General features: G+C 42.6%; 1 protein-coding gene and 1 long non-coding RNA gene across 7 annotated transcripts; one reads left to right on the forward strand and one right to left on the reverse strand.

Moving 5' to 3' along the window:
• Positions 1-17,473: 17,473 nt before the first annotated feature.
• fcho2 (FCH and mu domain containing endocytic adaptor 2) lies at positions 17,474-121,449 on the reverse strand. Of its 6 annotated transcripts, XM_024397285.2 has the most exons (28): positions 121,263-121,448; positions 91,573-91,664; positions 86,641-86,715; positions 86,120-86,261; positions 84,682-84,834; positions 84,182-84,286; positions 77,973-78,071; positions 71,997-72,093; positions 62,450-62,494; positions 62,050-62,122; positions 61,411-61,435; positions 61,100-61,156; positions 60,951-61,011; positions 60,548-60,723; positions 52,164-52,188; positions 49,236-49,278; positions 48,948-49,027; positions 39,064-39,672; positions 38,446-38,558; positions 38,105-38,237; positions 37,792-37,878; positions 37,497-37,556; positions 36,666-36,777; positions 29,374-29,529; positions 28,338-28,470; positions 27,799-27,998; positions 21,245-21,474; positions 17,474-20,976 (listed from the first exon to the last, which is right to left on the reverse strand). In XM_024397285.2, the coding sequence occupies exons 1-28, from the start codon at positions 121,293-121,295 to the stop codon at positions 20,954-20,956; spliced, it is 3,237 nt and encodes a 1,078-aa protein (XP_024253053.1). In that variant the 5' UTR covers positions 121,296-121,448; the 3' UTR covers positions 17,474-20,953. The 6 variants fall into 6 exon arrangements, with proteins under 6 accessions (XP_024253053.1, XP_024253054.1, XP_024253058.1 ...); XM_024397286.2 differs by lacking the exon at positions 37,792-37,878 and having other exon boundaries at positions 121,263-121,447; XM_024397290.2 differs by lacking the exon at positions 39,064-39,672 and having other exon boundaries at positions 121,263-121,446.
• LOC121841692 lies at positions 22,339-24,937 on the forward strand. The gene is made up of 3 exons (XR_006080731.1): positions 22,339-23,432; positions 23,866-23,922; positions 24,900-24,937. It is a non-coding gene; the product is annotated as an uncharacterized LOC121841692 (long non-coding RNA).
• Positions 121,450-121,896: the final 447 nt, after the last annotated feature.

Genomic DNA, 121,896 nt, shown 5'->3' on the forward strand with positions numbered 1-121,896 from the left:
TTGTGATGTTTATGGGACATATTGGAGTGCCAACAGAAGAAGCTCGTCAAAGGTAAGGCATGAATTATATCTTAATTTCTGCGTTTTGTATCGCGCCTGGAGGGTTGAAATACGATTGTCTGTGTTTGTTTGCTGGGGTGCTGTCCTCAGATAATAGCATCATTTTCTTTCACCGTAAATCCTTTTTGAAATGCTGGATTCACAACAGGTGTAGCTTTAATTTGGTGTATTGCATGTGTGATTTCATGAAAGTTTAATCTTTATAGTATTTTTTGGTGAATTCGGCACACTGCATTTTCACTTGATGTTGGCCAGGTGGGATGCTAGCGTCCCACATATCCCAGAGAGGTTAAGGTTGCTGCCTCTATAATTGCCAATCCTATCGCTGACCTTTTTCACCTGTCTCTCCTCTCTGGGGAGGTTCCCATTACTTGGAAGGCAGCCACAGCTAATCCTTTATTTAAAGGGGAGATCAAGCTGATCCTAACTGTTGTAGGCCTAGTTCTAATTTGCCCTGTTTATCAAAAGTGTTGGAAAAACTTGGCAATAATCAACTGAAGTCTACAGTATTATCTCTGGTATGCAATCTGGTTTCCACTCAGGTTATGGATGTGTCACTGCAACCTTAAAGGTCCTCAATTATATCCCCATTGCCCTTGATTCTAAGCAATGTTGTGCTGCTATTTTTATTGACTTGGCCAAAGCTTTTGATACGGTAGACCATTCCATTCTTGTGAGCCGGCTAAGGAGCATTGGTGTCTCTGAAGGGCCTTTGACCTGGTTTGCTAACTACCTCTCTCAAAGAATAGAGTGTATACTGTCAGAACATCTGCTGTCTCAGCCACTGCCTGTCACCAAGGATGACAAAGGCTCGATCCTAGGCTCACTCTCTTCTCAATTTACATCAACAACATAGCTCAGGCAGTAGGAAGTTCTCTCATCCAGGTATATGCAAATTATACAGTCTTATACTCAACTGGCCCCTCCCTGGATTTTGTGTTAAACGCTCTACAACAAAGCTTTCTTAGTGTCCAACAAGCTTTCTCTGTCCTTAACCTTATTCTGAACACCTCCAAATCAAAGGTCCTGTGGTTTGGTAAGAAGAATGCCCCTCTCCCCACAGGTGTGATTACAACCTCTGAGGGTTTAGAGCTTGAGGTAGTCACCTCATACAAGTACTTGGGAATATAGCTAGACGGTACACTGTCCTTCTCTCAGCACATATCAAAGCTGCAGGCTAAAGTTAAATCTAGACTTCCTCTAGACTTTCCTCTATCGTAATCGCTCCTCTTTCACCCCAGCTGCCAAACTAGCACTGATTCAGATGACCATCCTACCCATGTTAGATGTCATTTAAAAATCTGCAGGTAAGAGTGCTCTCGAGCGGCTAGATGTTCTTTACCGTTCGGTCATCAGATTTGCCACCAATGCTCCTTATAGGACACATAACAGCACTCTATACACTTCTGTAAACTGGTCATCTCTGTATACCCAACCCACTAGTTGATGCTTATTTATAAAACCCTCTTAAGCCTCAGTCCCCCCTATCTGAGATATCTACCGCAGCCCTCATCCTCCACAAACAACACCTTCTGTAAAAGGTCCCCAAAGCACACACATCCCTGGGTCACTCGTCTTTTCAGCTCACTGCAGCTAGCGAATGGAAAGAGCTGCAACAAACACTCAAACTGGACAGTTTTATCTCAATCTCTTCATTCACAGGCTCAATCATGGACACTCTTACTGACAGTTGTGGCTGCTTTGCGTGATGTATTGTTGTCTCTACCTTCTTGCCCTTTGTGCTGTTGTCTGTGCCCAACTATGTTTGTACCCTGTTTTGTGCTGCTACCATTTTGTGCTGCTGCCATGTTGTGTTGCTCCCATGTTGTTGTCATGTTGTGTTGCTGCCATGCTATGTTGTCATCTTAGGTCTCTCTTTATGTAGTGTTGTCTCTCTTGTTGTAATGTTTGTTTTGTCTAATATTTTAAATTTTTAATCCCAACCCCCATCCCAGCAGTAGGCCATTTGCCTTTTAGTACACCGTCATTATAAATAAGAATTTGCTCTTAACTGACTTGCTTAGTGTCAGCTATGCCGGATTAAATGATGTGACATGCTATTCTATAAAATCCTTTCTCTGTAATTAATATTACCTGATTGAGCTAATCATGTAAATGTAATAACCTAGAAAGTTGGGGCACCACGAAATAATATTTATAGAGCAGTTATCTTCCGAATAAACTCTTAAAGACCTAGTAATATTTTACATCAATATTAATCGTCACCTTATTTCAGTCTCATCTGAAAGTTGTAAATTCTTGGTTATTGTTATTTATTTTACCTTTATTTAACTAGGCAAGTCAGTTAAGAACAAATTCTTATTTTCAATGACAGCCTAGGAACAGCCTGGTTAACAAGTTGAATCAGCAATACAAAATTGAGGTTAATTATTTATTTACTAAATACCTAACTAATCACAGATTTGTACTTTGTCAGCTCGGGGATTTGAACTTGCAGCCTTCCGGTTACTAGTCCAACGCTCTAACCACTAGGCTACCCTGCCGCCCCATTATCTTCACGAACCCTGGTTAACAAGTTGAATCAGCAATACAAAATTGAGTTTAATTATTTATTTACTAAATACCTAACTAATCACACAGAATTACATATACACAGAATTAATCATATCTTGATTACAAATTACATCATAAAGGAAAACGTCCCTAGCGGACGGAACAGATATGACAGCTGGTTACACAAAGAAAAGGGGGCTGGGTTTGAGTGAAAGAGCAGGAAGACTTTAGAACAAAGGGAGAAGCGATGTCTCTATCGGGCCGTAGGCAACTACTCTATCGTAAATACAGAATCTTATGCATTCTAAATTACCGCCCATTTGGAAAAGGAAAATGCAATAAATATTTACTCTGGGCTGCTCTTCGGTAGGTCGGTGGTAGATGGAAGGCCGTGTTATCCAACAGAGTCCTTTGTCCTTTGAGAGTGACTCTGGTTGTGAACAGGAAACGTTGTAGTGTCGTCGTTGTGTGGTAGACGGGATACTCTGTATGTCCTCTCCTAGCCCAAGTTTTCATCTGCTATTGCTAACTCAACGGCTAGGAGGTATCACTACTGTAGCGAATAAGAGTTCAAAGTTCATACCATTCGCAACCAAAGCTCAGTCTGAGGTTGGCTTCGTTCTGTAGTTATTATCTGAACCATTCTGACATCGGATCATTGCAAAGGATTTCCTCCTCTTCGTCTGAGGAGGAGTAAGGATCGGACAAACGCAGTGTGGTAAGTGTCCATATTGATTTATTCAAAAACACAACTGAACACTGGAACAAAATAATAAACGTGAAATATACATATAATATATGTGTATATATATATGTGTATATATATATATGTATATATATATAAATATATAAATATATATATAAAAATATATATATATATAAAAATATATATATATAAATATATATATATATATATATATATATATATAAAATATATATATATAAATATATATATATATAAATATAAATATATATATATATAAATATAAATATAAATATATAAAAATATAAATATAAATATATATATTTATATATATATTTATGAAGTCCAAAAGTTATGGGTGGAGCTAAAAAGTTGGCTGACAGAAGTATTAAAATGTAAACTTACTTTTATTTCATCTGTCTGCGTATTTCAAGACATGGCATATGGGGGTGCTCATCTTGGAAAAACTTATGCTAAAAACCTGGAAATCAATCAATCCACCATCATTAACACAATCGAAAAATCCAATAATTTATTGTTGAAATAGCATGGGCAAACATGTTGATACAATTTAAGGCCATGTCGCAAACACTAATGCAGGCACTAGGGATGGGGGTGTGAGCATGTGGGTCCGGGCAGATTAAATGTAGTCCTTGTTTGTGAGCGTCTGTAAGTTGTTGTTTGTATGTATATGTTTGTAACTGGTTTGGAGAAGAAAAAAAAGAAAAACATTTGAAATAAAATAGAGTGTCCCCATTTGGAGAGAAAAAAATGACCCCCAGCCAATCATAGTCTGGCGCCCACTCTGGGGCGAGTGAACTACAAAGGCCTTTTTTGAACATTATTTATTACAAATTACACCATTCAATTTACAAAATGAACTGAAATAACTGTTAGGCTTGGCTACCAACAGCCCTAAGCATAATTTGATTACAACCTGTCCAGAATAAGTAAAGATTATCTTGTTTCTTATCAAGTCCATATATTGAGTGAAAACCTGTCATGGCTGAGAATTGTAGCCTATACTCTGTCTCCGGTGTCCCGTGTCTGATTCCAAATCCTGCTACACACACACTCACGCACACATACACACACGTGTAAAGGGCCTGGTCATCCAGTTCTAGGCCGAATGCATTGGATGGACTTGCTACTTTTTTCAATACATTTCTTAAAAATGATAATAATACAAAAATTAAACGATCAAGCAGACGCGTTAACATTTTTAAAAAAAATAATTATTGTACGCGTTCAGGTGTTCACACATTCAACAAGGTGTTAGTAAGGCGTTCGGTCGCTTGCCCCCTTCAGTTCATTTATGGCCCTAATCACCCTTCGTGTGTGTAATCTGCCCCGCAGTTCATTGAATGTGGTTGGGTTTTTCAACTGCTAACACTAATGAATGCAGGGACTATACAAAGAATCCATATGAACAGAGTGTTTAAAAGAACCCACCAGAATTGGAGCGCCACACATTCTTTCAATTAAAACAAGTCCAAATATTTATAATCAGAACATTTCCTCTCTGGAGCTAGTGTGTGTGTGTGTGTGTGTGTGTGTGTGTGACGTGGGGGATCGATGACTCTGTGTGTGTCCTGCTGACTCATTTAGAGTTCAAATTGATTCCCTGTGTTCTTGCTTCACTTCCCTTCACTTCCTACTTTCCCTAGATCTACACCATCTCTGAACAAGTTAATAAAAATACACATTTATAACTCCTAATAGCAGAGCAAAGGGAAACATACAATCTTTCTTTGACTAGCTAAAATTATTCTGGATGCCTGTCTGTCTCTCTCCACACTACACCCCTCGCCCTCATTCCGTGTCGCATGCTCAGCTGCACACAGTATTTACAGTGCCTTGCGAAAGTATTCGGCCCCCTTGAACTTTGCGACCTTTTGCCACATTTCAGGCTTCAAACATAAAGATATAAAACTGTATTTTTTTGTGAAGAATCAACAACAAGTAGGACACCCCTAGCCCAAAGAGGTTTTAAGCTACCAGGAGTCAAAAGCCACCTACTGGGAAAAACATTTTGGAGGTGCGCATGGATTATTTGGACAATAATGTTGTGTGGAGTCCTTTTATTAGTGGGAAGAAGTTGAATTCATTGTGGGGTCTTTGGTAAACAAAAGTGACACAATATTTATCAATCAGGGCAGTTGAAGCCGAGCAGAGACCATCATGCCTTCTGCCAAACCTGGTCTGATATCGCAAAGAAGATTACAACTTTTATGAAACATCACAGCACAGTTGAAACATATATGGCAAATACAAAACTGGATAGTGTTCAGAGATAGATGGGAGGGGTTGAGTGGGATGAAGGGTAGGACTGAAAATAACAAGATAACTAAAGTAAAATATACTGTGTTCATAAAATGTGTACACAGTACCAGTAAAAAGTTTGGACACACCTACTCATTCAAGGGTTTTTCTTCATTTTATAATTTTATATATTGTATAATAATATTGAAGATGTCAAAAACTATGAAATAACACATGGAATCATGTAGTAACTAAGAAAGTGATAAACAAATTAAAATATATTTTACATTTGAGATTCTTCAAAGTAGCCACCCTTTGCCTTGATGACAGCTTTGCACACTCTTGGCATTCTCTCAATCAGATTCATTAGGTATTCACCTGGAATGCATTTCAATTAACAGGTGTGCCTTCTTAAAAGTTCATTTGTTGAATTTCTTTCCTTCTTAATGTGTTTAAGCCAATCAGTTGTATCGTGACAAGGTAGGGGTGGTTCACAGAAGATGGCCCTATTTGAAAAAAGACCAAGTCCATATTATGGCAAGAACAGCTCAAATAAGCAAAGAGAAACGACAGTCCATCATTACTTTAAGACATGAAGGTCAGACCCACTTCGGTCATCAGTTGAACGGTGTTTCCTCTGATTCAATGTTGCGGCTGGCTTCTGGGTTAAGCGAACTGTAGTTAAGAAGCGCGGTTTGGCGGGTCATGTTTCCGAGGACGCATGACTCGACCTTTGCCTCTCCCGAGCCCATTGGGGAGTTGCAGTGATGAGACAAGATCGTAATTGGATAGCAATTGGGGAGAAAAAATTGAAATAATAAATAATCGTTTGTGAACTGCACATCAGTATAGACCAGGTGTTTATAATGATAGGATCGAATGAAAAGCAGCGCTGCTCTCAGATCAGCTTTCTCCATTCAAATTTGACCTTTACGATTACACGGAACCCAAACCGGCTGCGCACGTGCGCCATCGTGCATAAATTTATTTTGTCCTTCCACACCAAACGCGATCACGACACGCAGGTTAAAATATCAAAACAAACTCGAAAAGCATTAAACATTTATGGAAATTTAGCTAGCTAGCTTGCACTTGCTAGTTAATTTGTCCTATTTAGTTAGCTTGCTGTTGCTAGCTAATTTGTCCTGGGATATAAACATTGAGTTGTTATTTTACCTGAAATGCCCAAGGTCTGGATCACTCGTAGATGTGCAAAGGTTTATAAGAGTCACGTTACTAACGAAGGCTCTGGGAAACACCTTGGCTACTAAAGATACATTGTGCGAAGGTTCTAAAAGCTCAGAGAAACCAGTAGGATTTTCAAATGTTTGCCTGTCGACAGTACTTTAGCAACTCTGAACAGCAAAGACCTTGGAAGTTGTCAGCCACTCAGGCTTGTTAAAATACTCCAATCCAGAATGTGGCAGTAGTGTTGTTTGGCAATGACTATCCATGCATATTTCTTATGGTCTAGATTCCAAGCTATTTGCACTAATGTTGCTATTTTGTAGATAGCCCTTGTTGATACTAGCCAGATATCCACAGCTAGATAACTACCTAGCAAGATGACGAAGAAAAAATGGAATTCGTTCTAAACAATCCCATACTGCCAGTGCCAGCCCATAGCCAAATGTTTAGCTAGCTAGCTAATGTTAGCATATTTTCTAGCTAGCACAACATTCAGTAGCTAGCTAGCTAAGGCCACTGCACTAACTGGGCTGCTAACACAGGCGTTTTGTGTGCATTGCATCTGTGCACTTGGCTAGCTACCATACCATAGCCTACATTGCATATGAAGTCTGACTGGCTCATCCGAGCCACGGAGAAAATGCAGTCTTTTTTTCTGTATATATTTTTGGGGCTCCCCGATGTGGGAGTTATTGTTCTCTGATTGGCTCCTGACAAGCATTGTTGGCCACTGACAAGCATTGGGATTCTACAAGTAGAAACGGTAGGTTCGGCGCTACTGGGTCGGCACGCAGCAGGTACCGCTTTTGTTTTAGCAAGAAAAGGAACGGCTTCCCACTGTGATAAGTATCTATCGGCAGTCTATCGGCTGTGAGATTATTGGTGTGTTTCATGCTTAACAAGGATGTCAACGCTACAAAATCTCTGGGAAACGAAGACCTGGTTTATTTATGATATGATGAGCAGCTACCCCCCAATTTTTTTAAATAAAGGAACATAATAGGCATACCTGTCCCAATCCACAGTTTGACATCTAACCTAAAGTAAACTACAGCACTTAAGCCTAAAAATGCAGAGAAAAAAAGAGAGAGAGAGAGTCATACACACAAAGGGGTGGGGTGGTGTTGTGGAACGGAGAGAGAGGCTTCTGCCTCTACAGCTCGCGGCTTCGAAAACTAGCAAATTACAGAGCCCGCTTTAGTTCACCTCGGCAGATGGCCAATTGTATCACTTCCAGCCTCTAACTGGATTTGGGCCAGACTTCATGCACACAATCGAAGCAAGGAACGGGGGGAACAGACACTTCAACCTGCTGGGTTTTTTGGGGTGTCAGAAACACACACACCAAATCACTGTACCAGCAACCACGCATGCACACGCACACTCACTCAGGGCCAGCGGGAAGGACACTGTGACATCACTACAAGAGATCAGAGGGCAAAGGTTAAGGGATAGCTTGGACAAGCATGCAAGTCAAATCTAATTTTATTAGTCACGAGCGCCGAATACAACAGGTGAAGAACTTAAAGGGAAAAGCTTACTTACGAGCCCCTAACCAACAATGCAGTTTAAAACAACATACGGATAAAGAATAAGAAATTAAAGTAACAAGTAATTAAACAGCAGCAGTAAAATAACAATAGCGAGACTATATACAGGGGGGTACCAGTACAGAGTCAGTGTGCGGGGGCACCGGTTAGCTGAGGTAATATGTACATGTAGGTAGAGTTATTAAAGTGACTATGCATAGATGATAACAACACAGAGTAGCAGTGGTGTAAAAGAGGGTGGATGGAATCTTTGACAATTTTAAGGCCTTCCTCTGACACCACCTGGTATAGAGGTCTTGGATGGCAGGAAGCTTGGGCCCGTTCACACTACCCTCTGTAGTGCCTTGCAGTCAAGGGCCGAGCAATTGCCATACCAGGCAGTGATGCCTCCGAATGCTGCAGCTGTAGAACCTTTTGAGGATCTGAGGACCCATGCCAAATCTTTTCAGTCTCCTGAGGGGGAATAGGTTTTGTCGTGCCCTCTTCACGACTGTCTTGGTGTGCTTGGACCATGTTAATTTGTTGGTGATGTGGACACCAAGGAACTTGAAGCTCTCAACCTGCTCCACTGCAGCCCCATTGATGAGAATGGGGGCATGCTTGGTCCTCTTTTTCCTGTAGTCCACAATCATCTCCTTTGTCTTGATCACGTTGAGGAAGAGGTTGTTGTCGGTGATCAGGTTGTGTCATCAGCAAACTTGGTATTGGAGTTGTGCCTGGCCGTGCAGTCATGAGTGAATAGTAGAGGAGGGGACTGAGCACACACCCCTGAGGGGCCCCTTGTTGAGGATCAGCATGGCGGATGTGTTGTTACCTATCCTTACCACCTGGGGTCGGCCTGTCAGGAAGTCCAGGACCCAGTTGCAGAAGGAGGTGTTAAGTCCCAGGGTCCTTAGCTTATGGATAAGCTTCGTGGGCACTAAGGTGTTGAAAGCTGGGCTGTCATCAATGAATAGCATTCTCAAATAGGTGTTCCTTTTGTACAGGTGAGAAAGATTAGTGAATGCAATCTCTATTGCACTCTCTATTGCATAATCTGTGGATCTGTTGGGGCGGTATGCAAATTGGAGTGGGTCTAGAGTTTCTGTGATAATGGTGTTGATGTGAGCCATGACCAGCCTTTCAAAGCACTTCATGGCTACAGACGTGAGCGCTATGGGTCGGTAGTCATTTAGGCAGGTTACCTTAGTGTTCTTGGGCACAGGCACTATGGTGGTCTGCTTAAAACATGTTAGTATTACAGACTTGGACAGGGAGAGGTTGAAAATGTCAGTGAAGACACTTGCTAGTTGGTCAGCGCATGCTCGCAGTACACGTCCTTGTAATCCATTTGGCCCTGCGGCCTTGTGAATGTTGACCTGTTTAAAGGTCTTACTTATCGGCTGCGGAGAGCGTGATCACACAGTCTTCTGGAACAGCTGGTGCTCTCATGCATGTTTCAGTGTTATTTGCCTCAAAGCGAGCATAGAAGTAGTTTAGCTCGTCTGGTAGGCTTGTGTCACTGGGCAGCTCTCAGCTGTGCTTCCCTTTATAGTCTGTAATGGTTTGCAAGCCCTGCCACATCCAACAAGTGTCAGAGCCGGTGTAATACGATTTGATCTTAGTCCTGTATAGACGCTTTGCCTGTTTGATGGTTTGTCAGAGGGCATAGTGGGATTTCTTAAGAGCTTCTGGGTTAGAGTCCCGTCCTTGAAAGCGGCAGCTCTAGCCTTTAGCTCAGTGTGAATGTTGCCTGTAATCCATGGCTTCTGGTTGGGGTAGGTACATATGGTCACTGTGGGGATGACGTCATTGATGCACTTATTGATGAAGCCAATGACTGATGTGGTGTACTCCTCAATGTCATCGGAGGAATCCTGGAACATATTCCAGTCTGTGCTCGCAAAATAGTCCTGTAGCTTAGCATCTGCTTCATCTGACCACTTTTTTATTGATCTAGTCACTGGTGCTTCCTGCTTAAATTTTTGCTTGTAACAGGAATCAGGAGGATAGAATTATGGTCAGCTTTGCCAAATGGAGGGCAGGAGAGAGCTTTGTATGTGTCTCTGTGTGTGGAGTAAGGGTGGTCCAGAGGTTCTTTCCCTCTGGTTGCTGATAGAAATTTGGTAAAACTGATTTAAGTTTCTCTGCATTACAGTCGCCGGCAACTAGGAGAGCCGCCTCTGTGTGAGCGCTTTCTTGTTTGCTTATGGCAGAATACAGCTCATTCAATGCTATTTTTGTGCCAGCCTCTGACTGTGGTAAAAGAGCTACGAAAAATATAGATGAAAACTCTCTAGCTAGATAGAGTATATCATGATAAGCTGTAGACCACACTACCTCAGGGAAGCAATAGCTTGAGACTTCCTTAGATATCGTGCACCAGCTGTTATTTACAAAAATACATAGCCCTTTGTCTTTACCAGTAGCTGCTGTTCTATCCTGCCGGTACAGCGTATAACCAGCCAGCTGTATGTTGATAGTGTCGTCGTTCAGCCACGACTCTGTGAAGTATAAGATATTGCAGTGTTGAATGTTCCATTGGAAGTTTAATTTTGCGCGTAGGTCATTTTCCAAAGATTGCACATTTGCTAGCAGAATGGAAGGAAGTGGGGGTTTATTTGATCACCTACGAATTCTCAGTAGGCAGCCCGATCTCCTGCCCCTTTTTCTCCGGCTCCTCTTCACGCAAATGACGGGGATCTGGACCTGTTCCCAGGGAAGCCGTATATCGTTCACGTCGGGCTCGTCAGACTCATTAAAAGAAAAAAAGGATTCTGCCAGACCGTGGTGAGTAATTGCAGTCCTGATGTCCAGAAGTTATTTTCGGTCATAAGAGACAGTAGCGGCAACATTATGCACAAAATAAGTAATAAAAGAAGTTACAAAAAATGCTAATAAACGTACAAAAAACACAACCGGTTGGGGACACATAAAACGTCTGCCTTCTTCTCCGGTGCCATTTTCTTAGTGTGTTATGGAATATACAAACACAGAATACCAATTGAGAAGAAACTGTAATTTTGATAATAAGATTTAAATACGGGATACTTGATGTACTTACCGACGACACTAACTGGTGAATTATTTTCTTCATGTGACATACTGTATGTGAGTCAGTAAGTGAATACTCAACTTGACAAATACACTAGAAAAAGGAGGGAAAACAGTACATGTATGCAACTGAATAATAGCTAGCGATACATTTTCTATCACATTGGAATGAAAGGTCCTGAAACCTGTCCTTTTGTTCCTATTTTCAGTGAGCGGGGATGAATAGTTCAGGGACTGCATCACCAATGGTACCCGATTACACATATGTAGTGCACTACTTTTGACCAGAAACACATAGGCTCTGGTCAAAGTAGTGCACTACGTAGGGAATAGGATACCTTTGGGGATGCACATGGTGCTTGAGCTGCTCTTCCAAAGGAAAATATGATGAGAGATCATTCCCCTGGATGTAACTGTACCACTTCAAGCTCTGAGTTATACTGAAGAGGTCTTCTGGGCTTTAGAGCGTGGCGAAGGAGGATAGGAATCCATATTAATGTAATAAACTTACACCATCCCTGTTTGTTCAGATGGTTTTCCTCATGTTAGAGAGAGAGATCAAATAAGCACATCAATTAAATGTTACTGATGTTGCTCTCGTTCTCTGATTTCTAAAATAACTCATGTCTATGGCTCCACTGGGCCTCTGGACAAATATGACTCTCTGTGTGTGTGTGATGGCAGCCAGCAAAGGCCAACTGCTCCCTGTGCTCCAGGCTCAATCGGAGTCCATCTGAGGCCCAGACACACACTCTCAATCTATACCAGATACATATCCTTACAGAGTACATCAGGCACACTGACCCCCTCAATCCACACCAGATTCATAGACCTACAGGGCTATAGTCTAAGTGTACACTATAGTCTCTCAAATATATTTTGTTCAACCTACACCACCCTCATAGACCCTCTCAGTCAACTCCAGACTCACTGATCATCTACATCAGTGGTTCCCAAACTTTTTATAGTCCCCTTCAAAAATTCAACCTCCAGCTGCGTACCCCCTCTAGCACCAGGGTCAGCCATTGTAAGACTGCCATTGTAAGCCTGCCACACTCTATACGATACAATTATAAGAATGAGTGTCAGTTTTTGTCACAACCCGGCTTGTGGGAAGTTTAGGACCAGGGCACAAATAATAATATAATAATAATCATTTTGGTCTTTATTTAGCCATCTTACAATTTTTGTTTATCAAAAATTGTAAATAACTCACCACAGGTTAATGAGAAGGGTGTGCTTGAAAGGATGCACATAACTCTGCAATGTTGTGTTGTGTTGGAGAGTGTCTCAATCTGAAATCATTTTCCACACACAGTCTGTGCCTGTATTTATTTTTCATGCTAGTGAGGGCCGAGAATCCACTCTCTCACATAGGTGCGTGGGGCATCTGTGTCTTAACAGCACAATTTGCCAAGGCAGGAGCGCAGCCCAATCCAGAAATCTGGCAGTGGCTTCTGATAAAATTTTCACAGAACAGCTTGTTGCAATTTCAATGAGGCTCTCTTGTTCAGATATCGGTAAGTGGACTGGAGGAAGGACATGAAAGGGATAACAAGTCCAGTTGTTTGTGTTATCCGTTTCATTAAAGTACCTGTGTAATTGGGCACCCAATTCACTCAGGTGCTTCGCTATATCACATTTGACATTGTCCGTAAGCTTGAGTTCATTTGCACACAAAAAATCATACAATGATGGAAAGACCTGTGTGTTGTCCTTGTTATACTTCTTAGGGCTGCAATCCCGTTAACGGGATTGATGTGACAACAGCCAGTGAAAGTGCAGAGCGCCAAATTCAAACAACAGAAATCTTATAATAAAAATTCTCAAACATACATGTATTTTATACCATTTTAATGGTAATCTTGTTGTTAATCCCACCAAAGTGTCCGATTTCAAATAGGCTTTACAGCGAAAGCACCACAAACGATTATGTTAGGTCACCACCAAGTCACAGAAAAATTCTGCCATTTTTCCAGCCAAAGAGAGGAGTCACAAAAAGCACAAATAGAGATAAAATTAATTACTAACCTTTGATGATCTTCATCAGATGACACTCATAGGACTTCATTTTACACAATACATATATGTTTTGTTCGATAAAGTGCATATTTATATAAAACAATCTCATTATACATTGGCGCGTTACGTTCACTAGTTCCAAAAACATCCGGTGATATTGCAGAGCCACATCATTTTACAGAAATACTCATTATAAATGTCGATGAAAATACAATTGTTAGATATGGAAATATAGATACACTTCTCCTTAATGCAACCGCTGTGTCAGATTTCAAAAATACTTTACTGAAAAAGCAAACCATGCAATAATCTGAGTACAGCTTTCAGACAACAAAGCAGCCAAAAAGATATCCTGCCATATTGGGTAGTCAACAGAAGTCATAAATAGCATTATAAATATTCACTTACCTTTGATGATCTTCATCAGAATGCACTCCCAGGAATCCTAGTTCCACATTAAATGTTTGATTTAGTTCAATAATGTCCATCATTTATGTCCAAAGAGCTACTTTTGTTAGCACATTTGGTAAACAAATCCAAAGTCATGAACCGAGTTCCCTAGTTGCAGGCAAAATGTCAAAAAGTTCCGTAGAAACCTGTCAAACGATATATGGAATCAATCTTTAGGATTTTTTAAAACATAAAACGTCAATAATGTTCCAACCGGAGAATTCCATTGTCTTCAGAAGTGCGATGGAACAGAGCTCCCTCTCATGTAAACGCGCATGGTCAGAGCATGGTCAGCTCATGGCAGACCATACTCATTCCCTTCTCATTCAGTCTCACTTCACAGTAGAATCCTCAAACAAGTTTCTAAAGACGGTTGACATCTACTGGAAGCCTTAGGAAGTGCAACATAACCAATATCCCACTGTGTATTCAATAGGGGCGTTGTTGAAAATCAACCAACCTCAGATTTCCCACTTCCTGTTTTTGCCTGTCATACGAGTTCTGTTATGCTCACATACATCATTCAAACAGTTTTAGAAATTTCAGAGTGTTTTCCATCCAATACTAATAATAATATGCATATATTAGCAACTAGGACTGAGGAGCAGGCCGTTTACTCTGGGCACCTTTCATCCAAGCTACTCAATACTGCAACTGCAGCCATAAAAGTTAATGCAGACAGAGAAGAGCTCCAACTTCTTAATCATAGCCTCAATTCTGTCCCGCACATTGAATATAGTTGCTGAGAGTCCCTGTAATCCTAGATTCAGATCATTCAGGCGTGAAAAAACATCACCCAGATAGGCCAGTCATGTGAGAAACTCGTCATCATGCAAGCGGTCAGACAAGTGAAAATTATGGGCAGTAAAAAAAATTGAAGCTTGTCACTCAATAAAAACAAAGTACTTTTCCCCTTGATAACCAGCACACTTCTTCTGTATGTTACAAAAGCGTTACATGGTCGCTGCCCATATCATTGCATAATGCAGAAAATACACAAGAGTTCAGGGGCCTTGCTTTAACAAAGTTACCATTTTCACTGTAGTGTCCAAAACGTATTTCAAGCTGTCAGGCATTCCCAAGGCAGCAAGAGCCTCTCGGTGGATGCTGCAGTGTACCCAAGTGGCATCGGGATTAACTGCTTGCACCTGCATTACCACTCCACTATGTCTCATGGCTTTTGCGCCATCAGTTCAGATACCAACAATTATTGACCACCAACGTCCATTTGATGTCACAAAGCTGTCCAGTATTTTAAAAATATCCTCTCCTGTTGTGCTGGTTTCCAGTGGTTTACAGAAGAGGATGTCTTCCTTAATTGACCCCCCATAAACAGAATGGGAATATACCAGGAGCTGTGTCAGGCCTGCCAAGTCTGTTGACTCATCCAGCTGTAATGCATAGAATTCACTGGCTTGGATGCGAAGCAGTAATTGTTTCAAAACATCTCCAGCCATGACTGATGCGTTGTGAAACAGTGTTGAAGACGTTGTCTGTATAGTTTTTTTGGCCTTTTCCTCCAGCATTGTCCCAGCCATATCTGTGGCAGCAGGAATAATTAAATCCTCCACAATAGCATGGGGATTGCCTGTCCTAGCCACTCGGTAGCTCACCATATACGATGCTTCTAGTCCCTTCTTATTAATGGTATCTATTGCTTTTATACGTCTTACTATTCGGAAGTTGTCTTAAACTTCTTGGTGACAGGGGGCAGTATTTTCACGTCCGGATGAAATGCATGCCCCAATTCAACTGCCTGCTACTCATCCCCAGAAGATAAGATATGCATATTATTAGTATATTTGGATAGAAAACACTCTGAAGTTTCTAAAACTGTTTGAATAATGTCTGTGAGTATAACATAACTTATGTAGCAGGTGAAACCCAGAGGAAAAACCATTTAGATTTTTTTTTTAGGTCACTATTTTCAATGAGGTTTCATTGGGAATCCAGATTTCCAAGGGACCTTCTTGCAGTTACTACCGCTTCGACTGGATGTCACCAGTCTTTAGAAATTGGGTGAGGTTTTTCCTTTGTGTAATGAAGAAGTAGCCCTGTTCAAAACGAGGGTTACTTCAAGTGTACTGTTTGTTAGAGGCGCGTGACCCGAAAGGTAGCGTCAGTTTGTTTTCTTCCTGTATTGAACACAGATCATCCAGTCTTCAATTGTATCGATTATTTATACCTAAAGTTGTATTACAAAAGTAGTTTGAAATGTTTTGGCAAAGTTTACAGGTAACTTTTGAGATAATTTGTAGTCACGTTGCGCAAGTTGGAACCAGTGTTTTTCTGGATCAAACGTGCCAAATAAATGGACATTTTGGATATATATCGACGGAATTAAACGAACAAACCACAGTCAGAGGTCTGAGAGAGAGAGAGAGGTCTGAGAGAGAGAGAGAGAGGTCTGAGAGAGAGAGAGAGGTCTGAGAGAGAGAGAGAGGTCTGAGAGAGAGAGGGGTCTGAGAGAGAGGTCAGAGAGAGAGAGTGCCTGAGGACCGGCAGGCCGACCAACCAGGCGGCTCAGAGAAGCTTTATTTCAATTAGCAAGGAGGTCTGGAAGTGGAGCAGCTGTGACATAAGGCATGACTGGCTGTGTAAATATGCACAAGGAGGCGGATGTAGTGCCCGTACGCACACGCCATTACCTCAGCCTCAGAGCCTGATGCTCTCATCTCGTCTCCCGTGACACACTCCCTCTCTCTGATGGTCGGTCTACTGTAGGCCACTGCTTATACATCACATGTGAAATAGCTTCAATGCCCTCATTATGAAATGTTCAGAATGATACATCTTGAATAGAGTATGCTGTACAGACAGTGGCTGTATGGAACTTTATGAAACAAAATGGTCAGACATGAGCAAAATTAAGCAACGCACGCACACATACTCACACACACTGTACACACATGGGTGGGTGGATATGTACACACAATTACGTCTCACAGATTGTGAGTGTCAGGGGGCTAATTAGCTGAATAAATTAGGCTAAAAGGTTTACCAGTGAATTCATTGGATGTGTTGCTAGTCTCTGAAGGCCAACTCAGCCTGCCTGAAGAAAAAGAAAGCCAGGACCGTTCATATGAGCAGTGGGTATAGTAAGGCTATCAGGTTATATTTATTCCACTTCAAGTCCTTTTCCCTATACTAAAAATCAGAGAATATGGTCATCCTAACAGTAACCGGTCATTTGTTGACTTAAATACTCTAAAGTCATTGTGGGGCTGAATGAAGCCAGGACAGGAGAAGAGAGGCAAAGGCCAGTCAGTTGGACATAATAAGGTCTCTGGAAGGTCAGTGAGAAAATTGCTCTGAATGCACTGCTGTAATAGGGTTCATACTAACAAGGTCTCATCACCCTCTGTTTTTCATTCAGAGCCTGGGCTTGTTGAGATCCCCAAACTCAAATCAGACCTAAATCAAGGCTCTATCTCAACCATCATCTCTTAAAAAGCAATATTATGCAAGTGTATCCCTTAGATTGTTCTTGCACATAGTGACCTAGTTATGAATTTACCTTTAGTTGACAAAGGGTTCAAGTCTGATTTTCTTTTTGACATGATAGCGATCTCTGAATGATCTCCCTTTGACAATAGCCTTATAAGGCATCATCATGAATTTAGGATCTACATTTAGAATCTAGATGATTCACACAGGTGCACAGGAAGAAAAAAAAAACATACAAAAGACACCATTTTAAGTAGTCATTTTTATATACACATGTATATATTCATATATTACACATTTAATACAGGCATATTGAGATCGATCATGAAGAGAAGAACAGAAAAAAAGTGGCTGAGATATTTGTAAAAATGTACATTTCATGAGAAATCATATACACACAATTTTGCTTTTTTAACTATCCTTTTTGACAGACATACATACAAAGAATTACCATGATGACAAGCTGATGACAAAAAATGATGACAAATCACAGGGTGTTATGTAGAGACAGCAAGATCCAGCTTGCTAAATATACGTTGCATATATATTCCCGTTTCTGTGTGGGGTTTCTCTGATCGAAGGGGTGAATCGAGAGTAGCCTGTGCTGTTTAAAGGAGAACGCCACAAAAATATGTTGTTCCTCTCTAAATGTTCCTCACCTGCTACATTTGTTTTGCATGATAATGCTTTAGTTTAGTAAACTCCATTCAGATAACCTCACATCATTTGGTTGGGACAGTATGGTGTCATATAGTGTTCTTGAAGAGATTTAAATAAATGTTGTTTTTTTGTGTATTATTTTACCCATCATACAACTAAAGTAAGTATCTGCCTCTACAATTCTACTGAAGGTTGCAAATCTCTTCTTTAAAAAAAATTGTACATACAATTTAAAAATGTCCAATAAAACAGTGGTGATTCAGATGAATCCATGCCCTTACAAAACAAAATCTTGACCGAATCGTACTGTGTACAAAACAAATAATATTTTAAACATCAACATTGTTAAACAATAATTACTTCTGTATCATAGTTATTAAATTCTGTGGCCACATGGACTAAGTATTTTGTTGTTGTACTGAACAGTTTCATTTTGAGGATAGGTTGGATACAGAGATACATAGAGATAGATAGAGAAGAGTCTAGATGGATATATGGAGATGAGTCCTCTATCTCTATGGGCGGATCACATATTAACTAGTAAGTGATGCGATGAGACGAAAGGCATCTTTTTATACAAGTAAGCGAAAGGCTTGGATTAACCAGATCTACTCATAGTGCCTCTGAAATGGCACACTATTCCATAGTGCACTACTATTAAACAAAATAATTGAACTATATACTGTGGGGCATAGGCTGTCATTTCAGAAGCAGCAAGAACGTTAACAGTATCAAACACTAACTGTTCCAAAGACAAGGTGTCTACAAGGATACAGTGGTCAGATGGCCACATACAGGATGGACAGTAACAGTACAAATCTAGTATTGAAGTAACCTACAATGCCTAGAGGCCTTTAGAAAATAGTCCACAATCACAGTGTTGCTGATGTGCCCATTATCAATGTTTGTAATGACATTACAGTACTGATCATTTACCTATGTCAAAACAATGGTTTTGGGGAGGAGGCATTGGATGAAAAAGGCATACAAAAACATGTTTGTGATATTGATAGAACTAACTGCTACATAACGTGCATGCATATCCCTCCATCTAGGAGATGTAGCCCATCTAGATACTGGTCCTCCATTGGTATATAAGGCAAGAATGAATCACTCAGTATGACATCGAGTCAGCACCAAGAACCTTTGTCTGTCTCTCTCCTTACAGGCAAATATGGCAGTTACAGTATGTAACCTATCCCAACTGCATTTTATTACCGTCATCAACAGATGTCAAGGTATATTTTCATAAGGCATTTCTAGAATTGATTTGGCCTGATTTTGATTAAGAAGCTAGGTCAGTAGGTTGTCCAGTGCTCTTAAATAGACAGAAGGCTTTTTGGGAACAAAGATCTCTCTCTGATCAAAGAGAGAAAAATACCCCAGATAGAAAAGACTTTCAAATATGACATCGTAGCAAAGAGCAAACTGAGACAGTGAGTCCACTGGATCAGTGGTTTCTGGAAGACAGATGCCTTTGGGTTTGACTGGTGTAGAAACTGGAGGCATTTTCCTTTCAATGTCCAAAAACAGTACTATTATAAAACAACAACTGGCACAAGACTAGTGCTTTCTTTTTTGTTAACATACAAAAGGGCAGAAAGAAAAGATAGGCACGTTTCTCAATGAATTTATCCACAGTAAGAAGAGGCACTGAGGTCAGTTCAGTATGGGTTGCGCCTGTCACTCGGCCGTGTCATTGCCATTGTTAGCAATGTTCTAGACGTCACAGCCATATTGATACCCAAAAGTAGAATGTGGGCTAATGACTTTGAACGGGGGCTAATGAGTGTTTTGTCTAAATTACACTATAGTGGAAATACGATGTCATTTCTAAAGTAGGCAAATATTTAGTAAGAAACAACTTTGCCATCATTATGATGTTGTCAAATGTACTTTATGCAGATGGAAATGTTGATAGCTAGCAATGCTAACGTTAGCCATCCAGTGGTTTCCTCTCATGTTGCTAGCCAGCAAACATTACACTAAATCTAAAGTCAATATAGCAAGATCAAAATGTTGACAAAAGGTTTTCCTACTAATTATTTTCCTTCTTTAGAAATGTAAATATATTTCCAAGCCACTGTAATGCACTTTTGATTAAATATTCATCAGCACCAATTGACAATGCATTGAGTGGAATGATCAGTCGGGCATCAGTCCTAAAACCAATGTTCAAAACAATATTGTGACGAAACGTGCAGCACACAAATTGTTTTTTGCCTTTGAACGAGAACACTTAAAATGTACTTTGTATGGTTGTCTGAAGCAACATACAACCAATTAAGCTTGTGCTATGACAGTTTTAGAGAAGCTGTTTAGTTTAAGACAGCTTCTACTTCAATTTCTTCATTGCACACAATCAGAATAGGAAGAGCCCAGAAAAAAAAAATCTTGCAAAGTACAATACTCAGCGACCGTATTTCGACTGGAGAAGAGGAGGGGGTGAGGGAAGATAGTTTGGCCTTTCCACTTCTCTAATCACATCTTCTCTTCTCACTGTTTTACACAAAATCTTTGTTACTTAAGAGCTTCAGTGGAATACACAGAACATTTACAAAGGAGAAAATAAAATGTCCGGAAAGATTGTTAGTGCAGAATTTTTTCCCATTTTTTTTGTTGTTGTTGATATAATATATATATATTTATATATAAGCCATACATTGTCACCTATACACAACAAAACACTACGATTCTGACTTTATAAAAGTCTGAATTAAATCAGAAAGCATTACACTTCTCAATATCTATACCTTTACATTTCCTGACAGCCCAACGTTTATTTTGATTTTATTATGAAAAAAAACAGTGTTCAATACTCAGTGCTGCTTTACTGCAGTAAGAAGCTCTCTTCTCTCTTCCCGGGGACAGATGGGTCCATTGGGACATAATATTAAGACGGTTTACAAAATGTCTGGATGTGTCACAAAAACCTGTTGTATTCGCTTGCACCTCTCCCCTCTAACCTTCCCTTTCCATAAATATGACAAAAAAGACTAAACTATTGAAAATAAAAACTTTCAATAGAGCCGTTGTGCTTGGGGGTCCAGGCCGGTGTGCCTACTCAACAGTCTGCCATGTAACGACCTAGGAGAATAAGGAACAACACAGACATTAGACCCCAGTATAGACCACATCATTCACATTTGACTAACCAAAAGGGAGTGTCTTCACCTCAAGTCACAACAGATACAAAGAAGAATAGATCTAAGAATAGATTATGTGGTGAGTAGGAAAGAAAATCTACCATACATGTTATATGCTCCTTTGCTTTACTCCTGCACCCATATGTTTTGGCTGCAGAAGCCTTTATCAGGTGTCAGATTCTGTGTCTAGATCTTGGTCCTATACATACCTGTGGCAAACCTCTTCTTGTTGAGGGACAGTCTGTACCCAGCTCCCAACAGCTCCATGTCCACCCCTGACAGCGTGCTCCCCTCGCTCATAAACTGCACAGCCAGGGTGGTTGGGGTGGACGGGCCATCCGACAGCTCAAACTTAGCCCTCAGAGACCCCGAGCCTTCATTATCAGACTTCTCTGAGATATCACTCAGCTTCCATAGAGACTTATTCAGCTCTGAGTTCCTGGTGGAAAGAGATGAAAGAAGTATCTTACACAAGCAGTTGCATTTCCACTCTACCATAGAGACATGACAAACAGAAATACACTATTCAGTGTTTCGCCTAAATTCATTCATTTTAAATCGTTGCCACCACTGACAAAAAAAGGTAAATTGTGAGTCTCATAGCAAAGGGTCTGAGAATACTTATGTAAATAGTGTTTCTGTTTATTATTTTCAAAAATTATGCAAAAAAATCTAGAAACCTGTTTTCGCTTTGTCATTATGGGGAAAGGGTCTGAGAATGATTGATGAGGGGAAAAAAATATTTGATACATTTCAGAATAAGGTGGTAACGTAACAAAATGTGGAAGAAGTCAAGGGGTCTGAATACTTTCAGAATGCAATGTTTATATAAAGTATATATAGAATTCAAATATTTTTCTGCACAGATGGGCTTTTAAAATCAGAGTGACAAGTTGTAAAGTTACATATCTTCAGATTCTCATCAGATCGTCTGAGAAACCTCCAAAGGTAACTAGCTAGCTAGCGTGTAATCCTGGATGTGTAGCCAATAGACACAGGTAATAATTGTTAGCTAAGATACAGTAATGTTAAGCTAGCTAAATTCTTTGGGGGTTAATATAGAATTGGCTGGTGATGTCATTGAGTTCAAGAAATACAATTAAAACAGTCCTCGAATTTCAAATGTGGTAAAAATAAATTAATTTCAAAGAGAACATAATTAAATGTTCATGCATTTTGGAGTAGGAATGTCCTTTTAAAAAATGTGTTTAAAAAATGACCTCACAGTCATACAGGAAGACCCCACCCTCGCCACTACCTCTACCCCCACTCCAGAAAAAAATCCTAGAGGAAACACTGCTATTACTACAGATATACAACAACAAAAAACACATGTAATGCTAGCGATAAGTACAGTACAACATTAACCATGCTCACAGCTGATGCCAGTGCTGTGCTGTCTTGACTGTTGTGGTCTGTTTTTGTAATGGAAAATCAAATTTACCAATAAGAGTCAGTCAATTCGAATCAATCAAGCAAGCAATATATCAAAGCATCAGTGACTGGCAGGTGGCAGCGTGGTAGGAAGAGCTTGTCCCATGAATTCATCACAAAAATTGAGGATTAGCTGATAACTATGAAACAAACATTCTGGATAATATAGAGAATCTGGAGCTACTTATTGATCAGCATTTTGATATGCTCGAAAAAGAAGCGAACAAGAGAAGACCTTTAATCGAGTTCTGCGAGCGAAACTGAAGAGAAGCCGTCTAAAATTCCAAATGTAACATTGGAGGGGGACGTTTTTATAACTATGTCTCCAGAAGATGGAGCATTGCTTACAAGTATGAGCAAGCAGTTAAAAAAACTGGATCTATTGCATGGGCTACTGCGGGAGGTTGAGGCCTTAAAAACAGGAATGGATTACAGTAATAAAATGCTGGAAGAAATACGAGCGGATAATAAGATATTGAAAACTACCGTGGACTCCCTAAAAGACACTACAGAGAGGCTCTGGTATGATAAAACAATGAAAGTCGAATTACTTGATCTAAAGTGCAGAAGTATGAAAAATAATATTGTTCTAATTGTTATAATGGGCATAAAGGGAAAAAGTCAAGGTGTTCATGAAAATTAATCTCAAGATGACGGACGAACAGGTGGAAACAATTGATTTTCAAACGGGCTCACCGTTTCGGTGGCAGAGCAGAGGGAAGGCCCCGTCCGATCGTAGCTATGCTAACCCACTACAACATGAAAATTGCCTAGTTACAACAGGGTAGGGGAGAACATCCCATTCTCTATTAATGAACAATTTCCTCATGAAATAGTGGCGAGACGACGTGCCCTGTACCCCACTTTCAAAAGGCTCCGAGCAGAGAAGCAGAATGTTCGTCTAGTGGTCGATAAATATGTCAACAACCAAATGTTCAAGGACTAAAAGATTACAACGTGGCTGTGAGTGATAGCTACCTCCTGTTGAATAAGTTTCCAGATACATATTTGCACCGCATTACACAGTAAACATATGGATTCAACTAACCGGTGCCCCACACACATTGACTCTGTACCGGCTATATACCCCTGTATATATTGTTATTTTTTACTCCTCCTCTTTAATTCCTTGTTACTTTTATCACTTATCCGTATTTTTTTAACTGCACTGTCGGTTAAGGGGCTCGTAAGTAAGCATGTCACTGTAAGTTCTACACCTGTTGTATTCGGCGCCTGTGACTAATAACATTTGATTTGATTGATTTGTTTTTTACATGAACGACTTTTATTTGTCTTTTTCATACAGTATGGAACCGTGGACTATGTGGACTTAAAATAAGGTTGGACTTGTGGTAATGCAGAATGGGTATGATGAACTTATCCTTTTTCTATTTAGGCAATATGGAACTTTGGACGTAGTATCAGGTTTTGATTCAGGGGAAGGCGAAGATGGGTAAGGCTGATCTTTTTTCTTTCTGATTGTTTATTTATTTAATTTGAAGATTGAACATTAGAAATACCAAGGTTGTTTTTTTCAGTTTGATATGATATGGCCTAATTGTAGAGGTCGGGTATATTATGACTTAAAAGCTGTTATATAGTGCGGCCCTTGTTTGCCGATGTGAATCGGAAACGATTAGCTTTTAAGATAAAACGTAATAAATAAATAGATTTATTATAAGGCTAAATTATTATATAACTAAAAACCTGCCTAGGTTCTCTATTGGAATAGTCCTATACGATCCTAAAATAATTGGTGTTATTACCCTTTTACATTTAAAATATAAATCTCAATATAAAAAATGTAAAGGATGATTCTTGTTCCGATACACACCGGCAAATGGAGTAGGTATTGTCTACAGGGTTGTTGTTTCTGTTAGTGTGTGGCGGGCTGGTTAAGACAGATAAACTGATTGAAGTCAAAGGTAGAACTAACACAATCACTGGCTTATGGAAGCACTTCCCTAAGGGAGAGAGAGGTATATTATATTTCTATATAAGCTATTTATGCTACCTTTTATATTATTGAGTCTAATGATATAGGCCTATGTGTAAAACAGCCGAGGTGATAACGCAACAACCCTGGAATAAAAACAAAATGTGTATCGTGGAGAGAGGGTTGGTTTTACAGGTTTACTCGCTCTGTATTGTCAGTAATGCATGTATTCTTGGCTATCGTGCCATGGCTGTGTCAGTCGATTGTAAGTTAAACTAGGGTATTCCTTTATGGGCAGTGTGATGCCTAAGACACATTTTTTAATAGCAGTCATTAGCGGCCGTTAGAATCTATGTTCCCTTTTCCTTCCTCCTTTTTTTGTCGGAACACAACAGGCTATATGAGGACTACATGAAATATGTCTCGAATGTTATGGACATAAAAAAAAGGACTGGTCTTGCGATATATCTAGGTTGTTTTCTCTTGTCCCGCAGGTGTGATGTACCGATCCTGTGCAGGTGTTGTTGCACGTGGTCTGCCACTGCGAGGACGATCAGCTGTCCGTCCTGTCTCCCTGTAGCGCTGTCTTAGGCGTCTCACAGTACAGACATTGCAATTTATTGCCCTGGCCACATCTGCAGTCCTCGCGCATCCTTGCAGCATGCCTAAGGCACATTCACGCAGATGAGCAGGGACCCTGGGCATCTTGCTTTTGGTGTTCTTCAGAGTCAGTAGAAAGGCCTCTTTAGTGTCGTAAGTTTTCATAACTGTGACCTTAATTGCCTACCGTCTGTAAGCTGTTAATGTCTTAACGACAGTTCCACAGGTGCATGTTCATTAATTGTTTATGGTTCATTGAACAAGCATGCGAAACAGTGTTAAAACCCTTTACAATCTGTGAAGTTATTTGGATTTTTATGAATTATCTTTGAAAGACAGGGTCCTGAAAAAGGGATGTTTCTTTTTTTGCTGAGTTTATAAAATTCTTGCCACCAACAGATTGTTATATACAGTGAGGGAAAAAAGTATTTGATCCCCTGCTGATTTTGTACGTTTGCCCACCGACAAAGAAATGATCAGTCTAACATTTTAATGGTAGGTTTATTTGAACAGTGAGAGACAGAATAACAACAAAAAAATCCAGAAAAATGCATGTCAAAAATGTTATAAATTGATTTGCATTTTAATGAGGGAAATAAGTATTTGACCCCTCTGCAAAACATGACTTAGTACTTGGTGGCAAAACCCTTGTTGGCAATCACAGAGGTCAGACATTTCTTGTAGTTGGCCACCAGGTTTGCACACATCTCAGGAGGGATTTTGTCCCACTACTCTTTTTTATTTTACCTTTATTTAACTAGGCAAGTCAGTTAAGAACAAATTCTTATTTTCAATGACGGCCTAGGAACAGTGGCTTAACTGCCTGTTCAGGGGCAGAACGACAGATTTGTACCTTGTCAGCTGGGGGGTTTGAACTTGCAACCTTCCGGTTACTAGTCCAACGCTCTAACCACTAGGCTACTTTGCAGATCTTCTCCAAGTCATTAAGGTTTCGAGGCTGACGTTTGGCAACTCAAACCTTCAGCTCCCTCCACAGATTTTCTATGGGATTAAGGTCTGAAGACTGGCTAGGCCACTCCAGGACCTTAATGTGCTTCTTCTTGAGCCACTCCTTTGTTGCCTTGGCCATGTGTTTTGGGTCATTGTCATGCTGGAATACCCATCCACGACCCATTTTCAATGTCCTGGCTGAGGGAAGGAGGTTCTCACCCAAGATTTGACGGTACATGGTCCTGTCCATCGTCCCTTTGATGCGGTGAAGTTGTCCTGTCCCCTTAGCAGAAAAAAAAAACCAAAGCATAATGTTTCCACCTCCATGTTTGGCGGTGGGGATGGTGTTCTTGGGGTCATAGGAAGCATTCCTCCTCCTTCAAACACAGCGAGTTGAGTTGATCCCAAAGAGCTCCATTTTGGTCTCATCTGACCACAACACTTTCACCCAGTTGTCCTCTGAATCATTCAGATGTTCATTGGCAACTTCAGACGGGCATGTATATGCGCTTTCTTGAGCAGGGGGACCTTGCGGGCGCTGCAGGATTTCAGTCCTTCACGGCGTAGTGTGTTACCAATTGTTTTCTTGGTGACTATGGTCCCAGCTGCCTTGAGATCATTGACAAGATCCTCCTGTGTAGTTCTGGGCTGATTCCTCACCGTTCTCATGATCATTGCAACTCCACGAGGTGAGATCTTGCATGGAGCCCCAGGCCGAGAGAGATTGACAGTTCTTTTGTGTTTCTTCCATTTGCGAATAATCACACCAACTGTTGTCACCTACTCACCAAGCTGCTTGGCGATGGTCTTGTAGCCCATTCCAGCCTTGTGTAGGTCTACAATCTTGTCCCTGACATCCTTGGAGAGCTCTTTGGTCTTGGTGGGGAGTTTGGAATCTGATTGATTGCTTCTGTGGACAGGTGTGCTCCTAATCTCAGCTCGTTACCTGTATAAAAGACACCTGGGAGCCAGAAATCTTTCTGATTGAGAGGGGGTCAAATAGTTATTTCCCTCATTAAAATGAAAATCAATTTATAACATTTTTGACATGCGTTTTTCTGGATTTTTTTGTTGTTCTGTCTCTCACTGTTCAAATAAACCTAACATTAAAATTATAGACGGATCATTTCTCTGTCAGTGGGCAAACGTACAAAATCAGCAGGGGATCAAATACTTTTTCGCCTCACTGTATTTGGGGCATACAACTATCTCAGCTCTGTAGACTTTGCTGCGAAGAGACAAAATCAATAGATCATTTATTTTGGTATTGCCCCGATGTAGCTTGTTTCTGGTCACAGGTTCAGGAATTGTAAAAAAAAAAAAATCACAACATGCACTTAAAATTAACTTTACAAATACCATTGTTGGGCGATTTGGAAAGCCATCGTCAGTCAATAAATAATATAATAATACTCGTAGGAAAGGTTTTCAACTTTAGCTCACAATATGTGGATACTACATGATTATAAAGGTTAAAAAATTATGTAAAACATCACAGCACAATGAAAAATATACAGCACATGGAAACCAAACGAGGGTGGTCTATGGTGATAGGTGGGATGGTCTGAGAATGGCTGAGGGTTGAGATGAAAGAGTTTATGTTTGGTATTGTATTATTGTTATGTGACTGCTTTAAATATAAAAGTACCATTTCTGTCAAATTTGTATGTAAAATGTATATGCTAAATTTGTATGTAAAATGTATGTATATGTAGCAAAAAAAAGCTGTAAAAAAACTAAAATATATTTGTCCTCCGAAGAGGGGTGGAGGGGTTAATAAAATAAAATATATATAAACTAAATAGTACTGCTGTCCACATGTTCTCTGGTCATTTCTCTCACCAGACAGCATTGGGCAGGGACTGCATGTTGATGACCTCTCCGTCTACAGGCACTAGGACCTGTACGTTGGAAAGAGGGCCGGGGTAGAGCATGGACTCTGGGTTGTAACGGTAGTCCAGCCTCAGGTCAGTGGTGGTGGGGGTACACTTCCAGTACACTGCCAGGTTCAGAGGGGTGGACTGGATCCCATTAGAGGACACCTAGACAGAGGGACAGGTCAGAGATCAAGTCAGTGGTAGCGGGGGTGCACTTCCAGTACACTGCCAGGTTCAGAGGGAGGTTGACTGGATCCCATTAGAGGACACCTGCACACCCAGTGATGCAGCATAAGGTCAGAAGGAAAACAGCAAAGATCATATTATTGGAGAGATGCCAAAACAATTAATACACTAACAATATGTGAAATAAATACATTTACAAACACAAATTTGATGGTAATAAACATTTCATTTTGAGTACAACTTATTTTACTTCTGGAGTATATACTGTAGGTGTTTTCAATATACTAAAGTGAGTATTTAATTTAGTCTGGGTCTAACCTGGTATTTGAGGATGTCCACATTGTAGTAGGATGCAGCAGGGTTCTGCTCTGATGCTTTCCTGAGGTAGGATGTGAGAGCTTGCATGTTGAACCAAAAGTCCTTGGTATTAGTGTCACTTTGCGAGGGATCACTGGATAACACACACACACACACACACACACACACACACACACACACACACACAGGAAATGATCAGAGACTCAAGTATTCATTGCTCTGTGTGTGCATGCGCACTTGCACCGAGCTCCAATAGCTTGGAAACCCTTTAATTGCCCCCCAGCTATTAAAAAATGAATTCCGTTTGATTCAATTAGTCCAGCCATGTGGACTCAGAGTTACCCAGATGAAGCAGTCCGAGAAGGACAGAAAGAAAACAGGGAAGAAAAGATCTTCTTTTCCTTTGGGGGAAGAAAGGAATCCACTCGTCAAAGAGACTCTCAGGTGGCTGTCTGTTTTCCACTGATGATTCACTGCTAATAAGTTGGCTAGGGCTAGACACATGGTGACTATGCTGGAGAAAACACAACATGAAGCTTCAATTTAGAGGTGATATTATCGCTTGTTGAGAGTTGACGTAACACTCCTCTAGACATGGCCTGTTGAGAACCTGATGTCTGAAGAGGAATGGTGGAAAATAGTTCGCTGTCAGGATAATGACAGGTTTATGACCGATGCTAATAGAATTTCCCCTCAATGACGCAAGCTAGGTTTCCCCTCATTACCCCACCACCACCACCACCACTATCCCCTCCCTCCCCTCAACACCTCTCTCTATGGGCTGCCACCCTGATATGCTCCAGTCTTTTCCACTGGTGTTCAACCAGTGTTATAGCCTTTTTTGGGGTCCAAACGTGCACACACCTGTATAGGAATCTGGTCATTACTGATATAGCTGAATGATTCTCTATGGTCCTGTATGCCTGTATGGTAACCACACATCAATCAGGTTCATTAAAACATTGTATGAATGTTTATGTTAACCATATCAACTGTGAATAAAACATTATCAGAATGTTGAAATTTCTCCACTCACCTGAACAGTAGTGTCTGGTTGGGGAGGATCTGCTCCAGTTTGGACGTGCTCTTCAGTTTGAAGGTGAGCACGGCAGGGGAGGGGTTACTGGTGAACACCTTGATGATACCCATGGGGAAGGACAGGGTCATGTCACCAGTGATCTTTACTATGCACCTAGATAGTGAAGGAGAGCAGCACGTAAAGGGTTAAACCTGTGATCTTCCCCACACTCGAGGAGACGTGAAAAGCAGCAAAGAAAGAGAGCAGGCCCTACAGCTCACGCAAAGAGACAAATTGCCACCACACTGGATAGTTTTGTTCAAGTGACATGCGGATGTTACAGCACATCAGAGATTATACTGCCGCGGATGCGCACAGAAAAGGAAACAGTACATGGGACATGTCTATGCATGAACTCAAAGCATTTATTGCACTCATATCAAATTGATCTGATAGGTTTGAGGTTAACTTTTTTTCCCCAAGAGACCATGCCACGCAACCGCTTCAGAGAGATTGAGAGACACCTGCATTTTGATGGCGAGGATACCAAACACGCGTGCAGGCGGACCAAGATCACTGCCGTCTCAGACACCTGGAAATGTTGTGTGAAGAACTGCCTTGCCAGGAGAGAATATAAAACTGTTGATGAGCAACTATTCCAAAACCAATTCTCGGTGCCATTTCACCCAATACATGGCCAACAAACTGGACCAAAGTTTTGGTAGGCCGCCGATGTCGAATCCAAGTACTTGCTCAATGGCTTTCCATATCTGGGGAAAGATGAATCCAGGCCAGTGGGTGATCGACTGTTTGAGCCTGTGGTTTTGAGACTCAGAGCGTTACATGGGCAAAGGCAGTGACAACGGACAACTTCTTCACATCAATTTCCCTGGCAGACAAGTTGATTGCAAAGAAGACAAGCCTGCTCGGAACCTTGAACAAACAGAGTAGGGAGCTGCCGCCCTCTGCGCAAAACATACCAGCGGAGCTGTACTCCATATCGGTGACGGAGAGAGACAACCACCTGGTTATATTATCTTTTACTTTCTACATTGTCAAAAGAAGCTGAAACTTAACTGTATTACTTACTATAACTATATTGCCAATCAAATCTACAAATAAAATGTATTACACTGTAATGTTTTATTGTAGGGAACGAAAATAAGCTATACGTTTTTCACAACGACTTGGTAGAACGTTACAAAACTTATCCTTGACTCTATCCAAACAAATAACGATTGTTTTATATCTTGTCATGGATATATTTCCACATCCTTTATAATTGTTTATGCACTATTTAGCAAATCAAATTTTATTACTAACATGCACCGAACACAACAGGTGTTGTACAATAAAATGCTTACTTACGAATCCCTAACCAACAACGCAGTTTAAAGAAATACGGATAAGAATAAGAAATAAAAGTAACAAGTAATTAAAGAGCAGCAGTAAAATAACAATAGCGAGACTACCAGCACCGGTTAGTTCAGGTAATATGTACATACAGTTGAAGTCAGAAGTTTACATAAACCTTAGCCAAATACATTTAAACTCAGTTTTTCACAATTCCTGACATTTAATCCAAGTAAAAATTCCCTGTCTTAGGTCAGTTAGGATCACCACTTTATTTTAAGAATGTGACATTTTAGAAAAATAGTAGAGTATTATTTATTTCACATTCCCAGTGGGTCAGAAGTTTACATAGACTCAATTAGTATTTGGTAGCATTGCCTTTAAATTGTTTAACTTCGGTCAAAAGTTTCAGTAGCCTTCCACAAGCTTCCCACAATAAGTTGGGTGAATTTTGGCCCACTCCTGACAGAGCTGGCGTAACTGAGACAGGTTTGTCGGCCTCCTTGCTCGCACACGCTTTTTCAGTTCTGCCCACAAATTTTCTAAAGGATTGAGGTCAGGGCTTTGTGATGTCCACTCCAATACCTTGACTTTGCTGTCCTCAAGCCATTTTGCCACAACTCTGGAAGTATGCTTGGGGTCATTGTCCATATAGAAGATCCATTTAGACCCAAGCTTTAGACCCAAGACCCAAGCTTTAACTTCCTGACTGATGTCTTGAGATGTTGCTTCAATATATCCACGTAATTTTCCATCCTCATTATGCCATCAATTTTGTGAAGTGCACCAGTCCCTCCTGCAGCAAAGCTCCCCCACAACATGATGCTGCCACCCCCGTGCTTCACGGTTGGGATGGTGTTCTTTGGATTGCAAGCCTCCCCTTTGTCCTCCAAACATAACGATGGTCATTATGGCCAAACAGTTCTATTTTTTTTTTCATCAGACCAGAGGACATTTATCCAAAAAGTACAATCTTTGTCCCCATTTGCATTTGCAAATTGTACTCTGGCTTTTTAATGGCGGTTTTGGAGCAGTAGCTTCTTCATTGCTGAGTGGACTCGTTTTACTGTGGATATAGATAGACTCTTTTGCACCATTTCCTCCAGCATCTTCACAAGGTCCTTTGCTGCTGTTCTGGGATTGATTTGCCCTTTTCGAACCAAAGTACGTTCATCTCTGGGAGACAGAACGCGTCTCCTTCCTGAGCGGTATGACGGCAGCGTGGTCCCCTGTTTATACTTGCATACTATTGTTTGTACAGATGAACGTGTTACCTTCAGGCGTTTGGATATTGGTCCCAAGGATGAACCAGACTTGTGGAGGTCTACAATTGTTTTTCTGAGGTCTTGGCTGATTTCTTTAGATTTTCCTATGATGTAAAGCAAAGAGGCACTGAGTTTGAAGATAGACCTTGAAATACATCCACAGGTACACCACCAATTGACTCAAATCATGTCAATTAGCCTATCAGAAGCTTCTAAAGCCATGACTTAATTTTCTGGAATTTCCCAGGCTGTTTAAAGGCACAGTCAACTTAGTGTATGTGAACTTCTGACCCACTGGAATTGTGATACAGTGAATTATAAGTGAAATAATCTGTCTGTAAACAATTGTTGGAAAAATTACTTGTGTCATGCACAAAGTAGATGTCCTAAACGACTTGTCAAAACGAAAGTTTGTTAATAAGCCATTTGTGGAGTGGTTGAAAAACCACTCCACAAATAGCTTTAACCAACCTAAGTATATGTAAACTTCCGACTTAAACTGTACATGTAGGTAGAGTTATTAAAGTGACTATGCATAGATGATAACAACAAAGAGTAGCAGCGGTGTAAAAGAGGGGGAGGGGGGGGCAATGCAAATAGTCTGGGTAGCCATTTGATTAGGTGTTCAGGAGTCTTATGGCTTGGGGGTAGAAGCTGTTTAGAAGCCTCTTGGACCTAGACTTGGCGCTCTGGTACCGCTTGTCGGGCAGTAGCAGAGAGAACAGTCTATGACTAGGGTGGCTGGAGTCTTTGACAATTTTTAGGGCCTTCTTCTGACACCACCTGGTATAGAGATCCTGGATGGCAGGAAGCTTGGCCCTGTTCGCACTACCTTCTGTAGTGCCTTGTGGTCGGAGGCCGAGCAGTTGCCATACCAGGAAGTGATGCAACCAGGCAGTGATGCTCTCGATGGTGCAGCTGTAGAACCTTTTGAGGATCTGAGGACCCATGACAAATCTTTTCAGTCTCCTGAGGGGGAATAGGTTTTGTCTTGCCCTCTTCACGACTGTCTTTGTGTGCTTGGACCATGTTAATTTGTTGGTGATGTGGACACCAAGGAACTCGAAGCTCTCAACCTGCTCCACTGCAGCCCCGTCGATGAGAATGGGGGCGTGCTCGGTCCTCATTTTCCTGTAGTCCACAATCATCTCCTTTGTCTTGGGCAATTCCAGTCATCGAGGGCCTGATTGGTGTCACAGTTTGCCCCCGCCAACACACCTTACTCCAATAATAACCTAATCGTGATCACAAGCATTGGTGCTTATGTTTATTGCAAATCATTTGGCCTGCGGGTTGATATGCATCTGATGCGTATGCTAAAGAGGACGCCTGGAAACGTTCTCTATCTAGCCTAGCGGGTACTTATAGGCTGAAAAGCCCAGCGGTTCTATTGTTAAACCTGTGCTCTTCACTATGCACCTGAGCGGCACAGCAGAGTGTTAACACAAAGGGTTAAACATCTGCCCACTAGTCCAGTCTATCACAGTACTGTACCTTTAATGGAATTGTAGTCCAAGGCAGTGCACAGTCTCAGTCTTAGTTAGTCCACTCGTTTAACTCCAAATGTAACTCATCCACGTCTAAATTCGACCCTGTACAACTCAGGCCAAGGCTACCTCAGTCCAAATGTAAACAAGGCCCGGTAGTCTAGCCCCATCCCAGTCTGCTGTGGTGTGGTCCACGTGCGAGCCCCAACCCTGCCCTGTGTGTCCACTGCACTGCTTATGAAATGTTCCATTTGCTAATCCCTGCAAAAATAATCATTTTGCACAGCAGCAATCTAACAGCAGTTAACCAATAAAAGGGTGTATGTTTTCTATGTCCCAGACTATAATCTGCCCCATGTGGGTTATCCACTATGAAAGAGTAATATCGGTCAAACCAAAATCATTGCACGCACAGACGCACAGAGGGACGCACACAGACATTTGCACACAAACAGACGCACACAGACAGACAGACAAACAAACGCACAGATAGACAGACGCACAGTCAGACAGACGCACAGTCAGACAAACAGACAGGCGCGCACAGACAGACGCACAGACAGACGCACAGACAGACAAACAGACGCGCGCACACACAGACAGACAAACGCACAGACAGACAAACGCACAGACAGACAGACGCACAGACAGACAGACAGACGCACAGACAGACAGACAGACGCACAGACAGACAGACAGACGCACAGACAGACAGACAGAGACAGACAGACAGACGCACAGACAGACAGACAGACGCACAGACAGACAGACGCACAGACAGACAGACAGACAGACAAACAGACAGACAGACAGACAGACAAACGCACAGTCAGACAGACGCACAGACAGACAAACGCACAGACAGACAAACAGACGCGCACACACAGACAGACAAACGCACAGACAGACAAACGACACAGACAGACAGACAAACGCACAGACAGACAGACGCACAGACAGACAGACAGACAGACAGACAGACAGACGCACAGACAGACAGACAGACGCACAGACAGACAGACAGACGCACAGACAGACAGACGCACAGACAGACGCACAGACAGACAAACAGACAGGCGCGCACAGACAGACGCACAGTTAGACACACAGACAGACAGACAGACAGAAAAACGCACAGACAGACAGACGCACAGACAGACGCAGACAAACGCAGACGCACAGACAGACAGCCGCACAGACAGACGCACACAGACAGACGCACACAGACAGACAGACAGACAGATGACACAGACAGACGCACAGTCAGACAGACAGACGCACAGTCAGACAGACAGACGCACATCAGACAGCCGCACAGACAGACAGCCGCACAGACAGATGCACAGACAGACAGATGCACAGACAGACAGCACAGACAGACAGACGCACAGACAGACAGACGCACAGACAGACAGATGCACACAGACAGACAGACGCACACAGACAGACAGACAGATGGACACAGAGACGCACAGTCAGACAGCCGCACAGACAGACAGCCGCACAGACAGACAGCCGCACAGACAGACAGCCGCACAGACAGACAGCCGCACAGACAGACAGCCGCACAGTCAGACAGACGCACAGTCAGACAGACGCACAGTCAGACAGACGCACAGTCAGACAGACAGACAGATGGACACAGACAGACGCACAGACAGACAGACAAACGCACAGACAAACGCAAAGACAGACAAACGCAGACAGACAGACACACAGGCAGACAGACAAATGCACAGGCAGACAGACAAACGCACACACTCAGACAGACAGACAGGCGCACACAGACAGACAGGCGCACACAGACAGACGCACAGACAGATAGATGCACAGACAGATAGATGCACAGACAGACGCGCGCACAGACAGAGACAGATGCACAGACAGGCGCACGCACACAGACAGACGCACAGACAGACGCACAGACAGACGCGCGCACAGACAGACACGCGCACAGACAGACACGCGCACAGACAGACAGGCGCACAGACAGACAGGCGCACAGACAGACAGGCGCACAGACAGACAGGCACACAGGCAGACAGGCACACAGACAGACAGGCACAGACAGACAGGCACACAGACGCACACAGACAGACAGGCGCACAGACAGACAGGCACACAGACAGACAGGCACACAGATACACAGACAGACAGGCGCACAGACAGACAGAGACAGACAGGTGCACAGACAGGCGCAGACAGACAGACAGGCAGACAGACAGGCACACAGACAGACAGGCGACAGACAGGCGCACAGACAGACAGGCGCACAGACAGACAGGCGCACAGACAGACAGGCGCACAGACAGGCGCACAGACAGACAGACGCACAGACAGACAGACGCGCGCACACATAGACAGAGACAGGCACAGACAAACAGAAGCACAGACAGGCGCACAGACAGACGCACACAGGCGCACACAGACAGACAGGCGCACACAGACAGACAGGCGCACAGACAGACAGATGCGCGCACAGACAGACAGATGCGCGCACAGACAGACAGATGCGCGCACAGACAGACAGATGCGCGCACAGACAGACAGATGCGCGCACAGACAGACAGATGCGCGCACAGACAGATGCGCGCACAGACAGACAGATGCGCGCACAGACAGATGCGCGCACAGACAGACAGATGCACGCACAGACAGACAGACAGATGCGCGCGCACACACAGACAGACAAACGCACAGACAGACAAACGCACAGGCAGACAGACACACACAGACAGGCGCACAGACAGACAGACGCACAGACAGACAGACGCACAGACAGACAGACGCACACAGACAGACAAATGCACACAGACAGACAAATGCACACAAACGCACACAGACAGACAAACAGACAGACAGGCGCACAGACAGACAAACGCACAGACAGAGACAGACAGAGACAGACAGAGACAGACAGACAGGCTCGTCATGTGTGTGTGTGAAGTATGCAGCAAATTTTAACTTTAATATTCATGTAACATATTATGTGCATGGACGAGTTGAATAGCTATATGCAGCAGTAAATGCAGTGCAACAATGGTTGTTCATAGTGTGTGTACGCGTTTGTGTGTACAGTGATATGTGTGTGTCTATGTGCAAGGTGTGTGTTTACTTGCGGGCAGGTTGTGTGTTCGTGCTTGGGTGCTGTGTGTGTTAGGCCCAGGCTAGCTCTCTGTGCTGTAGGTGGTCATGTGAGACTCACTTAGTGGGATCAGCTCCTTTGAAGTAGGCATTAACAGACTCTGTGAAGGCCACAGCGATGGGCAAGGCATCCTGGGATGCCAGGGTCACCGGGCTGGGACCGCGAGATGTCCCTGACAGAGGGAGAGATAGAAAGGGAGAGCGATAAAGAGAAAGAAAGAAAGAAAGAAAGAGGAGGAGGGAGAGGGAGTTGTGGGGGATAGAGAGGGAGAGAGATAAAGAAAGATCAAATGAGTGTACTGTTATGACTGAATTGTACAGTTCAATTGAACTTTGAGATCAAAACGAGAAAGGCTCACACTCATTCATGCAACAGACAACACAACCTGAAGAACACAGTTAATTTACTACATAATAAGGTCATTCATTCAATTATATCATTAAGGAAAATAGGCTACTAATCATTCCATTATTTCAGAGGAAAAGTACATTTAAAAAATCCCAAGACATTACATTGCCAAAACAAATCACACCTCTCTAGGAATTAAATGTTCTAGATTTGGGTAAAATATGATGTATTGTTAAGAATTATTATAAATGTACCATTGGAATTAATTACTGTCTGGGATTCTTTGAGTAAGAACTGTTAAACACTGCAATTAACTTCCAGCCTTTAAATGATTTGTTATTTAACAGAACACAACCATGCTTTACGGTTTGTTGATTACATGGACGGTCACAGTGAGAGACGGGCGTATGCTGACAGACGCGTTGAGAAGAGAGATACATTTCATAAGCAGGCAGACAGAGATTAGACAGCCAATCCGAGTGGCCATTGTTAGTGTGTCACACACAGAGAGGCGTGTCCGGGCTATTTGACCACACCCCCTACCTGCAGGCGTTTCACAGCGCTTCTCAAAGGTGGGCAGCTTCCCAATGAAACCATCATCCTCTTTAAAGGGCCCAACAAAAGAAAAGAAAGAGGAAAGAAACCAAAACCCCCAAGAACGTGGTGAGATGAGGTGAGATGATGACACAGGGCAATGGGCTCCAAACCAACACACCTGGGTGTGAATGTGAGCATGTGTACGAAATCAGGATGGGTGACAAACCCTAAAGACACACTGTGTGCATTAGGTGCTTTACGGAGTGACAGTGAGGGTGGAGGTGGGAGAAAGGAGACTCACTTTGGCTGAGGAGAAACAGAGGAGAGGGAGAAAGGAGGAACTCTGGTTCCGGAGAGGAGCGGGAGAGACGAAAGGTATGCTCAGACCCTGTGAGGAGGAGAGGTGTGAGGGAAGGAGAGAAGCCCAATAAGATTTAAAGACAAGAAGTGGGGTTAGGTCAGGTGAGAGAGGAGGAGAGGAAACAAGCTGAGAATTGTTTGAGAGGAAAGGACGTTGTTAAGAAATGTGAATCGCAGTAGAGGAGGTGAAAGGAGAAGACTGTAAGGAGGAGGTACAGAGAAGGGAAGGTGATGGAGCTTGGTCATGTTCTTACCCACGGTGGGTGTGTTGGAGGCACTGAGGGAGGCGGTGGAGGACAGGGAGGAGGAGCTCTCTGCCCGGGCGAGGGGAGCAGCCAGAGAAAGACTGGCGTTGGACAACGTCTTTGGCGGGCTGAACGGCCGCACCTGGTTGGATAGACCACACAAACCCGGAAATTTAACCAATAGTAACGGATATAGCACGTTAACCCCATACAGGGTACTGTATATAGCAAGAGTGAAAAACTCCAAATAAATGTAGTCCACTATCATTAATTAATAGAGAATGGTTTCATCAATCAATGCTCTAATGCACAAAGAGATACTGGGCAGATACTCTGCTGGAGATACTCACAATTTCAGTGATTCCTGTGAGTTTTCCTGTGGGTAGTTTGGGTCTGGAGGAGGGTCGTGGAGGAGGCACCAGGGCTCCAGCTAGAGGAGTATTGGGTCTGGCCAGGGCAGGCACTGCAGAGGGACGGGGAGGAGGGGGTAGAGAGGGTCAATCATAGACTAAAAGCAGAAGTGAGCTACGGTATGATAAGATAACGCCATGCTGCAATACTTGTGATGTACTTCTGATGGAATTCGAAAAAACAGGTTCAGTGAATTTAAACTTCTTAGTCAACAGAATCTCTCAAAGTAATGCAAAATCATGCATCAAATGCAGAAGTCACGACATGCAAATTCCAAATCATAGAATACAAACATAAAAAAATTAACATAGCTCACAAAACTTTGGGTTAACAATTCTCTAAAGGCAAACAAGCATATGCCCCGCAAAACAAAAACACACAAATACAAATGTATTATTCAACCAAAAAATATTGTAAATAAGATCAAAAGAACAACATTGTTATGAAAAGTTGGACATTTCAAACTGAAAAGACAATTTTAAAAAGTTGAAAAAAAACTCAAGTCAAAACTTCACTCAGACAAAAAAAACATTTGTTTATGGCATGCTAGAGGTTACCGTTGTTTGTTTGGCTAGCTGCTGAGGCTACCATCCCCTCTGTCAGTGCTGATAACACCTCCGAGACACAGGGGGCGCTGTCCTCCACAACCCCACTGCTCAGCGGCATCTTGTTATAGGGGTCAGCAGGGTCCTCAGAGAAGAAACGGATGGACCGACCAGACTGGACCCTGTCAATAGGAGGGTTAGACTGGGTCCTGCTGGTAGAGGGGTTTGACTGGGTCCGGTCATGGCTGACCGGGCCTGTACTTGTACCAGGACTGCAACTCTGTTGGCGTCGGAATGGCACAAAGTCATCGTTGAAGGCTATCCACTGGCTCTGGGACCAGGAGAATGCTGACTGGTCCTCTCCCTGAGGGAGCCTGGCTGTGGCTGCAGGGGTTGGATCCTGGGGGTCTAGGGGCTCAGCCTGCCGCGTGATGGGGGCACTCTGGGCTCGGGCTGGGATGGGCTTCAGAGCCAGGAAGGGGTCGTCCGGTGAGGCCTCCCATGGAGAGAAGGTATTAGTGGTGGTGGAGGCAAGGGGAGGGAGAGGGGTGACCTCTCCTTTGGTCTGCAAGCTGTCTGCCAGTGGGGGAGAGGAGAGCTCCCGTTGTAATATCACTTCAGCTGTGAGGGGCGCAGGAGAGTCCAGGGTGGGGCAGAATGATAGACACATGCCACAGATTAAGGAGAATGAACCAAAGATATTCATGCAAAACATCTTTACATTCCTACCTAATCAGGTGAATGATAATGACAAGGAGAAGTAATCAACATTTTAAAATGAATAGATTTGATAGATAGTTTTTCATTATTTTGACCACCCCACATTATAATTGAAAGAGGAAGTGTAAACTCTAACATAGCCTATTAGCTAGAAAGGTGACACCAAACACATGTTCACTAATAGCAGCTGTTTAACTGGTTAAAACAAAGGTTAGCCATGTGTTGGCAAAAATGTGTCAAGAGAGCTTACCAGCAGCCAGCAACACTTGTCGCAATGGTGCTTTTTCAAAGCCTATGTCGGATACTCCAGTGAGTGTAATTTGCTCAATATTAGGAGTTGAGAAACAAACACACACACACACTATATTTTTGTCCATTACAATAACATCAAATTGATCAGAAATACAGTGTAGACATTGTTAATGTTGTAAATGACTATTGTAGGTAGGAACGGCAGATTTTTTATGGAATATCTACATAGGCGTACAGAGGCCCATAATCAGCAACCATCACTCCTGTGTTCCAATGGCACACTGTGTTAGCTTATCCAAGTGTATCATTTTAAAAGGCTAATTGATCATTAGAAAACCCTTTTGCAATTACATTAGCACAGCTGTAAACTGTAGTTCTGATTAAAGAAGCAATACAACCTGCCTTCTTTAGACTAGTTAAGTATCTGGAGCATCAGCATTTGTGGGTTCGATTACAGGCTCAAAATGGCCAGAAACAAAGAACTTTCTTCTGAAACTCATCAGTCTATTATTTTTCTGAGAAATTATTCCATGTGAGAAACTGCAAAGAAACAGAAGATCTGGACAAATAAAATGTGCTTTTCTTTCAAAAACAAGGACATTTCTAAGTGACCTGAAACTTTTGAACCGTAGTGTCCAGTCGTGGCCAAAAGTTTTGAGAATGACACAAATATTAATTTCCACAAAGTTTGCTGCTTTATCTTTAGATATTTTTGTCAGATGTTACTATGGAATACTGAAGTATAATTACAAGCATTTCATAAGCGTCAAAGGCTTTTATTGACAATTATATGAAGTTGATGCAAAGAGTCAATAATTGCAGTATTGACCCTTCTTTTTCAAGACCTCTGCAATCCGCCCTGGCATGCTGTAAATTAACTTCTGGGCCACATCCTGACTGATGGCAGCCCATTCTTGCATAATTAATGCTTGGAGTTTGACAGAATGTGGGTTTTTGTTTGTCCACCCGCCTCTTGAAGATTGACAACAAGTTCTCAATGGGATTAAGGTCTGGGGAGTTTCCTGGCCATGGACCCAAAATATATATTTTTTGTTCCCCGAGCCACTTAGTTATCACGTTTGCCTTATGGCCAGGTGCTCCATCATGCTGGAAAAGTCTTTGTTTGTCACCAAACTGTTCCTGGATGGTTGGGAGAAGTTGCTCTCGGAGGATATGTTGGAACCATTCTTGATTCATGGCTGTGTTCTTAGGCAAAATTGTGAGTGAGCCCATGCCCTTGGCTGAGAAGCAACCCCATGCATGAATGGTCTCAGGATGCTTTACTGTTGGCATGACACCTTGTCTTCTCCTTCCCTTCCTGACACCAGGCCATCCTAAAAAAGCCTTTGCCTCACTGTGAGTGCATACACCTGCCTGCTGCCATTCCTGAGCAAGCTCTGTACTGGTGGTGCCCCGATCCTGCAGTTGAATCAACTTTAGGAGCCGGTCCTTAAGCTTGCTGGACTATCTTGGGTGCTCTGAAGCCTTCTTCACAACAATTGAACCGCTCTCCTTGAAGTTCTTGATGATCCAATAAATGGTTGATTTAGGTGCAATCTTACTGGCAGCAATATCCTTGCCTGTGAAGCCCTTTTTGTGCAAAGCAATGATGAGTGTTTCCTTGCAGGTAACCATGGTTGACAGAGGAAAAACAATGATTCCAAGCACCATCCTACTTTTGAAGCTTCCAGTCTGTTACTCAAACTCAATCAGCATGACAGAGTGATCTCCAGCCTTATCCTCGTCAACACTCACACCTGTGTTAATGGGGCGGCAGGGTAGCCTAGTGGTCAGAGCGTTGGACTAGTAACCGAAAGGTTGCAAGTTCAAATCCCCGAGCTGACAAGGTACAAATCTGTCGTTCTGCCCCTGAACCCACTGTTCCCAGGCCATTATTGAAAATAAGAATTTGTTCTTAATTTTTTTTTTTTTAATTGAACAAATTAGTAGCGTAGTTTTCTTTTTTTTGTCACCAATTCAAAGAACAGGGCTTTATAATCCTTACACGCAGTGACTTTCATAATAATAAAAAATGGTTTCCATCTAAACCATTGAAACATTAAATCCAACCCTGCTATGAGACAGCCAGGCTTAGTTCACTGTGAACTGCAATCAAATGCAATCTCTGTGCAACATTAGGCAATGTGAGTGTCAGGCTATGATAGGAATGCCTGACATGTTTAAAATGTAACTGTGAAGGTTTGGTTGTGGGTAATAAATGTGTTAGAGGATTACAGCTGGTTGAGGGGAGCTCAGTTACTCTGACTGTTTGGTGTTAGGTCATCACACCTTGCAGACACGCAGTGTCACACAGAGCTCTCAGCGTATCAAAGCTTAGCAGGGCCTTTCAATCTACCACTGTTTAAATTAGCTATCTTCCTCACTGGCTTGATTGAAAAAAAGTAAACATAGCTACAACTCATAACTATGAAATCCTACGATAACAGAGTGGATTTTTGGAGAGACAAACAAAGCAAATTTTGACACAAAACGTGCTCATTTGAAAAACCAAAAATGCCACCAAAAAACACAAGTAATTGTGCAACGACAAGCAAATTGAATCGAATGTCGGATGCCATGTAAAGGATATTTGTAAGTGAGGTTAGACAGTTGAAAAGCTATTGGATACTTGGAAAACTATTTAGTACAGTGCAACCATACTGCTTTAAAGAGGGTCAGCTAAGATGTTACCTGGCTACCCTGGTAGAAAGACAGGGGACTTGTTAATGTGTCGAGGAGATAAAGGGATGGAGAGGAAAAGACTATCTGAGGAGGGGAGAAAGGGGGAGGATAAACACACATACAGACAGCAACAAAAAACAATAACACAGCAACCAAACCAAACACAAGACTGCAAATCTTACACAGAAAATAAGACACAAAAATAACAAAAAGCAAAAGAACCAACTTCAAAGTTGGAAAGCCCCTAAATAATCAAACAACTATAAATTCTTACAGGTTTCTCAAATGAACTGTTTGCAGTTCAGTCAGGGCTAGCTGAATGTGATGAATGTGTTATCGCCTGGGAAAGCCTCCATTGTACAGAGAGAGCTTAAAAAGCATCACAGTATCTTAACCAGGGAACTTTATGCTGCTCTTTTGGCTTTTAAGCTAAGACCTTTGACAGTAACGAGATAGTGTTTGACAACATACATGCCAGTGGTCCTTATAGCCAGCCCTCTGACCCAAACTAGGTGCAATTAACTGTGGATTACAATTAGCCCAGGCAATGGATCAGCAGTAACGTCACTATATGAACACACACACAGCCACACAATGGGCTGTGACAGTCTTGAAATTTTGTCAGCCAGTGACTGTCCCGTGGATCATTTTCATGCCAGCCAGGTAGGCTATACTCCTGTTATAAAGAGAAGCAATGTGCTTAATATTAGGAAAGTTTAGAAAAATTATATAGTAGGCCTAGCCTATAGAAAGCTGATGGGATCCTCCTCTTTTTAATAGAGGCCATCACTCTGTTTTCTCACACAATTGCATAGCCTATAGAAATGTTGTGCAACATGAGCTCATGGGCTCTCATGAAGTGTTTGATTAGATTTTCGATTACATTTGCAATAATGTCAGAGTGATTAGAGGGACAATAGAGTGCTGAGTACCAGGCAGTTAGCAAGTTTGGTAGGCTACTAATTACCATGAGCAGCATCAGAGCTTGGAGTAGCCTAATTACCATGACTTTATTTAACCAGGTAGGCCAGTTGAGAACAAGTTCTCATTTACAACTGCGACCTGGCCAAGATAAGCAAAGCAGTGAGACAAAAACAGCACAGAGTTACACATGGGATAAACAAAAGTACAGTCAATAACAATAGAAAAATCCACATACAGTGTGCACAAATGTAGTAAGATTAGGGAGGTAAGGCAATAAATAGGCCATAGTGGCAAAATAATTCAAATTTAGCAGTAACACTGGAGTGACAGATGTGCAGATGATGATGTGCAATTTACAGATGGGCTATTTACAGATGGCTGTGTACAGGTGCAGTGATCGGTAAGCTGCTCTGACAGCTGATGCTTAAAGTTAGTGAGGGAGATATAAATCTCCAGTTTCAGTGATTTTTGCAATTCCTTCCAGACATTGGCAGCAGAGAACTGGAAGGAAAGGCAGCCAAAGAGGTGTTGGCTTTGGGGATCAGTGAAATATACCTGCTGGAGCACGTGCTATGGGTGGGTGTTGCTATGGTGACCAGTGAGCTGAGATAAGATGGGGCTTTACCTAGAAAATACTTATAGATGACCTGGAGCCAGTGGGTTTGGCGTTGAATATGTAGTGAGGGCCAGCCAACGAGAGCAGACAGGTCGCAGTGGTGGGTGGTATATGGGGCTTTGGTGACAAAATGGATGGCACTGTGATACTCTACTCAGCAAACTGGATGTAGTCTGTTGGAGGCTATTTTGTAAATGACAATCGCCGAAGTCAAGGATCAGTAGGATAGTCAGTTTTACGAGGGTATGTTTGGCAGATTTAATTTTGGATTGGAGATGCTTATTGTGAGTCTGGAAGGAGAGTTCAGTCTAACCAGACACCTAGGTATTTGCAGTTGTCCACATATTCTAAGTCAGAACTGTCCAGAGTAGTGATGCTATTCGGGCGGGTGCGGGCAGCAATCGGTTGAAGAGCATGCATTTAGTTTTACTAGCATTTAAGAACAGTTGGAGGCCACGGAAGAAGTGTTGTATGGCATTGAAGCTTGTTTGGAGGTTTGATAACAGTGTCCAAAGAAGGGCCAGATGTATACAGAAAGGTGTCGTCTGCGTAGAGGTGGATCAGATAATCACCAGCAGCAATAGTGCCATCGTTGATATATATACAGAGAAAAGAGTCGGCCCGAGAATTGAACCCTGTGGCACCCCCATAGAGGCTGCCAGGGGTCTGGACAACAGGCCCTCCGATTTGACATACTGAACTCAATCTGAGAAGTAGTTAGTGAACCAGGCGAGGCAGTCATTTGAGAAACCAAGGCAATTGAGTCTGCCGATAAGAATGCGGTGATTGACAGAGTTGAAAGCCTTGGCCAGGTCGATGAAGACGGCTGCACCGTACCGTCTTTTATCGATGGCGGTTATGATATCGTTTAGGACCTTGAGTGTGGCTGAGTTGCACCCATGACCAGCTGGGAAACCAGATTGCATAGTGGAGAAGGTACGGTGGGATTCAAAATGATTTGTGATCCGTTTGTTAACTTGGCTTTTGAAGACTTTAGAAAGGCAGGGCATGATGAATATAGGTCTGTAACAGTTTGGGTCTAGTGTGTCTCCCCCTTTGCAGAGGGGATGACCGCGGAAGCTTTCCAATCTTTAGGGATCTCAGACGATACGAAAGAGAGGTTGAACAGGCTAGTAAATAGGGGTTGCAACAATTGCAGCGAATAATTTTAGAAAGAGGGTCCAGATTGTCTAGCCCGGCTGATTTGTCGGGGTCCAGATTTTGCAGCTCTTTCCGAACATCAGCTATCTGGATTTGAGTGAAGGAGAAGTGCTTGGGCAAGTTGCTGCAGGAGGTGCAGAGCTGTTTGCCGGGGTAGGGGTAGCCAGGTGGAAAAGCATGGCCAGCCGTAGAAAAATGCTTGTTGAAATTCTCGATTATCGTAGATTTATCAGTGGTGACAGTGTTTCCTAGCCTCAGTGCAGTGTCCCAAAACTTTTTGGAATTAGTGCTACAGGATGCAAATTTCTGTTTGAAAAAGCTAGCCTTTGCTTTCCTAACTGACTGTGTAAATTGGTTCCTGACTTCCCTGAAAAGTTGCATATCGCGGGGGCTATTCGATGCTAATGCAGTATGCCACAGGATGTTTTTGTGTTGGTCAATGGCAGTCAAGTCTGGAGTGAACCAAGGGCTATATCTGTTCTTAGTTCAACATTTTTTAACGGGGCATGCTTATTTAAGATGGCGAAGAAATAACTTTTAAAGAACAACCAGGCATCCTCTACTGACGGGATGAGGTCAATATCCTTCCAGGATACCCGGGCCAGGTCGATTAGAAAGGCCTGCTCGCTGAAGTGTTTTAGGGAGCGTTTGACAGTGATGAGGGGGGGTCGTTTGACCGCAGACCCATTACGGATGCAGGCAATGAGGCAGTGATCGCTGAGATCCTGGTTGAAGACAGCAGAGGTGTATTTAGAGGGTAAGTTGGTCAGGATGATATCTATGAGGGCGCCCATGTTTACAGATTTAGGGTTGTACCTGGTAGGTTCCTTGATAATTTGTGTGAGATTGAGGGGATCTAGCTTAGATTGTAGGAACGGCCGGGGTGTTAGGCATCCCTGTTTAGCAGGATGACAGTACGAACTCATAAGATAAATGGGGGGGCAATCAATTCACATATGGTGTCCAGGGCACAGCTGGGGGCTGAGGGGGGTCTATAACAAGCGGCAACAGTGAGAGACTTATTTCTGGAAAGGTGGAGTTTTAAAAGTAGAAGCTCGAACTGTTTGGGTATACAGACCTGGATAGTGTGACAGAACTCTGAAGGGCTATCTCTGCAGTAGATTGCAACTCCGCCCCCTTTGGCAGTTCTATCTTGATGGAAAATGTTGTAGTTGGTGGATGGAAATTTCAGAATTTTTGGTGGTCTTCCTAAACATGACTAAAAGGTCATGTGGAATTTGACTGCCATCATGACTCGTGACCGCCAGTGGTAATACGGTCACCGTAACAGCCCTAGTCACACACACGGTTTTGATAGTCACACCACACCACATAAACCTTGCCACTAAAAAACAGGTTCTCACATATGTGTACTGGAGTGAGGCAGGACAGAGTGAACGAGAAAAAGTGGGATGTAAATGAGATGCAAAATAAAGTAAAAATTCATGTGTGTGTGGGGGGGGGTGTACTTACATTTGAAGACAGCCAAATGCATACTAATTAAAACTATGACAAGAATTCCACACACAAAATCTGTAAAATTAAATACACCGCAAAATAAAAGGTATGAACAAAACCTCCTCACATGACACCTTTAAGTGAAATTTTAAACAAAGAAAAAATAAAGGTCACATCTATTAAAAACTCATAACCAATACAAACAGTACACAAAACATGAGCACTGGCGAGTTCCCTGTCAACATAAGATATGTATGAGGAAGACTGATGTCAATGTGTAATGTGTACACAGTAGGAGCTTCCTAATGTTGTTGAGCTCTGCAGGGGACTGCCTGGCCTACCTGTGGAGCTGTGTGGGGTTGTCTGTATCAGTAGTAGTCTGAGATGATAGTGAAAACATGACCTAAATGATTGGCACCCTCGATAAATGAGCAAAAATAAATTAGAAAAAAAGACTATCAAATCAAATCTACAAATACTGAGCTATATTACGTGCTAAACATACGTTTTAATGATATTATTTTATACTAATACAATTGCTAAGAAAATTTGATTTTGTTAAAACAAGTAATGAAAAATATATAAAAAAAAGATATGGGTAAACATTATTGGCACCCCTGTTTTCAATACTCTGGCACCCTCCCCTTGTGAGGACTAAGCTCTTTTCCAAAATGTTTTGTAAGATTGGAGAACATATTGGGAGGGATCATAGACCATTCCTCCCTATACAGTGCCTTCTGAATGTACAGATTCCCCTTCACTTATTCCACATTTTGTTGTGTTATACAGCCTGAATTCAAAATGGATTAAATATAGATTAAATATATGTTTTAGATCTCACCCACCTACACAAAATTCCCCATAATGAAAGGTCTAAAAATATTTTTAACACAAAATATATATAGTGACTCCCTTCTTGACAGCAGAGAGAAACATTTTTGTTTTAAAGTTAATTTCTTGAAATTCTACACATTTTGCATTGGGGCTTGCAGAAAAATGTGTTGTTTTAAAGCACGTTTCATGCAATTCTAATCATTTTGCCATGGGGTGGAGAGATATCTTTGCAGTTTTAAAGATAAATTCCTGCAATTCCACACATTTTGCCAAAATCAAAATGGGGGCACCCTGGGGGTCAGGGCTCCTGGGCATATGCCCAACATGCCCGGTGGGTATCGGATATCATTTCTAGACTAACTGGCTAGACTAACTTACTAATCTAACACTTGTTAGCTGACATGGCTAATTGAGTGACTGTTAGTGACTGACATTACAAGAGAAAAACTGCTGATGCACAAGCACATTTTTTAATTACACGTTGTGCATTCTACTATTTTAATAAGTTCAGACCCCGACTGAGATCATAAAAAAATATATACAAGGGCCTCCCGAGTGGCGCAGTGGTCTAAAGCACTGCATCGCAGTGCTAGCTGTGCCACTAGAGATTCTGGGTTCGAGTCCAGGCTCTGTAGCAGCCAGCCGCAACCGGGAGACCCATGCAGCGGCGCACAATTGGCCCAGCTTCGTCCGGGTTCGAGGAGGGTTTGGCCGGCAGCGATGTCCATGTCCCATCGCGCACTAGCGACTCCTGTGGGGGGCCGGGCGCAGTGCACGCTGACACGGTCGCCATGTGTACGGTGTTTCCTCCAACACATTGGTGCGGCTGGCTTCCGGGTTAAATGGGCATTGTGTCAAGGAAGCAATGCGGCTTGGTTGGGTTGTGTTTCGGGGGACGCACGGCTCTCAACCTTCACCTCTCCCGAGTCCGTACGGAGTTGCAGTGATGAGACAAGACTGTAACTACCAATTTAATACCACGAAATTGGGGAGAAAAAGGGGGTAAAAAGTATTTTAAAAAATACAAATATTAAATAAATAAATGTATTCTCTCACACACACACACACACACACACACACACACACACACACACACACACCATTAACATGGTCACGACCCATACTTTAGGAAAGTGATCTAGATAGAACCCCATGGTTGGCACCGAACTCGCCCAGCCACCCATAGGAGTACATTGAAACTCTGTTTATACAGCTCTGGAAAAACATGGTGGGTGGGGGCGGGGCTTACCTGTCGATGAGGAGGAGCCTCCCAGGGTCGGGCCGAAAGGATCCAGAGAGAGAAGGTCATTATTGAAAGCAGGCCTACTGCTGAGAGAGCGAGAGAGAGCGAGAGAGAGCAAGAGAGAGAGCGAGCGCGGGACATGGGGAAGGGAGAGGTAGGGATAGAAAGAGACATGGAAATTAGAGCAATTACTAAACAGTGAGAGAAGGGCACTAAAGGGTGTCAGTCAAGGAGCTTTTACTGTGAGTGTTTGAGCTCATTTTTAACTGCGAAAGTTAAGGGACATCAACTTACTCGTTGAAAGACGCTGGAATCCTGGTCTTTCCCAACTCATCGCCTGGTTGAAGAAAGAACATACAAATTACAGACTTAACCTCGGCACACACACACAAGGTTACATAGGTGCAGAGGAAAACCCTGTCTCATACATACCCAACCAGACGGGCACATAAAACACACACTGCAGAGAGCCCATGTTAAAGGACAGGGCTGCAGTGCTCTGCGTGGCTCAAACTAGAATGTGTGTTTAGGTGCTATGTGAAGCAGAGGTTTCCCACCAGCAAGACATTCCTTGGACACATATTTGTTCAGATCTACATCAAACTACTTAAACTATCCTCTCTAAGACCGTGGCAAATATTGCCACAAAGCCGCATATCCATAGTGTTAGCAAAGCTCTAGCTTTAACTAGAATATTCTAGTTTTGAAGAATTTCTAATAGCATTGTTATTATGTTCGCTTTAGCTGTAGAGAACAGAATAAGCCAAGGTACTGTATGGTCCACTAGCCTAGGCTGTGGCAGTTGGACTGAGGTGGAGGTCAGGAGGACTACCTGGCATGGTGTGTGGTGGTGTGAGGTCAAACTGACTAGAGGGGTACATAGTACTCACCTGGCATCTGAGAGCCTAACCCTGGGGTGGAATACACTCCTAAAAGCCCTGAGCACGTGTAGAACACATGGCTATCAATTTCTTATCTCTACCAAATATACCCAGTAACAGTCTTAAGGATTGAACTATCACTCTTAAACTCTATCAAAAAGTTGGAGGATTAGCCTTAACTCTATCAAATGTATAAAATACTTTAAAACTATAACTTGATATGATGGAAATATGAATAAAGGGAGCATAAAGTGATGTTATTTAAACCTTCAGAAAGTATTCATATCACATTCAAAATTGATTAGTTTCTCACCCATTTACACAAAATAGCCCATAATGAAAAAGTGAAAACATGTTTTCAGAAAATGTTGCTAATTTATTGAAAATGAAATACAGAAATATCTCACACCCGAGTCAATATTTTGTAGAAGCACCTTTGGCGGCTATTACAGCTTTGAGTTGTCTGGGGTATGTCTATATCAAGCATTTCACTACACTCGCATTAACATCTGCTAACCATGTGTAAATAAAATTTGATTTGATCAGTTTGCACATCTGGATTTTAAGATTTTCTCCCATTCTTGCCTGCAGATTTTCTCAAGCTCTGTTAAGTTAGATGGGGAGTGGCGGTGAACAGCAATCTTCAAGTCTTTCCACAGATTTTCTGGGCTTTGGCTGGGTCACTCACATTCTTGTTCTGAAGTCATTCCAGCATTGCTTTGGCTGTATGTTTGGGTTCATTGTCCTGCTGGAAACTAAATCTTTGCCCTAGTCTAAGGTATTTTGCACTCTGAACCAGGTTCTCAAAGGATTTGCCTGTATTTGGCTCCATTCACTGTTCCCCCTATTATGTTTATAATTTAGTAGATGCTCTATCCTAACCAGTCTCCCAGTTCAGCTGCTGAAAATAATCCCCATCGGATGATGCTGCCACCACGCTTCACAGTAGGGATGGTATTAGACAGGTGATGAGCTATGCCTGTTTTTTTCACTTTGCATTCAGTCCAAAGAGTTCAATTTTTGTCTCATCAGACCACAGAATCCATTGCCTTATGCTTTCAGAGTCTTTGACGTGCATTTTTGCAAACTCCAGGCGTGCTGACGTGTGCCTTTTTCTTAGGAGTGGCTTCCATCTTGCCACTCTCCCATATGGCCCAGAATGGTGAAGTGCTATACTGTTGTCCTTCTAGCAGGTTCTCCCATCTCAGCCAAGGAATTCTGTAGTTCTGTCAGAGTGGTCATTGGGTTCTTGGTCACCTCCCTGACCAAGGTTGTTCTTTCGCCGTTGCTCAGTTTGGTCAGACGGCCAGCTCTAGCAGGGTCTGGGTAGTTCCATATTTTTTCAATTGCTTCATACCCTTCCCCAGATATATCTAGGAGATCTACAGCCAGTCCTTGGACTTCATTGTGTAGTTTCTGCTTTGACATGCACTGTCAACTGTGGTACCTTATATAGACAGGTGTGTTTCTTTTTAAATCATGTCCAAACAATTGAATTGGCCACAGGTGGACTTCAATCAAGTTGTAAGGATTATCAAAGGAAATTGGATGCACCTGAGCTCAATTTGGAGTGTCATAGAAAAGGGGCGTGAATACTTATGTAAATGAGATTTCTGTATTTCATTAAAAAAAATAAGAAAAAAAAGAACACATTTCTAAGAACATGTTTTCACTTTGTCATTATGGGGTATTGTGTGCAGATGGGTGAGATATTTAAAAATATATTTATAACATTTTGAATTCAGGCTGTAACAACAAAATGTGGACTAAGTCAAGGGGTTTGAACAATGTATACAGTACATGTATTGTGTGTATAAATAATATACTTAATATATTATTCTTTCTTCATTCTTTACTTGCTAACCCCCACTAATACTTCATAGTGAGTTCACAGTTTGAGACTACGTGACTTGTTGCATTCCTCCATAGAAAATTAATTAACTTGTTCAAGCACTAATTTGTCCAAGCAGAAAATCAAACGTAGGAAAATATACAAAATTGTTGCCAAAGCGCAGGAGGAAAAATATAATTTCTGACATGCAAAACAGAAACATGCAATTAAGCAATTCATCTTACTCGTAGCTTAGAGGGGGAATGGAAGTCATTTCTCAAATACACACATAAAAAACAAACTATGTTTACTTTCGCTGGGGATGTGTTGGTTTTGGCGAGGTCGCTAGATTTTGGGAGAAAAAAAAGAGCGAACCTCTTCAAAAATGACAGAGCTAAGAAAAATGAAGTTGAAAAGTCAAATGGTAGCCCCCCTGGTCGCAGCCACAGAAGAGGAGGAAAGAGAGAGAGAGAATCACAGAGAGAGAGGAGTGTAAAATAAAATACTCACTGGATTGATTCCGTCGCATCTGACCCTGAGAATATAAACACACTAATTAACTACAGCACGGATAAGTTACACACACACACTGAACTTCAGCCCTCATTCTCCACAACAACAAAAAAAGACTCCCTAGCAAATCCAGAACAAACCAAAGATCAGGGAAAGTACATTTGAAGTGGATACCGTAACGTATGTAAAACATGTTTGTATCTGGAATGTGCTTGAAAAGCATCCGTACTTAGATGTCATTATCACAGACTATAAATAATTTTAAGACGTGGCTTAAGTACTGCCTAGCCTTAGGACAGATATTGAGCAGAGCAGGTGTCAATTCACTTATGCCTGTTTACAGGGACTGAAACTAGACCTACTTAAAATGACAGCACAAAGTTCCTCAATGTATTGCTCTTCAAGAATCAACACTTGAGTAATAACTTACTTTCTGAATAATACTTCCTAAAAACAGAGATGTGCGGTACAGGCTATATTTATCAGTGGTGACACGGTACTCGCAAGACCCCCAAATTGTCCCAAACGGTTAAGAGTATACACTGAGTATACAAAACATTAAGGACACCTTCCTAATATTGATTTGAATGCCCCCTTCCCCCTCTCAGAACAGCCTCAATTTGTCGGGGCACGGACTCTACAAGGTGTCGAAAGCGTTCTTTAGGGATGTTGGCCCATGTTGACTCCAACGCTTCCCACAGTTGTGTCAAGTTGGCTGGATGTCCTTTGAGTGGTGGACCATTTTTGATACACATGGGAGACTGTTGAGTGTGAAAAACCCAGCAGCGTTGCAGTTCTTGACACCAACTGGTGCATCTGGCACCTATTACCATACCCTGTTAAAAGGCACATTGTGTAAATCTTTTGTCTTGCCCATTCTTCCTCTGAATGGCACACATACACAATCCATGTCTCAACTGTCTCAAGGCTTAAAAATCCATCTTTAACCCATCTCCTCCCCTTCATCTACCTTCTATACTGATTGCAAAGGATTTAACAAGTGACATGTATAAGGGATCATAGCTTTCACCTGGATTCACCTGGTCAGTCTGTCATGGAAAGAGCAGGTGTCCTTAATGTTTTGTACACTATGTAATTGATACATGGAAACTTTATTAACTTTTTTCACACCAGTGTTAAAAGACAGTAAATCACGGGATTAAGCCTCAAACACACATAACACATTAAACCTAGGGGGAAGGATTCAGCTGCACAGAACAGACAGGACACAGTATCTAACCCTGCACTGTGATCAATCAGGTACTACACACAGAGGGAGAGACAGACAGACCGACACTGCTAGTCTAGCTCCCTAACAGAGGACATAAACCAGTTGTCGTGGCAACCAACAGAAGATCTGCATGTACTTTTGTGTGACCCAATGGAAACTAAGATCATCAATCCCAATAAAGCCTTTATTCACACACTGAAAAAGATAAGGAGAGGGGAAAAAGGGAAGAGGGAGAAGAAGAGAACCAGAAGGGGGTTTAGAGGGACGCAGCTAAAGCGTTAAACCACCATAGCGCTGTGAGGTCAGGGTTTAGTCCCACAGGCACTAAGCAGCAAATGGGTTCAATCACAGCTGTAGCGAGCAACACAAACGCTACAGATCTCCACACACACACACACACACACACACACACACAAACACCTTATCAAGACTTCTATACACAGGCACACACCATTCCGGCTTCCAACTGTGGTTTCAATAAAGGAACAAAAAGCACAGAAGTGTACCGGGAGAAAGACGAACAGCAACGAATGGGGAGGAAGAAGAAAAAGGAAAGTGTCTTCAATAATTCACACCAGATGATGCAATGTTCGTCTCGTCACCTAGATTTTTTTAACTTAAGAACTTTGAGCACAGAACATTTCCTTCAACATTAAAGTGGGGAAAAAATGGTGAAGAGATTTAAAGGAGGTATCAATAAAAGAGAAAACATGGAGGGAATAGTCCAGTATTTAGCTGAAAGACAAAGTAGAAAAAAAAGAAACAGTAGGTTGCTGTTTTCTGTCGTTGGACTGAGAAAATATTATTTGTAACGAACCAAGTCAGAGGTTCAGGCCGTGGAAAAGCCATAGAATGTTTTTCCTCAAGATACTCCTTAATGCTTAGAAAACATCAATAAATTATCCATAAATTTAGGAATTTTCGCCAAAGTGGAATCACTCTGTTTAAAACAAACTGTATGAATAAAACATACCTGGAAAAACATTTCTACACACTTTGTCACATTTAATGGGCGACTAAACCCTATAAAGTGTGCATAAATAATCACATACAAGTAATGTCCAAACCAAGAAGCAAAATGACCCTAATAAAACAAGAGTGCAAAAGACCAATAGAGAGAGAGATAAAGAGAGCGTGGCAGAGTGAATGAGAAAATGATAGAGAGAGATTCTGTGACAGTTGTTTAGTGAGCAGTAGGACTCCTCTCGCTGATATGGGGAGGGGGGGGACACACACGACCTCTTTTAGAATCAGCACACTGAGCGTGCCCCCTACCGGACACAAACACGCACATAGTAGTGAAGTTTAATGGCAGGCGCTAATTCCAACCTGAGCAGGCAGGTAGAGAAAGACAGAGAGAGAGACAGAGGCTCAGACATTGAGAGATTTTATGGCTAGTCAGTTAAGGTTGAACGGAGAGCTCAACTCCAGGCAGAAAGGTCAAAGGTCAGGCCAGGCTTTGCGTGCAGTGCAGCTCTGACAGTCTCTGCATGCCAGCGCCTCCTATCCCATGCCATGCCATGATGTGACAGCAGGGTGAAGTGGTGTGTGTTTGTCTACTGACTCTACTGTGTAACACCACGCAACTAACTATACAGAAGCGGCATCCCTGCTGCCGTCTAAGCCCGGGGGGGGGCGCTAGATGGAAGCTAGATGGAATTGTTTTAAGAAAGTCATACCAAGGATTATTTAGCTCTTTGATTTTGAATTTTAAGACTCTTTGAAGTATTAAAAAATATATACAAAAACATTTGATTAAAATGATGTTTGGCCTTGCTGCTATTAGCCCATACAAATGCATTGAATAACAGATTCACCAAAAATCTAAAAAGGAAGTAAGTTCTGAAGTGACTGTCCAATATCTGAGAGATGGAAGAAAGATCAGGAAACGTTTATTTTAAAAAATGTATTTAACCTTTCCACGCGTGAGTTCCAAATATCTCTAACGGTCGTCCCCAGCGTGAGTTTTTCTTTTTATGTGCGTGATGTCAGAATGCACTCACTGTTCCAAAATGTGATTGTTACGCAACAGGACAGTTAACCCACGCTGCATTCAAACCAAGGCACGCTGCCTATAGGCTACGTTTCAACTAACCAATTTCAAATTATTTTCTAACAAGTTTTATTTTCTAACAACAGTTTGAATTGAGGTGTGTTCCGCCTCCTCATTAATTCACATAGAAGTAGCCCATTTCACTGTTGAGGAAAATTTACCTTTGAGGTTTTACTGAGCCGGACAAACTTCTCTCTTCGACAAGAGATCAAGCACAAACTTTTTCCTCCCTGGCACATTTTCCGGCTGGCACCCGCATTGCTTTCACTGCTAATAAATAACTTTGGACGTGTGCGTTCCTATTAAAGTGCCTTATTACGTTATCATTATAGTTTCTGAACATTCAAATCAAATCAAATCAAATTTTATTTGTCACATACACATGGTTAGCAGATGTTAATGCGAGTGTAGCGAAATGCTTGTGCTTCTAGTTCCGACAATGCAGTAATAACGAGCAAGTAATCTAACTAACAATTCCAAAAAAACTACTGTCTTATATACACAGTGTAAGGGGATAAAGAATATGTACAAAAGGATATATGAATGAGTGATGGTACAGAGCAGCATAGGCAAGATACAGTAGATGATATCGAGTACAGTATATACATATGAGATAAGTATGTAAACCAAGTGGCATAGTTAAAGTGGCTAATGATACATGTATTACATAAGGATGCAGTCGATGATATAGAGTACCGTATCAACATATGCATATGAGATGAACAATGTAGGGTAAGTAACATTATATAAGGTAGCATTGTTTTAAAGTGGCTAGTGATATATTTACATCATTTCCCATCAATTCCCATGATTAAAGTGGCTGGAGTAGAGTCAGTGTCATTGACAGTGTGTTGGCAGTAGCCACTCAATGTTAGTGGTGGCTGTTTAACAGTCTGATGGCCTTGAGATAGAAGCTGTTTTTCAGTCTCTCGGTCCCAGCTTTGATGCACCTGTACTGACCTCGCCTTCTGGATGACAGCGGGGTGAACAGGCAGTGGCTCGGGTGGTTGATGTCCTTGATGATCTTTATGGCCTTCCTGTAGCATCGGGTGGTGTAGGTGTCCTGGAGGGCAGGTAGTTTGCCCCCGGTGATGCGTTGTGCAGACCTCACTACCCTCTGGAGAGCCTTACGGTTGAGGGCGGTGCAGTTGCCATACCAGGCGGTGATACAGCCCGCCAGGATGCTCTCGATTGTGCATCTGTAGAAGTTTGTGAGTGCTTTTGGTGACAAGCCGAATTTCTTCAGCCTCCTGAGGTTGAAGAGGCGCTGCTGCGCCTTCCTCACGATGCTGTCTGTGTGAGTGGACCAATTCAGTTTGTCTGTGATGTGTATGCCGAGGAACTTAAAACTTGCTACCCTCTCCACTACTGTTCCATCGATGTGGATGGGGGTGTTCCCTCTGCTGTTTCCTGAAGTCCACAATCATCTCCTTAGTTTTGTTGACGTTGAGTGTGAGGTTATTTTCCTGACACCACACTCCGAGGGCCCTCACCTCCTCCCTGTAGGCCGTCTCGTCGTTGTTGGTAATCAAGCCTACCACTGTTGTGTCGTCCGCAAACTTGATGATTGAGTTGGAGCGTGCATGGCCACGCAGTCGTGGGTGAACAGGGAGTACAGGAGAGGGCTCAGAACGCACCCTTGTGGGGCCCCAGTGTTGAGGATCAGCGGGGAGGAGATGTTGTTGCCTACCCTCACCACCTGGGGGCGGCCCGTCAGGAAGTCCAGTACCCAGTTGCACAGGGCGGGGTCGAGACCCAGGGTCTCGAGCTTGATGACGAGCTTGGAGGGTACTATGGTGTTGAATGCCGAGCTGTAGTCGATGAACAGCATTCTCACATAGGTATTCCTCTTGTCCAGATGGGTTAGGGCAGTGTGCAGTGTGGTTGAGATTGCATCGTCTATGGACCTATTTGGGCGGTAAGCAAATTGGAGTGGGTCAAGGGTGTCAGGTAGGGTGGAGGTGATATGGTCCTTGACTAGTCTCTCAAAGCACTTCATGATGACGGATGTGAGTGCTACGGGGCGGTAGTCGTTTAGCTCAGTTACCTTAGCTTTCTTGGGAACAGGAACAATGGTGGCCCTCTTGAAGCATGTGGGAACAGCAGACTGGTATAGGGATTGATTGAATATGTCCGTAAACACACCGGCCAGCTGGTCTGCGCATGCTCTGAGGGCGCGGCTGGGGATGCCGTCTGGGCCTGCAGCCTTGCGAGGGTTAACACGTTTAAATGTCTTACTCACTTCGGCTGCAGTGAAGGAGAGACCGCATGTTTCCGTTGCAGGCCGTGTCAGTGGCACTGTATTGTCCTCAAAGCGGGCAAAAAGTTATTTAGTCTGCCTGGGAGCAAGACATCCTGGTCCGTGACTGGGCTGGGTTTCTTCCTGTAGTCCGTGATTGACTGTAGACCCTGCCACATGCCTCTTGTGTCTGAGCCGTTGAATTGAGATTCTACTTTGTCTCTGTACTGGCGCTTAGCTTGTTTGATAGCCTTGCGGAGGGAATAGCTGCACTGTTTGTATTCAGTCATGTTACCAGACACCTTGCCCTGATTAAAAGCAGTGGTTCGTGCCTTCAGTTTCACACGAATGCTGCCATCAATCCACGGTTTCTGGTTAGGGAATGTTTTAATCGTTGCTATGGGAACGACATCTTCAACGCACGTTCTAATGAACTCGTCAACATTGTGTTGACATTTCTTCTGTAGCACACCGTATGAATGTATGGAGCATAATGTGTTTACGGTTTTATTCACATATTTTCAAGTACTGGTGACAAGTCATGCATTCCGATTTTGCATAGATTGTAATGGACACATACTGTATGATGTGTGTAAAATACTTTTTTGAAGGTTGTACTGATTATGATGAGCTAATGCTAAGTTAATTGCCAGCTATGTGTGGTGCCATGTTTGCAATGCAATCTGGCCAAAGATGTTATAACAAAATGAGGTGAAAGGATGCTTCACTCAACATTCAAGTAAACTGAATGAATGATGGAAGTGAATGATGGTAGACGACAAACCCCCTTCAACATGCATACTGTAAACAGACCCAACTCATCTTGTAACTTCTAATCTTTGGTTGACACGAAAAAACAAACATGGCAGCAAACACAACTACACAAAAAAAAAAAAGAGTGGTTTACAAAATTATTTCGATCACTGGTGAGGTCACCAGAGAGTTAGCTAAATATGACCGCCTGTGTTAGGTCACTCTTTCCCCAGCGCTACGACTAATTGTGTTATGCTGTCGCTACTTCTGTGAATGTCTGAACATTGCATCCAAAAATAAACGGCTCACATTGAGGAAACAACATTGTAAAGACTCTCTGTGCAAAATGTTTCTGTGAAAAAAACAGTATGGCCAGCTCAAACACTGACTGTTGCGTCAATCGTAAGTGGACGTTCTAAATAAGCATTCTAATCACACCGGTTTGAGCGTACAAACACACATCAAAGTGTTAACCCTTTATTTTTGGCACTAAACAGTTTAAGCCTTGTCTAAGCTATATGGAATTGTTTTAAGAATGCTATACCAAAGATCATGTTGCTATTAGCCCATACAAATGCACTGAATAACAGATTCACTACATGTAACAGATAGCACCCCCTAAAAAATCTAAAGGAAGTTTGTTCTGAAGTGTCTGTCCTATATCTGAGAGATATAAGAAAGATCAGGAAACATAAAAAAAAACAACAACATATATTTAACCCCTTAGGGTCTCCATATATAAACACACTACTTCCATATTTAAAAAAAAAAAAACTGGAACCGGGAGACCTTCAATTGAGTCTAGTCAGGCCTGTGGGCATCGTAGAGAAAAACAACTGATACGTTGTAATACGTACAACTGATACGCACCTTTCCACAGAGGGGTATAGTGTGTAGCCCAAACTGTTCGGACGCTACAGAAAGAAGTTGACAGATCGGCAGGACTGACTTCAGACAAGTCCCAAGGCGCTTGTGGGGTGGGGGTCATAAAATACGGAGAACACCACCTCTAGCTCTATCTTTCAACACAGATGGAGAAGTGTGACATCGGCAGATGGGGTGAAAAAAACAGGTATCTCTAGTGACTCATCTTAGAGAACAGAGACAATGGCCCAAACAGGAAGAATGGAATACCTCAGGAACGACTTTCAAATATGAATGATACAGTGACTGTCTAATAATGTTTGTCAGAAGGAGAGCTTTTTGATAAGTACCCGTGTCGCAGAACTTACAGGTGAAATACAATGTACTGTTGCCCCCTAGTGTTAGAGAGGAGATGGGACAGACAGACGGACAGACGGACAGAAACTGTACTGCTCCTCAGACAGGCAAAAATACTAAGGTCAGTGAATGGGTCCAGATGAAGTGTACAGAGGAAACATCTTATGGAGTTAGATAGGATATAGATCAGAATAAATTTGTTTTGTATGTACATGCCTAAAGTGATAATGGTAGTACTGTATATCACTTTCTTGGTCTTAACATTGTAGGATATAGGATCTCCTTTATCCCAAATCACTTTCTTGGTCTTTTCAAAGTATTCAAGTATGGAGGACTCCTTCATTATTGACTGATACATAATCAAATGGCCACCCGGGCTATTTACATTGACCCCCCCCCCCCATTGACTCGGTACCTCCTGTATACAGCCTCGTTGTTATTTTATTGTGTTACTTTTTATTTATTTTTAACTTTAGTTTATTTAGTAAATATTTTCTTAACTCTATTTCTTGAACTGGATCGTTGGTTAAGGTGTTGTAAGTAAGCATTTCACGGTAAGGTCGGCACCTGTTGTCTTCGCCGCATGTGACAAATAAAATGTGATTATAATATATTGTAATATATAATAATAATAATGTCACCATTAAGCAAATGCTTTTATCCAAAGCAACTTAGCCATGAGTGCATACATTTTACCTACGGGTGGTCCCAGGTATCGAACCCACTATTCTGACATTGCAAGCACCATGCTGTCGCCACCAACTGAGCTACAGAAGACCAACACGTTTGTGACTGTCTACAATATGTGTGTGGAATCTCTGACAGAACTGTGGAGCAACAGGTTTCTATCAAATTAAGTTGTAAAGACAACAGAATTGACGTACCGTGGTTGGTGGCGACAGGCTGATGTTTCCGATGGAGGCCTTGAGTTCGTCGATGGTGGCTCGGCTCTGGTGCGTCCCGTTGTTGGGCGCCACCGGCTTGATCTCCACGCGGAACTTCCTGGGTTCATCCTCATCCTCCGAGTCACTCGATGAATAGAACGAGTTCTCTTTGGCATGTGGAACACACGGTTAAGGAGCAGAACAGAACATAACACACAGCCAGACTGATTAGTGGCTCTATGGCAATATAGTGGCTTCATGGGGATACGGTAACATGAAACCAACAGGTACATCTTATTGAATGCTTATTAGAATGGGATCGGTGCAAGAAGGAATGATAAGATGCGTTTGAATTCAAAGAGTTTTTGAACAGTGTAAAGCATTGAGGAGTGTTGGAGGATATCATTTTCGTTGCGGTCTTCCGGTCTGATACAGAAGCCATCTTCGTCAACCGTGGGGACATTCTAGAAGAGACACGACAAAATATTGTGTCATTTAATGCACATAACTTGCTGTGGTATTTTGCTGTTAGTGTGTGTGTGTGACACTCACAGCGTTCTGGAAGTCTATGGTGCCATAGTACCCAGGAGGAGCTCCGTTGGCATTATTCTACAGCCCAGGGAAGAAGAGTGAGGGACAGGCAGAGAGCGAGAGAGGCAGAGAGCGAGAGGATTACTATAACTTCAACAAATTTCATTACTTTGACAATTTCTACAATAATTGACAAATGTTTGCAATACTATTGCATGATGACAACACTACAAAATAATTCACTAGTATAATAACACAGTATCATACATACTATTGAATTAACGTCATTCAAATAAATTCCATTTTAAAGTATGTAACTAAAGGGTACTCACAGCAGCTTCAACTTCTGTTGACTCCCTGAGAACATGCCAAAAGAAACAACAAAGAGTAGTTTCATACTCATAAAAAAGCCATGGTCATAAAAGTTAAACATTTTATCATGGAGTCCAACGAAGTTAAAGGAGTATCATCTATCAGGACACCAAACCTGGGTTACATGAGTATTTGATTATTTGTTATTTAAATTCGTATTTTCTGTGTATTTTTCAAATAACTTGGCCAAATCAACTACTTCTATTGGAAGTATTTAAACATATTTTCTAATCATATCCTATAAATAGCCTACTATTTCAAAGAGTTTTCATATACTTATTTCAAATACTATTTTCAAATACATGGGAGTGTATTTGAGTCCGCGCATGAGCATTTTCAAATTCTATCTGAATATGTATTTCGAAATGTGAAACTACTTGAGATATTTGAAATAGTCGAACCTGGGTCTGCAGGACACCACCATAAAAAAGCAAGATCATTTTAATTTATCTTGGATCATTTGAAACAGAATCATTCAGTTAAAAGCCATCCCATCCTATTCCCAGACAGTGGAAAGTACATAACTAACAGTATAAAAACGACTTACAAATCCTTGATAAATACTTTTCAAAGTGTAAAAGTAGAAACTGTACACTCACGTGGAGTCTGTGTCCTTGTTGTCTTTCCGGCGGCCAGGGAACGCATATGTTTTTCTCTTTCTGGGTTTGGCTCCTAGAAACAAACCAAAGGAGTGCGTGTGAGACTGAACAAATGTATTTGTTTTGACAAATATGAGTGACAAACTCGAAACTTAAAAAAAAGTGATAAATCGTCACCTTTTAGAAACACTCATAATTCTTCAGATTTATCACAATTGAGCTGGGAAGAGGTCAGACAACTTAAAACATCTAGACTTTAAGTGTTACCAACATTTATTTGCTAAATATAAAGTCTGACTTTTCACATTTATTTCAGATTTTCATCCAGTTCTCGGTTGGTTTGCTTGTTTCATTGAGGTGGGAATAGACTATAGAAAAGCAGAGTGTGTGTGAGACTTACCTTCAGTGGCGATGGCAGTGTTGCACTCCTCAAACTCAATAGGACCTGATAAGACAGAAACAATAATTTAGGTTCATTTAGAGGGGCTGCAGTGGCTCGCAGGTCTGCTTACCCACATCCTGACCCACACATGCAGTCAGAGCGGGTCCTAGCCTTTTAGGGGAACGAAGTGAAATACGTTTAAGAGTTCATTTCCAGCGATTTTATGCATTTTGCCATGGGGCGTAGAGAAAATGTGCTAGTTTTAAAGAAAGTTTGCTGCAATTCTACACTTTTTGCCATGGGGCGGAGAGAATATTTAGCAATTTTATTACCGATTTCATGCAATTTTACCCATTTTTGCGATGGGTTGGAGAGAAATGTTTGCAGTTTTGAATGATGAATAATCCCTTCTCTAGAGTCTCCTGATAAGACAGAAACAATAAGTTAGGTTAATTTGGCATTTAAGAGGTGAATGCAGGGCTGTGACGGTCATGGAATTTTGGATGACGGTAACTGTCCAGCCAAATGACCGCTGTCATTGTAATAACCGCTCATACAGCAAAACATATATTTTTTTAACGCACATTTTCTCCTCTCTGGACTTCATGTGCTGACAAAGAAATATAATTAATAGAATGGGCATCCTCATTCAAGTCAATGATGGCAAAACGGGTAGACTAGTGGTCATTGCGAGTGTACCCATAGGAAGTAAAAGCAGGAAGTGCACCCATCAATGTGCCGTGATTTGTGGATTAAACTCAACTGACATAAAAATGAAATCCATTGCATGAGCCACATCAGTTAACATCATTTGAATGAACATTCTACAACACCATGAAAATTATTACATGACAATACCAGGCAGCCATTGCAAGTGTACACGAGTTTACCAGTCAAATTGCCAGGTTTAGAACGTCCATGCCCTGCTGCTACATTGTGGGGGGTGTTGCCTAGGCAACCGACAACAACTTGCTTGTTTTCGCAAGTTGCAACAAAGTTTCAATAAGTTGTTAAGAGTCCATGTTACAGACAGAAACGGACTCAACTGAATGAATGCCCGGCTGTCCGCTATTCAGTCAGCAGTTTGCTCCACAAAAACAGCAATTTAAACGGTTAAATTGTATTTTCATGACAGTCTTCATCCATAACCGTCGGTCACATGGTTATACGGTAGTTGTGCGAGCCCGTGGTGAATGACCCTCTGCTGGCAGTGTTGTGAATGTCGCCCACACACACACAGCTTGGCAGGAACAGACAGCATCCGGTCAGACACACACACACACACACACACACACACACACACACACACAGTAAATTGTCCATGCTGATCCTAGAGGGCAGACAGGGTCCTGATCTGCCCTTCCCGTAAGCGAGAGCGCACGCACACACTAAAACACACAGAGCTTGTGAGTTGGCTCCATCTCAGTCTTCACAAACCAATGATAATGCATATAGTGATAATTCAATAAGTAGACATGTTTTTTTTATTTTTTTAACAAAAAGGTCAAGTCTGCTTGGAGGAATGACCTTGATGTAATTTGGAGCCGAACTTGATTTACAAAAATAAACTAATATATTAAAAATCATACATAAATGAATAAGAAAACCCCCTGCGAAAAACAACAAAGATCTTGCTTAATTTAATGTTAATCAATTATGCATATTTACCTCTGAGCTCTTGCACTTGGAATGCCACGAGTCTTGAGAAAATGCCTCTAGTATCTCTATGCTAGAGGAGTCACTACAGACCCTGGTTCAAATCCAGGCTGTATCACAACCGGCCGTAATTGGGAGTCACGTAGAGCGGCGCACAATTGGACCAGCGTCGTCTGGGTTTGGCCGGGGTAGGCCGTCATTGTAAATAAGAATTTGTTCTTAACTGACTTGACTAGTTAAAAAAAAAAGGTTGAATAAAAATAAATAAAAGCTGTGGGGAAAAGCAACACTCACGATGAATGTGCGTGTCAATAGTACAAGGCCCCATATGACGTTGGCACAATAACAAGTCAGACAGTCAAAAGCTAGTGTGAAATGGTGACTTTTACCTTGTTTTACTGAATTTTTTTAGAGGAGTAATCTATGAACAATAAATGAATTCCTATTAACATAAGATTAAAGTGGTATAGTCTATAGTAGGTGGAATAACTATGATTTTATTCATGTTGTTATCTATTCCGTCCGTTGATAAAGCAATGTTGGGATTCCGTGTCTACACAGCCTACTCATCAGAACACAGATCCGTTCCAAGTGCCTTTTTGGGCATTTTCCTTTGTAGTTATCTTCTTAAAAGCTCATGCACAACACACAGTCTGCGTTTACTAGCCTATACCAGACCATGGAAAGAGAAAGAAGAGAGGGGAGGAGACCAGCCTTGGGCATGATTTTATTTCCATGGCACCAAAATGCCTTGACCTGAAAAAACAAAGCTAATGATATTTTAGTCAAACATATACGGCAACAGCGGTTCAATGCAGCCTTCCCCAGAGAACGTCAGTCGCGGGCAGAATTGACGCATTGTTCAGGGCGCGCAGAGCTTGGAGAAGCGCATGGAAGCGGCGAGTCACGAGAGGCACGCATCACGCCAAGTGAAGTGGATAGAGTTCACCAATGACCGATCTACTCTACTGTGCAATATCAGACCGTCCACCGTTAGCTCTTCACCGCCGGCTAACACACACTGACGTGACTGCTGTTTGTGTGTGCGCTCCGTTCCAATCAAAACACAAACGCTACGCTCATCCAGGAACTAGTTCACGAGAGAGAGGAGAGGAGAGAAAAGAGAGAGAGGAGAGAGACCCTTGCTCAATGCCTAATCCACACAGTGCTGACATGAAGCAGGTATATTTACTTAGCCAAGAAGGAACACTTACATTTACCATAATCTCCAAAAGTATTAAACAGCTGCTGCCATTGCCAAACACCCCATAGTAACCAATTCTAAGAGAATAATAAACATATTTGAAAGAACATTTTTAAAGCCTATACTTAGGCTACTCCACATTGCATGACTGACCAAAAGGGCTATTGCCTGAAATAAAGCAAGAACAATGCAGGAACCTTTCGCTGACAGCATCCTAAAATTGCATCTGACAATATTTACGCATACATGGACTACAGCAAAAAACCTACAAACTAGACACGCTAATCTTACCTAAATCTGCACAGGCGGCATTGGGAACCGTTTAAACATTTCATAAACAGACAGACGACTTTGTTTATATAGAGGAAGAGGTTTCTTTTCTATTTCTCTCTTTGAAAGAAGCATGCAGTCGAGTCACACATGAGCGGAGAATGGTTTTTTAAATTGCATATGCTTCATATGGTGCTCGGAGCGGAGCGGGGAGAGGGGGAGAGAGGGAGAGGGGCGGAGGGGTTGCGTGTCTGGCTAGCAGCCAGTTGACAGCTCAGCTGGATATCGGTGAACACTGCGAACCCCCCCACCCACCCTCGCAGCGTGTCACTTTAGGATTGTTTCCGCAGTAGAAAGTTTATTCAAGCTCCCTCTCTCTAAAAGGCACTGGACCGGCCATCCGTTCAGCTATTTCATCAAGGGACAGGCAGGTTATTTTTCTGACACGGCCTAGGCCACGGTGCGATCTCTAATGAACAGCTTGATAAGGGGAGGAATTTTACAACTGTTTTCAGCCCTCAATTAATTCTGCTGTCAAAACAAAATGAAGGCCGCTGCTGTCCAGACGCCACGTCTGGACACAGAGGTCAAGGGTCACCATTTGTATACACACAAACACACCCCAAGTTGGGCCCATTGTGTCGGCTACCTGATAGGATGTGGCGCAAGCCCCTGGGAAAGCCACAATGCATAACACAACATCGGCTGTAACCATAGATAACTCCTTCACCAGGAGTCAAAAGGATGGCATAAGCTATTCATGAATATGGAGATGAGAGAAGGGTGTGTAAAGGTAAATATGTGAATAATGCCCCATTATCCTTGCCATATTTACAGTGCCTTGGGGAAAGTATTCAGGAAACTTGACTTTTTCCAAATTTTGTTAGGTTACAGCCTTATTCTAAGATTGATTAATTAGTTTCCCTCCTCATCAATATACACATACAATACCCCATAATGACAAAGCAAAAACAGATTCAGAAATGTTTTCTAATTTATTCAAAATAAAAACTGAAATATCACATTTAAATAAGTATTCAGACCCTTTTACTCAGTACTTTGCTGAAGCACCTTTGGCAGCGATTACAGGCTCGAGTCTTCTTGGGTATGACGCTACAAGCTTGGCACACCTGTATTTGGGGAGTTTCTCCCATTCTTCTCTGCAGATCCTCTCAAGCTCTGTCAGGTTGGATGGTGAGCGTTGCTGCACAGCTATTTTAAGGTCTCTATAGAGATGTTCTATCTGGGTCGTTCCAAACTTCTTCCATGTAATAATGACAGAGGCCAGGTTTGTTTTTTGCTCTGACCTTACTAGGCTACCCGGGGCGGCAGGGTAGCCTAGTGGTTAGAGCGTTGGACTAGTAACCGAAAGGTTGCAAGTTTGAATCCCCAAGCTGACAAGGTACAAATCTGTCGTTCTGCCCCTGAACAGGCAGTTAACCCACTGTTCCTAGGCCGTCATTGAAAATAAGAATTTGTTCTTAACTGACTTGCCTAGTAAAATAAAGGTAAAATAAAAATAAAATAAAAATAGACAGGTGTGTGCCTTTCCAAATGTCCAATCAATTGAATTTACCACAGGTGGACTCCAATCAAGTTGTAGAAACATCTCAACAATGATCAATGGAAACAGGATGCACCTGAGGTCAATAATTTCAAGTCTCATAGCAAAGGGTCTGAATACGTATGTAAATACAGTATTTTTATGCCTCAATTTGCCAGAGGCAAAAATTTCTAAAATCCTGTTTTTCGCTTTGTCATTATGAGGTATTGTGTGTAGATTGCTAAGGATTTGTATCTATTTAATCCATTTTAGAATAAGGCTGTAACGTAACAAAATGTGGAAAAAGTCATGGGGTCTGAATACTTCCCGAAGGCACTGGATGTGATAATCAACCCACTTTCTTTAGGCCTACCATGATTGGCTTTAAGATTAGGATCTAATAAACTCCTGACACGGAAGGTTTTACACAGACGAGAGTGCGAGAGAGTGCAAGACCAACCGAGCAAGAGAGAAGGAGAAGGAGTTACCCCATTTGGAGAGATTTCCCTTGATTACTGTAGCATGTCGTAGTTTACACAAGAGCCAATGTTGAGCTCCTGACCTCCAGAAGAGCTTGGTTCTGGCTGCTTAGTTCAGTCTTAAGCCTCAACACAGCAATGTGTGTGTGTGTGTATGTGTGTGTGTGTGTGTGTGTGTATATATCTCCGTCATCATTTCCGATGACCGAAAATAGCTTCTGAACCGCAGAACAGCGATCACTAACCTCGATTTGGATGACAATTTCTACTTCAATGAGTCAGCAGCTCTGGATGTTCTGCTTTCTCCGGACCAGGAACTAATCCCCGGCACTCGAAAGAGAAAGCAACGGCGCCAGAGGCAAACGAGCCGGCATCCTGACAAGACTATGTTGGCGAACAAATAAACCGCCTCCACCCTTCATTCTATTGGCAAATTTACAATCACTAAAAAACAAACTGGAAGAGCTCCGCTCGAGACTATCCTATCAACAGGACCTGAAGTACTGTAATATTCTATGTTTCTCGGATGAAGGACATGGATAATATACATCTCGCTGTTCCTTTTCCATAAATCATCTAGACCGGACGGCTGCCTCAGGTAAGAAAGAGGGGTGTGTGTGCTCTTAACAACAGCTGTTGTGCGATCTCTAATATTAAGGGAGTCTAGAGTCTTTGATCGCACAGGTTAGAATACTTCATGATAAGATGCAGACCATACTATTTGCTTTTCTTAACTGTCTATTTACCACCACAAACCGATGGTGGCACTAATACTGCACACAACAAGCTTTATAGGGCCGTAAGCAAACAAGAAAATGCACATCCAGAGGTGGAGCTTCATGTGGCCAGTGACTTTAATGCAGGGAAACAGGACTCAGTTCTCATTTTTACTAGCATGTCACCTGTGCAACAAAACTCTTGATCACCTTTACTCCACACACAGAAATGCATAAAGCTCACCCTCGCCCTCCCTTTCGCAAATCTTACCATAACTCATCCTTTGGATTCTTCTTTACAAGCAAAACAGAAAAGTACCAGTGATGCGCTCAATACCGAAGTGGTCTGATGAAGTGGATGCTAAGTTACTGGACCGCTTCGCTAGCACAGACTGGAATATGTTCCAGGATACATCCGATAACATTGAGGAGTTTTACCACATCAGTCACCGGCATCATTAATAAGTGTATCGACGACGATGTCCCCATAGTGACCGTATGGACATATCCCAACCAGAAGCCATGAATTACAGGCAACATCGACACTGAGCTAAAGGCTAGAGCTGCCGCTTTCAAGGAGTGGGACACTAATCCGGACGCGTATAAGAAATCCAGCTACGACCTCAGACGAGCCAAACAGGCAAAGCGTCAATACAGGACTAAGATCGAATCCGGCTCTAATGCTCGTCAAATGTGGCAGGGCTTGCAAACTATCACGGATTACAAAGGGAAACGCAGCCGCAAGCTGCCCAGTGACAAAAGCCTACCAGACGAGCTAAATGCCTTACATGCTTGCTTCGAGGCAAGCAACACTGAACCATGCATAAGAGCACCAGCTGTTCCAGACTACTGTGTTCTTGCTCTCCGCAGCCAATGTGAGTAAACAGGTTAACATTCACAAGGCCACAGAGCCAGATGGATTACCAGGACGTGCACTCAGAGCATGCGCTGACCAGCTGGCAAGTGTCTTCACTGACATTTTTTACCTCTCCCTGACCACCAGAGTAACACCTACATGTTTCAAGCAGACCACCATAGTCCTTGTGCTCAAGAACGTCAAGGTAACCTGCCTAAATGACTACCACTCCGTAGCACTCGCATCTGTAGCCATGAAATGCTTTGAAAGCCTGTCATGTCTCACATCAATACAATCATCCCAGATACCCTAGACCCACTCCAATTTGCATACCTCCCCAACAGATCAACAGATGACGCAATCTCTATTGCACTCCACACTTCCCTCTCCCACACTTATATGAGAATGCTGTTCATTGACTACAGCACAGCGTTCAACACCATAGTGCCCTCCAAGCTCATCACTAAGCTCAGGACCCTAGGACTGAACACCTCCCTTTGCAACTGGATTCTGGACTTCCTGACGGGCCACGGCTCCAACACTGTTACAAGCTTTGGTTTTTCCATTCATGTTTTGAAGTTGGACTTTAGCACGTATAGTTTGTTAGCACGTAGGGCGGATCTATTGGTGTCACCTCGTTAGTCAGTATACTGTATGTTACACCTGTGCTGTTTGCCATCTCATTTGTGGGAAGGTGTTTCACCTGTGCGAGCCCAGGTGCTATTTAAGAGTGGCTGGCCCAGTGCTCCAATTGTCTTGAGAGATGCGGAGGGTTAACTAACACCTTTAGTTGGCTCTCCCTATTTTTTTAAATTTCTAGACAAACCTTTTTTCTTATTTTGTTTTTTTGTTTTGCTTCCTGTCTTTAAGTTTGGTGTTGGTTTGCATTTTGGTTTGCCTTTACTCATTTAGTGGGTGCTCATGGGGGGGTGTTTTTAGGTCCCAGTTGTTGTTGCTGCTATGCAACTTTCAGTGGACACACCCAAGAGTGTCTTTTATAACCCCTCCTAAAACCCCACCTGTTTCGTTTTGGTAGTTGTCAGTTAATGTTTGTTAGTACCCTCTTTTGTTTGAGCAACAGTACTTGGTTTTCTTGCTGGGAAACGTAACACACCATCATTAAGTTTGCTGACAACACAACGATGGTAGGCCTTATCACCAACGATGATGAGACAGCCTGTAGGGAGGAGGTCAGTCCATTTGAAGGCCCACAACAACCTCTCCCTCAATGTCAGCAAGACAAAGGAGCTGATCAAGGACTTCAGGAAACCGAGGGCCGTGCACGCCTCCCCATCCATATCGTTGGGGCTGTAGTTGCTTCAAGTTCCTCGGTGTCCACATCACTAAGGAATTAACATGGTCCACACACACCAACACAGTCGTGAAGGCACAAAAACGCCTCTTCCCCCTCAGGAGGCTGAAAAGATTTAGCATGGGCCTTCAGATCCTCAAAAAGTTATACAGCTGCACCATTGAGAGAATCTTGACTGACTGCATCACCGCTTGGTACGGCAACCGCTTGGCTGCATCTGACCGCAAGGCCCCACATAGTGCGTACGGCCCTAAAAATTGGAAGGCCCTAAAAGGAAGGAAGGCCCTGAAAATGGTCAAAGACTCCAGCCAACCAAGTTATAGACTGTTCTCTCTGCTACCGCATGGCAAGCGACATTGATGTCAATATCCACTGGACCCTAAACAGTTTCTACCCCCATGCCATAAGACTGCTAAATAGTTAACCAAATAGCTACCCGGAATATCTGCATTCACTCCTTTGGCTCATCATATATGTTGCTGTTATTATCTATCCTGTTGCCTAGTGACTTCACCCACCTATATGTACATATCTACCTCAATTACCTCGTACCCCTGCACATCGACACAGTATATATCCAAGTTATCATGTGTGTAAACGCTCCGACCACTGTCCCAGCTTGCATGGTGTCACATGCTAAGTGGAATATCACCTACCTACCTTTACAGCAGATTACATATATTGAGTCAGATGGCCTTTTACAACCTCTCATTACTGCTCTCTCATTGGCTAACTCCCTATCATAGGCCCCTATCCATCTTAAAGACGAGAAAGTTACTTTCAAGGAAGTGGCCTCTAATAAACGGACACTGATACAGGGTCAGATTCAGCCACATTGAAGGAGTAAGTAACTAACTAACCACTGATCCACAGTCAGATTCAGGCATACTGAAGGAGTAGACAAATTATATAAAATTGCCCCTAACCACTGAAGTGCTTCACCAGTCATACACAATAACATGTTCTCTGCTGCCTGTGACTGGAACGAATTGCAAAAATCGCTGAAGTTGGAGACTTTTATCTCCCTCACCAACTTCAAACATCTGCTATCTGAGCAGCTAACCGATCGCTGCAGCTGTACATAGTCTATCGGTAAATAGCCCACCCATTTTTACCTACCTCATCCCCATACTGTTTTTATTTATTTACTTTTCTGCTCTTTTGCACACCAATATCTCTACCTGTACATGACCATCTGATCATTTATCACTCCAGTGTTAATCTGCAAAATTGTAATTATTCGCCTACCTCCTCATGCCTTTTGCACACAATGTATATAGACTCCCTTTTTTTCCTACTGTGTTATTGACTTGTTAATTGTTTACTCCATGTGTAACTCTGTGTTGTCTGTTCACACTTCTATGCTTTATCTTGGCCAGGTCGCAGTTGCAAATGAGAACTTGTTCTCAACTAGCCTACCTGGTTAAATAAAGGTGAAATAAAAAAAAAATTTAAAAACATGCGCGTAATACATCTGCATACGTGTTTTTCCTATCATCGCAGGTGTATGTGCGTGTAGGGCATCTTACCTGGTCTCTCTTTGCCCGTTCCTTTACTTTCAGCCAGTTTCTGTATCAAGCTCTCCACAGAGGTGTTCTCCATGTTCCCCAAAAACTCTGTATGGACCTGCAGAGGGAGAACGCAACAAACACATCGGGTCAAGAGGTGCGTTTCGTTTACAGATTGAGTAAGTTAGAATTTAGTCTCAAAATGTATAATATATAAACTCAGCAAAAAAAAAAAAAAAAAACTTTTTCAGGACCCTGTCTTTCAAAGATAATTCGTAAAAATCCAAATACCTTCACCTTCACTGTAAAGGGGTTAAACACCATTTCCCATGCTTGTTCAATGAACCATAAACAATTAATGAACATGCACCTGTGGAACGGTCGTTAAGACATTAACAGCTTACAGACGGTAGGCAATTAAGGTCACAGTTATGAAAACTTAGGACACTAAACTTAGGACACTTTCTACTGACTCTGAAAAACATCAAAAGCAAGATGCCCAGGGTCATCTGCGTGAACGTGCCTTAGGAGGCATGAGGACTGCAGATGTGGCCAGGGCAATAAATTGCAATGTTCATACTGTGAAACGCCTAAGACAGCGCTACAGGGAGACAGGGTGGACAGCTGATCGTCCTCGCAGTGGCAGACCACGTGTAACAACACCTGCACAGGATCGGTACATCCGAACATCACACCTGCGGGACAGGTACAAGATGGCAACAACAACTGCCCGAGTTACACCAGGAATGCACAATCCCTCCATCAGTGCTCAGACTGTCCGCAATAGGCTGAGAGAGGCTGGACTGAGGTCTTGTAGGCCTGTTGTAAGCCAGGTCCTCACCAGACATCATCGGCAACAACGTCGCCTATGGGCACAAACCCACCATCACTGGACCAGACAGGACTGACAAAAAGTGCTCTTCACTGACGAGTCATGGTTCTGTCCCACCAAGGGTGATGGTCAGATTTGCGTTTAGGAATGAGCATTACACCGAGGCCTGTACTCCGGAGAGGAATCGATTTGGAGGTGGAGGGTCCGTCATGGTCTGGGGCGGTGTGTCACAGCATCATCGGACTAAGCTTGTTGTCATTGCAGGCAATCTCAACACTGTGCATTACAGGGAAGACATTCTCCTTCCTCATGTGGTAACCTTCCTGCAGGCTCATCCTGACATGATCCTCCAGCATGACAATGTCACCAGCCATACTGCTCATTCTGTGTGTGATTTCTCGCAAGACAGGAATGTCATTGTTCTGCCATGGCCAGTGAAGAGCCCAAATCTCAATCCTATTGAGCACGTCTGGGACCTGTTGGATCGGAGGGTGAGGGCTAAGGCCATTCCCCCCGAAATGTCTGGGAACTTGCAGGTGCCTTGGTGGAAGAGTGGGGTAACATCAGGGACACATTATTCAATTTCTGTTAGTCACATGTCTGTGGAACTTGTTCAGTTTATGTATCAGTTGTGTTTATGTATCACTTATGTTCATACAAATATTTACACGTTAAGTCTGCAGAAAATAAACGCAGTTGACAGTGAGAGGACGTTTCTTTTTTGCTGAGTTTATAAATAGTTTATGGTTAGTGAATGCCATTTTGTGAGATACTTCTCCTTATTAGCTGAAATCATAGTTTTTTCAAAGCAATTTTAGCTGTCAACCTAGCTGTTCGGTTTGAACAGATGCACAAATCATGGGAATTTGTTGCCCTACGCAGAACGTTTTCTCCCTCCAAGGCACGTGTTGCTCGGCAACCGCCCTGAACAGGCCTGCTCCCTCTGGATAAAGCCAGTGTAAGAATGCTAACAAACGTTTGTGCCATGAAACTAAATAAATGCTGCATTGACCCACACAACTTAAGGTTTAGATTCATCATAGTGTTGTTAGACAAAGTAAGGAAAGTGAACTTCAAAAATGTTGTTTTATTGGAATTTGCAGCTGTTGTTGGTAAGTAAATGCAGCTGCTAGCTTCTGATAAGACTCATGGAATCTTTATCTTGGAGTTTGCACTTTTGGGACTATTCCATTGGTTCCATTGTACAGGGCAAACTAAATCAAGCTCAGCTCAAGTATTTTCACATGTATTTGACCACGGTATGGCATCAATACAGTTAGCATTATATGAATAAACAAAAAAATAACTTGAAGAAATGAAGGCAGAGAGGCAGAAACTTGGAATACGACACACTTGAATGGGTGTTGATTGAGTCCATTGAGGGCTCACTCTGGTAGTAACACTGGGAGGTGCTTGTGCAATAATGAAATGGGGCAGTGGGTGTGTGACAGAGAGTGGGTGTGCCTGTATCTGTGTGTATCTGTGTGTGAGATAGTCATGTGTGAGACGGAGAGAAAGGAGGGAGAATGTGTGTGTATTTGCTGTGTGGTGTGTGATGGTTTGCGTTTTGAGTGACAGCTCGTGTCCTTGGGGACTGCTCTCTGGGTGTCTCTGATTTTAGAATGCTCAGAAGGAGTGACACATTCAATATGGCTCTGTGCTTTTCACTGTATACTCCCTCTAAAACACTGTACTACCCAGTGTTTGCTTTGCTCTGTTATTTAAAAAACATATACAAATCTCTGTACAATGTGTCTCAATGGCCTGTGGAGACTGGCTTACATAATACATTTCGGTATGGTTTTGTGTCGGTAGGTTTGTTGTTGACAGAGCGGTTTCCTGATGCCCTCTAGGTGCTATCACAGGAAGGATGGTGTTTGTTTATTTGTTTAGGATGTCAGTGGCGTGTGTGTCAGTGTGTGTGCGCCGTTTGTGTGTGGATGTCAGTGGTTTGTGTGTGTGTGTGTCTGTGTGAGACTGTATCGGGGAAGGGTAAAAGGACCAGACAGATGACGAACAGGGACTGACTGACTGTGCCATCTTGCCAAACGATTCAGATGTGCGTGATACTGTAAGCACAACAGAGTACCTCCATCCACTATCATGACCATACATACACGTCTCCCCTCCCCCCTCCTGAGCCCCTCCGGCAAGGTGGAGTGCATTAGCCCCTGCACCCTCACAGGGGGGGTGGGGGCCTTGGCGAGGTCGAATGCTCACTCCAGCACACGCGATATGTCAGGTGCTCTAGCCCAGCTGCTCACTGCTGCCGTGAGGAAATGCACTGTAATCTCATCACCTGCGTCTCACACACACACACACAACCCCCCCTCAAACCCCTCTCTACCGGTAGTGATTTTTCACACATGCACAAAAAAAAACACACATTCGCACTCAAGGGCACTTCCCTCACACACAAATGCTCGCTTACAAATACAAACATTGCACGCACAACAAACACAAAGACTACACACACACATACACATACACTTGCCCTCCTGTGACTCTCTGCACAGCAAGGAGGCATATCGTTGTAAAAATATCAACCAGAATGAACACGCAGTAGTAATGAAGTAGTACCATATGACTTTTAGTTCAATTGTCCACATTCTAATATATATATAAATACATAAATAATAGTACATGCCAAAAAACGACATATGGGTGTTCACAGGAATCGAACCCAATATCTTGGCTTTGCAAGCTCCATGCTCTACCAACTGAGCTACAGAGGACCTAATTCTCCTCTTAAACCGCATGGTACCGTGTGGCCTCACATCCCCTCTTTACTTCCATGCAGTCTCTTTACATCCTCCCCTCTTCCCTCCTCTTTTCCCATGCTGTGGTCTTTAGTGGTTTCTATTCATGTCCAGAGAGGAGAGGGGTAGTATAACTAGAAAATGGCTGAGACATGCAGAATGCCACGCCACTGTTTAGACCCCAGCCCCAGGTTAACATGAAACTACACTTAACGCCAGGCTAGCCAGTGTGCCAAACAGCCAAACTGGGGCTGTGTGCATGTCGGTACACATTGTGGTTACCTGGCCAGTTAATGTGTGTGTGTGTGTGTGTTTGAGTCACTAGACCGTATTAATTATTTAAGTGTGTTGATGTGTTTGGAAAATATGGATTGTTTAAGAGTGTGTTTACTTGACCATGTGTGTGTACAGTGTAATGTCCATTTGCGTGTGCAGAGGCGTCATGCCTACATGGGGCACAAGGGCACATCCGATTTTCCCTGTTTTAAAACGTTGCATAGATTACTAAACTTCATTTTTAAGCCCATGTTTTATCATCATTATTTAGTTGTATTTTTGAGGAGGCACACTGGACCAGGCAAAAAGTACCCCCCCCCATTCTCCCTAGTACATGGTTCCTTCCATAGTGCACAATGGTGCATTTGATTTTAGCTGCCGGTGATGGGCAAGACTCACAGGAGGTATGTTTGTCAATGAATTTGATTAAGCTATGCAGCCTATTGATTCCTTCTTGATGAATAAATCAAACACATTTTTTTTGTTGTTTCTCTGTAATAACAGCCACCTAGCAATCTTATGAAGTTGGCTTCAGCTAGCCAGCTAGAATGGGAATCTCCCAACCTCATAACTGCCTACCAAGCCATTTCTGGCTATCAATCAGGTCATAGTTAGACAAGCTGCTCTCTTAGTTGGCATGCCTGCTGGAAATGTGGCTACACTTTAGAAAAGCAAGCTATTATAAATGTAATAAGACTCACATTCCTTTCAATATTTTACCCAGATTTTAGCAGAGAAGCAAATTAGGTTTCTTAAAAAAAAAAAAGCACCAGTCAGGAGGATACATCAGCTCAAGAGGTATGCTTAGATACGGGGAAAAAAATACTTGGTTCACAAGTAAATCAGGCACCTTATGATAATGAATCTACAAATTATCATGATATTATGATGCCATGCATGATATGTGCCTGTATTGATCATGTATGTTATGATCCCATGTACCATGTTGTCATTTGGATGTAATAGCATAGGCATGCTAATGCAGTATATTGAGATGTGTGATTTTACAACAGTCAGAATGACACCCTCATTGAAATGACAATTTAACAGGTAAAGATAATTTATGCAAAAAAAATGGATTTGTTTTACATGGCATAAAATATTATGGTTCTAGATTGCAGATTCCATCCTCACACACTTTGTGCCCCCTCTAAAATAATGGGAGCAAGACACCCCTATGCGTGTGTACAGTATATTGACAGTGTGTGTATTTGTTTGTCTATAGTGCTGGTCAAGTAAGTATACCGTGTGCGTGCGTGTTTGCATATCTGGGCCGAGTTTGAGTGCCTGTGGTCTAACTGATGAAGCAGTATCTTGCACGATTTGTGGCCACATTCTCCCTCCCTCGCTCCGATCCCACCTCTCCCCTCCAACCTGGTTTAAAGGGTATTCATCACGGAATCACAATTACTTGGGCTGCCTGCGCGTCATTTCCCAGCTGTTTGGGACAGCACTCACCCACCTTTAGGCTCTATTTTAATTAAGCCCAGCCCAGCCTAGCCAAGCTAACAACATTGTCCTTCTCCTGTTCAAATGCATGGTAAGACTGGAGCTTTAGGGCAGAGAGTGGGGCTGTGGCTCCCCCTGTGGACACTACTGGGACTGCAGCAGCAACAGCCATTGCACAGTACACACACAGTGGAGCGGAGTTTCTTTTGAGTTGTCTATTCCGTCAAGTCGTAAAACCTCTAGAATTTCTTTAAGACTATCACAGAAGATAAACATTTGAGATAAAATGTTTTTAATGATATTATGTTGTAATTGGAATGATCAACATTGTAATTATCACTGATTCAGTACTATATGTACAGCAAAACACAGTTTTGTAAACACTTCTTAAGATCAGAGTGCGATGCCTAGTACAGTTGGCATGCCGTGCCTCTGGTTGCATGTTGAAGGTGTTTTAGATTGGTTGAGAGGGAGTTTTGATCAGTTTTTAATTGGTTGGTATAAACCACTGAATGGAAGGCTTCCTGGTTCTCAGTTAAACGATTAGAGTGATCAAAGACTACACTAATTCATCTGACGCACAGTGAACCCACTGAGCAAGGGGACAGGACACAAACCCCACCCCACCCACAGGAATGTGTGTGTGTGTGTGAATGTACGTATGTGTGTGTGTTGACTCACCTCTCCGATCTGAACGTGTGTCTCGTCAACAGATTGTGCGTACGACTGAATGATATCCTTCATGTGAACGATGTGGCTCTCCTCGATGTTCTGAAATTTCTGGAACACAGAAAGAAAACACAAAGGAGTAAATATGCAGCAAATCATCCACTTACAGTTAGGAGTCACTAAACTAGAGGAAAACAAATATGCCAGTAGAAGAGTTAGTATCCTGAGTTTTCCATGACGTTTGACCTGAACAGGAAACTTGAAAAAAATTGTTTTGCATTTTGCATCATACCTGCTGTATTCTTGTATTCTGAAAGTTACACAGAGTATCTTGAAAACCTGATTGCTGACATGCAAAATATGTCAACAATGGGACTAATAAAACAAATACCAAAAGATTTTCCTTTAAGCTACAGGTCCAGTTGACTGCCTGCCCCTCTAGAGAATCTTTGTTTTAATTTCAACAACTTTCTACTTATGACGTGCTAGATGCCTTGTGAAAGATGGATGTAAAAAAAAAAAAATCCACTTGGGCTGGTTTGCTTGATCCTTTCTTGCTTCAGCTTTCTGCTCCTCCGCAGAATCTTTAACCTTACAATTATTTCTGGTACCATCCCTTGGGTCTGCAAATATATACCACCCCCCGTTCAGAAAGGTGACCTAAATAATTTTCGCCCCATTTCCAAACTGTCTTGCCTAGCAAAAATGATAGAATCCTTGGTAAATACTCAACATTAGATTGGTTTTAACTACAAAATATATACTAAAATGTACAGTCGTGGCCAAAAGTTTTGAGAACGACATAAATATTAATTTCCACAATTTGCTGCTTCAGTGTCTTTAGATATTTTTGTCAGATGTTACTATGGTTAACTGAAGTATAATTACAAGCATTTCATACGTGTCAAAGGCTTGTATTGACAATTTGTATTTATTTTATTATACCTTTATTTAAACAGGTAGGCTAGTTGAGAACAAGTTCTCATTTACAACTGCGACCTGGCCAAGATAAACCACAGCAGTTCGACACATACAACAACAGAGTTACACATGGAACAAACAAATATACAGTCAATAATACAGTAGAAAAAAAGATAAGCCTAAATACAGTGAGTGCAAATGAGGTAAGATAAGGGAGGTAGGCAATAAATAGGCCTTGGTGGCGAAGTAATTACAATGTAGCAATTAAACACTGGAATGGTAGATGTGCAGAAGATGAATGTGCAAGTAGAGATAATGGGGTGCAAAGGAGAAAGATAAATAAATAAATAAAATAAATAAATACATTATGGGGATGAGGTAGTTGGATGGGCTGTTTACAGATGGGCTATGTACAGGTGCAGTGATCTGTGAGCTGCTCTGACTGCTGGTGCTTAAAGCTAGTGAGGTTGAAAAGTCTCTCCAGCCTCAGTGATTTTTGCAGTTCGTTCCAGTCATTGGCAGCAGAGAACTGGAAGGAGAGGCGGCCAAAGGAGGAATTGGCTTTGGGGGTGACAATTGAGATATACCTGCTGGAGTGCGTGCTACGGGTAGGTGCTGCTATGGTGACCAGTGAGCTGAGAAAAGGTGGGGCTTTATCTAGCAGAGACTTGTAGATGACATAGAGCCAGTGGGTTTGGCGACGAGTATGAAGCGATGGCCAGCCAACGAGAGCGTACAGGTTGCAGTGGTGGGGAATATATGGGGCTTTGGTGACAAAGTCGAGGATCGGTAGGATGGTCAATTTTACAAGGGTATGTTTGGCAGCATGAGTGGATGCTTTGTTGGGAAATAAGAAGCCGATTCTAGATTTAATTTTGGATTGGAGATGCTAAATGTGAGTCTGGAAGGAGAGTTTACAGTCCAACCGGACAGCTAGGTATTTGTAGTTATCCACATACTCTAAATCAGAACCGTCCAGAGTAGTGCTGCTGGACGGGCGGGCAGGTGCGGGCAGTGATCAGCTGAAGAGCATGGTGTCGTCTGCGTAGAGGTGGATCAGAGAATCACCAGCAGCAAGAGCGACATCATTGATGTATACAGAGAAGAGAGTCGGCCCGAGAATTGAACACTGTGGCACCCCCATAGACACTGCCAGAGGTCTGGACAACAGGCCCTCCGATTTGACACACTGAACTCTATCAGAGAAATAGTTGGTGAACCAGGTGAGGCAATAATTTGAGGAACCAAGGCTATTGAGTCTGCCGAAAAGAATGTGGTGATTTACATGAAGTTGATGCAAAGAGTCAATATTTGCAGTGTTGACCCTTCTTTTTCAAGACCTCTGCAATCTGCCCTGGCATGCTGTCAATTAACTTCTGGGCCACATCCTGACTGATGGCAGCCCATTCTTTCATAATCAATGCTTGGAGTTTGTCAGAATTTGTGGGGTTTTGTTTGGCCACCTGCCTCTTGAGGATTGACCACAAGTTCTCAATGGGATTAAGGTCTGGGGAGTTTCCCGGCCATGGACCCAAAATATCAATGTTTTGTTCCCCGAGCCACTTAGTTATCACTTTTGCCTTATGGCAAGGTGCTCCATCATGCTGGAAAAGGCATTGTTCGTCACCAAACTGTTCCTGGATGGTTGGGAGAAGTTGCTCTCGGAGGATGTGTTGGTACCATTCTTTATTCATGGCTGTGTTCATAGGCAAATTGTGAGTGAGCCCACACCCTTGGCTGAGAAGCAACCCCAAACATGAATGGTCTCAGGATGCTTTACTGTTGGCATGACACAGGACTGATTGTAGCGCTCACCTTGTCTTCTCTGGACAAGCTTTTTTCCGGATGCCCTAAACAAGTGTAATGGGGATTCATCAGAGAAAATGACTTTACCCCAGTCCCCAACAGTCCAATCCCTGTACCTTTTGCAGAATATCAGACTGTCCCTGATGTTTTTCCTGGAGAGAAGTGGCTTCTTTGCTGCCCTTCTTGACACCAGGCCATCCTACAAAATTCTTTGCCTCACTGTGCGTTCAGATGCACTCACACCTACCTGCTGCCATTCATGAGCAAGCTCTGTACTGGTTGTGCACCAATCCCGCAGCTAAATCAAATTTAGGAGACGGTCCTGGTGCTTGCTGGACTATCTTGGCCGCCCTGAAGCCTTCTTCACAACATTTGAACCGCTCTCCTTGAAGTTCTTGATGATCCAATACATCTTTGATTTAGGTGCAATCTTACTGGCATCAATATCCTTGCCTGTGAAGCCCTTTTTGTTCAAAGCAATGATGACGGCACATGTTTCCTTGCAGGTAACCATGGTTTACAGAGGAAGAACAATGATTCCAAGTACCACCCTCCTTTTGAAGCTTCCAGTCTGTTATTATTCAAACTCAATCAGCATGACAGAGTGATCTCCAGCCCTGTCCTCGTCAACACTCACACCCGTGTTAACAAGAGAATCACTGACATGATGCCAGCTGGTCCTTCTTTGGCAGGGCTGAAATGCAGTGGAAATGTTTTTTGGGGGATTCAGTTCATTTGCATAGCAAAGAGGGACTTTGCAATTAATTGCAATTCATCTGATCACTCTTCATAACATTCTGGAGTATATGCAAATTGCCATCATACAAACTGAGGCAGCAGACTTTGTGAAAATGTATATTTGTGTCATTCTCAAAACTTTTGGCCACAACTGTACACCAGTCAGGTTTCAGACCAGGTCATATAAACAATTTCATTTTCATTTTCATTTCACTATTTACATAAAAAAAGTCTGTTTTTTCTGTAAGAAACTGACTTTCATCTGTATGCAAATGACAATGTAGACATGATAATGCCCCCACAGCTGACCAGGCTCTGTCAGAGCTTCAATTAGCCTTTATTGCCCTGCTGAAAGCCTTTAACTACCAATTTCAGTTCAATGTAGGTAAAACCAAGTATATGTTATTTTCCAAATCACGTAAAAATGTTTGATGATTTGTGCATACGTACTTTGGATGGTGCCCTCATTAATCGTGCCCCTGCTTATAAATATTCTATTTAGGACACGGTCCTGTCTTACTTTAAATAGCAGAAAACAAATAATTCACTTAACATTCATTCTGGTTATTGACTATGGCGATATCTATATGAATGCAGCTGCTACTGTATTGAAGCCATTTAACACAGTTTATCAGAGTGCAATATGTATTGTCGTTCTGCCCCTGAATAAGGCAGTTAACCCACTGTTCCTAGGCCGTCATTGAAAATAAGAATTTGTTCTTAACTGACTTGCCTAGTTAAATAAAGGTTAAATAAAAAATAAAATAAATAAAATAAAAAATGACGGGTGATCGAAAACGCAATGATGTGTACTGAACCTATCAGAAAGCAGACTGGGCCTCTTTGAAGGCTAGTATATTGATGCGTTGCACACTCAATGTCTATAAAGTACTCTTGCATAAACTTCTGCCATAGCTTACTACATTGTTAACCTTCAGACGTATAAGTTACCAGACCCGGAATCGGGGGTGGCTAAACCTGGGGATCCATTCAAGCTCCACTGAGTTAGGTAAATCTGCTTTCAGTTTTTTTGTTGCGCCTCTCATGTGGAATGATATCCAAATGTTGGTGGAGTTGGTGCCTCTAGGGCAATTCAGGCGGATGTTAGAGGGCTTTTTACTGAATAATGTGTTTGTTTCATATGATTGTGTTTTGATTTTAGTTTTTTCCGTGTTTGCTTTTCATGTATTGTGTAATTGATGTGTATATAGATAGGCTACGTAGCCAATAGTGTAACGGTGGTCTATTGATGTGTTGATGCAGGGCTCATCTGCAAAAGAGACTGTAACCTCAGCATGACTCCCTGCTTAAATAAAAGGTTAAAAAAATATATAAGGAAACACCAACATAAAAGTGTCTTAATAGGGCGTTAGGTCACCACGAGCCACCAGAACAGCTTCAATGTGCCTTGGTGTGCGTAGCTTATAGATAACCTACATAACTAAGACAAATACTTTCTCCTGGTCAGGCAAGACTTTGGGCTCTGTCACGGTCTACGAAAAGAGGAATTCAAAAGAGCCCAATGTGTGTGTACAACAGAACATGTGCACCGTGTCCAATGCAGGAAAAACACTGTGTGGAAGGATTACTCTTGGATTGATAAAAACACATGTATACATTTCCCTAAAGACTTCCTCTTTGTGCCCTGGCCACTTCCTTCTTGTGTGTGTCGTCTCTATTTGGGTGGTCTGGAAACGAAGGGACACCAACACAGATCCCCCTGCAGCACAAGGTGCCAATTATCCAGGGTGGGCCAGCCACAAGGAGCTGGGCTCATCTCTGGTCTCTGGGTTTGGAGCGGTCTGTGTGTGTGTGTGTGTGTGGGGGGGGGGGGTTCTAAACGCTGGTGTTTACTCCCATCAAGTGCTGGCTGGAGAGAGTTTGGGGTAAACTGAGGAGAATGACTATAAATAATCATAAACTCCTAAATCACATGGTGGATAAAGAAGGGAAGATGAGCGTGCCTGACCACATAAACACATACATCGCAGACACACACACATGCTCACAATCTCGTAAAATGTGCACAAGCATGGATATAGGCAATCTCATATTCTTTCACACACAAACATCCATGATTGCTCGAGCAAACACTACCACATTTAGTGTGTACACAAAAACGCACCACACACAGAGTACATTCACAAGCACACATGCATAAACCCCAGTATTCACTTCAGCCTACACTCAGACAGAGAGTCAGACAGACAGATAAGAGACACAAACTCAAAACACACACACACATGCAAGAGACGTCACAGAACACGTGCACCCGCGCCGTGTTTATAAGTCATGTGCACGTGTTGAATTTGAGATGAGCTGTCGACTGTGATCTAAGGAAGCAGAGCTGTCCTGCTGTTTTCTCTGGGGGGGAAACAGAAACGCTCCCCTAACTCAAACCAGTTTGGCCGTGTGTCTCGCTGCGGTGCAGGAGGATATGGAGGGCCAAATTCTGTTGATCTGATTTTAATTTAGAGTTGATCTAATCAGCCTTTCAGATGGTTCCAATCAGAGTTTTCCACAATGATTCCGTTAGGGAGGAAAAAACAAGCTGGAGATGATAAAGGCATGGAACGCAGAACACACACAGCACGGAATACTGAGTGGTGGACACACACACACACACAGTCCCTTAGAACATGCACACAAAGCACATAAGAGTACAGTACACCACACACAAAAACAAGAAACACACAACCACATTCTACTGTGGTACTAGAAAGTGCACGGAATAACCAAATCACACAAACCCACACCTGCGCAGTTTCAGCCATCTTCTGTTCAAACTCGGACTTGGCTGTGGCGTATTTCTCCACAAGGCCCTTGTAGGCTTCTGTGGCCTTCTTGGCCTTCACTCCCGCCTGCAGAGAACAGAGAGAGACAGACAACAGGAAAATGGCCATCTGTTCTCATGTGTCACCATCAGCATTAGAGTCGCACAGTGCTCTATGGAGCAACAGATCTCGCCAGACCAGAGACACCAAACTACTACTCACAACAACCAACCACAGTATGTGATTCAGAAACAGATTGTGGCAGTAAACAGTTCTTCTGGCTTTACTATTACGTACGTACATAATGACAGAATTGGGTATGGAAATGGAGACAGAGAATGGGCTAGTGATAGGAGGTATTGGGAATCTACAGCTGCACACTTATTGTCTTCGGTTGTCTACCACATTCCCACCTTGTCCACATTGCTCTGTGTGGCTCTCTCTTATAGTAGTTTGGTCTAGTGTACTTAAGTCTAGTGTACCTTATCCACTTCTCTCTGTGTGGCTCCCTCCTTGCGGAGTCTCTCCTGATCCACAGTTTTGGCGTTGTAGTTCTCCTTGGACTTCTGTAAGGCCACCCCGGTTGTCTGGATGGTCTGTACTGCCCCATTAGTGGATGCCACCTCCTCCTTCGTCTGAACAAGGCAGGGGGGGAGACAACAACCATTAAAACAATCACGTTAGTATAGTTTGAAAAGCCAATTTTTTAAAACCGCCTTAACGGCAACAAAGATAATTAAAATAGAAGAGATTGGTTAAAACCACATTCACATGAAGAGAGGGAGAAAGAGATAGGCGCTGTGTGTGTGACAACATTTTTGTCATGCTGAAAGCACAAAACACATCTCCGCCAATAATTCACAGTCCCTGTTTTCGTTCGTTCGACTGGGACCTCCTGACTCATGCATGAGACAACGCTCTGACATTGGAGGCTGCCGAGGGAAGGAGGGCTCATCATAATGTCTGGAACGGAGCGAATGGAATGTCATCGAACCATGTGTTTGATGCCTTTGATACCATTCCACCTAGTCCGCTCCAGCCATTACCACGAGCCCGTCCTCCCCAATTAAGGTGCTACCAACCTCCTGTGCGCTCCGAGTCTAAATCGAGCATGGAGAGAGAGAGAGGCGTCTAAAATGCAGGCTTCAAAGCACAGCCCTGGCACGACAGCAACAACTAGCCTAGCTACTACTGATCAGCAGACTTTGGCAGGCTAAAAGACTGATCAAACAGAGCCCCTGCTTTGTTACTCTCTAGAGAAATGAAATGATTAATCACAAGCAGAACCTCATGGTTAATTTAGGAGGCTCCTCTAGAGTAGTGACATCATGTCTGCAAGCTGATCAGGGGTGAGATCATTCAGGATGGGCCATTTTCTATAACAGAATCAATAAAGCCAATAGAACTCAGAACGGGTAAACACATTACACGTTAACTGGAAGATGGGTCAGATCCACAAGCAGGGAGGGAAGACTGATCAAGCTCAACAGCTACACAGTGTGGCTACTGCAGGCAGGACAGTGAATCCCAGACAGAACACACGCATTCTCTCCAGAATCTGTAGACTCACTCTACTAAAACCATTCCCCATAGTGGTGACTGAAAGGAATCAACTTTATTGATCTTGAGGGTGAACATAGGTTTGTCCCCAGCAGCAGCCTACGTGGACAAACAGTACAAACACACAGACACACAAAAGGACAGACTAGCTGATGCCTAAAGGTACAAAGCAGTGGTGCTCTGTAGCTCAGTTGGTAGAGCATGGCTTTGGCGTTTGCAATGCCAGGATAGTGGGTTCGATTCCCGGAGCCAACCATACATTCAAAATGTATACACGTACGACTAAGTTGCTTTGGATAAAAGCATTTGCTCAATGGCATATTATTAGTGTGTTGTTGTGTGCAGTTCTCCATGCCATACCTTTTTGTGGACCTTGGCCTGGTCGTCCACATACTTCTGCACATCTTTGATAAGCTCCTGTAGCTTCCTCACTAGCTCCAGGTGGCAGCTGGCCAGCTTCTCTGTGGACGTCTTAAACACATCCCACACCGGGGCAAATGTCCTGCAGGACGCACATTGGCACGCAGGCACACACACTTTATTAACTGGAGTGTGTTCAGTGGCGCATTCAGGGAAGACTTTGTTATCTTTAAATAGGGAGGGTTGATAGGGAACACAAACTCAACGCTCTTCCCCAAAGTCCCCACCAGGATAGTAAAAACAAGGAAAATTGTCACTTGCGAGGACATTTCACACGTCCCCGTGAGGATAAAGACTATTTCAAGCTTTGGGGTTAGGGTTAGAATTAAGGTAAGGAGCAAGGTGGAGTTAGGTTTAGGGTTTGGGTTACAGGTCCGGGAAAATAGGATTTTGAATGGAAATCTATTTTAGGTCCTCACGAGGATAGAATACCAAAATGTGTGTGTGTGTGTGTGTCTTACCCAAGCTGAGAGAAGTTGCCAGCTGACTTGGCAAGTTTGGTCATTGACCTGGCATAGACCTCTTCTATGGTAGCCCTAGAGGGACAAAACACATCACGTCATTACCTTCGTCATTTTTACCTACTGAAATCAGTAACATCACTCAGTATGCGTTCCAAATGGATTCCCTATATAGTGCACTACATTTGACCCTATGGGCCCCTAGTCAAAAGCAGTCCACTGCATAGGAAACAGGCTGCTATTTGGGATTCATCCTCAGTCTCATCTGAATAAGTTCAACCAATATAAATCCAACAACACGGTATTAAAAGCCCTCAAAACCTCTACCAGTTGTAATGAGTTTTAATTGAGTGATTACAAGTACTGTACATGTAAGTCAGAGCATAAGACAACTCCACTCCCACAAAACACACACACACACACGTAACATATATGTTTGACTGCAGGCACAAAGTTGAGTGTTGCTTGGGCTTTGCTTTGACTAAGTGTGGCTCATCTAGTAGCGAGAGCTGCTCGTCACAGTCTCCCATCTAGTGTCATATCGAAGCACAGAAAGGAAAGAATTGCCCATCCCTCCCCTTCATTCCTCCCTCATCATCCCCCATTTCTCCTGCATGGAAGTGACAGAAGTAAAAACTTAAAACGTTGGTTTAGTGGATGCCTGAATTATGCATGTGTCATTTACTAAGCCTCCCACTGCAGTCACGTCAGCACGGGAGGAGAAGAGGGTCAGGCAGGGGGAGCGGGAGCAAGCACGCATTCGCACGGCACGCACGTACTCAGGCAGGCACAAAGACAGAACCTACCTTCACTAACAGATATTAGTGTAACTTAGCCTAGATGCACGGGAACGCAACCAAACGAAGGTTTATAGAATTTATTATTGACAGGTTACCATGGTTGGTCAATAATAAAATAGCCCCAGTTCCCAAATCCATAACTCAAGGCTCTCACAAAGACACACAGAAAAATACATGACTCCACAGAGAATAAACACACTCCAGGTGTGTAAATACTCTCTGGGCCAAGACAATTCTCCCCTCCTAAAAGCTCATTTATGCTTGATCCAAAAATGTGGTCGGAGGCTCCGTATGGATGGTGTGATGGAGCCACCGGAGGCACGTAGCGGCCAAATTGAGCTCTGTACCGCATCGCCATGCTCCTCTCAAATTTTGTAACAATGCGGAGGGCTCTGTATAACTCTGCATTGACATGATTGGTTGATGGTAGGTGGAGGGCGGGAGGTCCTGTATAAACACAAACTCACTTCCTTGACAACTTCCTTCACAACAGCTCTGCACTTCTCCGCAAAGTACAAGAAGTATGAATGACCGGTCTTCTGCAGAGGCCACATCTCCATAATTTCTTGCACAGCCAATGCAGACATCGACCGTGCAGCGCCTTTGACTCACACAGACCTGCCTGCACCCCTCCACTCCAAACTAAAACACTCACACTCAAAGTTACTGACCAAACCTCACTGAAATCTATTTATCTTTGACTTAAACATTGATTGCACAAAACAAAGACACCTGCTCTTTCATTGACATAGACTGGTGAATCCTATGATCCCTTATTGATGTCACTTGGAGACATCAATAAGGGATCATAGATGAAGGAGGAGACAGGTTAAAGAAGGATTTTTAAGCCTTGAGACATGGATTGTGCATGTGTGCCATTCAAACGTTGTATGGGCAAGACAAAATATTTAAGTGCCTTTGAACGGGGAATGGTAGTAGGTGCCAGGTGCACCGGTTTGTGTCAAGAACTGCAACGCTGCTAACTTTTTCACAGTTTCCCGTGTGTATCAAGAATGGTCCACCACCCAAAAGATATCCAGCCAACATGACAACTGTATGAAGCTTTGGAGTCAACATAGGCCAGCAGAATTAAGAAGCAACTCAATATTAGGAAGTCGTCCTTAATGTTTGTATACTCAGTTTATCGATAGATACAAGTTAACAACTCCCTGCAGGACGAATATTGGTTGTGTGTTTGAGAGGCCTGGAAAACAGGCCACAGTCATAACAGCAGGCGATCACTTTAAACAATACAGTACTGTAGGTGCATGTCTGTTTCTGGCCACCAGAGGGAGTCACGGTGCAGTGTTTCTGAGATATGAGAGACTTCCTCAGGGGAATGGTCTCAGAAAACCCAGATCCAGTCACATTAGAAGAATGATTTTGATGGGTAGGTAAGTGTGCAAGATGAGTTTCAGTTTCACAGAGGAGTAAAGATATACCATAGGCCTAATCCTCAGATGTAGGCTAGTAAGCTACCCGTCTACACCACAGGCCGTGTTTACACTTGCATGTGACTTCTGCTATCAGAATATGAATATCTTATTGAAAAGACGGGTCAAGACGCACAAAAGTCGCATTGCGGTCTGATTGTGTTCAGGTCTGGCTGAGCACCTCAGGAGGTGGTCAGGGATGCATTGTGTGTGGATTTCTCCTCAGTCTGGACGCAATCAGGCTTCCGAAAGGACCACACGCCTCCAGAAAACGTGTTTTTGGAGCGAGGCGCCTTTTCATTATAGTGTTGGAGGAAATGTGTTCCTAGCGTGTGAAGAATGTGTTTGCTGGTCTTGTAAATTCTAGCCAGCTAGCTAATATTTAGAACAATTATTTATTTTTTGTTGGACTAGAGCTATGCTAACCAGTTTGGGGTGCGGAGAGTTAGAGGGACATGAACAAAGGCAAACAAATATATATATGTTTTGTTTGTTAAGGAGCTCAGGTCATGCTTTCAACTTACTCTTGAAAGTATTATAGATGGAATGCACAAGGTGCAATTTCAAAATTGGGTAGTGCATCAGCAGTTTTCCTCGTCATGTCACTCACTGCAGACCTTAGAGAGCTACACTGAACAAAAAGATAAATGCAACATGTAAAGTGTTTGTCCCGTGTTTCATGAGCTGAAATAAAAGATCCCCGAAATGTTCCATATGCATTTTGTGCAGAAATTTGTTTACATCCCTGACAGGTGTGGCATATCAAGAAGCTGATTAAACAGCATGATCATTACACAGGTGCACCTTGTGCTGGGGGGGCAATAAAACAGACACCTTCCACTGTAAAATGTGCAGTTTTGTCAGATGTCTCATGTTTTGAGGGAGCATGCAACCGGCATGCTGACTGCAGGAATGTCCACCAGAGCTGTTGGCAGAGAATGATTGTTACCACAAGCTGCCCCCAACGTCATTTTAGAGAATTTGGTATTTCCTAATGTTTGGTATACTCAATGTATTTTGGTGAGTACAAACGTCTGTGGAGAAAGTAGATGAATATTGCAGCATTTCATATCACCCATTACAGTCCCCTTTAGCTCCTCTACTCAACACAGAGAATTTGCTGTGGAAGGTGTCTGCGGTGTAGCCCATTCACACAGGCTTAGGCCTATTTAGGCCACACCATACAGTGTAAAACACTGGCCTAGTGGACTGCATAACTGTAGTGTCTAAACCATAACAAGACCATAATCCTACCTTTCTTGCCAATTCCTCTCACACCTTGAGATGTCTTGCATTGTGTCTGAGCTCTATATTTATAACCTCATCTTCTAAAATGTTTGATGGTGGAATTCCATCAAAATCTACAGGACTTCCACCATCAAATTCTACAGGAATTCCGAAATTCTACAGGAATTCTGCTTACCTTCAGGCCAGGCTGGCCCACACAGAAATGTGATCATCACTTTTTCACTCATGCCACCCTTTTTTCCACTCATGCCACCCTTTCATCATTAGGGAACCAGTGCTTCCCCTAGGGAACCAGTGCTTCCCCTATGTTTTTCAGCAGCGGTGGCACGTTTAGGGGGAAATGTGGTGCTGCTAAATGCATGGTTATAAGTTATAAATATACTGAACAAAAATATAACACACAACATGCAACGATTTTACTGTTACAGTTCATATGAGGAAATCAGTCAATTGAAATAAATTCATTAGGACCTAATCTATGGATCATTCTTGATACACAAAGGAAACAGTTTAGCGTGAAGAACTAAACCAGAAGAGTTGCAGTTCTTGACACACACTAACCGGTGCGCCTGGCACCTACTACCATACCCCGTTCAAAGGCACTTTATATTTGGTCTTGTTTACCCTCTGAATGGCACACATACACAATCCATGTCTCAAGTCCTAAAAATCATTATTTAACCGGTCTCCTTCCCTTCATCTACCCTGATTGCAGTGGATTTAACAAGTGACATCAATAAGGGATCATATCTTTCACCTGGTCAATCTATGTCATGGAAAGAGCAGGTGTTCTTAATGTTTTTCCCACTTAGTGTATAAGTCAAGTGATTGATTAACTACAACACTGGTTCCCTCTACAGCAAATAGGTTGTCTAGCCCTAGTCTCACAATTATTTTAACCTACTTTAAGTGATTGATTGACTTGAGAATGTAATTTGGTTACTAATGAAAAAGTGAGCATGTTGGGGGAAAAAAAATGGAAAATAAGTTCCATAAAGTCTTGAGAAACTTCTGTGTCTATAAATCATCTATCGATGTCAATGGCAAATGGGTGCAAATCTTGAGATGCGTGTGAATCTCAAGTTAGGGTTAGGCTATGAACGAATGCCAAATAACAAGTCAAACAGAAAATCCCCAACATTTAATTTGCATAACCATTGAACTGGAAGACTGAAAACAACACCTGCACTGAGAGAAAGCCAGACTGAACATGAAATGTTTAAACAGATGGTCAACTCAAAGGTAAACTAGAAAGAGGGCTGAGTAAATTTGAAAGTAAGCCTCGAGATTCAAATTCACCTCTGTGATGAGAAGAACAACATTGGGTTAAAAGGCTCAAAATGAGAGTGAGTGGAAGTTTAACTAAGAAAACCCCATAGCCTGGTTACAACCATCGTTAGCACATGACATAGCATAAAACAGATGTGGAACCAGGCTAACCAACAACGTACCTTTCTCTGATGAAATCAGTAAGTTCCTTGGAGGAGATTTGGCCATGCTTCATGTTATGGTAGAGAACATCAAATCCATTGTTTTTTTCACCCTGGGGTAAAAAAACAAACAACAAACAGATGGTTAGTAAACTGAAATACCAGTAGGAAGTAAGCCTAAATCCACTGAGAACATCAAACACTCTATAGTGTTCCCTTGACTTTGAGTTAAGCGTTTCCTCCATGCTTTACCGCACTGGCATTCTCCACTATCAGCGTTCTCATGGTCTGCATGGCTGTCAGCTGCATCCTCAGCAGCCTTGACTGGTCCACCATAGTCATCCTGGCCATAGTGTTCAGGTTCTACTATGCTCCCTATACAGTTCTATGGTCCCTAACAGAGTTCTATGGTCCCTAGAATACTTCTAACGGTCCCTGTACGATTCTATGCTGCCTAAAACATTTCTACAATCCCGATACATTAAGCATGTTCCGAATAACGTTGATGGAACAGGTTGACGATAGGTCTTCAACAGTCAGACTGTGTCGATAGTGGCCCCATCTGTGACAGTGGACGACAGTGTTTGTTTGTGTGTCAGTAACCATCACTACTCTGGAGAAGGGTGTCCAGTTGCACCACGGGGATTTAAAAATGCATTAAAAATGCATCACTAGGGCTGTGACGGTCATGGAATTTTGAATGCTGGTAACTGGCCAGGCAAATGGCCACGGTTTTTGTAATAACTGCACCTTGCTTGCACCTTTCTATGTTTCAGCAAGGAGCAACAAAGTCTCATCACGTTAAGAGTCCATGTACCGCAGAAACATCCATCTTCAGTCAACTGTATTTGCATAATTTGCAAATAAATTCATTAAAAATCCTACAATGTGATTTTCTGGATTTTTTTCTTCTCATTTTGTCTGTCATAGTTGAAGTGTACCTATGATGAAAATTACAGGCCTCTCATCTTTTTAAGTGGAAGAACTTGCACAATTGGTGGCCGACTAAATACTTTTTTGCCCCACTGTATCTACAATACAAAATCCATGTGTACATATGTGTAGAGTGCGTGTCTTATGCATGTGTCTCTCCCCACTGTTCCATAAGCTGAATTTTTATCAGTTAAAAAAAATCTGATTCTACTGCTTGCATCAGTTACCGGATGTAGAATAGAGTTCCATATAACCATGGCTCTACAAAGAACTGTGCGCCTCCCATAGTCTGTTCTTGACTTGGGACTGTGAAGACACCTTTGGTGGGATGTCTTGTGGGGTATGCATGGGTGTCTGAGCTGTTTACTAGTAGTTTAAACAGACAGCTTGGTGCATTCAGCATGTCAACACTTCTTACAAAAACAAGTAGTGATGAAGTCGATCGCTCTTCCACCTTGAGCCAGGAGAGATTGACAGTCATATTATTAACGTTAGCTCTCAGGTGTACATTTAAGCGCCAGCCGTGCAGCCCTGTCCTGAGCCAATTGTCATTTTGGAGGTCCCTCCTTGTGGCACCTAATCCACACGATTGAACAGTAGTCCAGGTGCGACAAAACTAGAGCCTGTCGTTAAAAAGGCAGAGCAGCACTTTACTATGGACAGACTTCTCATAGACAGTTAAAATAAGCTTGTGAGACATTTAGTTTTTTTCCCTTTAAGAATCAATGGCTAAATGTGTGTGTGTGTGTGTGTATATACACACACACACACACACACACACACACACACACACACACACACACACACACACACACACAATGAATATAAAAGTTCAAACTGTTTTGAGTAGTAGGCCTAAATAGTAGAGCTAAAGTGACCAGGTATCTATTCAACACATTCAGCGCACAGGTGATGCAGAGGTCCTTTGCTAGATATTGCATTTCATACACGTGGGGAAGCAGCTCCTCACCAAAAGACATTCTGGTTTGATCATACACACACACTGAAGGTATTTCTTCCAATTATTTATTGAAGAGCAAGTTGTGTTGTCTATGTAGCCTATTTATTCATTCGGTCACTTACAAACTTTCAACAGTTCTAAGATAACTTATCCACCATCTCAAACCTCTACAGCAAAGTGTTTATGTTTAATCATTTCTTTATTTCAATTGGCTGAGCTCGAAGGGATGTGGCTAATTGACACAGCTGATTTTAACCGCCTGCCATTTCAAATAGGTGTCCCCTATTTAGGTGTCCCCTATAAGCTAGGTGAGCCACAGTTTTAAAAGGTGCCAATGTATTATTCAAGGTTAACTTGCTCTGGAAATGCAGTTTTAAAAGAAACACTACTTTTGAACCGTTTTTATCTCGGCCTTTGTTTTAAGCATTAAGTAGTTGAGGCGGGACGGCAGGGTAGCCTAGTGGTTAGAGCGTTGGACTAGAAACCGGAAGGTTGCAAGTTCAAATCCCCGAGCTGACAAGGTACAAATCTGTCGTTCTGCCCCTGAACAGGCAGTTAACCCACTATTCCTAGGCCGTCATTGAAAATAAGAATTTGTTCTTAACTGACTTGCCTGGTTAAATAAAGGTAAAATAAAAAAATAAAAATAAGGCCAGCTCTTTCACAATACAGCTGAATCATTAACTCTATTCACAGCAGAGGAGACAATAGGGCTGACACAGTAACACTGCTAATGTACCTCAAATACCAAACCGACAGGGAGAAAGAGCACTGGGTAGGTCAGCATTATAAATACACTGAACAAAAATATAAAGGTAAAGTGTTGGTTTCATGAACTGAATTTTTTTTAAATCCCAGAAATGTTTCATACACATTAAAAGCTTATTTCTCCCAAATGTTTTGCACAAATTTGTTTACATCCCTGTTAAATGAGCATTTCTCCTTTTCCAAGATAATCTATTTACATGACAGGTGTTGCATATCAAGAAGCTGATTAAATAGCATGATCATGGGGTCCTCCCAAGTGGCGCAGTAATGGTCTAAGGCACTGCATCGCAGTGCATGAGGTGTCATTACAGACCTGGGCTCGATCCGAGGCTGTGTCACAACTGGCCATGACCGGGAGCCCCATAGGGCGGCGCACAATTGGCCCAGCGTCGTCCGGGATAGGGGAGGGTTTGACTGGGGAGGGGGGGGCTTTACTTGGCTCAATGCGCTCTAGCATCTCCTTGTGGTACGTCGGGCGCCTTCAGGCTGACTTCGCCTCTGAAAAATTGGTGCAGCTGGCTTCCGGGTTAAACGGGCGGATGTTAAGGAGCATGGTTTGGCGGGTCATGTTTCTGGGGTCGCATGACTCGGCCTTTGCCTCTCCCGAGCCTGTTGGGGAGTTGCAGCGATGAGACATGATCGTAAATGGAGATCACGAAATTGGGGAGAAAAGGGGGGTAAAAATACACAAAAAAAAAACACACACAAAAAAAAAACAGCATGATCATTACACCTTGTGCTGGGGACAATTAAAGGTCACTTTAAAAATGTGCAGTTTTGTCACACAATGCCACAGCAATGTCCACCAGTACTGTTGCCAGATAATTTAATGTTAATTTCTCTTCCATAAGCTGCCTCCATCGTCATTTTAGAGAATTTGGCAATACGTCCTACCAGCCTCACAATCGCAGACACGTGTAACTACGCCAGCCCAGCACCTCCACATCTGGCTTCTTCACCTGCGGGATCATCTGGGGGTGGGGTGTGGGGGATGGTTGTGCTGATGCTGAGGAGTATTTCTGTCTGTAAAAAAAAAAAAGCCCTTTTGTGTGAAGAACATTTTTATTCTGATTGGCTGGGCCTGGCTCCCCAGTGGGTGGGCCTGGCTGCCAAGTGGGTGGGCCTATGGCCTCTAAGGCCCACCCATGGCTGCATCCCATACCCAGTCATGTGAAATCCAGTTTATGGCCTATTGAATTTATTTCAATTGACTGATTTCCTTATGAGCTGTAACTCCGTAAAATCGTTGAAATTTACACTTGTTTATATTTTTGTTTAGCATATTTCCAAAATAGGCTATATGTGCAAACTTCACTGAGCTGAAATAAACAACAACATTCACTGTGCCAAAAGTATAAACAACGATTTCCAAACCTCATGCTTTCCTCTGAATAGTTGGCTATGGTTTAGTGAAGTTCAATGGTTGTTCGAGGAATACCTTACAGTGCCATAATTTTACCCCTACAAATTATGGCGGTCAAACACAAAACTGGCCTAAGATCAGGTCTTAGAGGCAACTTCCTCCTGCAGCAAAGGGCTATCCTGTTGCAGAGCCTAGGTCTGTCCAGCAGAGGGCAGAAATGAGCAAACTCATCCCAGCGCACACAACGCATGTGGACTTCCTAGTCTCCTGCAGCCTTTGGAACTGCCAATCAGTGGTCAACAAGGATGACTTGCCTGGTTCTCAGCCTTTGTCACCTTAAAGTCCCTAGACTTTCTGATGAGACATGGATTACCCCATGAGAACAATGCTACTCCAGCTGATCTCTCATCATTTATGTGTTCTCTCATAGTCCGAGAGCATCTTGTCGTCGCGGCGATGGCACAGGGCTACTAATTTCTCCTAAACTGAGATTTTCTATTTTGCCCCCTTCTCTCACCTGTCAATTTAAATTCCATGCGGTCACTGTCACTTGTCTACTCAAGATTTGAGGTCCATGATGACCACAAAGTAGCTTATGCCTACCTGGCAAAATGACATCATGATTATTTGCATCTATCCAATGGCCATTTGTTTTGCAAACTCTGCAATCACATGGGCGCTACAGAAACATTGCTAACCAAACAACAGTCTCCGGCTGGTGCACACTTGCATTATAGGGTAACTACATGCTAAAATTAAAATGCATTATACACTGCTCAATAAAGGGAACACTTAAACAACACAATGTAACTCCAAGTCAATCACACTTCTGTGAAATCAAACTGTCCACTTGGGAAGCAACACTGATTGACAATCAATTTCACATGCTGTTGTGCAAATGGAATAGACAACAGGTGGAAATTATAGGCAATTAGCAAGACACCCCCAATAAAGGAGTGGTTCTGCAGGTGGTGACCACAGACCACTTGTCAGTTCCTATGCTTCCTGGCTGATGTTTTGGTCACTTTTGAATGCTGGTGGTGCTTTCACTCTAGTGGTAGCATGAGACAGAGTCTACAACCCACACAAGTGGCTCAGGTAGTGCAGCTCATACAGGATGGCACATCAATGCGAGCTGTGGCATGAAGGTTTGCTGTGTCTCTCAGCGTAGTGTCCAGAGCATGGAGGCGCTACCAGGAGACAGGCCAGTACGTACATCAGGAGACGTGGAGGAGGCCGTAGGAGGGCAACAACCCAGCAGCAGGACCGCTACCTCCGCCTTTGAGCAGGAGGAGCACTGCCAGAGCCCTGCAAAATGACCTCCAGCAGGCCACAAATGTGCATGTGTCTGCTCAAATGGTCAGAAACAGACTCCATGAGGGTGGTATGAGGGCCCAACGTCCACAGGTGGGGGTTGTGCTTACAGCCCAACACCGTGCAGGACGTTTGGCATTTGCCAGAGAACCCCAAGATTGGCAAATTCGCCACTGGCGCCCTCTGCTCTTCACAGATGAAAGCAGGTTCACCCTGAGCACATGTGACAGACGTGACAGAGTCTGGAGACGCCGTGGAGAAGGTTCTGCTGCCTGCAACATCCTCCAGCATGACCGGTTTGGTGGTGGGTCAGTCATGGTGTGGGGTGGCATTTCTTTGGGGGGCCGCACAGCCCTCCATGTGCTCGCCAGAGGTAGCCTGACTGCCATTAGGTACCGAGATGAGATCCTCAGACCCCTTGTGAGACCATATGCTGGTGCGGTTGGCCCTGGGTTCCTCCCAATGCAAGACAATGCTAGACCTCATGTGGCTGGAGTGTGTCAGCAGTTCCTGCAAGAGGAAGGCATTGATGCTATGGACTGGCCCGCCCGTTCCCCAGACCTGAATCCAATTGAGCACATCTGGGACATCATGTCTCGCTCCATCCACCAACGCCACGTTGTACCACAGACTGTCCAGGAGTTGGCGGATGCTTTAGTCCAGGTCTGGGAGGAGATCCCTCAGGAGACCATCCGCCACCTCATCAGGAACATGCCCAGGCATTGTAGTGAGGCCACACACACTACTGAGCCTCATTTTGACTTGTTTTAAGGTCATTACATCAAAGTTGGATCAGCCTGTAGTGTGGTTTTCCACTTTAATTTTGAGTGTGACTCCAAAACCAGACCTCCATGTGTTGATAAATTTGATTTCCATTCATAATTTGTGTGTGATTTTGTTGTCAGCACATTCAACTATGTAAAGAAAAAAGTATTTAATAAGAATATTTCATTCATTCAGATCTAGGATGTGTTATTTTAGTGTTCCCTTTATTTTTTTTGAGCAATGTATTTCTCCCAGACCTCAAAAGTGGTCTTCTGATGTGGTTTAAGCATGGTTGTGAACTTAGAACAACCCGCTTCCCCCTGATGCTTAGGACAGCAGAGTCTCTGCCCATCTTCTGAAAACAGCTGAAACTTTACCTCTACAAAGAGAATCTTAAATAAGACAATTTGTACAAATTAATTTAAAAAATGGAAAAAAATGAAATCTCGAGTCAATAAGTATTCAACCCCTTTGTTACGGTCAGTCTAAATAAATTCAGGAGTAAAAACGTGCTTAACAAGTCACATAATAAGTTGCATGGACTCAATAAGTGTTTAACATAATGTTTGAATGACTACCTAATCTCTGTACCCCACACATCCAATAATTTGTAAGGTCCCGCAGTCAAGTAGTAAATTTAAAATACAGATTCAACCACAAAGACCAGGGAGGTTTTAGAATGCCTCTCAAAGAAGGGCACCTATTGGTAGATGGGGTAAAAAATTTTTTTTTTAACGCAGACATTGAAAATCCCTTTGAGCATGGTGAAGTTATTGTTTACAATTTGGATGGTATATCAACACCCAGTCACTACAAATATGCAGGTGTCCTTCCCAATTCAGTTGCTGGAGAGGAAGGAAACTGCTCAGGGATTTCACAATAGCCAATTGTGACAGTTACAAAGTGTAATGGTTGTGTTTGGAGAAAACTGAAGATGGATCAACAACATTGTAGTTATGACACAATAAAAACCAAAATAATCGAGTCAAAAGAAGAAAGCATGTAGAGAATAAAAATATGACAAAACATGCATCCTATTTGCAATAAGGCACTAAAGTAAAACTGCAAATAATATGGCAAAGAAATTAACTTCAGATCCTGAATACAAAGAGTTATGTTTGGGGCAAATCCAACCCAACATATCACTTGAGTACCACTGTTCATATTTTCAAGCATGGTGGTAGCTGCATCATCTTTTGGGTATGCACAGTGGTATAAAGTACTTAAGTAAAAATACTTTAAAGTACTACTTAAGTAGTTTGAGATATCTGTACTTTACTATTCATATTTTTGACAACCTTTTTGACAACCTGGGTGACTTTCATTTCATATTATGGTATCTTTACTTTTACTCAAGTATGACAATTGGGTACTTTTTACACCACTTGGTATGCATGTAATCGTTAAGGAATGGGGATTTTTTCAGGATAAAACAGAAATAGAATAGAGCTAAGCACAGGCAAAATCCTAGAGGAGAACCTGGTTCAGACTACTTTCCAACAGACACTGGGAGACTAATTCACCTTTCAGCAGGACAATGACCTAAAACACAAGGCCAAATATACACTGGAGTTGCTGACCAAGAGTTCAGTGAATGTTCCTGAGTGGCCTAGTTACAGTTTTAACTTCAAAATATATGGCAAGACTTGAAAATGGCTATCTAGCAATGATCAACAACTAACTTGACAGTGCTTCTTCAAGAATTTAACATTCAAGTGCAAATATTGTCCAATCCAGCTGTGCAAAGCTCTTAAAATACTTACCTAGAAAGACCTACAGCTATGATCACTGCCAAAGGTGATTCCAACATGTATTGACTCGAGAGTGTGAATACTTATGTAAATTTGATATTTCAATTTAAAGAAAAAGTGCAAACATTTCTAAAAACATGTTTTTACTTTGTCATCATGGGGTATTGTGTGTAAATTGGTGGGGGGGGTGTAATCCATTCTGAATTCAGGCTGTAACACAACAAAATGTGGAATAAATCATATTTACTTTCTGAAGGCACATCATATCAGTTCTTTATGACTGACAAGTAGTACGGAGCTGCGTCTCGGGCAGGTTTTCAGTTAGCCGCCAATTTCAGGCTTTTGGCCGATAAATACAACTTTTGACGTTCAAATAATCCCATTGCGAAATAATGCTTTTTAGTCATTAAATGGAAATACCAGTCGATGGAAATACATTTGACCGTCATGCTTATTGGTCTATAGTTTAATTTGCATAATTTTGTTCACAACTATCACACAGACAGAGACTATTTTTTTCTCAGCTGGTTGCTGCTGGATTAAACATGTGCTTTTATAAACCCATTTATTGTGCAACAATTCTAAATGCAATCACCTAATTAATTAATTATTATTTTTATACTTGTAATTGAAGCACCATTGAGGTGCAGGCAACAGGCTATCAGCGCGTCACCCACACCTTACAATGTGAGCTGGAGGCTGCATGCATTTTGAAAACAGAAAACGTTTTATTTCCTATTATGAGGCATGTGTTACCTTGCTTCAAAGTAGCCTATAGGCAAAATCCAACCATGGAGGCGATTATTTTATGACGACTTCATAGGCGGCTCATGAGTTGAGCTATTTATATATATTTTTTAACTTTATTTAAGTCAGTTAAGTACAAATTCTTATTTTCAATGATGGCCTAGGAACAGTGGGTTAACTACCTTGTTCAGAAACAGAACAACAGATTTTTACCTTGTCAGCTCGGGGACTCGATCTTGCAACCTTCCGGTTACTAGTCCAACACTCGAACCACTAGGCTACCTGCCGCCCCGGGAGCTTATCATTTATTCTACAATTTCTATCCTTCCTGCGTGACAGTTCCAATTTTCATATGTGCATATTCGTGGAACAGTTTCATAAATACATTTTTGTTTCTCAAAATCAATGTCACGTGTTTAATCATAAAAATCTAAAATAAGAATAAAGTCAACCAATGCGAGATCACCAGCCTGCCATAAGGACACATTGATCCATTAACGGCTAAAGAAATGAGGGCTGGAACTCATATTTTTTATTTTTTATTTATTTCACCTTTATTTAACCAGGTAGGCTAGTTGAGAACAAGTTCTCATTTACAACTGCGACCTAGCCAAGATAAAGCATAGTAGTGTGAACTGACAACACAGAGTTACACATGGAGTAAACAATTAACAAGTCAATAACACAGTAGAAAAAAAAGAGAGTCTATATACATTTTGTGCAAAAGGCATGAGGAGGTAATTAATTACAAGGAGGAGGCGAATAATTACATGAGGAGGCGAATAATTACAATTTTGCAGATTAACACTGGAGTGATAAATGATCAGATGGTCATGTACAGGTAGAGATACTGGTGTGCAAAAGAGCAGAAAAGTAAATAAATATAAACAGTATGGGGATGAGGTAGGTAAAATTGGGTGGGCTATTTACCGATAGACTATGTACAGCTGCAGCTCAGATAGCAGATGTTTGAAGTTGGTGAGGGAGATAAAAGTCTCCAACTTCAGCGATTTTTGCAATTCGGTCCAGTCACAGGCAGCAGAGAACTGGAATGAAAGGCAGCCAAATGAGGTGTTGGCTTTAGGGATGATCAGTGAGATACAGTGCCTTGCGAAAGTATTCGGCCCCCTTGAACTTTGCGACCTTTTGCCACATTTCAGGCTTAAAACATAAAGATATAAAACTGTATTTTTTTGTGAAGAATCAACAACAAGTGGGACACAATCATGAAGTGGAACGACATTTATTAGATATTTCAAACTTTTTTAACAAATCAAAAACTGAAAAATTGGGCGTGCAAAATTATTCAGCCCCCTTAAGTTAATACTTTGTAGCGCCACCTTTTGCTGCGATTACAGCTGTAAGTCGCTTGGGGTATGTCTCTATCAGTTTTGCACATCGAGAGACTGACATTTTTTCCCATTCCTCCTTGCAAAACAGCTCGAGCTCAGTGAGGTTGGATGGAGAGCATTTGTGAACAGCAGTTTTCAGTTCTTTCCACAGATTCTCGATTGGATTCAGGTCTGGACTTTGACTTAATATAAAATACAGTTTTATATCTTTATGTTTGAAGCCTGAAATGTGGCAAAAGGTTGCAAAGTTCAAGGGGGCCGAATACTTTCGCAAGGCACTGTACACCTGCTGGAGTGCGTGCTACGGGTGGGTGTTGCCATCGTGACCAGTGAACTGAGATAAGGCGGAGCTTTACCTAGCATGGACTTGTAGATGACCTGGAGCCAGTGGGTCTGGCGACGAATATGTAGCGAGGGCCAGCCGACTAGAGCATACAGGTCGCAGTGGTGGGTGGTATAAGGTGCTTTAGTAACAAAATGGATGGCACTGTGATAAACTGCATCCAGTTTGGTGAGTAGAGTGTTGGAAGCTATTTTGTAGATGACATCGCCGAAGTCGAGGATCGGTAGGATAGTCAGTTTTACTAGGGTAAGTTTGGCGGCGTGAGTGAAGGAGGCTTTGTTGCGGAATAGAAAGCCGACTCTAGATTTGATTTTAGATTGGAGATGTTTGATATGAGTCTGGAAGGAGAGTTTACAGTCTAGCCAGACACCTAGGTACTTATAGATGTCCACATATTCTAGGTCGGAACCATCCAGTGTGGTGATGCTAGTCGGGCGTGCGGGTGCAGGCAGCGAACGGTTGAAAAGCATGCATTTGGTTTTACTAGCGTTTAAGAGCAGTTGGAGGCCACGGAAGGAGTGTTGTATGGCATTGAAGCTCGTTTGGAGGTTAGATAGCACAGTATCCAAGGAAGGGCCAGAAGTATACAGAATGGTGTCGTCTGCCAATGCAGCACTAGGCCAATAAATTCTATTGCTCTTTCACACCAAGGAATGGTGATTATCGAGGGGGAGACTGCTGTAAAGATTTTTCAAATAGCTTACTGTGTGGAGCTATAGTTTTAATATAGAATTCGGAATATATGTATATATATACACATTTTCGCGCAGCAGGCCAGGTACTTCTATAAATGCTCAGGTACTCCCTCATCATTACCAGGACAGAGAAAACAGACACATGCTCATTGCTCACATGGAGCACTCCAAACAAAAGACAATGGTAAAAAAAAATGGACAAATCTCGTAAATGATGGATTGAAATAAACTAAAACTTGTTCTCACAAGTGTAGCAGGTTGTGAACTCCGTGTATTGTGTGTAGGCCAGTGACAAACAAAACTCATTTTAATCTATTTTAAATTCAGGCTGTAATACAACAAAATGTGCAAAAAGTCAAGGGGTGTGAATATAATCTGAAGGAACTGTATCCTACATGCTGATATTACCAGGTTGACCTGCATTAGGTGATAATACATATATATTTTTTAAGGACACCCAATGTTAAAGGGAAAGTAAACCCAAATGACAAAATATTACATATTGGTTTCCTTACCCTGTAAGCAGTTTATAGAGAATGTATGACAGAAACCAATTCTTTGGTTAAACCATCAACCCTGGCACAGCATAGATATGAAATACCCTCATTCGTCCATCTGTGCACCAGCTGTGATTCACCTCATCAACTGAAATAACCCTTGACTGCCACACAGCCACTTCCTGGTTGCGTCCTGAACAGGGCCACAGTCAGCGCTTTGTATCGGTGTCATACATCATCATCACACCCCGCTGTGCTCATTTAACACATGGATTCATTTAATTCCACCATATTGTGTGCCCCCTCCTACCTATCCCCTCCGAGAGGTCAAGGGTCATGCAAGGCTCATTCCAAACTAACCTGCAGCCTAGTGAATACGAGGATAGATATTTGCAATGCGAACAGAAACAAGAGAGAAAAAGACTCTCTGACATCTCTGCAGTGCCCTGTAGTTTCCTGCAGACAGAACAGCATTGGTCTGAAATGGACTTCTAGTTATAGTGTTATTTAAACCAGTCCAGTCTGTTGTCTGAAATGTCACTGCACAGGGCTCTAGTCAAATGTAGTACACTATATAGGGAACAGGGTGCTATTTCGGACTCAGCACGGGCCTCAGCTCTGTGGCTATAATCAATAGTATGACTTTAGCACATGACTCACACACCATGCTTTACATACCCTAGGCTAACAGCTGCAAACTGTGTCCACTGTCTGCCACCTACTGTAAAGACCGTGGCTGTCCCAGAACTTAGTCACCGCAATGACTAGATAACCAAGAGAGCTACAGAGAGTGAGACAGAGGCAGGAAAAAGAGAGAAATTAAGATTGTAGAGAGAGGAGTCGGAGACAAAATAAAACTCCAATTTATTTTTTTACAGCAACAGGAAGGGCTAATATTATGTGCTACTGGAATGCAGCAGTATAGAAGAAAAAAATTAATACAAAAGCGAAATAAAAACAATCACAGGAAACAGGTCTGGGCGTTCTTGCTTTTTCCACACCACCAGTACAATGCCCCATAGTGACTCGCAAGGAACAGTCACACACATTCTATACAAGGGAAAGCTGTCACGGTTATGAGTCTGAAAACAACCGTGCTATTTTGTAACACTACTTACTGAGTGATACTAGGAGACAGGAGTGCCACATGGCTCTCGACTTTAAATGCCCCATTTGGAGACGTATTGACCAAGGCTCTGGTGTAGAGTGATTCAAATTCTAACCACACATTGTGAAATTCAAGGCCAGTCATTACTCTTGGCCTGGCAGTAAGTGGCCTGTAAAGACTGCCCTCCACCCCAGTGAAAGATAACCTGTGGAGGGGTTGGCACGTGCATATCAATTGATGCCTCTGTGGAGCGAGACTAGAGATGTCCACAATGTCCAATTGAAAGGGCTCAAAGCTTCCCAAGAACTGGGAGAGAGAGAGAGAGGCTGAGAAAGCTGAAAGAGAGAGAGATCACTTTAATAAATGTACCCATTTACCCAAATAGAATCAATAGACCTATTCAAGTTGCCGATGATTAGCAACTGATACAGTACAACATGCTACTTTTACCCCGCTTAAAGAATGGATTCTGTAATGTTTTGCATGCCAAATGCAGTAGAATATTGTTTTGCCTGTGAGAGACCCGACCATGGAATCGCTGCTATGCTTCACTGCTACAGTCAGCAAACAAACATTGGCCTTAGTTAGACAAAAGTAGGCAAGAGTATAACCATGCGAGAAGTTGACAAATGAAGACTGCACGGAGTGTGTACGTGCACAAGCGTACGTGTAAACGTGTGTATTTCTACTGGGAATACTGGTTTCACTCACACAGACAGCTAGCCAGGTGGGGAGGTAGTGAACTCAAGCTAAATTGTAATGGCTCTAGGTCTCTCATACTCAGTCTCACTTAGTACTTCACTCAAACTACCTCTGTACATCTCGCGTTAGTTCACAACTAACTAGCCTATATTCTCTAATGAGTGGAAATTCATTGGGACATTTTTGCTAACAAACAAAATACAACATGTACTGTACTTTACACATACAGTAGTCAATAGGACCGAGTGGAAAGAGTAGCACACACATTATGCAATTGACATTTCCATCAGTTAGCCTATAGTGCCGCACTATCAATTCAGGGGACACAACTTTGGCATTAGAAGTGGGTGGGGACTTCATACCCGACTACGCAGAGGCCTCCACATGGTCCTAAAGTGCACCGTTCCCTCATTTTGCATCACATTCCAATGATAAAACTGGGGGGGTGGGACAAAAATGCAGTGGAAGTTGCACCCCTGCCATCCATGCAATCTGGGATTCTCTGCCTCTAACCCTATTACAGGGGCTGAGTCACTGGCTTACTGGGGCTCTCTCATGCCGTCCCTGGAAGGGGTGCATCACCTGAGTGGGTTGATTCACCGATGTGGTCATCCTGTCTGGGTTGGCGCCCCCCTTGGGTTGTGCCATGGCGGAGATCTTTGTGGGCTATACTCAGCCTTGTCTCAGGATGGTAAGTTGGTGGTTGAAGATATCCCTCTAGTGGTGTGGGGGCTGTGCTTTGGCAAAGTGTGTGGGGTTATATCCTTCCTGTTTGGCCCTGTTCGAGGGTGTCCTCAGATGGGGCCAAAGTGTCTCCTGACCCCTCCTGTCTCAGCCTCCAGTATTTATGCTGCAGTAGTTTGTGTGTCGGGGGGCTAGGGTCAGTTTGTTATATCTGGAGTACTTCTCCTGTCCTATTCGGTGTCCTGTGTGAATCTAAGTGTGCGTTCTCTAATTCTCTCCTTCTCTCTTTCTTTCTCTCTCTCAGAGGACCTGAGCCCTAGGACCATGCCCCAGGACTACCTGACATGATGACTCCTTGCTGTCCCCAGTCCACCTGGCCGTGCTGCTGCTCCAGTTTCAACTGTTCTGCCTTGTTATTATTCAACAATGTTGGTCATTTATGAACATTTGAACATCTTGGCCATGTTCTGTTATAATCTCCACCCAGCACAGCCAGAAGAGGACTGGCCACCCCACATAGCCTGGTTCCCCTCTAGGTTTCTTCCTAGGTTTTGGCCTTTCTAGGGAGTTTTTCCTAGCCACCGTGCTTCTACACCTGCATTGCTTGCTGTTTGGGGTTTTAGGCTGGGTTTCTGTACAGCACTTTGAGATATCAACTGATGTACGAAGGGCTATATAAATAATTTTGATTTGATTTGAATGCACGGATCACTGAGAGAGATCAGCCAAATGTAGCAACACCTCAAATGTCAACAACTCACTCAATGCTTCTAATCTCATGACATGTGCAATGGTTGCCAGCAAAACATAGTTTAAGTTTTAATGTCACGTACACAAGTACAGTGAAAAGCATTTCGTCCGTTCCAATATCATATTTACAATGTGCAGTGATACTAGAGTGACAGAGGTACATTCAATGACCAAAATTATGTGGACACTTGCTCGTCAAACATCTAATTTTATAATCATGGGCATTAATATGGAGTTAGTCCACCCCTTTGCTGCTATAACAGCCTCCACCTTTCTGGAAGGCTTTCCACTAGATGTTGGAACATTGCTGTGGGGATATGCTTCCGTTCAGCCACAAGAGCATTAGTGAGGTCGGGCACTGATGTTGGGTGATTTAGGCCTGGCTAGCAGTCGGGGTTCCAATATTTCCCAAAAGTGTTTGATGGGGTTGAGGTCAGGGCTCTGTACAGGTCAGTCAAATTCTTCCACATCGATCTCAACAAACCATTTCTGTATTATCCTTGCTTTGTGCACAGGGGCAGTGTCAGGCTGAAACAGGAAAGGGCCTTCCCCAACACAAAGTTGGAAGCACAGAATGGTCTAGAATGTCATTGTACACTGTAGCGTTAAGATTTCCCTTCACTGGAACTAAGGGGCCTAGCCAGAACCATGAAAAACAGCCCCAGAAAATGATTCCTCCTCCAACAAACTTTACAGTTGGCACTATGCATTTGGGGCAGGTAGCATTCTCCTGGCATTCGACAAAACCAGATTTGTCTGTCGGACTGCCAGATGGCGTAGCGTGATTCATCACTCCAGAGAATGCGTTTCCACTGCTCCAGAGTCCAATGGCGGCGAGCTTTGCACCACTCCAGCCAACACTTTGCGATTGGACATCTTAGGCTTGTGTGCGGCTGCTTGGCCAAAGAAACCCATTTTATGAAGCTCTAGACGAACAGTTATTGTGCTGACGTTGCTTCCAGAGGGAGTACGGAACTCGGTAGTGAGTGTTGCAACTGAGGACAAACGTTTTTTTTTTTACACGCTACGAGCTTCAGCACTCTGCGGTCCCGTTCTGTGAGCTTGTGTGGCCTACCACTTCGTGGCTGAGCCGTTGTTGTTCCTAGACGTTTCCACTTCATAATAACAGCACTTACAGTTGAATGGGAAGCTCTAGCAGGACAGACATTTGATAAACTGTCTGATGAGCTCTTCAGTAAGGCCATTCTACTGACATTGTTTGTCTATGGAGATTGCATGGCGGTGTGCTCGATTTTATACACCTGTCAGCAGCGGGTGTTGCTGAAATAGCCAAATCCATTCATTTGAAGGGGTGTCCACAGTCAGAAGTTTACATACACTTTGGTTGGAGTCATTAAAACTTGTTTTTCAACCACTCCACAAATTTCTTGTTAACAAACTATAGTTTTGGCAAGTCGGTTGGGACTTATAATTCACTGTATCACAATTCCAGTGGGTCAGAAGTTTACGTTTATGAAGTTTATGTCATGGCTTTAGAAGCTTCTGATAGGCTAATTGACATCATTTGAGTCAATTGGAGGTGTACCTGTGGATTTTTTTCAAGGCCTACCTTCAAAATCAGTTCCTCTTAGCTTGACATCAATCGAAAATCAAAAGAAAATCAGCCAAGACCTCAAATAAAGTTGTAGACCTCCACAAGTCAAGTTCATCCTTGGGAGCAGTTTCCAAATGCCTGAAGGTACCACGTTCATCTGTACAAACAATAGTACGCAAGTACAAACACCATGGGACCATGCAGCCGTCATTCCTCTCAGGAAGGAGACGAGTTCTGTCTCCTGGTTCAAAAAGGGCAAATCAATCCCAAAACAACAGCAAAGGACCTTGTGGAAATGCTGGAGGAAACAGGTACAAAAGTATCTATATCCACATAACCTGAAAGGCCGCTCAGCAAGGAAGAATCCACTGCTCCAAAACCGGCATAAAAAAAGCCAGACTATGGTTTGCAACTGCACATGGGGACAAAGATCGTACTTTTTGGAGAAATGTCCTCTGGTATGATGAAAAAAATATAACTGTTTGGCCACAATGACCATCATTATGTTTGGAGGAAAAAGGGGGATGCTTGCAAGCCGAAGAACACCATCCCAACTGTGAAGCACAGGCGTGGCAGCATCATGTTGTGGGGGTGCTTTGCTGCAGAAGGTGCTCTCACAAAATTGATGGCATCATGAGGAGGAAAATTTGGTGGATATATTGAAGCAACATCTCAAGACATCAGTCAGGAAGTTAAAAGCTTGGTCACAAAGGGGTCTTCCAAATGGACAATGACCCCAAGCTTACTTCCAAAGTTGTGGCAAATGGCTTAAGGACAACACAGTCAAGGTATTGGAGTGACCATCACGAAGATCTGGCCTTAATCCTATAGAAAATGTGTAGGCAGAACTGAAAAAGCATGTGCGAGCATGGAGGCCTACAAACCTGTCTGTTACGCCAGCTCTGTCAAGAGGAATGGGCCAAAATTCACCCAACTTATTGTGGGATCGTGTGGAAGGCTACCTGAAACATTTTACCCAAGTTAAACAATTTAAAGGCAATGCTACCAAATATTAATTGAGTGTATGTACACTTCTGACCCACTGGGAATGTGATGAAAGAAATAAAAGCTGAAATAAATCTCTCAACTATTATTCTGACATTTCACATTCTTAAAATAAAGCGGTGATCCTAACTGACTTAAAATAGGGAATTTTATTAGGATTAAATGTCAGGAATTGTGAAAAACTGAGTTTACATGTATTTGGCTAAGGTGTATGTAAGCTTCCGACTTCAACTGTATCTTTGCTACATGTACAAAAGTATAGGGGTAAGGTGACTAGGCATCAGGATATAGTGACTAGGCATCAGGATATGGTAAACAGAGTAGCAGCAGCGTAAATTAAGACACAAAACATGTCAAATATCCTATATCCACATGTGGCAGATGTTATAATCCTAATCAAACACCATGCTGCTTTATGTCCTGTGAAATGTGCATGGCTTTCCAATATATGTATTCCATTCTATGCCAATAGGAGGCCTCCATTCTGCGCCAATATAACCACATGTAGTTCACAACGTTCCATATCCTGAGGAAGTTATCTGGTTATGGCTGAATTGCTGCTTATGCAATGGATAGCATTAGAACATGTCTGTTCCACCTCCAACTACACTAACTCTACAGTATTCCCATTTCTCTACCTACCATTATAGACCAGTAAGAGGTGTTGGTGTGTGTTTGCACACCAGACGTGGCGATTGTGTGGTTTTGCAGAGCCTTATGCAGGGAGAGACAGTACAGAGCTCAACTCTGATGATCATGAATTAGTGCTCATTTCAGTCACTTAGCAAATCGTGCATTAGTTTTAACAAGAGCTGGCCTGTGGTAGAGGTCTTCACAGATCCACCCGTACCCGAATACCCGGATCCAGATTTCTAAATAATGTCACGGGTCCTGGTCAGATCTGATTGTCAAGGGTCTGTGTAAAGTTAACTGACTTGTCCGGAAGGACCCATACAGATCCAAATACTGCAGTGTGAGGTCAGGGTTGGGGGAAGAGACGGCGAGAGAAATATCATTCATGCTACTGCTCTTTTTTTTCATGAGTGGCGCGTGTAGCTTGTTGCTGGTCAATTCTAAGTCATCAAAGCAGTAATAGGCTACAGCCATAGAGCCTCTGTTTGGGGCAAATGTTAGGGGATAAATCAATGGAAGATGGAATTAAAAGGATAGGCTACAATGACCAAGATCCAACAGGTAGGCTGCTACTGTATATTCTGAATGGAGTTGTTGTTTGTAACTGTAGGACGAGAAAGCACATACAGTCTCAATTAGCCTAGTTATCTAGCTAGCTTAACTAGCTTCTCCGGGTTTCATTACAGTCAAGACTTGTAGCTACTACGTAATCATGTTGGATGATAAATAACCTAGCTATGGCAGGTATTAGCCTACTATAGCGCGAGTCGGCTTGGTTGATTGCTGTCTCTCGTCTCTCTCTCCCCCCCTCCTGTCTCTCCCTCGCTCCTCCCGGTTCCCTGTGTCACTCGGTAGCCTATACACACAGCGGACCCTGCCAGAGCATCACCTCACTCTGCCGCCTCTCCCTCGCGCTTTATCAGCTCTGGTTAATAAAGTAGCTTAAAAATGGACTTTTCTGCTGCTTCCCGCACTCGGATCGGATCATGTGTATGTATATATACACACTGCTCAAAAAAATAAAGGGAACACTTAAACAACACAATGTAACTCCAAGTCAATCACACTTCTGTGAAATCAAACTGTCCACTTGGGAAGCAACACTGATTGACAATAAATTTCACATGCTGTTGTACAAATGGAATAGACAACAGGTAGAAATTATAGGCAATTAGCAAGACACCCCCAATAAAGGAGTGGTTCTGCAGGTGGTGACCACAGACCACTTCTCAGTTCCTATGCTTCCTGGCTGATGTTTTGGTCACTTTTGAATGCTGGCGGTGCTTTCACTCTAGTGGTAGCATGAAACGGAGTCTACAACCCACACAAGGGGCTCAGGTAGTGCAGCTCATCCAGGATGGCACATCAATGCGAGCTGTGGCAAGAAGGTTTGCTGTGTCTGTCAGCGTAGTGTCCAGAGCATGGAGGCTCTACCAGGAGACAGGCCAGTACGTACATCAGGAGACGTGGAGGAGGCCGTAGGAGGGCAACAACCCAGCAGCAGGACCGCTACCTCCACCTTTGTGCAATGAGGAGCACTGACAGAGCCCTGCAAAATTACCTCCAGCAGGCCACAAATGTGCATGTGTCTGCTCAAACGGTCAGTATCAGACTCCATGAGGGTGGTATGAGGGCCCGACGTCCACAGGTGCGGGTTGTGCTTACAGCCCAACACCGTGCAGGACGTTTGGCATTTGCCAGTGAACACCAAGATTGGCAAATTCGCCACTGGCGCCCTCTGCTCTTCACAGATGAAAGCAGGTTCACACTGAGCACGTGACAGACGTGACAGTCTGGAGACACCGTGGAGAACGTTCTGCTGCCTGCAACATCCTCCAACATGACCGGTTTGGCGGTGGGTCAGTCATGGTGTGGGGTGGCATTTCTTTGGGGGGGCCACACAGCCCTCCATGTGCTTGCCAGAGGTAGCCTGACTGCCATTAGGTACCGAGATGAGATCCTCAGACCCCTTGTGAGACCATTTCTGGTGCGGTTGGCCCTGGGTTCCTCCCAATGCAAGACAATGCTAGACCTCATGTGGCTGGAGTGTGTCAGCAGTTCCTGCAAGAGGAAGGCATTGATGCTATGGACTGGCCCGCCGTTCCCCAGACCTGAATCCAATTGAGCACATCTGGGTCATCATGTCTCGCTCCATCCACCAACGCCACGTTGCACCACAGACTGTCCAGGAGTTGGCGGATGCTTTAGTCCAGGTCTGGGAGGAGATCCCTCAGGATACCATCCGCCACCTCATCAGGAGCATAGCCAGGCATTGTAGGGAGGTCATACAGGCACGTGGAGGCCACACACACACACAACTGAGCCTAATTTTGATTTGTTTTAAGGACATTACATCAAAGTTGGATCAGCCTGTAGTGTGGTTTTCCACTTTAATTTTGAGTGTGACTCCAAATCCAGACCTCCATGGGTTGATAAATTTGATTTCCATTGATAATTTTTGTGTGATTTTGTTGTCAGCACATTCAAATATGTGAAGAAAAAAGTTTTTAATAAGAATATTTCATTCATTCAGATCTAGGATGTGTTATTTTAGTGTTCCCTTTATTTTTTTGATCAGTGTATATACAGTGGGGCAAAAAAGTATTTAGTGAGCCACCAATTGTGCAAGTTCTCCCACTTAAAAAGATGAGAGAGGCCTGTAATTTTCATCATAGGTACACTTCAACTATGACAGACAAAATGAGAACAAAAAAATCCAGAAAATCACATTGTAGGATTTTTAATGAATTTATTTGCAAATTATGGTGGAAAATAAGTATTTGGTCAATAACAAAAGTTTCTCTATACTTTGTTATATACCCTTTGTTGGCAATGACAGAGGTCAAACGTTTTCTGTAAGTCTTCACAAGGTTTTCACACACGGTTGCTGGTATTTTGGCCCATTCCTCCATGCAGATCTCCTCTAGAGCAGTGATGTTTTGGGGCTGTTGCTGGGCAACACAGACTTTCAACTCCCTCCAAATATTTTCTTTGGGGTTGAGATCTGGAGACTGGCTAGGCCACTCCAGGACCTTGAAATGCTTCTTACGAAGCCACTCCTTCGTTGCCCGGGCGGTGTGTTTGGGACCATTGTCATGCTGAAAGACCCAGCCACGTTTCATCTTCAATGCCCTTGCTGATGGTAGGCTTTGTTACTTTGGTCCCAGCCCTCTGCAGGTCATTCACTAGGTCCCCCCGTGTGGTTCTGGGATTTTTGCCCACCGTTCTTGTGATCATTTTGACCCCACAGGGTGAGATTTTGCGTGGAGCCCCAGATCTAGGGAGATTATCAGTGGTCTTGTATGTCTTCCATTTCCTAATAATTGCTCCCACAGTTGATTTCTTCAAACCAAGCTGCTTACCTATTGCAGGTATATGCAATATATAATATATCCCATCCGTAATACGATATGCATCAATATATATATATATATATCGATATGCATCAATATATATATATATATATCTGACTATATGCATCAATATATATATATATATATTATGTATGATATGCATCAATATATATATATATATATCGATATGCATATATATATATATATTATATATATATATATATATATTATATATATTATATAATATATATATATATATATTATATATATAATATATATATATATATATAATATTGTGTAATATATATATATTATATATATTATATATAGCCTTTGTGAGGCATCAATATATATATTGATGCATATCGATTACGGATGGGAATGCCCCAGGTCCATCTGTCTTTCTGGCCTCAAACAGAGAATGTGTCATGTGTTCCGTTTGCTTTTGGTAGAACAAATTATGCTAAACTAGATCTTTATGGGAAATAGCCCGTAGCACCAATCTTCACATTTGAGCCTAGCACAAAATGTACACAATGACGAATAACATGGATTTAAGCAAGTCAAAACAAAGGAAAAAGAAAATTGCAGTGCATAGATCAGAACTCTAGTACAGGACCGAAAAAAGGTTGCTGTAATTCTTAAAAAAAAAAATGATTGGAAGAGAAAAGTGTGTTACAGCAACCAGACTAAAGAGCCCATTAGCCACTAGACCAGAATATGTATCCTCATCTAAACTTCACGATTTGATTTGTGAGATGTGGAAAAACAGAACATGGTTTATTTTGCCCATTCAAACAAATACAGCTAAAATCCTTGGTTGAAGCTACTCCCTAAATCATCATTGGTCATCACTGTATAAATAAATGAGGCAAAAAGTGCAATCTCTGGTTCTCTTCACTCCCACTAGGCTTGGCCAGGAACTTTGTTTTGTACTTGTGTACATTTAGATCAAATAACATTAGATCAAATGTTCACATATCCTTTGATTCTTCAGTGGTGGAAACTTCAGTGACGAAGCCAGAAGAAGCCTTGGAGCAGTTAGGTTGACCAACTCTCACACTGGCCAAGTGAAAGCTATGAAAAAACATCCTTGTCTGTACAAACTCACAAAGGCTTTTAGTATGTGTGACAGCTTAACAAGTCTCTCTCTCTCTCTCCAGACAGATATTGTAAAAGGTTTCCCCTCTGTAAATGGGTGGGAGGCAGGGAGGGAGCCCTCGGGAGAGCAAGAGAGCTCTCCTCAACACATGCATGTGTAAACCCAGACGCCCTTATGACATCATCAGAATGTCTGCCTGCCGACGGCGCTGAGGATCATGTGACTAGAGAACACCCGAGAGGCGAGCAGAGCAGCAGCACGCAGGTCTGTCACAACATGTCAAACCAACAGTAACTCACTGACTCACACTGGACCGGAGAGTTTCATGGTTAAGTAAGTACACACAAGGTTGTAGTGTAAACTCACATGAGGTTCGCTATGACTGCATGAAGCTAGGACAGATGGGCAGTATCTGTAAGGCCTCCTCCTCAATGTCATGACCTTTGGTATTTTATTAGGATCCCCATTAGCTGTTGCAAAAGCAGCAGCTGCTCTTCCTGGGGTTCAACACGAAACATAATACAGAATGACATAATACAGAACATCATTAAAAAACAAAAACAGCTCAAGGACAGAACTACATGGTTTTAAAAAGGCACACGTAGCCTACATATCAATGCATACACACACTATCTAGGTCAAATAGGGGAGAGGCGTTGTTGCTTGATCTGTTTTTTTCAAACCAGGTTTGCTGTTCATTTGAGCAGTATGAGATGGAAGGAAGTTCCATGCAATAAAGGCTCTATATAGTACTGTTCGTTTTCTTGAATTTGTTCTGGATTTGGGGACTATGAAAAGACCCCTGGGGGCATGTCTGGTGGGATAAGTGTGTGTGTCAGAGCTGTGTGTAAGTTGACTATGCAAACAATTTGGGATTTTCAACACATTAATGTTTCTTATAAAAAGAAGAAGTGATGCAGTCAGTCTCTCCTCAACTCTTAGCCAAGAGAGACTGGCATGCATAGTATTTATATTAGCCCTCTGATTACAATTAAGAGCAAAAAGTGCCGCTCTGTTCTGGGTCAGCTAGGTCTTTCCTTGCAGCATTGGACCACACGACTGGACAATAATCAGGATTAGACAAAACAAGAGCCTGCAGAAATTGCTGCGAGGCAAGCAACTACCATTCTAGACCTATATTTTACTGCCGTCTCCACCACACCCCATTCATAATCAAGCATTCTGTTGGCAGAGGAATAGTTGCCTTTCCAAGTTGCTCCCAAGCACAAATGTCTATAGGGCCAGGAGTTTTCCTGACAACGTGACCTGACGAGGAAAAACTCTGGGCCTTATTTGGGAGGCAAAATATAAAATTGACTCGACTCAAGAGTAGCCGTTCCCTGCGGAACCCACGTTTCCCAACTCAATGTTGACCTATTCTTCCCAACCCCAGATACCAGGGGAGAAAGAAAAGATTCCTCCAACTGTCATATGGCTGGGCCCATCTCTGATGAGCTCAACACTGAATCTCATGGCCATAACCCAAAACAAAACAACAACAAATATTGTCCTATATTCCTCATCACAGAGCGAGAGAGTCAGGGGTCGGAGTTAGGAGCTATCCTCTATCTAGCATGACATTTTGTGATGACCTCATATTCAACGCTCAGCGGAGGAAAACAAATAAGAGGCAAGACAAACAAAGGCCGTCATTTATTATTTGGACAGTGGCTCTTTACAGTGAGGGAGAGGGCAGAAGCTATGGTAATGTTACTAGGCCCGGTGTCTCATCTCACCATGTTTCATCACATATTGGAAGGATGGACTGATTTGAAAATACATTTGAGGCTAATCAAAGTAAAAACCCAAACAAATGTCAACAGTCATTTTTTAGAACATTCTCGGTGTGTTTCAGTGTGTATGAATTATGTGGATGTGTGTGTCCCTAGGACAGCTTTCTCCTTCCTGGTGTGTGGTCTAATAACTTCCCACTAGCTCCCTTCCCTTTCCACTAGTACACACACACACACACACAAACACACAAGCTCCTCACCACAGGGATAAGAAATATGTCCCAGGGCTGTTTGCTCTATTAACACGGTTTGCTTATCGCGGTGCCATCTTATTGTCCCATGAAACGCTGAGGGGGACAGACACAAGCCCTGCCTCCATACAACACTGGTTTAGAGAGCTACAGTGCTCTCTCAACCCAACCTGCTGATCCACTGACAGACAGTTCACTTGGAGGGCAGTAGGCTATATGCCTGGCCTGGGGTACAGTCACATTCAGTAGGTTGAGATATTGAAATAGCAGACAGAATTCTAATGTTTAGAGCCGACACAAAGCTATTCCACACGATAAGAGAGCCATGTCTGTTCTGCACAATACATGTCTATCTGAACATTAATGAATACGCTCCTGGATTATATGGAGCCTACTGTACATGAACACAATGCATTATGCATGCAAACAAACGCAACATAAAAAACACAGTAGACCGCAAACAATACTGAATATTGTACTGTTTCAGTACAGCTGCAACTGTACTATACTATTGACTGTTGGGTAGAAAATATGAAATACTCATTTAAAATGGGGAGCAAATCCATTGAATGGGAAGCATAGCAGTGACACAGTAGACACTACACTGTGTTTCCTGCATTCCTAAAACACTTGTTTGTTTAGCTGAGGGAAGAGATGCTGCCATGTCAACATTTTGAAATTCAGGGCATGTGCATGGATGGATGATGGGCAAGAGTCGGTGAAAATATCTGTGTGTGTGTGTGTGTGTGTAAGAGAGAGTGTGTGTGTGCCCAGCATCCCACATAGTTCATGACTTGGTTTCTCTTGTAAATTATTTGATTTCTCTCTAGAGAAACGACACGTTGGGCAGAGTAAAAATACACCTTGCGGTCTTCATTCTTTCTCTCTAAACCTGATTTCCTACCATCATATACCGGTTTCTCTAGTCTAGTAAGTTGAAGTACATCAAAACATATATTTTAAAAATTATTCAAGAAATCAGTGGTGGTATTTAGCCAAGGCCTATATATTTTTTCTCTTTTATTTAGCCTTTATTTAACTTTGCAAGTCAGTTAAGAACAAATTCTTATTTACAATGAAGGGCTACCCAGGCCAAACCCTAACCCGGACGACGCAGGGTCAATTATGCGCCACACTATGGGACTCACAATCACAGCCGGTTGTGATACAGCCTGGAATCTAACCAGGGTCTGTAATGACGTCTCTAGCACTGAGATAGTGCCTAACATACTGACCAAACCAGACGAGCGTGTGCGGACAGGTCGAAAAGCATTAATCCACAGATAGGAATTTAGTTTGCCGTTTTTTTCCTTTTTCCTTCCTCAGGCTTCTTTATCTTATTTTGGACTTAATATGCCGGTTGGCAACCAACTTTACAGCATTACTACAACCTACCGGGGGTATATGCTACAATCACCCATGTGGGTATATGCTTCTAAAAATATATGCTACAATCACCCATGTGGGTATATGCTTCTAAAAATATATGCTACAATCACCCATGTGGGTATATGCTTCTAAAAATCTATGAGGAGATGGGAGAGGCCGGACTTGCAGCGTGTTGAGCGTCACGAATAGAGACGATTTCTATTTAGCGCCTGGCCACGCCGACGCTCATGAGCAGTGTGGGTGCAATGATTGAATAACATGTATGTGTACATTTATTTTGCAACGCTCGAGCACACGACGAGTCTGGTCTGGTCAGCATGTTAGACCGCTGTGCCACATCAAGATTAGTCCAATTGTCGAGTGACTTGAAAGCGATCAATTGTATAAATTACTTAAGTAAAAAATACTTTAAAGTACTACTTACAGTAAGTCATTTTTTGGGGTCTGTACTCTACCATTTATATATTTGGCAACTTTTACTACACTACATTCCAAAATAAAATAATGTACTTTTTTGTCCATACATTTTCCCAAATGTACTTGTTACATTTTGACAGGAAAATGGTCCAATTCACACACTTATCAAGAGAACACCCCTGGTCTTCCCTACTGCATCTGATCTGGCGGACTCACGAAACACAAATGCTTCATCTGTAAATTATGTCTGGAGTGTTGGAGTGTGCCCCTGGCTATCCGTCAATAACAAAAGAAAATTGTGCAGTCTGGTTTGCTTAATATAAGGAATTTGAAATGATTTATGCTTGTACTTTTTATACTTAAGTACATTTTAGCAATTCCATTTACTTTTGATACTTAAGTATTTTTAAACCAAATACTTTTAGACTTTTCCTCAGGTAGTATTTTACTGGGTGACTTTCACATTTACTTGAGTCATTTGCTATTAAAGTATCTTTACTTTTACATGACAATTGAGTACTTTTTCCACCACTGAAAGTGAACAATCAGTTGTGTAGCTACTATTAGTGTAGGCACACAGTCATCCTCCTCCTTCCTCTCCTTGTACTATTATATGGCAGAGTAAAAATACACTTTGTGCTCTTCACTCCGAAGCCAATTTCCTTGTATCATATACCCATTGCTCTAGTAGATAAAAATACATATCAAAGGTCTTCAAAAAGTATGGTGTGTGTGTGTGTTACATTATCTTCATCAAGATGAGTTCTACTGTCAATGAAGCCTTATTGATAGCGTTCAACCAGTCACAGCCGATATCAACCTACTGTATCACAGACTAGGCTAACCAGTGTTGTATCCCAGACTTCTGGCCTCTTTCCTGCTCCATCTCAGCAGGACCTCATTTCTGGGTCTGGTTAGTCCAGCTGACTGTTGTGATTGTTATGAAAAAGAACGGAGGGGACGCACCCTGACCGCTACTTCCTTATGATCTCAACAAACATCTGTGGAATGAGGCCCCAAACACCATGCACTGTCACTGTCCGTCTGTGCCCTTCAACAGGGAAATACTGATGTCATGTTATGGTAGGGTTCCTGTATATGTGTGTGATGTACAGTAGGCAAGGGGGGGGGGGAGACAATATCAAAGTCCATTGCCATAAAGCCTAGGCTGTCAAAGTAGCAGGTGGCTGCGATAGCCAGCAGATCCAACACCTTACGCTTGCTTTCATCTGCACGACATGGTAAAACAGGCCGTTTGCTTAAATTAAGACACTGCGGAGCGGGTGCGAGATATGGCTCAGAAAACGTACCTCAATCAAGGGATGAGAAATCTGTTGTACTCCAAATTGTCCCACTGTCCCAAATGTTACACAGAGAAGATTGAACGACTACTAAAAAAAACTAAAACTAAAGCAGGAAGCACCAGTGACTTTGTCAATTAAAAAAGTGGTCAGAAGAAGCAGATGCTAATCTACAGGACTGTTTTGCTACCACAGACTGAAATATGTTCCAAGATTCTTCTGATGGCACTGAGGAGTACACCACATCAACAAGTGTATCGATGACGTTGTCCCCACAGTGACCATACGTACATACCCCAACCAGAAGCCATTGATTACAGGCAAAATCCACACGGCGCTAAAGGGTAGAGCTGCCGCTTTCAAGGTGCGGGACTCTAACCTGGAAGCTGATAAGAAATCCCGCTATGCCCTCCGACAAACCATCAAACAGTGTCAATACAGGACTAAGAATGAATTGTACTACACCGGATCCGATGCTCGGCGGATGTGACAGGGCTTGCAAACTATTCCACACTACAAAGGGAAGTACAGCCACAAGCTGCCCAAGGTCACAAGCCTACCAGACAAGCTAAATTACTTCTATGCTCACTTCGCAGCAAGTAACACTGAAACATGCATGAGAGCATCAGCTGTTCTGGACAACTGTGTGATGGCACTCTCGATAGCCGATGTGAGTAAGACCTTTAAACAGGTCAACATTCACAAGGCCAGATGAATTACCAGGAAGTGTGATATGAGCATGCGCTGACCAACGGGCAGGTGTCTTCACTGACATTTTCAACCTGTCCCTGACGGTGTCTGTAATACCAATATGTTTCAAGCAGATCACCCTAGTGCACCCTAGTGGTGCCAGGACAACAACCTCAATGTGATCAAGACAAAGGAGATGATTGTGGACTACAGGAAAAGGAGGACCAAGCACGTCCCCATTCTCATCGATGGGGCTGTAGTGGAGCAGGTTTTTGCATGAGTCCTCAGATCCTTAAAAAGTTCTACAGCTGCACTGCCTGGCATGGCAACAGCTTGGCCTCCGACCGCAAGGCACTACAGAGGGTAGTGCGAACGGCCCAGTACATCACTGGGGCCAAGCTTCCTGCCATCCAGGACCTCTATACCAAGCGGTGTCAGATGAAGGCCCTAACAATTGTCAAAGACTTCAGCCACTCTAGTCATAGACTGTTCTCTCTGTTACAACACGGTACCGGAGCGCCAAGTATAGGTCAAAAAGACTTCTTAACAGCTTCTCCACCCAAGCCATAAGAATCCTGAACAGCTAATCATCAACAACCCCTAATTTACATTGCTGCTACTCTCTGTTTATTATCTATGCATAGTCACTTTAAGAACTCTATCTAATACGTACATATTACCTGGACTAACCGGTGCCCCCGCATATTGACTCTGTACCCTGTATATAGCGTCACTATTGTTATTTTACTGCTACTCTTTAATTATTTGTAACTTATATATTTTTTAAATTATCACTTATTTTTCTTAAAACTGCATTGTTGGTTAAGGTCTTGTAAGTAAGCATTTCACTTTAAGGTCTACACCTGTGGTATTCGGCGCATGTGACAAATACAATTTGATTTGATGCAAAATAAACATTGTGGACCTTATGGGAAAGGCCTTCATACGACATAATCGATTAAATTGAACTAGCTTCAGTCACAATGTGGCCACGTCAAAACAGAACCGATCGCTCAGGGAGAATTCAGTATGTTTCAACGTAGTACAGTAACGGAAACTGCAACATTGTAACCATTCTTACTCAGACAAATGTTGCAACACCGTAGCACCTTAGTTAGCATAAGCCTGCATCAAACTTATTAAAACATCTGGACTCACTGAAACATCAGTATGGAAGAAACTGACGAGTAGGGATTGTGAATGACAATGACAAAGGTCCAATCATTTCCACCGGAAAGACCATAAACATTCCAAGACACTCCTTAACAGCCAATTGACTGCACAAGAGGTGGATTCAATTCAGCGGTCATGTTAGATATCATTCAGAGGCCCAATCCCCCGGGTGACAAAATAATATTCGCCGAGAAAAGTAGCGGGGGTGACATTGTGTTGACCCAGATCCTTCAATTTCACTGGAAAGATCACGCATAAATCTGGTTGAAGCGAATAATATATTTGTTAATGTCTTTGTCACATCCACTTTCGGGACTGTGGGACTTGAGCTAAACAATTTAGCCTACTAACCCGGCCCAAAAAAAGCTGAACCTACCCAGAAATTCTCTAGGAAGTAGGGCGTTATCATCTTGGTTTCTTCTTCTTTTCTCTCAGCAACTATATTCTTGTTTAATTTCAATTCAGGCAATTGCTCCGCCGTTCTCCGTTTCCGTTGTTTGCCTTTTGCTCCTTTTCCCTACACTCCTCTTTCTTCTCCCTCCCCACCTGACTCCACCTCCTTTAGGAAGCGAAAGGCAACTGGATTCAATCTTTCTCCTCCAAAAATTCAGACGAAGAAACAGCGCCACCCATGGTGGGAAGAAAAACAGCAGTTTCTGTTCTGCACTGATATTCTAGAATGGGTTCTAGAATTATACTTGAACACGTTTTTGTGTGTTTTTTATTATTATTATGAACACAACAAATACAACCCCCCTCCCCCCCCCCAGAAATATACAAGCAAAAGTACATAAACCTAACAGTGGTATTACATATCAATATTCATTTTCAATTTGTTACATTGTTTTATGGTGCGTATTGCTTTTTTGTTTTTACATTTACTGATAATTTCAAAATAATATTTAAATTCTATCTTAAATCATATGAAGAGAGGTTTGTTCTCTGCCCACTTCATTTTATGGATAAAGAATCTTCCATGAAAGATAAACAAATTAACAAGGAAAGTTAAA

This window comes from Oncorhynchus tshawytscha, linkage group LG33 (genome assembly GCF_018296145.1).
Source record: "Oncorhynchus tshawytscha isolate Ot180627B linkage group LG33, Otsh_v2.0, whole genome shotgun sequence".
NCBI classification, from domain to species: domain Eukaryota; kingdom Metazoa; phylum Chordata; class Actinopteri; order Salmoniformes; family Salmonidae; genus Oncorhynchus; species Oncorhynchus tshawytscha.

Bases quoted from the DNA above. Each gene is read 5' to 3' on its own strand.
- fcho2 (XM_024397285.2), bottom strand. From the start codon at position 121,295: ATGATAACGCCCTACTTCCTAGAGAATTTCTGG. The intron at 86,716-91,572 runs GTACGTTGTTGG...TTGTCCCTCTAG, and splicing joins ACTGATTTCATCAGAGAAAG to GGCTACCATAGAAGAGGTCT. The intron at 52,189-60,547 runs GTACGTCAATTC...TTATATTCTCAG, and splicing joins GCCTGTCGCCACCAACCACG to GGTCAGATGCGACGGAATCA.